The following is a 115601-nucleotide window of genomic DNA, read 5'->3' as shown; positions in this document are numbered from 1 at the left end:
GGATTGTTTTTTTTTTTTACCATTTTACCCCCACAAACATCTATATATAGTTTAGGTTGGGTATTGGTTAGATCACACTCGATTATACAACTCCAAACGCTCTAAACGTTTATTTCATACGCGATTATTTTGTTATCTCACGCTCAATTATACCACATTACCACTCCATACGCTCTTATTTCGTAGTCGTTTATTTCATACTCGAGTATACCACTCTTATTTCGTAGTCGATTATCATGGCCTCCCAAAGTGCTGCTTCATCCGTCAACATGGGTGCCTCGAACACGGGAGAAACGGTCGTTCGGGTCATCCCCACGAAACGAAACCATGATGTTTGGCAACATTTCGACCTATGCGAAATGTCTAACGGTAGCCAAAAAGCTCGATGCAAACATTGTTTGAAGTTTTATGGCAAAGATGCAAACTCCACTTTAAAAAGCGCATGTACAAAGGCCCTTTTGCAAGGCCTTGAAGGACGAATCGGGAAGTAGTTCGCAGCCGGAGATGACGAATCAAGGAGCGGTGTTTACGTACGACGTTGAAGCGGTACGTCAACAGTTTTCAAACTTTGTGATTCAACAAACACTTCCTTTCAACCACTTCGACAACCCTCAATTCACGGAGATGATGCAAAACTATGTTCAACCACGCTACCAACACGTAAGTCGTTCGACCCTTAGAAGAGATTGTCTTAAAGCATGGAAAAACGCTAAATCCGAACTAATTTCATACTTTTCAAACTTACAAACTGGTGTAAACTTAACAACGGATGTGTGGTCGGTACCTCATGGTTCGCCCGACTCATACATTTGTGTGACGGCTCATTGGGTTGACCCCGAGTCGTGGCAAATGATGAAACGAACCGTTGCGTTTCAATTGTTTGATTACCCGCACACGGGTAGAAATATTTTTCAAATCTTGGATAAAGTCATTCGACAATACAAGATTGAACATAAAATCTTTTCAATTTCGTTTGATAACGCGTCCAACAATACGGCCGCGGTTGGCCATTTAAAATTAAAGTATAAACCTATTTGTGATGGAGCGTTTTTTCATAGCCGATGCATTGCACATATTATCAACTTGGCCGTGCAAGATGGGTTAAACGTGATCGAAACGCAAAGAAACAATTTTAAAAGAATGTTACGAGATGTTTTTAGCAACAATAAAACATTTTCAAGATACAAAAAATTTTGTGTAGAAGCTAATTGTCAATGGTTGGGGCCAAATTGGGATTGTCCAACAAGATGGAACTCGACTTGTAATATGTTTGAGAAAGCCATCCAACAAAAAGAATCATTAATTGCGTTTCATCAAATTTTGTCAAGTAGGGGTAAATGTGCACCGTACGATCCTAGAAACTGGTTATTGATTGAGATCGTTACGGAGGTCCTTCAAATTTTTAAATCTTGCACAACTAGTTTATCCGGGGTTTACTATCCAACAAGCCCCATTGCTTTACCAAAAATTGTTGTCATGTGCACAAAGTTGAGTGAACTTCATTGTAGGGGTGCACCTTATTTTGATATGGGTGTAAAAATGAAAGAAAAATTTAGAAAATATTTTCAAGAACTACCCGCTGTTTTGACATGTGCTGCTGCGTTAAACCCTTGCATCAATGTTGGTGGTGTTGAAGCTTTAATAGAAAAAATTTGTGATGAGCTAGGGTTAAACGACGATCAAAACCCCTATTATAGCCAAACTTTAAAGAATGCTTTCAACACCACCTTGTCAAACATGTATGATGTCTACCTTACAAAATACGGGTCGTCTTCCCAAATTCATGACTCGTTAAGAGCTGTTGCCCAATCCCAATCCCAAACCGACCTTGAAATGGGGATGTACTACATGATTTGGGAAGACGCCGGTAAACGTCAAAAGGTAAACACCCCAAGCAGTGAACTTGGAAGGTATGGTGGTACCAACTTTGTGAAACACATGACTCCGGATGAATTTAGAAGTCTTGATTTGCTGGCTTGGTGGAGAGGTAAGGAGGATGAGTTTCCGATCCTCGCCGCCATGGCCAAAGATTTACTAACGGTCAAAGCTTCCATGGTAGCTTCGGAGTCTGCTTTTTCTGTTTCTGGCAGGGTTATATCGATTAGGAGGACTCGACTCACTACACCAGCTATAGAGATGTCGATTTGCTACAAGGATTACTTGGACACTTTAGATAGGGCACAACATCAACGCTCACTCGAGGGGGAAATGAAGTATGAAGCGGGCTTGTATGAAGACGAGGTCAATGAAGGACACACTCAACCAATGACCGATGAAGAAGCCGCGTACGACGATTACCTAAGAAATAGCTCGGGATCGGGTAGCGAAGAAAATTAGTTAAAGAAACAGCAAACATGGAGGCAAATCATGAGTAAGAAACAGCAAGTTGTTCATGTAATCGTGTCTAAGCATTCTTTTTCCTAATATGTGCTCTTATTTACTTGTTGATTTGGATTTTTCTAATTTAGTTAAAGAAACAGCAAACATGGAGGCAAATCATGAACAAACTGCGATTGGGAACAACAGGAGCATCTGCTAGTTCACGATTTAATGTTTGTATTTTTGAGTTAAATCATGAACAACAGTTCTTGGCAGAGATTTCTTCAGTGTTAATGATTTAATGTTTGTATTTTTGAGTTACGAATATGCGATAACGATTTAATGTTTGTATTTTTAATGTAAAAACTATAAATGAAAGTTATGTGTTTTTAATCTTTGGTTTGTTGAAAACACATTCACCAACACACACTCATACTCATCTTCCAAGCAAAGAACCCTAACAACGAAAGCAAAGAATGGCTTCGGTCAGTCCGTTTTGCCTTGTAGTTACCGTTTTGCCTTGTAGTTACCGGTTTGTTTATACTGTGAAAAAATAATGGTCTTCATTAAGTACAAAATATAAAAAACAAATATTCGTATTTGAAACCGCGAAATTTAAAAAAAAAAAAAAAAACCGGTTAATAAAAAAAACCGGTTAATAAAAAAAACCGGTTTATTAACCGGTTCTAACCGGTTTCTAGACCGGTCCTAACCGGTTAGACCGGTTAGGGTTTTGACAGCAAAAAACCGGTTATTAACCGGTCCGGTTATTAACCGAACCGGTTTTTTTCCGGGCCAAAAAAAAACCGGTCCGGTTAATAACCGAACCGGTTTTTTTAAAAAAAACCGGTTTGTGAACCTCTAATGGTATCACTGATTTATAAAATACTAAAATATTTGCTTTGATATTCGTCACCACTTTAAGAATGAGTTTATAGAGTTTTCACAACTCAAGTGGGGTTTTATTCTAACCTAACCCATATATATATATATGGGTTAGGTTAGAATAAAAACCCACTTGAGTTGTGAAACTCATTCTCAACCACATGTTTTGTATTAAATGTAACAACATATATTACTTGTTACATATGGTTTTCACGGATTTTCACAACTCAAGTGGGTTTTCATTATATATTTTGCCTATATATATATAGGCTAAGTATAAAATGAAAACCCACTTAAATTGTGAAAACTCTAGAAACCCATTATCAACCACATGTTTTTAATTAATGTTTAAATCTTGTGGTCCATAATTAAAGTGAATAAAAAATATAAATATAACTTTTTCTCTCTATCCTGAAAACATATATAAAAATTAGTAAAAAAATGTTAAAAAATAGGAAAACATTTTTTTTTTTTGATGTTTCGATGTTTTGTATTAAATGTTACAACATATATTACATGTAACAAAAAAAAAAACGATGTTACATAGGGTTTTCGCGGGTTTTCACAACTCAAATGGGTTTTTATTTTAACCTTACCCTATATATAGAAACAGGATCAAATACATTTTATTCTTAACATGCAAACAGTGAGAACCAATTTGCTGTTATTATTAAGTTTATTTTTATAAGTGTTTGCTGTTATTTGTGTTCGTATTTGCTAATTTTCGATTATGAGACGTTATAACTATTTGCTTATTATATTTTGTTGTTATTATTAGAATTTTTTTCTTTTGCTGATATAAGTATTTGTTGGTATTTGCTGTTATTATTTTGTTCTTGATTTTGATTCTTTTGGTGTAATTTTTAGGTTTTTTTTCTTTGTTATTGTAAATAATTGTTTATGTAGATTGATATTGTAGTTGATATTGTTTCTTACGTTCTCATTTTTGTATAAATTGATATTATTTCCTACGTTCTCATGTTAAGACTAAAATACACATGAATCTTCCCTTATATATATATATATATATATATATATATAAAGATGATGGAGACAAAATTGTAAGTTACTTTTTAAATTTATAAAAGTTGAGTAGACAAAGTTTATGCATAATTTAAAAAATCACATTTAGGCCTTCATGCGTCTTTCATATGCATAGACTTAAATGAGAATTTGGGTGACTATTAGTTTAGATGTAGATGACTAAAACTATAGATAATATTGTTTGAAAGTTATTTTAAAAAGGGAACCATGTCATAATTTGGGATATTGAAAAGAACAACAAAGATAAAAATAATATATCAAGCATGGTTTAATTATTTTCTAAACCGATTCTTAATCTTAATTTACTCATAATAACCACCTATACCTATCATCTTATAGGATTTGAACCCTTCACCTCTTAAATATAGACGAGAAAACTTAACACTAGAATGTCCTTTGGAGTCACAAGTTCGATATACGGAACTAGATTCTATAACCTAGTTCAAAAACCGAATGTTTGATAAGGAAATTAACTTTTTAGAACTCGTCGATCAACTGAGTTATATTAGATATTTCTAAGCATCTAATCCTCCTTAAAGTAGCTTAATTCGACGTTAGAATTATCTAACTATCTTAGTGGATTATACTGATTCACATTATGATGATGGCTTGTTGTAGTTATCGTAATAAAATCACCAATTGAAGGGTCAAGATCAAAAGTCACCTACTCTAATTCTAATTGTGACACAAGGATTGGTCAATTCCATATGAATCCGAGTTTTATTTTTTATATATCATGTTATCATACTTTTTCTTATATTAGTCTAAAACGTGCATATTTGCATTAGTGATTGTTACCAAACAACAACTTGATAATCCACTTGTTCATCACCCCGTAGTTTCATCTCCTCTCATTTTGTAAAATTAATTTTTTCAATCTAAATTACATACTAAATAAACAAATATTTATCAAATATAAGTAATTATAACGCAGAAGTTTACCAACAACATATCATAATATTTTTTTAGAACGGCTTACACACCCTCTAACAATATTTCTAAATCTACACTTTTCATTAATCATAAAACTTAAACCCTCACCACTTAGAATGACATCAATTTCTAACACCTTGTTTGGCCACCCATTATGGGTCATTAATCCCCTGATTTTCTATAATTCGCAACCTCAGTGTCGCCTCAGTTTTTTTTTCTATCATCTAACCCTACCACTCATTCTACGTTATTTGTCATTCTCCATCGTTGTCTACCATTCCCTTTATTTATATTATTGAAATACAAAAACGAAATGAAAAAAGAAAAGGGAAAAAATATGATTGGGTGAGATTGTGAGGTGGAGTCACAAAATGGGAGAAGTGAGAAAGACCAGCGTGAGAATCACATACGTCGCTAATGACCATGGGGATGTGTATGCAGGGGGGGGGGGAGTGGCGTGGTGTTCCAATGATACCATGAGTATCACCTCAGCACCTCCAAATCTCCAATGATTGTCCGTTACCCACACCGAATGGTCTTACCATCATGCCAAAGGTCCTTTCGTCGCAACCATTTAACTAATAGGACATTAAGTGTTCTATTATTTGTTTAAGGAATGGTTTAGATCACTAAAACAAATTTGAATTAAACACTTTTCTCATACACTATGTCAAATCAAAAAGTAATGCAGTTTTTCTGTAATTGATTAAATAAAATATGTGAGTCATCAAACTAGCAAGTTGAGATACAATGAATGGTTCGTAATAGTGCTATATTGAGCTTTTGACCTAAGCACTTAACATATTTTTTAAAAAGAGAAAAACCACCCGGTTAACATATAGTATATATTGATCCGTTTTAAACAATTTGAAATAGCCTGTTGCCCCAATGTGTTTTAAATTCCAATTATTATTGTTCCACTATTCTAAAATAAATGTACAACACATAAAATACACAATTTGATAATGTTTATTTAATGTATTTTTTATTAATTAAATAATATTTTTACTACTGTTTTAAAGTGTATAAAGCTTAGGAGCATTTAATTTAATACAATTTTTAAAAACGTGTAATTAAGAATAAGTTAAAAAAGGATATGGTATTATGGTAAGGTGTATCCCTCAATTTTAGAAGTTGATGCTTCAAATTCAGCAAAATGATTGTATATGTACTTATGTAGTGTAGTTTATGTTAATTTGCCAAGAAAAAATTAAAACAAAACAGATATTTGGTCAAGTCTTATTATTAATTAACTAATAATGAGGTAAAATGTCAATATTTATTAAAATGCAATTGTAATCAAATGTGTTCAACCTTTTCAATTTCTTTTACTATAAAAACATCATTATTTAATTAAAAAGGTTAGCATTTTTAACACAGTATATTTAAATTTGGCTTAAATTACTAATATATTCTTATCCAAACTCAATCCTAACATCTTATCCGACTTGTCCTGTTATTCTTTTTGCCATCTATATTGACTTTTGAGATTGATATATATTTCAAACGTGTGCTTGTAAGATAATGATACAACCCTTTCCAATAAGAAGATCTATATCCTCTCAATCCAGGCCTGGCATGCTAAAAAAGTGGAGTAGAACCATGAAGAATGTAGGTGTATATTATCATGTGGCTACCCTTTCCAATAAGAAGATCTATATAGGTCTCTATAAATGTAGGTGTATATTATCATGTGGCTACCCTATAAGGGCATATAGCTTATACTATGCCCATGGCTTCATCTAATACAAACATATACATGGCCTATGCGTACATATAAAGCAACATATATAAAATGATCTATACGTACAAGTAAATCATACACCTATATATGACCGTGTAACATCGATTTTTAAGGATAATGTGAATAACATAAGTGATGCGGTCATAGCCTCTGCCATGTATATATGTCAGACTTTTATGTTTCACGATACAGGGATTATATAAATGCTTAAAAAAACTGATTAAACCTATATGCGGGTAGAAAAGTATAAAAATTTTACACTTGTAAATATATGTATATAATTCACAAAAATGTCATACTTTCAAATGTATACAAATTATAACAATGAGTAGAAGTTAGAAAGATGAAATTTATGCAAGTTCACATTTGTGTATGCAAAGTTTAAACATTTTAAACAAGTATAATTACCAATTTAATTATTCCAAATCCCACTTAGGCAGTTTCCCTAGTTTATTAAGTGGAGAAAACAATCAAAGGGCGCTGGTGCTCAAATTTCCATGTCATATCCTCATGATCTCAACTATAAATATGGCTTCATTCCATGCTAGATTCTCATCCCACCCTCGTTTTATTGATTTTAAATATTACACCAGTTTTTGAAAGGAAAAAAAACTAAGTTATGGGTTCACCACTAGATAGCTATATCTCTCTTATGTGTGTGATTATGATACTTTTGCCTTCATTGTGCTACAGCCAAGACACTTATGTCTCTTCTAGAGCAACTTATTATGGTAGCCCTGATTGCTATGGGACTCCAAGTAAATACTTTCACCCTTTTAGTTCTTTTCTTCTTTTATGTAGCATGCACCGTGCTTCAATTTTAACCAATATATCATCATAATGTATGTATCAGCTGGAGCTTGCGGGTATAAAGAGTATGGGAGCACCATTAATGGTGGTGAAGTGACCGGAGTCTCTAAGCTCTTCAAGAATGGTACTGGTTGCGGTGCATGTTATCAGGTAAGCATAGCACACAATCACCGGTGTCATACTATACATATTATGCTAGAATCAGTTTAGACGAGTTATGGAAATGCAAAGGTTGAGATGAAGAAATAGGTTGATTGGCTGATACAAGAACTTTCGTTAGGGGCTAGAGTAGGTCACATCCGAAATGCGCAACATATATGATTTATAAAAAGTTAGAGAAAAATATGGGTTGGTTAAAAAAGGTCACGTCCAAAAAGGCGCAAAATAGATTTTATAAAAAGTTAGGGAAAAATATGGGTCAGTTAAAAAAGGGTGACGAGTCGAGGCAAAATGGATAGTTTATGAAAAGCGGGATTAAATTTAAATAAATGTGACTTACACCAACTCTAAGATAATAAAAGTTAAAAACAACCCAAATCAATCAAACTTTATGTAAATTAAAAGTATAAACCCTTTATTTCCACACAAAAGCTAAAAAGACTCATCGTATATTCAACTTCATTTCTACTATTGACCTTCATATCTTTCAACAGGTTAGATGCAAGTATTCCCAGCATTGCAGTGAAGAGGGTACCAAAGTGGTAGTTACTGACCATGGTGAAGGAGACAACACAGATTTCGTCCTCAGCGCCCGCGCCTACAGTAAACTTGCACTTCAAGGACAAGCGGAAATACTATTTTCGTATGGCGTGGTTGACATCGAATACAAGAGGATTTCTTGCCAGTATCCAGGCTATAGTCTTGTGTTCAAAGTTCATGAACACAGTAAGTTTCCTAATTACCTTGCACTCATCCCTATATACCAAGCCGGTGTCAGTGAAATCACTGCTGTGGAATTGTGGCAGGTAACAATCAACTTATCTATAGATAAATCAAATTAAATTTACATGGTTCAATTATACAATCAACAAAAAGCAATTGATGTGAATATGTTTACATGCATAATTCAGGAGGATTGCAAAGAATGGAGGGGTATGAGGAGGGCATTTGGAGCAGTATGGGACATGCCCAACCCACCAGAGGGAGCTATAAACTTGAGGTTCCAAGTGAGTGGTTCAAGCTGGGTTCAACTTAAAAGTTTGATTCCAAGTGAGTGGAAGGCTGGGGCTACCTACAACACTGCCATACAACTTGATTAAATGAAGCACCATCATTAGGAATATGAAACATCTTTATCATACATACTATATATACATATATTTATATGTGTATATATGCATACCTCATTAAGCTAAAAACTAAATAACACATGCATGTAATACTTTGTTGTTTGTTGTGTGGTTAAATTTATGTGTTTATGGTAGTCGTGCTCGAATAAAGCCCACGGGTGGGTTCATGTAATCATGTCTTTTGAAATTATAGTCTATAATAGATATAAAAGTTTAAGCTTTTCAAGGTTTCTCCTATATATAATCGATTGATAAATCTACGGCAAATTGAAAATAAATGATCTCAACTTTTGTGTATTTGTTGATAATAATTCTAACTTTAAAAATTACTATCAACGATCCCAACTTTCAACTATTTTTGTCTCAGTGGACTTCTGTTAAAAACATTTAACATCGTCATGTTTTTTTCCGAGTTTCAAACCAATGTTTTAGGGCTTTTGATTGAGAGAAGGATACGAGTCGACCGATGTAAAACTTTTTTCGAAACGGTGATCTAAGCGACGAAACAACGTTTCAATTTGGGGTGTTTGAATTTCCAATTAACAAAAATCAAGTCATTTTAATCACCGTTTCGAGATAAGTTTTACATCAATCGAATCGTATCGTTCTTCTGATCAAAAGCCCTAAAACATCCGTTTGAAACCCGGAAAGAAACTTAACGGCTTTAAGTGTTTTTTACGGAGGTCCATTGAGACAAAAATAGTTGAAAGTTGGGACCGTTGGTAGTAATTTTTAAATTTGAGATTACTATCGGCCAATACACAAAAGTTGGGATTATTTATTTCTAATTTTCCTAAATTTAAATGAGTAGTCAGTCCATATTTCCTAATTACAGGTGAGCTACAAAATACAGAAAGTAATGTAAATGACCACTTTGACCAACCTAAACACTGAAGCAACTTTCTGTAAAGGATTATCAATGGCATTACTAGACAAATGAGTATTACTTACAGAATGCCACCAACGGCTTTCCGACTGAGATAAAAGAAAAATCTTCAAAATATTTAAATATAGTGTTTCCATTCAAAATTACATCGGTTTGGTAATCCATAGGTAATGTTGGATTGGAGTTGGTAAGATTACTATCTATTCTTTTCAGACAAATGTCGGTGTGAAGCCCATTAGTGACGTATTTACCGCCAGAAATTCGTAGATTATGATCGTATATATACTAAATTGATTTAAGCCTTTCACCTCGATTGTTTGTTTTTCATAAAAAATGGTAATCTTGATGTACTTACATATCTATTGTTTTTGGGTTTGGATTTTGGGAGGAGCTACTATCGAGCGTATGCAGCGTTTTGTTGGAATATGTGGAGTCAGAAATTAAACACTTTGTAATTGATGCGTGGATGCCAAGAGATTTATTCTCATGTGTGCATAATATCCATGATGCACATATAAATGTATTTTATTTGAATGTTGCCCCTCCGTACACGTTGGGGCATGGGGTTTTGCCCTTTAATTTGACTAAAAGTTCTGCTTAGGCTGAGGGGTGTGGGGGGCTCTAATGGGAGCACGAGGGGGGGCTCAAGCCAATAATATTGTGATGTGTGGCAGAGAGAGAAACTGGATAAGGGGGGTGTTGGAGCCCCCGTTGGAGCCCCTGGCCCTGGTGTGGAGGGGCTCCAGCAGGGGCTCCAGCGGATTTTTTTTTATTTTTTTATAAATGTATTCAAAAAACGTATTATTAAAAAAACTCATAAATTATTAAAAAAAACACACATTAAAAAAAATACATTAATATCTAAAAATAAAATAAAAATAAAAGTACTAAAAAAAACATTATTCTTATTCTTCGGCTTGGTCTTCTTCGATCAACCTCTTTCGGATACGTTCCTTTTGCTTTTCCATTAGCATTTGATCGACCGGATTTAGGTTACTGAAGTCTCTAGTAAGGAAGTCCAAATCTCTCATTCGACTTTTTTCCTTTTTGTCATTAGAGACCACCTCCATGGTTTTGTTGAATTTATTGAGGGATTCAACAAGATTGGCGATGTTTACGGCTTCCCCCTCAGCCGGTTGTTTCCCCTTGGCGTCCCGTCCCAATGGCCGCCTCCTCGGCGGTGAAGACGTTTCCTCCCCCGCAATGTTTAGGTCGAATCCAACGCGGCAATCCGACCCGATTGAAGTGCTATACGCTCCGGACGAACTTGTTTTAGTCCGTTTCGGCCGTACTTCCGCATCAACGTCCGGCGCCACCAGCTCAACCCACTTGGAACACATTTTCAACCTCTCCCACAACTTTACATCGTCCCACGTCTTCACCGTCCCATACCTCCGCAAACACTCCTGCTTCCACTCTTCGACAGTGAAATTGTAAGCCGCCAAATCATCACTGCCACTTGGTCTCATACGACCGCTGTTCCTGTTGAAAAGATTAGTAAACAAGCCGACAAATTTTCTGATTTCGGACCACCGACCCGAAATCATATCGGCGTTCCGCTCTGTACTCCCAACGAGCGTATAGAACGTCTCCCTAACCTTTGTCCAAAAAATCTCGCTCTTTTGGTAGTCGGCTGCAAAATGAAAAAATAAATTTGTAAGTCATTTAACTTTTTTATTTAACTTTTTTATTAAAAATCATTTTTAAAAACGTTAAAACAATTACCGCAACGCCGATCCTCAGAAATGACTATCCAAGCCCGACACAAGGCTTCCTTCTCATCCGATGACCACGGAGTGGTTTTCCGTTTCGTCCTCGGAGTCGAAGCCGGTCCCGACCCGTCCGTTGCAACTTGTTTTTTCCGGTGGACGTGTCTTCTTTTTCCGGTAGCTTCACCGTGTGATTCTTGTGTTTCCGGAACAACAAAGTTAGGAGACGGTTGTATGTTGGATGGTTGAAAGCCGGATAATTGTTGCGGCTCCGAATAAAACACCGGTTGGTCCGGTGACGACCATAAATCGTCAATATAATCTGAATCTAGGTTTGAGTACCAATTTCCAGCCATGTTTTTAAAAAAAAGTTTGGAAGATGGGTTGATTTTGGGTTTTTTTTTGAAGTTGTGGTAATTGTTTTATGTGATTTTGGGTGTGGTAATTGTTTTATGTGATCTTGGGTTTATATATAGGAAGAACACATTTTTTTTTATTAAATTAAAGAGCCCAACGGCTCATTTCTCATGTCCCAACGGCTCTTTCACGTCTCCCAATGTCCCTTTACGCCATATTGGTCCCGCTAAGGGGCTTGCGCTTGCTTTGAATTCCGTGCTCGCGCCCCTCTCGCGCCCCTCTCGCACCCCGGGGGTGTGGTGCTAGCGCCTGGGAGCGCGAGCGGAGGGGCTCTAGCGCCCCCGCTGAAGCCCCACACCCCTCAGCCTTATTACATAAAACCAACCCTACGTTAGTTAATGAGGGGACTTGAAAATGAAATTAATTTATATTTGTCATATTCGAGATTTGAGAATGTTATGGACTATAATTAATAATTGTATTCCCATCGGGTTGGTTTCCTTTAAAAACTTTAAAAAAAATTAAGAATTTTGAGAACTCGTAGCAATCAAACATTTTTTTATAACATATTTGAGAGTAGTTTTATTATATTTTTAAAATAAATTTTTGATTACAGATATAAATCAAAAGTTTACACACGCGTAAAATTTATGTAACAATAAATTTACATGTGTAAAAAAACACATAGATATTGGTTATTAAGAGTTTGTTATAATTTTTAAATAATTTAACAGTTCTGTAATAATACTCATCATATTCTTATATGTGTGTGTGTCTATAATTAGAATGGCATCTTTATCATACATTCTATATATACATATATTTATATGTGTATATATGCATACTTCATTAAGCTAAAAACTAAATAACACATGCATGTAATACTTTGTTGTTTGTTGTGTGGTTAAATTTATGTGTTTATGGTAGTCGTGCTCGAATAAAGCCCACGGGTGGGTTCATGTAATCATGTCTTTTGAAATTATAGTCTATAATAGATATAAAAGTTTAAGCTTTATAAGGTTTCTCCTATATATAATCGATTGATAAATCTACGGCAAATTGAAAATAAAGGATCTCAACTTTTGTGTATTTGTTGATAATAATTCTAACTTTAAAAATTACTATCAACGATCCCAACTTTCAACTATTTTTGTCTCAGTGGACTTCTGTTAAAAACATTTAACATCGTCATGTTTTTTTCCGAGTTTCAAACCAATGTTTTAGGGCTTTTGATTGAGAGAAGGATACGAGTCGACCGATGTAAAACTTTTTTCGAAACGGTGATCTAAGCGACGAAACAACGTTTCAATTTGGGGTGTTTGAATTTCCAATTAACAAAAATCAAGTCATTTTAATCACCGTTTCGAGATAAGTTTTACATCAATCGAATCGTATCGTTCTTCTGATCAAAAGCCCTAAAACATCCGTTTGAAACCCGGAAAGAAACTTAACGGCTTTAAGTGTTTTTTACGGAGGTCCATTGAGACAAAAATAGTTGAAAGTTGGGACCGTTGGTAGTAATTTTTAAATTTGAGATTACTATCGGCCAATACACAAAAGTTGGGATTATTTATTTCTAATTTTCCTAAATTTAAATGAGTAGTCAGTCCATATTTCCTAATTACAAGTGAGCTACAAAATACAGAAAGTAATGTAAATGACCACTTTGACCAACCTAAACACTGAAGCAACTTTCTGTAAAGGATTATCAATGGCATTACTAGACAAATGAGTATCACTTACAGAATGCCACCAACGGCTTTCCGACTGAGATAAAAGAAAAATCTTCAAAATATTTAAATATAGTGTTTCCATTCAAAATTACATCGGTTTGGTAATCCATAGGTAATGTTGGATTGGAGTTGGTAAGATTACTACCTATTCTTTTCAGACAAATGTCGGTGTGAAGCCCATTAGTGACGTATTTACCGCCAGAAATTCGTAGATTATGATCGTATATATACTAAATTGATTTAAGCCTTTCACCTCGATTGTTTGTTTTTCATAAAAAATGGTAATCTTGATGTACTTACATATCTATTGTTTTTGGGTTTGGATTTTGGGAGGAGCTACTATCGAGCGTATGTAGCGTTTCGTTGGAATATGTGGTGTCAGAAATTAAACACTTTGTAATTGATGCGTGGATGCCAAGAGATTTATTCTCATGTGTGCATAATATCCATGATGCACATATAAATGTATTTTATTTGAATGTTGCCCCTCCGTACACGTTGGGGCATGGGGTTTTGCCCTTTAATTTGACTAAAAGTTCTGCTTATTACATAAAACCAACCCTACGTTAGTTAACGAGGGGTCTTGAAAATGAAATTAATTTATATTTGTCATATTCGAGATTTGAGAATGTTATGGACTATAATTAATAATTGTATTCCCATCGGGTTGGTTTCCTTTAAAAACTTTAAAAAAAATTAAGAATTTTGAGAACTCGTAGCAATCAAACATTTTTTTATAACATATTTGAGAGTAGTTTTATTATATTTTTAAAATAATTTTTTGATTACATATATAAATCAAAAGTTTACACACGCGTAAAATTTATGTAACAATAAATTTACATGTGTAAAAAAACACATAGATATGGGTAAAAACTAATTTTCATAATTGTAATCGTAAATTTAGTTATAAAAAGTGATAAAACTAAACTCAAATAATATTAACATACAAAAAGTTTTATAAAAAAAGTTAGTTATTAAGAGTTTGTTATAATTTTTAAATAATTTAACAGTTCTGTAATAATACTCATCATATTCTTATATGTGTGTGTGTCTATAATTAGAATGGCATGTTACGTCATATACAATATGCATGTACGCATATTTGTGCAACCAACCAATAAAATATTGCATGAAGAGGGTCGTTGGTTCCATCGGTAATCCTTTGATAGCATCCCCACTAATCCATTGACAACCCACGTTACCGACATACCTTCACCGACGAACACTTGTTGGTAATGACTTTCAGCAACTTGCATACAAAAATGTTCACCTGTGATATACTTATTTGTTTAGTAGTGTCACAGTATTTACACATGCTCAACAAAAACAGAGCAAATCGTTCGTATGGATGTACATCCTCGTGAAAATCACATTTTTGGCATATCATGGCGATATATATGCAACCTAGAGACAGGACCAATTAAAGGTACCGTAGGGATGGATTCATGCAACTCGGCCCCAACCCATGAGATTTTTGTCTTCGAACCGAGGGGTGACTGAATTTAATTTCGTAGACAACCATATAACTATTTTAAACTGTAACAACCTTATATATTTATTAAAATATCCAAATAACAAGTTAACTATATTTTTTATATATAAATGGTGATTTACCATATTTTCCGGGCATAATTTTATTATAACAAAATAATTGGTATTAATTTAGTAAGCACCGTGATTAGATAGAACACATGGAAATGGCAACCCAAAGTATGAATTTTATATTCAAAATTCTCTTCAAGGTGACTTTTCTTTATTAGAAAGTGACGTGGCCACTTGGCACTAATGTATTTCATGTCCTTGATGTTTTCCGTATTCACACGAGGTGCAAATCTGCCGAACATGGCACTAAAAAGGTGATTAACCAGTGGGACCAACCATGGTGAAGGATGGACTTTATCCTCAATACCGATCACTAAACAAAGAACATAAAGTGAACGTTAAAATTTTTAGTTTATATGTAACTAGTTTGAGACCCGTTTATTATACGGGTAGTTTTTAAAAATATAATATTTAATAAATAATTGATATACAAGAAATAATAAACCTATTAAAACACTATTAATGCACAATCGTTGTACGATAGTCTTTAAAATAATTTTAAAGTAAAAGAATATTATAAATATTAAATATTTGAAAAAATAAATAGGAAGTAAATATTAAATTAACAAATTTTGAAGCATAAATTTTAAGAATGGTAAATATTATTTTATTATTATAAATTTGTTAAATAGTGAGGTTTAACGTGAGAGTGACAAATGACAAAACTTATAGTTTTTTATTAGAGAGTATAGATATAAATAGATTTATATTTTGTATATCATTTCCTCACTTAGCTCTTATGCCATGTTCTTAGACATTTAACGAGCCAAGAGAAATAATTTGAAAGGATTTCAAAAAAAACAAGACAAAAATTGTTCCTGAGTATTTTAAAGGAAATAAATAAATAAAAAAAAAGAATAGAAATGAAAGGAAAAAACTTACGCATATATATATTCTTCATTCCAAACCCTTTTAAAATGGAGAGAATTGAAAGGAAATGATTTTTAACATATAAATCTTCCCATTTTCTTCGAACTCGGAAATACGTTAGTTAGTTAGTTAAATCTTTAACTGTCACACCCTTTCTTTTCTTCCCTTAATTATCTTTCCCTTCTTTTCTTTCGTTTATTAAACTCGATAGTGTCAGTTTGTTAGGAACATAATGTGAATATATAGTTATAAACAGATTATAGTTTAGGGTAAAGATTAAGGACTAGTCACAAAAAGTGTGATGGCAAGTCAAAAGAACAAAAATGTGGTGGCAGAAGTTTAAAAAAGAAAAGCATAGAGGCAAAGTCTAAAGATCGAAACTTCATAAGCTTTTAATATATTATAATAATTGACAAAAATATATAATTCTATTTTGAAAAATGGTGGATTATATTATAAGCAAAAAAGAATTGCGGGTTATCTAACTATACTATTAAAGCAACACAAGTTATTCACATAATATTTAACTAGGCACTACACATAGAATGCCTTGTTCACATAACATTTAACTAGGCACTCCATATAGAATGCCAAGTAAATGCCATGTCACTATTTCCTATTATATTATGACCCATGACCTACTTTCCTATTATAATCCATGACCCGTAAGGCTTTATAAAATTTTGAAAAAAAAATTATTATGTGATACGGGTTTCAAACTCATGACCTCATGTTCAAACCAAGTGTTTTTATCAACTCCACTAAAATAGTAATTGTGTTTGATTTATTCACTTAACAAATATAAATGTGATTTCTCTCCAAGTATAAAACCAAAATTATAATTAATTGTTAAAATTTTCATAATTCACAATATCACATTGTCTTCCCGTATCTTTTTAACACAAACATTTAAGATTGTTCATCGTTTCTCTCTTAATTTAAAAATATAATATATTTTTATTTATTTTCTTTTACAACAAAACCTTAGTATTTGCTAATTTAGTTTTTAAATTTGTGACAACATTTTGTTATAAATCATTTTAATACACACAATATTTAATATAATAATATCGGTATGAATGTTTTATTTTAAATAAATCAAACATTAAGATTTGGTTTTCAACTTATATCAAAAGCTTAATAGAAAAAGTCATAAATAAAAATTATTATATTAAACAATTGAATTTACGTTTTACATATAACAATTTTTTATTTTTATTATATTATTCACCTATGTGGAACACGGCTCTAACCTAGTATATTATCAAATTTATAAGATTAATTATCATATTGTTTCAAAACCAAAATATTCGGTGAAGTCACTTTAAAAATCATCCTAAACATAACTATATTAACCAAAATTATTTGAACATTAACTAAGATCACATTCATCCAACATGGAACTGAACCAACCCGGACCAAAAATTCTATAGTCGAGTGACACATCCGAATACCAGACATTAATGACACCATTAAGAAAAATCTCCTCTACGTGACGGATAAATATAAAACAAAGTCTTATATATGGTGTGTGGCATTTAAATAAGAACAGTTGTATCATGTCAAGAAAAAGAGGAAATTTAGTCGTAGTGTTTGAATCTTTACGTAGCAATCGGACAGTTATGGAGCTGTTCAAACGGGCACCATTTGGTATTTACTTTCTAACTAGTTTTTCGGTTAGTTACATTTTTTGTTTTATATTTGCAAATATTAATTCTCACTTTTTATTCACGTGTAGTAATGTTTAGTTATTTAAGGAAAAGAAAAATAAAGCTTTTTTAGCCAAATGATTATAAAATAAGAGTCGGCATTATGAGAGAACTTTTTGAAAATTGAGAATCATGATAACCATTTTGGATCATAAAAAATCCAAAAGAAAAAAAAAACACGAAAATAAAAAAAGTAAAAAAACCAGAATTCCTATTTTATCATCCTGGTTTCATAAAAAAAATCTCGTTTTAGCTAAATTATACATATATGTATAATATGCATAATTTAAGATAAATGATCATGTACATATGCGTACATTACGTAACTAGAGATTAAATAAAACTATACACATGTGTATATGTATAATACGAATTAATTAATTTTTTGTATGAATCTAAAATGAAATATAAGAATTTTGATTTTTTTACTTTTTAAAATTTTGGTTTTTTTTTTGTTTTATAATTTTTTAAAGGTTTTTTTTACCCAAAATAATTTCAAAATTCTCAATTTGAATAGGGTTCCTTACCCTATAAAAATAAATAAGCATTTAAAAAAAGTATATTTCCTTCTTAAAACGAATGTAGACAAATATGTATACCAGATTAATTATAAAAAATACGGTTACCGTAAATCTTGCTAGATTAATGGAAATGAATTTGTTCCAAGAATAAGTCAACATGATAGAAATGAGTGTATTCTAGTAAAGTTTTGCTTCTATTGCACTTTCCCAAGTATGACTTACCGGAGTAAATGCTGTGTTGAATTCAAGAATTTCAGTTCATGAATTAGTCTGCATTATTATCTTTATATATGACACTGTCTTCAATTCTTCATCTTCATAGTCCTCAAGATTTCGAGTCTCACCGAACGAAAAAGATGCAGAAACATTCAGTTTTTTCTGTAGAAAATGGAGATGTCAATGGCTACTTAGATGATGATGGTAGAATCAGAAGAACAGGTATGCATAATGCAGAATTTATAATTTATATATAATTTATAATGCGTGTGAGTTCTTGTGATTTTTAGGGTTTTTGTATGAAATTGTGGTTTTGTTTGAAGGAACATTGACTACTACAAGTGCACATATCATGACTGTGGTGATAGGATCGGGTGTGTTGTCGTTATCGTGGTGTTTGGCTCAGTTAGGCTGGATTATTGGAGTTCCTTTACTTGCGGTGTTTGCGATCATCACGTGGTACACGTGCCTCTTGCTTACAGATTGCTATAGGTCTCCTGATCCTATTGGTGGTACCCGAAACTATAATTATACGCAAGCTGTCAAAGTTAATCTCGGTACGTTTATGGTAGTCAAGATGTATATTTTTGGTTATGTTATTATCGCTTACAGTTTTAAAAGGTTGAACAGGGCCAACTAGCAAACCACAACTACTTGGTTCAAATGTTTTGATCAAAATTTACAACTTTTAAGTAATTTGGTGCATTTGTTGTGTTGGCTCAGTTTGAAAATACACGAGTAAAGAACAGGGATTTTGGGTCGAGTCAACCGACTATAAACACCTTCTTTTATTAAACTCACAAACTCGACATAACAAAAGTCAAATACACTATCCCTCTATTTATACTAAACGTATACAAATCCTAACCAAATTCAAACTCAATTAAATAAACAAAATAATCCAACCTGATAAACCTAAACAGATTGAAATCATAAACTAAACCGACAAATCTGAATTACTCCAACTATTTTTTTCTTTTCTTTTTTTTTTGAACGGCAAAGGATCTCACGCGTAAACCTACTCTTTCGGGGCTATGTCCAAGGTCGAATTCTCGACCGCTGTGAGACTGTACCCCCTATGAGCGGGAGCCAGGTGGAATCTGTAAACCCTCGCTCCCTGTGGGTTCGAACCTGGGATTAAAGTCATGATTCGTCCCTTCACCCAGATATCCTTTGAATTGGCTTAGTGAGAATCGAGCATGCGTCTCTACTAAGAGAGGACATGCCTCTTACCACTAGACCAACTTCTCAAGATAATTACTCCAACTACTAAGTTGATCATTACTAGGAATACTTATTATTTTCTGGGGCATTGTTTACTTCTAGACCGTTCACTTAGAAATACAGAAAACTACCAAAAAAATAAAACTAAGTTACTAGTCTCATTCTAAACAACCTACTTCCACAAAAAGAGATATAGCGTAGTCGGGTTTTTTGGCATAACGCCATGGGCGTGTTGAGTATGTTAACAAAAATGGCCTAGGTAATAACCTGTCTTGCTTGCAAGTACATTCTTAATTGTTGGGCTATTTTTGCTGCTTTAGGAGGATTTAAATACAAATTATGTGGAATATCTCAATATGCCATTCAAGTTGGTGGGAGCATTGGGTACACCATCACTTCAGCCATCAGTATGGCGTAAGCAAAAACCAAATACCATAAAACTTATAGTTTGATTGCTTTTAGTTGCCTACCTAATTTTTTTATATCTTATGATTAACCAGGGCGGTTAAAAGATCAAACTGTTTTCATAAACACAGACACAACATTGGTTGTCACACGCTGAACAATTCATACGTATTGATCTTCGCATGTATAGAGATCGTTTTGAGCCAAATCCCAAACTTCCACAAGCTCTCGCTCGTTTCAGTTGTTGCCACCATCATGTCTTTCGCTTATGCTGGCATTGGCTTTGCTCTATCAGTTGCAAAAGTTGTAGGTGAGAGAATTTTTTTCATACAAGATTTGAATAATTGTTACAATGTTGCTGGAAGTCTATAATTTTTTTTTGGTTCGATGATAATAGGAGGTACATCTGCGGAAACAAATCTAACAGGTAAAGCAGTCGGACCAGACATGACTAGCACGGAGAAAATGTGGAATGCTTTCTCCGCGGTTGGAGATATTGCTTTTGCTTATTCTTTTAGTCTAGTCCTTCTTGAAATACAGGCAATTAATCTTTTCTACTGACTAGCTTCTATTCATCATTTTCTAACTGATTAGCCTCTATTCAGTTAGTCCAAATACGAGTTTGTCAATTCTCAGCTTCGTTCGATATGTATATGCTAATGGATGTTTATGAACATGCAGGATACACTAAAACAAAGTCCTCCAGAAAACAAAGTAATGAAAAAGGCTTGCACAATAGGAATTGGAGCATCGACCTTGCTGTACATGCTATGTGGGATACTCGGATACTTAGCATTCGGGAATGATTCATCTGGGAATTACTTGACAGGGTTCGGTTTCTATGAACCATTTTGGCTAGTCGATATTGGTAACATATGTGTTGTTATTCATCTTCTTGGAGCATTTCAGGTACATATGTTGTGTATTAATCTACTAGTCAATATAAGTAGCTTTCTGGATATCTGCTCAAAACTTTGATTACATTTGATTACATTTTTAGGTAATTATCCAACCGTTTTTTGCGTTTGTGGAGAATTGGAGTCGGGAAAACTGGCCAGGATGCAAATTCATTGAGAGAGAATATATGATTGGAAAATGCAGTATCAATCTGTTCCGGTTAGTATGGAGGACGAGTTACGTTATACTAGCAACGCTTGTCGCCATGATGTTTCCGTTCTTTAACAGTTTTATGGGACTTATAGGTTCAGTAACATACTGGCCATTGACCATATATTTCCCGATAGAGATGTATATATCGAGGGCAAAGATTCCAAGGGGTTCATTCACATGGATCTGGTTAAAGCTTTTGACCTTCATATGCTTACTTGTAGCACTTCTTGCTGCAGCTGGATCAATTCAAGGCCTCGCCGTCTCCTTCTCTAGTTTCAAGATCTTTCGTTCTGTGTCCTAGAATCATGAAAACTAGTCTTGGCTGTTACAAACTTATATCCATAGTATCTTTCTGAAATTGTAAAGGAGTATTTGTGAACCTATAGCTAATGCTTAAAGTACCTAATTATATTTAGATAGTTGTTGAGCGGTACACAGACTGAATTGATTTTTATTATTTCTCTTAATGCTTTTACAATGAAAGAGCTTTACAATTTATACAAGAAAGACAAGACTTAAATGAGGAAATAATCATTGATTGTGGCTGTAACGAGCTGGTCATTAGCTGTCGGTTTGACCCTTAAAGGGAAATGATATTAACTGATCCTGTTTATTATTATGTCAAAATCCTTTTCATTTCAAGTTTTCAACACTTCTCCTCAAGTTGAATAGTGGGATTTCCATTAATGTTTCAACTTGGCTTGAATATTTTCCTGTTGACTTCTTTCGTTAAGATGTCTGTGAGTTGGTCCTTTGATTGAACAAATAGGATCTCTATTATTCCTGCCTCTATATTTTCTTTAATAAAGTTTCTGTCAACTTCTATATGCTTTGTTCTATCGTTTTGTACGGGATTTTCTGATATTTGAATTGTTGCTTTGTTGTCACCATGATCTTTTAGCTTTGGTTGGAGGAAACCCAATTTCTTTCAAAAGTTTTTGTAGCCATAAAATTACTCCCAAACCGCATGCTATCCCCCGAAACTCTGTTGCGACACTAGACAAAGACACTACTATTTGTTTCTTGCTTCTCCATGTGACCAGATTTTCACCAACCATAGTAAAATAGCTTGATGTAGATCTCCTATCCACTCTATCTCTTGCCCAGTTAGCATCCATGTATACTTGTGTGTCAAGGTGTCCGTTTAGAAGAGGACATCGTGCCTTTGAGATATCTAATAATCCACCATACGAAATCCTTATAAATAACCTAAGGTTGATGCATGAACTGGCTAACAACCCCAACAACATATGCTATGTCTGGGTTGGTATGAAGCCCATGGTTGGCTTCCATCGATGTATCTGCCGACTTACATTCCAGTTTATACCAAGAGGTCAAGAATATATATTCTTTTTGACAAATAAAGATGTTGTGCTTAGACCTAAGGACTTATATACCAAGGAAGTACTTAAGTCTTACCAAGTCTTTCATTTCAAACTTTATAAACAAATTGTTCTTCAATTTTGACATTTCTTCTTCAACGTCTCCTGTAGTAATCATGTCGTCAATATAAAAATCAAGCACGTCACACGGTTTATTTGCGTATTAAGTTCATTAATACATATATCTTGACCTTGATTTGCAAATAAACATCCATATCGATAAGCACACGACTTATCTCGTGTTCATTAATGCAAATGATAAACTTTTAAAATCTAATAATAATAATCCATGTTTCTCCCAAAACAATTTTAAATCATTCAAAAAGAGGGACTATAAAAACTCACAGTTTCGATGTAAAGCCGGTTGAAAACCGAGCTTAAGCTTGTAGCAAGTAGATCACGATCCTACACTCTGAAGGTGTGCTAATGAGTCTCGGAATAAAATGTGTATTTTAACTTAGGATAAAAATCACAAATATTGAGAAATAATGAAAAATCGAGTTTTAATGACCAAATCTCGGTATACTAACGGTATTCGGTTTAAAACTCCATCATTCATATCCTAAGTTATTAATACTTTAGTACGTGTTGGCTTTGAGATGTTTAAGTTTTGGTTATAAAAAGTCGGTTTAGATCTAAAAAAAATTGTAAAAAGGTTTTAAATTTATTTTTATAAATAAATTTTAATAAGTTTCTATATTAATTTTATATATAAACATAAAAATTTATGTAAAAATTTCAAGTCATTTGGAGTTGTGTAAGGCTGTTTTCTAAAATAGAACTTAAATGATGAAATAAATTTAAAATAGTAGCCGAACATTTAGTTATGTTTATTCTATGGAAATGCTATGTTCCGTTGTTGCCTCATAGTTACATGCATCAACATAATTTATGCGGTATTCATAGTTACTTACCTCGGACATCAAGTTAGAAGGAATGTTGTTAGAGGTCATGACACTAGTGATTGGTTCTTAGGGTTCTTGTTTGGAGTTTGAGTGTGGCATTTCATGGATACTGTGATTTATTTCTTTTGATGATGGTATATACTGCAACCAACTCAGTGTATTAATATCTTCTTTCTCCCCTTTGCCATTGTGTTGGGAAGAATAATAATATTATGTTTCTAGAAAGTCACAGTTCATGGTTGTATACATACGCTTTGTCTTCGAGTTATAGAATGGATATCCCTTTTGATTCACTCTATAACCAACGAACACACACTTTTCAACGCATGGGTCGAGTTTGGTTCTATTGATTTAGGTATATAAACGGTGAACACACACTCTATAACCAAAGGTAACATAATCTCATTCACTTCTCACTCACGCACGCTAATTACTATAATCTTTTTAAGTCAAAGAACCCCTAGTGATTCTCACGTCGGAGGCTGATCTTAAGAGGTCCCTTCAACGGTGAAACTAAATATTGCTTCGTTCTTAGCATGTAGCTGATCTAGTCTAATCATATTGAAGTCCCATAATAGGCCTCCATCATCATTGTAGCAACAAAAACGACTAACAATATCTTAGGTTTTATGGGATTCGGTTTCTTTAGCCCATAATAATGAGGCCATGGGGTATACTCTAACCCCTCTTAACTCCATATAAGCACCACATCACTCATTTTTCTCTCTTTCAATCCATCTCATCCAAAGGAAATGGTTTAATCTATAATTAATAACAAATAAATTAGTAATTAATACATAATTAATGCATATTGTTCCTTTTAACCTGTGAAAAGCATAATCTATGAGCCTTTTAACAAACTAAACACTAGTGGGAAATGGTTTGATACATATTTAATTAAAGTGTCATGTCATCTTAACTTATGTTGGACGTTAAAGTATACCACATAACCTGAGTTTTGAAATATTGAGGATTGATTACCATAAATTATATCATTAACAATCACTCTAGGGTTACGTATTCTTTTTATCGCCGGTGCCCGGTTGTTATAAAAGGAACGGGAGAAACAATTTGATTTCTCATGAAGTTACGTATGTATATAATGATTTTAATTTTTTTTATGAAATAGTTGTATTATTATTATGCATTTTATTTTTGAAGTACAAAATTAAAATTCATGAAAATAATATTTATTACACATATATTTAATACACATTAATATGTGTTATATCATAATACATATTACACATATTTGATATGCATTACAATCTTGAAATTTAAAATTTAAATAAAGATCTCTCTTTTTTTATAAAAGTATTGTTTTTTTAATAAAACAACAATTTTCTATTAAAAAGTATTGCTTTTTATAATTAGTAATTGTGATGAATTGTTTATTAAAAATTATCAGGAGTTTTAAATCAATTAATGTTTTCCTTTTAGGACTTCTAGAACAAGTGGTCCACATAATATTAGTTTCAAATGAATGACTTTAATTCTTTGGCTTTTCTCAACTCATGTAGTTCTTAAAATATCCATCATCACATATATACAATATGACGCAAGATTTATGCAATAGAATATACGGTCCATGAAAAAGTCAACCATGAGTGTGAAAGAAGAGAGTAAATACTAGTAAACCTGGCCTCTATTACACTTCCCAAAGAATGATGTGTCAGAAACTAAAAAGCAATAGTGGCATTATGAATATAAAAACAAACACAACAACACACAAAATTGTAGTAACTGCCATATTAAATTCAACCATTCCATGAATTAGCCTGCAGTAATTTCTTATATATCAGCAGTGCCTTCTTCCTATTCCTCAAGATTTTGAGTCTCAAGAGAAGAAAAAGATGGCGAAACATTCGAGTGTTTCTATTCGAAATGGAGAAGCCATGAATGGCTACTTTGATGATGATGGCATAATCAGAACAGGTACACATAATGCAGAATTTATAATGCATGTGAGTTCTTGTGATTTTAAGGATTTTTTACATGAAATTGTGGTTTTGTTTGAAGGAACATTGATTACCACAAGTGCACATATCATGACTGTGGTGATAGGATCTGGTGTTTTGTCCCTAGCTTGGTGCTTGGCTCAGTTAGGCTGGATCATTGGAGTTCTTATACTCGCATCGTTTGCATTCATCACTTGGTACGCTTGCCTCTTGCTTACGGATTGCTACAGGTCTCCTGACCCTGTTAGTGGCAACCGAAACTATAATTACATGCAAGCCGTCAAAGTTAATCTTGGTAAGATTTTTAATAAGATTTACGCAATGTTTTCAAACACGGCCCGGCCATCAACCCGGACGCCTTACTGGGTCACAGTTGGACTGAACATTGACCCGAATGACGTCATAAATAATATAAATATAAATGTGCGTGTATATACATCCATATATGTGTGTGTGTATAATTTGTATTTTAGTATAGTTTTTAATTTTTTGTTTAATTTTTATTTGAAATAAGCTATCAATTAAACATTAATAATTGCTCGTATTAACTGCTCTCATTGTTAAGTTGAATCATTAATTGAATCATTATGGACTGATACATTCGAGCATTCTCATCCCACCCCTCTTTTTATGTGAGGGGTGTTTTTATAATTTAGTGAGTGATTTAGGGTGTTGTGAGTGAAAGTTTTTATATTTTAGAGATAGTAGTGATTTTTCTGTATATTTCAAAAGTTACTGTTCACCCTTATAATTTTTTAATATATTTTGGAAGTGGTTGTGAGTGAAGGAAAGAGAAAAAGTAATGATAAAAGGTATAAAAAGTATTATTTAATTGAAATGGAGAGAGAAAATATAGTGAGTTTTAGTGTAATTTTTGGTTTAGGGATAGAAGGTGGGATTCTTAATGGGACTACAACTAATATGTATATTTAGGACTTATTTTCATCTAAATAAAAATAAATCAAGCCTTTCATGGTTGGCTTTGTTGTTTACTTTAGAGAATTCATCTCGGTTTTGGCCTGAGTTCGACTCCTTGCTTGTACAATCTTTTTGATTTAATTGAAAACAAAGAATTTACCGGTTCATTAGCGGCAACATTTTTTATGAATGAATTCGCTATTACCTCATGATAAGTTAAATTTTAATTAGTATATATAATTTGTAATTTACTTTTAATTTCTAGAATTTATAGTTTACTTTAATTTATAGAATTTGTAAAGTATACTTAATTGCCAAGAAATTCAAATATATTTAGTTAACATTGTTCAATTGTATTTAATAGCCAAGATTTTGTAGTTAACGTTATAGAGTAACGGCATTCTTAACGAATTCACAAAACTGCGAAAAACGCCCGAACCACTAGGTTTTATATAGAAAATCATAAAGAAAAAAAATCAAAAAGAAAAGCGTGTGGTGTACGTGTAATCTTGTGATTGGTTTAAGAAATTAATTAATAAACAAACACTTCAACCCCGCCCCACGTCCGTTGCCCAACTTAATTGGGCACCCTTTCGCGCCTCAAAAATGGCCACCCGTAATGGCGTGAGGGACGTTTTTAGATTAGTTGGCAAGGAGCGTTTGACCACTACACATGCCCTAAGAAGTCAATAACCTAGCGGTGAAATTTTCATACATAATTTGCTAAAAGATCTTTGATCATATATATTGTGGCAACAGGAGGGTTTAAATACAAATTGTGTGCACTAGCTCAGTATACTATGCAAGTTGGTGTGAGCATGGGGTACATCATCACTTCAGCCATCAGTATGGCGTAAGCAATAACCAAATAGTCAAAACTTATAGTTTGATTGCCTTTAGTAATTAGCTACCTAATTATTTTATATGCTATATATATCTTATGGTTAACCAGGGCGGTTAAAAGGTCAAACTGTTTTCATAAGCACGGGCACAACATTGGTTGTCACACGTTGAACAATACATATGTCTTGATCTTCGCATGTATAGAGATTGTTTTGAGCCAAATCCCAAACTTTCACAAGCTCGCCCTCGTTTCCATTGTTGCGACCATCATGTCTTTCGCTTATGCTGGCATTGGCTTTGCTCTATCAGTTGCAAAAGTTGTAGGTGAGATGGAACTGTTAATTTCTTGCTAGATTTGAATGATTGTTGCTAGAAGTCTATAATATATATATTTTTTTTGGTTGTATGGTAATAGGAGGTACATCCGCGGAAACAAGTCTAACAGGTAAAGCAGTCGGACCAGACTTGACTAGCAAGGAGAAAATGTGGATTGCTTTCTCTGCCGTTGGAGATATCGCTTTTGCTTATGCTTTCAGTCTTGTCCTCATTGAAATACAGGTAATATGCATATGTATTTGTATATGTATGTAAGTATATGTGTTTCCTTATTGTTTATCTTTTCCTTTTTTCATGTCTTGGTTTTCCTATATATCGTAATCGTTGTTTAAGAAAAATAATCAGAATAGTGTTTCAACTTTGGTTTCTCTTCTTCTCTCTTGTTCTTGGAGCCTAACCCACTTTACGGGTGTAGCAGGAGATTGGCCTCTATCGCATCTACTAATGGCTATGTTTATGAATATGTAGGACACATTGAAACCAAGTCCTCCAGAAAACAAAGTAATGAAAAAGTCTTGCACAATAGGAATTGGAGGATCCTCCTTGATATACATGCTATGTGGAGTGCTCGGATACTTAGCATTCGGAAATGATTCATCTGGGAATTACTTGACAGGGTTCGGTTTCTATGAGCCATTTTGGTTAGTTGACATTGGTAACATTTGTGTTGTTATTCATCTTCTTGGATCATTCCAGGTACATTAATTATAGTACAGTACATTAATCGATTATTATTAATCTCGATTAGCTTTCAGAATGCTTAAACTTTCGTAACATTTTTAGGTAGTTATCCAACCGTTTTTTGCATTTGTGGAGAGCTGTTGTCGGGAAAAGTGGCCAGGATGCAAATTCATAGAGAAAGAATATATCATCGGAAAATATAGTATCAATCTATTGCGGTTGACATGGAGGACGACTTATGTTATTCTAGCGGCAACAGTCGCCATGATGTTTCCATTCTTTAACAATTTTATAGGACTTATTGGTTCGGCAACATACTGGCCCTTGACGATTTATTTCCCAATTGAAATGTATATTTCACGGGCAAAGATTCAAACGGGTTCCTTCACATGGATTTGGCTAAGGCTTCTGGCCTTCATATGCTTGATTGTAGCACTTCTTGCTCTAGCTGGATGTATTCGAGGCCTTTATTTCTCTGTTTCCAGTTTCGAGCTCTTTCGATCAGTGTCCTAGACTTATGAAAACTAGTCTTGGCTGCTGCAAACTTATCCTTACTTTCCTTCTGAAATTGTAAACAAACATTTAGCTAATGCTAAATGTATGCAATAACAGTTTGATTCTTCGCTGCTTGTTTTGTTATTATTCATATATCTATTATGATCGGTTAATAAAAGCTTTGAACTGAAATAATGGAGAAAACATAAACTGTTTACCCGCTAGAATGATTATGGTATGCTTTGTTAGGATCTAGGACACACACAATCACGAATAATACTGCAAAAGAAAAGTAAACAAAGATGAACACGTAAGATTTACGTGGTTAGGTCTAGACTGACCTACGTCCACGGGATGCAACCAGGGTATTTTATTATTGCTACTGGCTCACACGTGAGATATTACAAGTACAAGATAAGTATATATAGAGATACATTAGGGTTACAAGCTTAATCAACAAGAAACTAAAACAGACCCTAATAAAGAGATATAGGGCCGGCCCAAAACCTCCAATGTTTTCTATCTTCATTAAACCCAATACATTAGTCTTAAGTAAACCGCGCCCAAACCAAACCAAGCCTCCACAAACCCAACATGCTTGAGGATGAAATTGTTTGATATATAATAATTTAGACTATTATATCATAGGTATTTGTATATGTGATAATAGTTACATAGTTAATTTAGTATTGCTAATTAGCTAGTTAAATACATAGTTAGCGGGTATTTAACCGTCATCCTTTCGTTAATGGCATCGATTCAATTAGTATATATATGTAAACAATTTATTAGTATGCATTTGTTTCTAATTAACAAAGAATTCAGGTATCTTGTGTTCATCTCATTTGTTTCAAAATCTTGTAGTACAGAACATATTGGCTTATGTTTTTTATTGCTAAGGAAACAAGAAGCTATATATTTTTCAAAATCAACTCTTATTGGTGTTAGATAGATGAACAATTGAACATTATTGGAAAGCTTATTAATCATCATTAAGATACTTTAAACATCGTTGATCTAGAAACAAAAGGCCTTCATTTGACGACTACAACTTGTAATGCTTGGTAAATGGACATCGGAATCACATCGGAAACAACTAGAATAACATCTCCTTGTTTCATCATTCCTTTTGCTTTCATTAGCTGAGTGGTTTTAGAAACATTAGCATCCATGTCATCGGTTAAGTCAAAGGCGATAGGTACAACACCCCATTCCAAAGTCAACGCCATTCGTGTGCTGCTTTTGTTTGTAAACGCAAATATTGGAGGGTTTGGCCGGTTACGAGACAAAAGCGACGCCATTTGTCCGTGCATCGTGTACACGAGGATCGCGTCCACTTCAAGCTTGTTTGCTGCATACATAAATAGAGGTTGGTTTAAGTGGGGGCGGTAGTTTCTGGCGTGACATGAAAATTGTAAGATTGTTAAAATAACTTGTGTACTAAACTAACCATCCTGACACAATTGACGCCCCTAATTCTAGCATAGTTTTTAAAAGAGTAAACTGCGGTTTCCGTCCATATGATTTGTCCAAATGTGCGGTTTTAGTCCAGTAGTTTCAAATTTGCGATTTTCGTCCCTGTGGTTTCATTTTACTTGCAATTAAACCCGACCCCACTAACCCCGTTAAGTCTGGTCGTTAAATCCATCAGTGTGCCATTTACGTGAGGGGTAGTTTTATCCCTTTTCTCCCCAAATAAACCTCGGTGCTAATTCGCAAGTCCCTCACGTGAGGGGCTGGATTGTATTTGGGGAAAAAAAAGGACAAAGCTGCCCTCACATGAATGGCACGTTGATGGATTTAACGACCAGACTTAACGGGGTTAGTGGGATCGGGTTTAATTGCATCTAAAATGAAACCACTGGGACGAAAATCACAAATTTAAAACTATTTGACTAAAACAATATATTTGGACAAACTTTAAGGACGAAAAACGCAGTTTACTCTTTTTAAGATAACTTTAGACAAAAGGGTTTTAGCTTTTAATAATAATCTATACTTTTAAACCAACCCAAAGTTGTAAGTAAACTGGTCTAATTTGGCAGCTCTATTAAAACTGCAGATTATATATAATCAAGAAAGTTATAGTACCCATATGGCAAGCACAATTGCATATCTGTTCGGCTATTTGATCCGGTAACGACTCTCCAATTCGAGGAAGCGAACTATGTCTGTTCACCTCACGGCCCGATTGTTCCATTCGGGCGCTAGCCATTCTTAAAACAGATATAGCCTTTGGTCCGTACAATCCCATCGCTGACTCACCCGATAGCATCAATGCGTCAGCACGTTGTCTAACCGCCTCAGAAACATCAGAAACCTATTTCAATCTTTTAAGTCAATTTCGAATCTTTTTGCATAATGTATAAATTTATTGTCTAAATTCACACCTCGGCTCGAGTTGGAGTGGGATACTCGATCATTGACTCAAGAAGCTGAGATGCTATAATTACCGGCTTGTTTAACTGTCTGCATAGGTTGATTATGTCTTCCTGGACTGTTGGAACCTGTTCTAGTGGTATCTCAACTCCAAGATCGCCTCGTGCCACCATGATTCCGTCCGATGCTTCCACGATTTCTTCAAGATTCTTTAGAGATTCTAAACTCTCGATCTTTGCCAAAACCTTCACGGATCTGTGCATTAAATTCGCACCCGAAAATTATGACCCGCTTTTTTGGCTAAAGGAATTTTGATATCGAGTTCATATGGGTGACATAAATTACGCACAGGTCAATTTGGGTCATATTCAAGTTAAATAATGGATCAATATGGGTAACCATTAAAAACTTGCTGACTTAAAGTGGTTCCAAACATCCCGTTTTGACACGACCTCATTATTGGCACAACTCGTTTTGACCTGAGCCAACTTAATACTTTTTTAAAACAGCCTATTTTGACACGAACTCATTATAGTCACAACTCTTTAACTCTTTTTGACCCGAACTAAATTAATATATTTTTTTTTAAAATAGCCCGCTTTGACACGCACTTATTATGGTCACAACTCTTTTTGACCCGACCAAATTAAATTTTTTTTCTAAAATAGCCCATTTTGACACGAACTCATTATGGTCGCAACTCTTTTTGACCCAAACCAAATTAACACTTATTTTAAAACAGCCCGATTTGACACGAGCTCACTATGGTTTTTTTTTCCGTGAACCAAATTAATATGTTTTTAAAATGGCCCATTATGACACGAACTGCTATGGTCTAAACTCGTTTTGACCTGTTACTTGACCTGACCAGCTCGTTTTGTCAGTCTTAACTACATTAATATACAAAGAGCATAATCATGTTATATTACAATCTAATTTATAAAACTTACTTATTTTTGGTTAATAGGTAATCCTTTAAATGTTTGACAGCAGCAGCATCTTTCACAAATGAAAGAGCAATAAAATCAACACCTTCAGAGATTCCAAATTCAATATCAGACCAATCCTGATAATAACAAACCATGAATCTAGCATCATAGCATAAATACCAAAATAGCCATTTTTTTAACAATTTGATACTAAATTTCAGACCTTTTCAGAGAATGTTGGGAGCTCAAGATCTTTTTCGACAAGTTTCCCGTTTCTCCAGAAACTAAACTTAGCATGAGGTAAAAGTAAACCCCGGTCTGTACACTTGCATCGCAAGTCGTTTCCAATTCTTTCTATAACTTCAAAAGTAGCCATTCCTCCATCAACTACTAGCTCATCACCCTCTTGGACTCCAAATTACCAAAATAATACGAAACTTAACTACAGTTGTCATAAACAAATAACTAAAATCGAACTAAACCAAGATCAGTTGACAGTTGATACCTTTGTTGAAGGCTTTATAGTTTGCCTTAACGGTGAAAGGACGATAACCCTCGAACTTTTCGGTTGTAAAGATCCAAACTGATCCTTCCTAACAGCAAGATACAAGTCAAAATTGAATCTTTATAAATCCCCCAAATTGGTTAAAAAAGATACAATAACAAGATCAAAATTATAATATAAAAAATATTAAAAACCTCTGCTTTAACAAGATTAAAGAAAACCTCTGCTTTAACAAAATCAAAATTATTAAAGGTCCTCTGCTTTACCAAAGATAAATAATAATAATAATAATAATAATAATAATAATAATAATAATAATAATAATAATAAATAAATAAATAAAACCTATTGCAAAGATCCAAATTGATCCTTCCTAATAGTAAAGCATGATTCAAGACTGAATCTATTTACTGTTTTGCCCCAAATTGGTTCAAAAAGATGCAATAAGATGATTAAAATTTAAACATAAAAAAAGGAAGAAAATCTCTGCTTTAACAAGATCAAAATTATTTAAAATAAAAAAACATCTGCTTTAACAAGATCAATTTTTTTTTTCTGTTGTTGTAAAGATCTAAAGTGATCCTTCCTAACAGTAAAAAATGAGTCAAAATTGTATCTTTACACTGATTTTGCTCCAAATTGGTTAAAAAAGATTGATCAAAACTATAAGAAAACCTATGCTTTAACAAGGTCAAAATAATTATGAGTCAAAATTGAAACTTTACACTACTTTCTGCCAAATTGGTGAAAAAAAATACAATAACAAGATCAAACTTAAAAAAACCTCTGCTTTGACAGATGTAGAAGCACCATGATCAAGAACATGAATTTGACTGCCTTCAGTATCAATCATCACAGAAACACAAAACCCATTTTCTTGATTCAAATTCTTGATCTTTCTAATAACATCTTGATGCCATTCAATGGTGTTATGACACATATTAAGCCTGGCTACATTCATCCCTCCCAAAGCAAGTTTCTCCAGTTCATCACCCGAACAGCACGCAGGCCCCACGGTGCACACCAGCTTAGTCTTCCTCATGCCCAAGAACCCGTTTTCCCTTAATTCAATCTCCTTCACCACATCAAACCTTAACTCTTCTTGTAATAAAGATTTGGTCACTTGGCAGTTTAATCTATGCTTAAAACCGAGTTTAAGAGGCGAAGAAATTGGAACGTTAAATACCCGTTTCTTGAAATCTAGACCGGATGAAATGAGTGCAAATTCAGCTGCCATTGAAGCCATGGTTGAATTCAAGAAAATTGACAGTTGGGTCAGATTAAAGTTTTGATTTTTTGAATATTTTCAACTCATTAGCAAGTATTAAAGATGGTGGTGGGTGTTATGACCAAGCCCATGTATAAAATTTAATTAGAAAGGCTGGTAGTGTTTCATAATAAATCTTATTAATAACTTAATTAAAATTTTTAATAACTGAATTAAAATGACAGTTTTGTTTGTACAATCTTATTGTTGTTAGTTAAGCTTTAAATTTTTGACCTGATACATAATTGGGATAACATAACATATTGACATGTGACATCAGTACTTGAATATGAATAACAAAATAATTTGTCATTGTAATGGATTAAAAATGTTCATAATTATTTAGAACTTCTTAATGACTAAATTAAAGCATTTTTTAATAGGCAATAGGTGCATTCAAAGCATACCAAACATACATTGGTCCCCACTTCTCATCAATAATTCAATTCTTAAAAAAACAATTAGCCATTAGTAATCAATCCTTAAAACAATATTTAAAAACTAAACTCCATGATTTAAAAACCTATTTCAAGCAGAAAACAAACATTTAGAACCAGAGTTCAATTAGGTCTACCAATCTAAACAAACCAAGTTAGGAACCTAATCAAGCACACAAAGACCGGTGCAACAACTAAAGATGATCACGAACAAACGGCTTGGTTTTTCAGCAGTCGGCTTGACCTCCGAATCGGTGTCAGCATCACCTCATCCTTCTACAAAACCAAACAAACAGCATTAAAAAATATGAACATAAAACACAAACATTAGTCTAGTCATCAATGAACATAAGACTCACATGCTTGATGGCGATTCTTTCGAATGTGGTGAAGCTTCCAAACGAATCACTCGTTGAGAAGTTTGAAGATGAAGAAGCCAATGACTCTCTTTTGTTCTTCTTGTAACCTTTCTGCATATTATTATTATTATTATTATTACTACTGCTTCTTTCTGAAGAGCCCGACTCTTCGCGCATACTGTCATTGTTAGCAACAATCTTGGCTGATTTTGAACCATTTGTTTTCTTTTTGTTCATGTAGAAAACAGTTGAAACAACCATCAACGCCACGAAAAAACCAGCCACACAGATTGTAACTATCGATTGGTTCGACTCGACTTCAAAATCAGTTTCAACCATTTCTGATTCAACTTCAACTATGGCTTCTGATTTACTCACAAAACCGTCATCAAGATTCGATTTTGCCTCCACAAGTTCTTCAATTTCACTTTGAATCTGCTCATGGATTGGCTCTTCAATCACAACTTCATCAATATCAATTTGAATCTGCTCTATTTTACTCACAAAACTTCATCAAGATTCGATTTTGTCTCCATGATATCTTCAGTTTCACTTTCAATCTGCTCATCAATTGGTTCTTCAATCACAACTTCATCAATTTCTTCAAAATCTTCTTCGGTTTCTTCAAATTCTTTAACTTCTTGAATGTAATCAGTCCCAATGTGTCTATTGAACTGAAACTCTTCTTGTATAGGAGAAGTAGTCAAGTTAATGAACTGTAAATCCCCAATATTATAACTTGGGAAAAAATAAGATTTTTGATCAATTGACCACTTCTTAATATTTTCAACAAGACCATCAAATGATTCTTTAGCAAATGCTGCAACCCTCAAAGACCCTTGATAAATCTCCAAGAACCCGACATCTTCATAGATAGGCAAATCAATCGGTGGCGATTCGGTGAAAGAAAGTGAAAAACATGCCACCAAGAACAGCACAAACACGGGTTGATGCCATAGTTCACGTGGGTCCTAACCCACAAGCCTTTTCTATGATGACATTCATGTGAATGAGTTCGACTCGATAACAATTAGATGGTTTAAGCTTAATTCAATGGCGGACCTAGGAAATCATTTTACATTGGTCAGAACTCAGGAGGGGCCGATGTTAAAAATTTATAGAAGTCGATCAGAATTTTAACATATACTAGAAAGAAGCCTGCGCGATCCGGCGGGATACAAAAAGCCTAGTAATCATGTAACAGTTATGAATGCTCAATGTTCGTTTGAAATGTTGAAAACGTTTAAACTAATCATCACTTTTAGTCAGCCGGTTTTCGAATGTTCAAATCATAGCAAACAGTTTGGTTTACGGTTTATACCGAAAATCGGCCATATAAAACCGGACAAGACTGCAAACTTATTATTGAAGCTCAATGCTTGAAACCAAACCGTTAGTAACGATTCAGTTTAAATTTTCAATGGTTCAGTTTCGGTTTTCAATGATAAAAAAATCGAATCAACGGTTTGGCTCATAGTTTAACTTGGAAACCGTTAAAACCGAATTGTGAACATCCATACGCAACGTGTTAATTTTTTTAATTGAAAAAAAAAACTATAGCAATACTATACTCAAATTAAAGACAATAAAATGCTCATTTTTATGGTGCAATTTAAAAAAATATATATATATTAACGTATGAAAAAGTTGGTGGGAAGTTGGTTACAATTAAAATCAAAATGAATAAATTTGTAATTATTTCTTAAATTTAAAAAATTTGAGTAAAGTTGAGGGGGTAATGTTGTAACTATTTCTATGCATATATTTTTTAATGGACAAGTTTGCCCCTACCTTACATGCTATAGAAGGTGTATCTTATTCTTTATAACTTGTAAATTACTTAAAAAGTAGATGTCTTAATTTGCCTATGTCTCATATATTATATATAGTATAGATATTTATTTACAAGAAAATTCACAGAATCAGCCGACACCTACACCAAAGATGTAGGTCCGCTGCCGGCTCAATTGCCTATAAGTTAAATTGAATTAAGGATTTAAGCCCATGTTGACGTTAAAAGTTTAGCCCACGACTAATTTTATCTGTTAGCAAACTGAGGTGGAACATCACTTTTAACAATTTCTTAATTTCTACAGCCCTCCTAAACGAATCAAGCCATCAAGGTAGCATTGTTAATTACTTCTTCTCAAACTTATTATATATTAGTTGGTTGATTGATTATTCGGTATATTAGCTACTACATTATTGTTTATTTTTTTATATGAGCCGACCCGAACCTAGACAAAATAAACTAATGACAGAATTACAAATATTGTCCTTTAAACATAGCTAATTTATGGATCGGGTCCTTTAAAAAGTTTACTTTCAGACAGTGTTCTTTAATAGTATGTTTATTTGGTTTTCGTCCTTTACACTAACGGCCATCCAAAAAGTCAGTGAAGTCACAGCATGTGCCAAACATGTAAGGGCATAGTTAATATATAAAACTAAAATGAAATTACATTTATGCCCTCATATGTTTGGCACATGTCATGACTTAACTGACTTTTTGGATGACCGTTACTCCGTTAGTGTAAATGACGAAAATCAAATAAACATACTATGTAAAGGATACTGTCTAAAAGTAAACTTTTTAAATTACTTGATCATAAATCAGCTAAGTTTAAAAAACTATTTTTGTAATTCTGTCTAAATTAATATATAGCGATATTTAACATATCCGACCACCATACAAATATCTTGGATCCATCACGCACCCAGTCAAGCTAGGAGACCATTTCGAATTGATATATACTCTTTAATTAACTCATATATTAGTTGCTACAATATTACTAAAAATTCATGGTTAATAGACATATCTTGATGTAACATTTTATTACTCTCATACTTGGAAGATCTTAAAAGTATCAATCACTACAACTTATGAACATTGCACCGACTCATGTCTAACAGGATATTAGCCTACTAGACTACGGCTTGCAAAGTTGCTTACATGACAGAATTATTCCGTCCTAATATAAATACCATGGCAAGGTGAACAAGATACCGATCGATCGAACTAGTAAGGGTACTGGCCTTGGTAGTTTCCTGGCGGATCATAGTTGCATACAACCATGTTAAAGTCACTACCATCCTCGCACTTCGCCACACCACACCCGATGCGTTCAGTTTTTTTCCATACGACTTGCGTGTAATGGCCACACATGGCTAAGCACTGATTTGACGCGTAGTCATAGTCAAGCCTCTCATCGATCCACATTTGCGTGGCCCACAAACCGTTGAGTTTGGGTCCTACTCCCAAATTCTCACCATAGCCCGACCCTTCCGAGTGTATCAATTGACAATCCTTTCGCTTATCGGCATAGGCTTGTGCTACTTGTGCAATTTTGTCATCCCATGTCAAAGGAGGCAGGTTTAATACTCTTCTCATGCAGTTATGGGTGTTTACAAAGTCCTCAGGTGTACTGCCTTCGCTAATTCGGCCTTGGATAATCGAACACCTGAAACGAATATAAAGGCAAGAACAAGCGAGATGTTGCACCAATGTCCCATGTTGTATGAGACTTAATTGATGTTAGTTTATGTTTATTAATCAATGTGCATTATTATTATTTATAGGGTGGTGAATATGGAGGAAGTCAAAAAGAGACGCAAAACATAAGGAAGATTCATGGTGCAAAATGACATAAAGTATGTTAAGTTTAAGTTAAACAACCACCGCTAGTACTTACTAAACATATGCCATCAAATGTTCTTGTCCGATAACGTGTCATTTTTTATAACCTTTTTCAACTAACGTTAGACGTGTTTTCCCTTTCAAACAATTGTCATTTAGGAGCACACAAATAGGTCATTGAAAATAGAAAATTACATGCAAAACAAAGTGGAGCTACTTCAGCGGGTCATGCATAGTAATGTTATGACTCCAAGATCAGCAAATATAGTTTTTAAAAGATTGGGTTTTGCGATTCAAAAAGGGGTAGCGGCGCAGCTTGTTGCCCGCTTGCCTTCTGTTTCGATGTAATCCAATATCTAGATTGCTGATAAAAATTCAAGATTTGTAAGAAAAAAAAAAGGAATTTATTAAATAAAACAAAATTTAAATTAAAAAACAAAGTTAAAATTTAATCAGTATTCACAGTGGCGATTCTATGCGTGGCCAATGGGTTAATCGACTAATTGCCTAACATGTTATCCATAGTCGGTGTCGCTGGTCTCATTTCTTGATCTCGTAATCAGTTTTAACTGATTCTTTAAAATCTTTTATAGTAATTAATTGTTTAAAAGTAATTAATAACATGCGTTTAATAATTGGAAAAACATCATTCACTATTTCACTATCAATATCCATAACATTGGTTCAGTGATACTGAAAGTTTTCCCGATTAGGTGCCGTCTATGTGACATGATTTCCATTTTTAGTATCACTATTCACTAATCATAACACATGCTATAAACGGGCCAATGCGGCTCGTGAACTACTACAAACCGGCTCGAATCTAGTAAAGCTCAAATGAGCTCAGGCACGAGCTCGAGTCTTAAAATAAGCTCGTAAATAAATGAACTCAAGTCGAGCTTATCAAAGTCAAGCTGCCTCGCACGAGCCTATTATTTATAAAAAAAATATTATGTATTCAATATATATTCATATAATAAGATTTATTATACATAAAGTTATTGTGGAATAACTATTTTTTAACGACGAACACTAGCTGAACCCTCTCAAGAGGGTTCAATATCGTGAGGTCTAATCCTTTGAAATAACTAAGTAATACATACATACATACATATATATATATATATAATATAAAATTTATAATTAAAAATAAGGCTATAAAAGTCGTTATAGTGGTGAGTTAGATGTACTCGGAGTACCCGGAAAGTTCTCAGACATGGTAAATATAATGAAAATTAATTTTTGGATATTATATATATGTCAAATATTATAAGTTTAATAATATTTATTACAAAATAGGTGAATATGAATATAAATAAGAGAAATACATTTTTAAATAATAAATTATTCTAAAAGTTGATATATTATTAATTGAAAAAAAATGATATTCATTTTTTAATTTATAGAAATACGAATTATTTTTTATTTTTTGGAGTCAAATTCTGGCCAACTTGACCGACTAGATCTGATTCTGGCCGAGGTTGGCCATCTTTTCGATTCTTAATAACTAGGCGAAGTTAAAAAATATCGACTCGGCGTCATACCTTGTAACGATTTACCCAAAAAATACTCAGTTTCATAGACCTACTTTTATAAGATGGATTAAAACTATAGAATAGTAAAAGTATGCCAAGTTATAATTAAATTTTATAGGTAGTACAAATTTAATGTCTATTGCCGTTAAGCGAGCCGCCCACGGTTCCTCTGTTCTTTTCCAAATGAAAATGAGAAATCAATTCCAATCTTCTTGACCAAACATTAAATATGCTTACTTTCATATGTTTTTTTAATAGTGTTTGGAATTATTACTTGAGTAAGTTTTTATGGACGGGATATCGACCGTCCATACTGATGTAAACACTTCAAGCTTGACTTACTCAATAGTACTATCAAGAAAGAAACTGTACAAATTTTATTCAATAAGAGTTGATCGAGATATATTATTGATAGGGATTGCGTAATACAAAGTTACAAAAATCACTCCTTTAATTAAGGAGTTTAACAAAATATGAGATACACAATTAATTACATAATATTTGCTAATAGTATCTTTTAAATTTGAGATAAGTTTTACATCAATCGAATTGTATCGTTCTTCTGATCAAAAGCCCTAAAACATCCGTTTGAAACCCGGAAAGAAACTTAACGGCTTTAAGTGTTTTTTACGGAGGTCCATTGAGATAAAAATAGTTGAAAGTTGGGACCGTTGGTAGTAATTTTTAAATTTGAGATTACTATCGGCCAATACACAAAAGTTGGGATTATTTATTTCTAATTTTCCTAAATTTAAATGAGTAGTCGGTCCATATTTCCTAATTACAAGTGAGCTACAAAATACAGAACGTAATGTAAATGACCACTTTGACCAACCTAAACACTGAAGCAGCTTTCTGTAAAGGATTATCAATGGCATTACTAGACAAATGAGTATCACTTACAGAATGCCACCAACGGCTTTCCGACTGAGATAAAAGAAAAATCTTCAAAATATTTAAATATAGTGTTTCCATTCAAAATTACATCGGTTTGGTAATCCATAGGTAATGTTGGATTGGAGTTGGTAAGATTACTACCTATTCTTTTCAGACAAATGTCGGTGTGAAGCCCATTAGTGACGTATTTACCGCCAGAAATTCGTAGATTATGATCGTATATATACTAAATTGATTTAAGCCTTTCACCTCGATTGTTTGTTTTTCATAAAAAATGGTAATCTTGATGTACTTACATATCTATTGTTTTTGGGTTTGGATTTTGGGAGGAGCTACTATCGAGCGTATGTAGCGTTTCGTTGGAATATGTGGTGTCAGAAATTAAACACTTTGTAATTGATGCGTGGATGCCAAGAGATTTATTCTCATGTGTGCATAATATCCATGATGCACATATAAATGTATTTTATTTGAATGTTGCCCCTCCGTACACGTTGGGGCATGGGGTTTTGCCCTTTAATTTGACTAAAAGTTCTGCTTATTACATAAAACCAACCCTACGTTAGTTAACGAGGGGTCTTGAAAATGAAATTAATTTATATTTGTCATATTCGAGATTTGAGAATGTTATGGACTATAATTAATAATTGTATTCCCATCGGGTTGGTTTCCTTTAAAAACTTTAAAAAAAATTAAGAATTTTAAGAACTCGTAGCAATCAAACATTTTTTTATAACATATTTGAGAGTAGTTTTATTATATTTTTAAAATAAATTTTTGATTACATATATAAATCAAAAGTTTACACACGCGTAAAATTTATGTAACAATAAATTTACATGTGTAAAAAAACACATAGATATGGGTAAAAACTAATTTTCATAATTGTAATCGTAAATTTAGTTATAAAAAGTGATAAAACTAAACTCAAATAATATTAACATACAAAAAGTTTTATAAAAAAAGTTAGTTATTAAGAGTTTGTTATAATTTTTAAATAATTTAACAGTTCTGTAATAATACTCATCATATTCTTATATGTGTGTGTGTCTATAATTAGAATCAGGGACGGATTTATTTAATTGAGTACCGGGTCAAGCGAACCAGGTGTTTTTCGAACCGTAGTGGAGCATTTAATAGCGACTTTTTTAGCGAACCAGGTGTTTTTCGAACCGTAGTGGAGCATTTACTTGACCCGAACCGTTAAACCAATCCGAATTGTCAACCCGACCCAATTTTTTTATACGCGTTCTTATATATTTAGAGCATCTTAAAATAGCGAACCAGATAAAAAAAAATTCTAAATCCGTCACTGATTAGAATGGCATGTTACGTCATATACAATATGCATGTACGCATATTTGTGCAACAAACCAATAAAATATTGCATGAAGAGGGTCGTTGGTTCCATCGGTAATCCTTTGATAGCATCCCCACTAATCCATTGACAACCCACATTACCGACATACCTTCACCGACGAACACTTGTTGGTAATGACTTTCAGCAACTTGCATACAAAAATGTTCACCTGTGATATACTTATTTGTTTAGTAGTGTCACAGTATTTACACATGCTCAACAAAAACAGAGCAAATCGTTCGTATGGATGTACATCCTCGTGAAAATCACATTTTGGCATATCATGGCGATATTTATGCAACCTAGAGACAGGACCAATTAAAGGTACCGTAGGGATGGATTCATGCAACTCGGCCCCAACCCATGAGATTTTTGTCTTCGAACCGAGGGGTGACTGAATTTAATTTCGTAGACAACCATATAACTATTTTAAACTGTAACAACCTTATATATTTATTAAAATATCCAAATAACAAGTTAACTATATTTTTTATATATAAATGGTGATTTACCATATTTTCCGGGCATAATTTTATTATAACAAAATAATTGGTATTAATTTAGTAAGCACCGTGATTAGATAGAACACATGGAAATGGCAACCCAAAGTATGAATTTTATATTCAAAATTCTCTTCAAGGTGACTTTTCTTTATTAGAAAGTGACGTGGCCACTTGGCACTAATGTATTTCATGTCCTTGATGTTTTCCGTATTCACACGAGGTGCAAATCTGCCGAACATGGCACTAAAAAGGTGATTAACCATGGTGAAGGATGGACTTTATCCTCAATACCGATCACTAAACAAAGAACATAAAGTGAACGTTAAAATTTTTAGTTTATATGTAACTAGTTTGAGACCCGTTTATTATACGGGTAGTTTTTAAAAATATAATATTTAATAAATAATTGATATACAAGAAATAATAAACCTATTAAAACACTATTAATGCACCATCGTTGTACGACAGTCTTTAAAATAATTTTAAAGTAAAAGAATATTATAAATATTAAATATTTGAAAAAATAAATAGGAAGTAAATATTAAATTAACAAATTTTGAAGCATAAATTTTAAGAATGGTAAATATTATTTTATTATTATAAATTTGTTAAATAGTGAGGTTTAACGTGAGAGTGACAAATGACAAAACTTATAGTTTTTTATTAGAGAGTATAGATATAAATAGATTTATATTTTGTATATCATTTCCTCACTTAGCTCTTATGCAATGTTCTTAGAGTTCCATTTAACGAGCCAAGAGAAATAATTTGAAAGGATTTCAAAAAAAACAAGACAAAAATTGTTCCTGAGTATTTTAAAGGAAATAAATAAATAAAAAAAGAATAGAAATGAAAGGAAAAAACTTACGCATATATATATTCTTCATTCCAAACCCTTTTAAATTAGAGAGAATTGAAAGGAAATGATTTTTAACATATAAATCTTCCCATTTTCTTCGAACTCGGAAATACGTTAGTTAGTTAAATCTTTAACTGTCACACCCTTTCTTTTCTCCCCTTAATTATCTTTCCCTTCTTTTCTTTCGTTTATTAAACTCGATAGTGTTAGTTTGTTAGGAACATAATGTGAATATATAGTTATAAACAGATTATAGTTTAGGGTAAAGATTAAGGACTAGTCACAAAAAGTGTGATGGCAAGTCAATAGAACAAAAATGTGGTGGCAGAAGTTTAAAAAAGAAAAGCATAGAGGCAAAGTCTAAAGATCGAAACTTCATAAGCTTTTAATATATTATAATAATTGACAAAAATATATAATTCTATTTTGAAAAATGGTGGATTATATTATAAGCAAAAAAGAATTGCGGGTTATCTAACTATACTATTAAAGCAACACAAGTTATTCACATAATATTTAACTAGGCACTACACATAGAATGCCTTGTTCACATAACATTTAACTAGGCACTCCATATAGAATGCCAAGTAAATGCCATGTCACTATTTCCTATTATATTATGACCCATGACCTACTTTCCTATTATAATCCATGACCCGTAAGGCTTTATAAAATTTTGAAAAAAAATTATTGTGTGATACGGGTTTCAAACTCATGACCTCATGTTCAAACCAAGTGTTTTTATCAACTCCACTAAAATAGTAATTGTGTTTGATTTATTCACTTAACAAATATAAATGTGATTTCTCTCCAAGTATAAAACCAAAATTATAATTAATTGTTAAAATTTTCATAATTCACAATATCACATTGTCTTCCCGTATCTTTTTAACACAAACATTTAAGATTGTTCATCGTTTCTCTCTTAATTTAAAAATATAATATATTTTTATTTATTTTCTTTTACAACAAAACCTTAGTATTTGCTAATTTAGTTTTTAAATTTGTGACAACATTTTGTTATAAATCATTTTAATACACACAATATTTAATATAATAATATCGGTATGAATGTTTTATTTTAAATAAATCAAACATTAAGATTTGGTTTTCAACTTATATCAAAAGCTTAATAGAAAAAGTCATAAATAAAAATTATTATATTAAACAATTGAATTTACGTTTTACATATAACAATTTTTTATTTTTATTATATTATTCACCTATGTGGAACACGGCTCTAACCTAGTATATTATCAAATTTATAAGATTAATTATCATATTGTTTCAAAACCAAAATATTCGGTGAAGTCACTTTAAAAATCATCCTAAACATAACTATAATAACCAAAATTATTTGAACATTAACTAAGAGCACATTCATCCAACATGGAACTGAACCAACCCGGACCAAAAATTCTATAGTCGAGTGACACATCCGAATACCAGACATTAATGACACCATTAAGAAAAATCTCCTCTACTTGACGGATAAATATAAAACAAAGTCTTATATATGGTGTGTGGCATTTAAATAAGAACAGTTGTATCATGTCAAGAAAAAGAGGAAATTTAGTCGTAGTGTTTGAATCTTTACGTAGCAATCGGACAGTTATGGAGCTGTTCAAACGGGCACCATTTGGTATTTACTTTCTAACTAGTTTTTCGGTTAGTTACATTTTTTGTTTTATATTTGCAAATATTAATTCTCACTTTTTATTCACGTGTAGTAATGTTTAGTTATTTAAGGAAAAGAAAAATAAAGCTTTTTTAGCCAAATGATTATAAAATAAGAGTCGGCATTATGAGAGAACTTTTTGAAAATTGAGAATCATGATAACCATTTTGGATCATAAAAAATCCAAAAAAAAAAACACGAAAATAAAAAATGTAAAAAAACCAGAATTCCTATTTTATCATCCTGGTTTCATAAAAAAATCTCATTTTAGCTAAATTATACATATATGTATAATATGCATAATTTAAGATAAATGATCATGTACATATGCGTACATTACGTAACTAGAGATTAAATAAAATTATACACATGTGTATATGTATAATACGAATTAATTAATTATTTTTATGAATCTAAAATGAAATATAAGAATTTTGATTTTTTTACTTTTTAAAATTTTGGTTTTTTTTTTGTTTTATAATTTTTTAAAGGTTTTTTTTACCCAAAATAATTTCAAAATTCTCAATTTGAAAAGGGTTCCTTACCCTATAAAAATAAATAAGCATTTAAAAAAAGTGTATTTCCTTCTTAAAACGAATGTAGACAAATATGTATACCAGATTAATTATAAAAAATACGGTTACCGTAAATCTTGCTAGATTAATGGAAATGAATTTGTTCCAAGAATAAGTCAACATGATAGAAATGAGTGTATTCTAGTAAAGTTTTGCTTCTATTGCACTTTCCCAAGTATGACTTACCGGAGTAAATGCTGTGTTGAATTCAAGAATTTCAGTTCATGAATTAGTCTGCATTATTATCTTTATATATGACACTGTCTTCAATTCTTCATCTTCATAGTCCTCAAGATTTCGAGTCTCACCGAACGAAAAAGATGCAGAAACATTCAGTTTTTTCTGTAGAAAATGGAGATGTCAATGGCTACTTAGATGATGATGGTAGAATCAGAAGAACAGGTATGCATAATGCAGAATTTATAATTTATATATAATTTATAATGTGCGTGAGTTCTTGTGATTTTTAGGGTTTTTGTATGAAATTGTGGTTTTGTTTGAAGGAACATTGACTACTACAAGTGCACATATCATGACTGTGGTGATAGGATCGGGTGTGTTGTCGTTATCGTGGTGTTTGGCTCAGTTAGGCTGGATTATTGGAGTTCCTTTACTTGCGGTGTTTGCGATCATCACGTGGTACACGTGCCTCTTGCTTACAGATTGCTATAGGTCTCCTGATCCTATTGGTGGTACCCGAAACTATAATTATACGCAAGCTGTCAAAGTTAATCTCGGTACGTTTATGGTAGTCAAGATGTATATTTTTGGTTATGTTATTATCGCTTACAGTTTTAAAAGGTTGAACAGGGCCAACTAGCAAACCACAACTACTTGGTTCAAATGTTTTGATCAAAATTTACAACTTTTAAGTAATTTGGTGCATTTGTTGTGTTGGCTCAGTTTGAAAATACACGAGTAAAGAACAGGGATTTTGGGTCGAGTCAACCGACTATAAACACCTTTTCTTATTAAACTCACAAACTCGACATAACAAAAGTCAAATACACTATCCCTCTATTTATACTAAACGTATACAAATCCTAACCAAATTCAAACTCAATTAAATAAACAAAATAATCCAACCTGATAAACCTAAACAGATTGAAATCATAAACTAAACCGACAAATCTGAATTACTCCAACTATTTTTTTCTTTTCTTTTTTTTTTGAACGGCAAAGGATCTCACGCGTAAACCTACTCTTTCGGGGCTATGTCCAAGGTCGAATTCTCGACCGCTGTGAGACTGTACCCCCTATGAGCGGGAGCCAGGTGGAATCTGTAAACCCTCGCTCCCTGTGGGTTCGAACCTGGGATTAAAGTCATGATTCGTCCCTTCACCCAGATATCCTTTGAATTGGCTTAGTGAGAATCGAGCATGCGTCTCTACTAAGAGAGGACATGCCTCTTACCACTAGACCAACTTCTCAAGATAATTACTCCAACTACTAAGTTGATCATTACTAGGAATACTTATTATTTTCTGGGGCATTGTTTACTTCTAGACCGTTCACTTAGAAATACAGAAAACTACCAAAAAAATAAAACTAAGTTACTAGTCTCATTCTAAACAACCTACTTCCACAAAAAGAGATATAGCGTAGTCGGGTTTTTTGGCATAACGCCATGGGCGTGTTGAGTATGTTAACAAAAATGGCCTAGGTAATAACCTGTCTTGCTTGCAAGTACATTCTTAATTGTTGGGCTATTTTTGCTGCTTTAGGAGGATTTAAATACAAATTATGTGGAATATCTCAATATGCCATTCAAGTTGGTGGGAGCATTGGGTACACCATCACTTCAGCCATCAGTATGGCGTAAGCAAAAACCAAATACCATAAAACTTATAGTTTGATTGCTTTTAGTTGCCTACCTAATTTTTTTATATCTTATGATTAACCAGGGCGGTTAAAAGATCAAACTGTTTTCATAAACACAGACACAACATTGGTTGTCACACGCTGAACAATTCATACGTATTGATCTTCGCATGTATAGAGATCGTTTTGAGCCAAATCCCAAACTTCCACAAGCTCTCGCTCGTTTCAGTTGTTGCCACCATCATGTCTTTCGCTTATGCTGGCATTGGCTTTGCTCTATCAGTTGCAAAAGTTGTAGGTGAGAGAATTTTTTTCATACAAGATTTGAATAATTGTTACAATGTTGCTGGAAGTCTATAATTTTTTTTTGGTTCGATGATAATAGGAGGTACATCTGCGGAAACAAATCTAACAGGTAAAGCAGTCGGACCAGACATGACTAGCACGGAGAAAATGTGGAATGCTTTCTCCGCGGTTGGAGATATTGCTTTTGCTTATTCTTTTAGTCTAGTCCTTCTTGAAATACAGGCAATTAATCTTTTCTACTGACTAGCTTCTATTCATCATTTTCTAACTGATTAGCCTCTATTCAGTTAGTCCAAATACGAGTTTGTCAATTCTCAGCTTCGTTCGATATGTATATGCTAATGGATGTTTATGAACATGCAGGATACACTAAAACAAAGTCCTCCAGAAAACAAAGTAATGAAAAAGGCTTGCACAATAGGAATTGGAGCATCGACCTTGCTGTACATGCTATGTGGGATACTCGGATACTTAGCATTCGGGAATGATTCATCTGGGAATTACTTGACAGGGTTCGGTTTCTATGAACCATTTTGGCTAGTCGATATTGGTAACATATGTGTTGTTATTCATCTTCTTGGAGCATTTCAGGTACATATGTTGTGTATTAATCTACTAGTCAATATAAGTAGCTTTCTGGATATCTGCTCAAAACTTTGATTACATTTTTAGGTAATTATCCAACCGTTTTTTGCGTTTGTGGAGAATTGGAGTCGGGAAAACTGGCCAGGATGCAAATTCATTGAGAGAGAATATATGATTGGAAAATGCAGTATCAATCTGTTCCGGTTAGTATGGAGGACGAGTTACGTTATACTAGCAACGCTTGTCGCCATGATGTTTCCGTTCTTTAACAGTTTTATGGGACTTATAGGTTCAGTAACATACTGGCCATTGACCATATATTTCCTGATAGAGATGTATATATCGAGGGCAAAGATTCCAAGGGGTTCATTCACATGGATCTGGTTAAAGCTTTTGACCTTCATATGCTTACTTGTAGCACTTCTTGCTGCAGCTGGATCAATTCAAGGCCTCGCCGTCTCCTTCTCTAGTTTCAAGATCTTTCGTTCTGTGTCCTAGAATCATGAAAACTAGTCTTGGCTGTTACAAACTTATATCCATAGTTTCTTTCTGAAATTGTAAAGGAGTATTTGTGAACCTATAGCTAATGCTTAAAGTACCTAATTATATTTAGATAGTTGTTGAGCGGTACACAGACTGAATTGATTTTTATTATTTCTCTTAATGCTTTTACAATGAAAGAGCTTTACAATTTATACAAGAAAGACAAGACTTAAATGAGGAAATAATCATTGATTGTGGCTGTAACGAGCTGGTCATTAGCTGTCGGTTTGACCCTTAAAGGGAAATGATATTAACTGATCCTGTTTATTATTATGTCAAAATCCTTTTCATTTCAAGTTTTCAACACTTCTCCTCAAGTTGAATAGTGGGATTTCCATTAATGTTTCAACTTGGCTTGAATATTTTCCTGTTGACTTCTTTCGTTAAGATGTCTGTGAGTTGGTCCTTTGATTGAACAAATAGGATCTCTATTATTCCTGCCTCTATATTTTCTTTAATAAAGTTTCTGTCAACTTCTATATGCTTTGTTCTATCGTTTTGTACGGGATTTTCTGATATTTGAATTGTTGCTTTGTTGTCACCATGATCTTTTAGCTTTGGTTGGAGGAAACCCAATTTCTTTCAAAAGTTTTTGTAGCCATAAAATTACTCCCAAACCGCATGCTATCCCCCGAAACTCTGTTGCGACACTAGACAAAGACACTACTATTTGTTTCTTGCTTCTCCATGTGACCAGATTTTCACCAACCATAGTAAAATAGCTTGATGTAGATCTCCTATCCACTCTATCTCTTGCCCAGTTAGCATCCATGTATACTTGTGTGTCAAGGTGTCCGTTTAGAAGAGGACATCGTGCCTTTGAGATATCTAATAATCCACCATACGAAATCCTTATAAATAACCTAAGGTTGATGCATGAACTGGCTAACAACCCCAACAACATATGCTATGTCTGGGTTGGTATGAAGCCCATGGTTGGCTTCCATCGATGTATCTGCCGACTTACATTCCAGTTTATACCAAGAGGTCAAGAATATATATTCTTTTTGACAAATAAAGATGTTGTGCTTAGACCTAAGGACTTATATACCAAGGAAGTACTTAAGTCTTACCAAGTCTTTCATTTCAAACTTTATAAACAAATTGTTCTTCAATTTTGACATTTCTTCTTCAACGTCTCCTGTAGTAATCATGTCGTCAATATAAAAATCAAGCACGTCACACGGTTTATTTGCGTATTAAGTTCATTAATACATATATCTTGACCTTGATTTGCAAATAAACATCCATATCGATAAGCACACGACTTATCTCGTGTTCATTAATGCAAATGATAAACTTTTAAAATCTAATAATAATAATCCATGTTTCTCCCAAAACAATTTTAAATCATTCAAAAAGAGGGACTATAAAAACTCACAGTTTCGATGTAAAGCCGGTTGAAAACCGAGCTTAAGCTTGTAGCAAGTAGATCACGATCCTACACTCTGAAGGTGTGCTAATGAGTCTCGGAATAAAATGTGTATTTTAACTTAGGATAAAAATCACAAATATTGAGAAATAATGAAAAATCGAGTTTTAATGACCAAATCTCGGTATACTAACGGTATTCGGTTTAAAACTCCATCATTCATATCCTAAGTTATTAATACTTTAGTACGTGTTGGCTTTGAGATGTTTAAGTTTTGGTTATAAAAAGTCGGTTTAGATCTAAAAAAAATTGTAAAAAGGTTTTAAATTTATTTTTATAAATAAATTTAATAAGTTTCTATATTAATTTTATATATAAACATAAAAATTTATGTAAAAATTTCAAGTCATTTGGAGTTGTGTAAGGCTGTTTTCTAAAATAGAACTTAAATGATGAAATAAATTTAAAATAGTAGCCGAACATTTAGTTATGTTTATTCTATGGAAATGCTATGTTCCGTTGTTGCCTCATAGTTACATGCATCAACATAATTTATGCGGTATTCATAGTTACTTACCTCGGACATCAAGTTAGAAGGAATGTTGTTAGAGGTCATGACACTAGTGATTGGTTCTTAGGGTTCTTGTTTGGAGTTTGAGTGTGGCATTTCATGGATACTGTGATTTATTTCTTTTGATGATGGTATATACTGCAACCAACTCAGTGTATTAATATCTTCTTTCTCCCCTTTGCCATTGTGTTGGGAAGAATAATAATATTATGTTTCTAGAAAGTCACAGTTCATGGTTGTATACATACGCTTTGTCTTCGAGTTATAGAATGGATATCCCTTTTGATTCACTCTATAACCAACGAACACACACTTTTCAACGCATGGGTCGAGTTTGGTTCTATTGATTTAGGTATATAAACGGTGAACACACACTCTATAACCAAAGGTAACATAATCTCATTCACTTCTCACTCACGCACGCTAATTACTATAATCTTTTTAAGTCAAAGAACCCCTAGTGATTCTCACGTCGGAGGCTGATCTTAAGAGGTCCCTTCAACGGTGAAACTAAATATTGCTTCGTTCTTAGCATGTAGCTGATCTAGTCTAATCATATTGAAGTCCCATAATAGGCCTCCATCATCATTGTAGCAACAAAAACGACTAACAATATCTTAGGTTTTATGGGATTCGGTTTCTTTAGCCCATAATAATGAGGCCATGGGGTATACTCTAACCCCCCTTAACTCCATATAAGCACCACATCACTCATTTTTCTCTCTTTCAATCCATCTCATCCAAAGGAAATGGTTTAATCCATAATTAATAACAAATAAATTAGTAATTAATACATAATTAATGCATATTGTTTCTTTTAACCTGTGAAAAGCATAATCTATGAGCCTTTTAACAAACTAAACACTAGTGGGAAGTGGTTTGATACATATTTAATTAAAGTGTCATGTCATCTTAACTTATGTTGGACGTTAAAGTATACCACATAACCTGAGTTTAGAAATATTGAGGATTGATTACCATAAATTATATCATTAACAATCACTCTAGGGTTACGTATTCTTTTTATCGCCGGTGCCCGGTTGTTATAAAAGGAACGGGAGAAACAATTTGATTTCTCATGAAGTTACGTATGTATATAATGATTTTAATTTTTTTTATGAAATAGTTGTATTATTATTATGCATTTTATTTTTGAAGTACAAAATTAAAATTCATGAAAATAATATTTATTACACATATATTTAATACACATTAATATGTGTTATATCATAATACATATTACACATATTTGATATGCATTACAATCTTGAAATTTAAAATTTAAATAAAGATCTCTCTTTTTTTATAAAAGTATTGTTTTTTTAATAAAACAACAATTTTCTATTAAAAAGTATTGCTTTTTATAATTAGTAATTGTGATGAATTGTTTATTAAAAATTATCAGGAGTTTTAAATCAATTAATGTTTTCCTTTTAGGACTTCTAGAACAAGTGGTCCACATAATATTAGTTTCAAATGAATGACTTTAATTCTTTGGCTTTTCTCAACTCATGTAGTTCTTAAAATATCCATCATCACATATATACAATATGACGCAAGATTTATGCAATAGAATATACGGTCCATGAAAAAGTCAACCATGAGTGTGAAAGAAGAGAGTAAATACTAGTAAACCTGGCCTCTATTACACTTCCCAAAGAATGATGTGTCAGAAACTAAAAAGCAATAGTGGCATTATGAATATAAAAACAAACACAACAACACACAAAATTGTAGTAACTGCCATATTAAATTCAACCATTCCATGAATTAGCCTGCAGTAATTTCTTATATATCAGCAGTGCCTTCTTCCTATTCCTCAAGATTTTGAGTCTCAAGAGAAGAAAAAGATGGCGAAACATTCGAGTGTTTCTATTCGAAATGGAGAAGCCATGAATGGCTACTTTGATGATGATGGCATAATCAGAACAGGTACACATAATGCAGAATTTATAATGCATGTGAGTTCTTGTGATTTTAAGGATTTTTTACATGAAATTGTGGTTTTGTTTGAAGGAACATTGATTACCACAAGTGCACATATCATGACTGTGGTGATAGGATCTGGTGTTTTGTCCCTAGCTTGGTGCTTGGCTCAGTTAGGCTGGATCATTGGAGTTCTTATACTCGCATCGTTTGCATTCATCACTTGGTACGCTTGCCTCTTGCTTACGGATTGCTACAGGTCTCCTGACCCTGTTAGTGGCAACCGAAACTATAATTACATGCAAGCCGTCAAAGTTAATCTTGGTAAGATTTTTAATAAGATTTACGCAATGTTTTCAAACACGGCCCGGCCATCAACCCGGACGCCTTACCGGGTCACAGTTGGACTGAACATTGACCCGAATGACGTCATAAATAATATAAATATAAATTTGCGTGTATATACATCCATATATGTGTGTGTATAATTTGTATTTTAGTATAGTTTTTAATTTTTTGTTTAATTTTTATTTGAAATAAGCTATCAATTAAACATTAATAATTGCTCGTATTAACTGCTCTCATTGTTAAGTTGAATCATTAATTGAATCATTATGGACTGATACATTCGAGCATTCTCATCCCACCCCTCTTTTTATGTGATGGGTGTTTTTATAATTTAGTGAGTGATTTAGGGTGTTGTGAGTGAAAGTTTTTATATTTTAGAGATAGTAGTGATTTTTCTGTATATTTGAAAAGTTACTGTTCACCCCCTATAATTTTTTAATATATTTTGAAAGTGGATGTGAGTGAAGGAAAGAGAAAAGATAATGATAAAAGGTATAAAAAGTATTATTTAATTGAAATGGAGAGAGAAAATATAGTGAGTTTTAGTGTAATTTTTGGTTTAGGGATAGAAGGTGGGATGAGAATGCTCTTAATGGGACTGCAACTAATATATATATTTAGGACTTATTTTCATCTAAATAAAAATAAATCAAGCCTTTCATGGTTGGCTTTGTTGTTTACTTTAGAGAATTCATCTCGGTTTTGGCCTGAGTTCGACTCCTTGCTTGTACAATCTTTTTGATTTAATTGAAAACAAAGAATTTACCGGTTCATTAGCGGCAACATTTTTTATGAATGAATTCGCTATTACCTCATGATAAGTTAAATTTTAATTAGTATATATAATTTGTAATTTACTTTTAATTTCTAGAATTTATAGTTTACTTTAATTTATAGAATTTGTAAAGTATACTTAATTGCCAAGAAATTCAAATATATTTAGTTAACATTGTTCAATTGTATTTAATAGCCAAGATTTTGTAGTTAACGTTATAGAGTAACGGCATTCTTAACGAATTCACAAAACTGCGAAAAACGCCCGAACCACTAGGTTTTATATAGAAAATCATAAAGAAAAAAAATCAAAAAGAAAAGCGTGTGGTGTACGTGTAATCTTGTGATTGGTTTAAGAAATTAATTAATAAACAAACACTTCAACCCCGCCCCACGTCCGTTGCCCAACTTAATTGGGCACCCTTTCGCGCCTCAAAAATGGCCACCCGTAATGGCGTGAGGGACGTTTTTAGACTTAGTTGGCAAGGAGCGTTTGACCACTACACATGCCCTAAGAAGTCAATAACCTAGCGGTGAAATTTTCATACATAATTTGCTAAAAGATCTTTGATCATATATATTGTGGCAACAGGAGGGTTTAAATACAAATTGTGTGCACTAGCTCAGTATACTATGCAAGTTGGTGTGAGCATGGGGTACATCATCACTTCAGCCATCAGTATGGCGTAAGCAATAACCAAATAGTCAAAACTTATAGTTTGATTGCCTTTAGTAATTAGCTACCTAATTATTTTATATGCTATATATATCTTATGGTTAACCAGGGCGGTTAAAAGGTCAAACTGTTTTCATAAGCACGGGCACAACATTGGTTGTCACACGTTGAACAATACATATGTCTTGATCTTCGCGTGTATAGAGATTGTTTTGAGCCAAATCCCAAACTTCCACAAGCTCGCCCTCGTTTCCATTGTTGCGACCATCATGTCTTTCGCTTATGCTGGCATTGGCTTTGCTCTATCAGTTGCAAAAGTTGTAGGTGAGATGGAACTGTTAATTTCTTGCTAGATTTGAATGATTGTTGCTAGAAGTCTATAATATATATATTTTTTTTGGTTGTATGGTAAAAGGAGGTACATCCGCGGAAACAAGTCTAACAGGTAAAGCAGTCGGACCAGACTTGACTAGCAAGGAGAAAATGTGGATTGCTTTCTCTGCCGTTGGAGATATCGCTTTTGCTTATGCTTTCAGTCTTGTCCTCATTGAAATACAGGTAATATGCATATGTATTTGTATATGTATGTAAGTATATGTGTTTCCTTATTGTTTATCTTTTCCTTTTTTCATGTCTTGGTTTTCCTATATATCGTAATCGTTGTTTAAGAAAAATAATCAGAATAGTGTTTCAACTTTGGTTTCTCTTCTTCTCTCTTGTTCTTGGAGCCTAACCCACTTTACGGGTGTAGCAGGAGATTGGCCTCTATCGCATCTACTAATGGCTATGTTTATGAATATGTAGGACACATTGAAACCAAGTCCTCCAGAAAACAAAGTAATGAAAAAGTCTTGCACAATAGGAATTGGAGGATCCTCCTTGATATACATGCTATGTGGAGTGCTCGGATACTTAGCATTCGGAAATGATTCATCTGGGAATTACTTGACAGGGTTCGGTTTCTATGAGCCATTTTGGTTAGTTGACATTGGTAACATTTGTGTGGTTATTCATCTTCTTGGATCATTCCAGGTACATTAATTATAGTACAGTACATTAATCGATTATTATTAATCTCGATTAGCTTTCAGAATGCTTAAACTTTCGTAACATTTTTAGGTAGTTATCCAACCGTTTTTTGCATTTGTGGAGAGCTGTTGTCGGGAAAAGTGGCCAGGATGCAAATTCATAGAGAAAGAATATATCATCGGAAAATATAGTATCAATCTATTGCGGTTGACATGGAGGACGACTTATGTTATTCTAGCGGCAACAGTCGCCATGATGTTTCCATTCTTTAACAATTTTATAGGACTTATTGGTTCGGCAACATACTGGCCCTTGACGATTTATTTCCCAATTGAAATGTATATTTCACGGGCAAAGATTCAAACGGGTTCCTTCACATGGATTTGGCTAAGGCTTCTGGCCTTCATATGCTTGATTGTAGCACTTCTTGCTCTAGCTGGATGTATTCGAGGCCTTTATTTCTCTGTTTCCAGTTTCGAGCTCTTTCGATCAGTGTCCTAGACTTATGAAAACTAGTCTTGGCTGCTGCAAACTTATCCTTACTTTCCTTCTGAAATTGTAAACAAACATTTAGCTAATGCTAAATGTATGCAATAACAGTTTGATTCTTCGCTGCTTGTTTTTGTTATTATTCATATATCTATTATGATCGGTTAATAAAAGCTTTGAACTGAAATAATGGAGAAAACATAAACTGTTTACCCGCTAGAATGATTATGGTATGCTTTGTTAGGATCTAGGACACACACAATCACGAATAATACTGCAAAAGAAAAGTAAACAAAGATGAACACGTGAGATTTACGTGGTTAGGTCTAGACTGACCTACGTCCACGGGATGCAACCAGGGTATTTTATTATTGCTACTGGCTCACACGTGAGATATTACAAGTACAAGATAAGTATATATAGAGATACATTAGGGTTACAAGCTTAATCAACAAGAAACTAAAACAGGCCCTAATAAAGAGATATAGGGCCGGCCCAAAACCTCCAATGTTTTCTATCTTCATTAAACCCAATACATTAGTCTTAAGTAAACCGCGCCCAAACCAAACCAAGCCTCCACAAACCCAACATGCTTGAGGATGAAATTGTTTGATATATAATAATTTAGACTATTATATCATAGGTATTTGTATATGTGATAATAGTTACATAGTTAATTTAGTATTGCTAATTAGCTAGTTAAATACATAGTTAGCGGGTATTTAACCGTCATCCTTTCGTTAATGGCATCGATTCAATTAGTATATATATGTAAACAATTTATTAGTATGCATTTGTTTCTAATTAACAAAGAATTCAGGTATCTTGTGTTCATCTCATTTGTTTCAAAATCTTGTAGTACAGAACATATTGGCTTATGTTTTTTATTGCTAAGGAAACAAGAAGCTATATATTTTTCAAAATCAACTCTTATTGGTGTTAGATAGATGAACAATTGAACATTATTGGAAAGCTTATTAATCATCATTAAGATACTTTAAACATCGTTGATCTAGAAACAAAAGGCCTTCATTTGACGACTACAACTTGTAATGCTTGGTAAATGGACATCGGAATCACATCGGAAACAACTAGAATAACATCTCCTTGTTTCATCATTCCTTTTGCTTTCATTAGCTGAGTGGTTTTAGAAACATTAGCATCCATGTCATCGGTTAAGTCAAAGGCGATAGGTACAACACCCCATTCCAAAGTCAACGCCATTCGTGTGCTGCTTTTGTTTGTAAACGCAAATATTGGAGGGTTTGGCCGGTTACGAGACAAAAGCGACGCCATTTGTCCGTGCATCGTGTACACGAGGATCGCGTCCACTTCAAGCTTGTTTGCTGCATACATAAATAGAGGTTGGTTTAAGTGGGGGCGGTAGTTTCTGGCGTGACATGAAAATTGTAAGATTGTTAAAATAACTTGTGTACTAAACTAACCATCCTGACACAATCGACGCCCCTAATTCTAGCATAGTTTTTAAAAGAGTAAACTGCGGTTTCCGTCCATATGATTTGTCCAAATGTGCGGTTTTAGTCCAGTAGTTTCAAATTTGCGATTTTCGTCCCTGTGGTTTCATTTTACTTGCAATTAAACCCGACCCCACTAACCCCGTTAAGTCTGGTCGTTAAATCCATCAGTGTGCCATTTACGTGAGGGGCAGTTTTATCCCTTTTCTCCCCAAATAAACCTCGGTGCTAATTCGCAAGTCCCTCACGTGAGGGGCTGGATTGTATTTGGGGAAAAAAAAGGACAAAGCTGCCCTCACATGAATGGCACGTTGATGGATTTAACGACCAGACTTAACGGGGTTAGTGGGATCGGGTTTAATTGCATCTAAAATGAAACCACAGGGACGAAAATCACAAATTTAAAACTATTTGACTAAAACAATATATTTGGACAAACTTTAAGGACGAAAAACGCAGTTTACTCTTTTTAAGATAACTTTAGACAAAAGGGTTTTAGCTTTTAATAATAATCTATACTTTTAAACCAACCCAAAGTTGTAAGTAAACTGGTCTAATTTGGCAGCTCTATTAAAACTGCAGATAAAGACGTATATATAATCAAGAAAGTTATAGTACCCATATGGCAAGCACAATTGCATATCTGTTCGGCTATTTGATCCGGTAACGACTCTCCAATTCGAGGAAGCGAACTATGTCTGTTCACCTCACGGCCCGATTGTTCCATTCGGGCGCTAGCCATTCTTAAAACAGATATAGCCTTTTGTCCATACAATCCCATCGCTGACTCACCCGATAGCATCAATGCGTCAGCACGTTGTCTAACCGCCTCAGAAACATCAGCAACCTATTTCAATCTTTTAAGTCAATTTCGAATCTTTTTGCATAATGTATAAATTTATTGTCTAAATTCACACCTCGGCTCGAGTTGGAGTGGGATACTCGATCATTGACTCAAGAAGCTGAGATGCTATAATTACCGGCTTGTTTAACTGTCTGCATAGGTTGATTATGTCTTCCTGGACTGTTGGAACCTGTTCTAGTGGTATCTCAACTCCAAGATCGCCTCGTGCCACCATGATTCCGTCCGATGCTTCCACGATTTCTTCAAGATTCTTTAGAGATTCTAAACTCTCGATCTTTGCCAAAACCTTCACGGATCTGTGCATTAAATTCGCACCCGAAAATTATGACCCGCTTTTTTGGCTAAAGGAATTTTGATATCGAGTTCATATGGGTGACATAAATTACGCACAGGTCAATTTGGGTCATATTCAAGTTAAATAATGGATCAATATGGGTAACCATTAAAAACTTGCTGACTTAAAGTGGTTCCAAACATCCCGTTTTGACACGACCTCATTATTGGCACAACTCGTTTTGACCTGAGCCAACTTAATACTTTTTTAAAACAGCCTATTTTGACACGAACTCATTATAGTCACAACTCTTTAACTCTTTTTGACCCGAACTAAATTAATATATTTTTTTTAAAATAGCCCGCTTTGACACGCACTTATTATGGTCACAACTCTTTTTGACCCGACCAAATTAATATTTTTTTTCTAAAATAGCCCATTTTGACACGAACTCATTATGGTCGCAACTCTTTTTGACCCAAACCAAATTAACACTTATTTTAAAACAGCCCGATTTGACACGAGCTCACTATGGTCACAAGTTTTTTTTGCGTGAACCAAATTAATATGTTTTTAAAATGGCCCATTATGACACGAACTGCTATGGTCTAAACTCGTTTTGACCTGTTACTTGACCTGACCAGCTCGTTTTGTCAGTCTTAACTACATTAATATATAAAGAGCATAATCATGTTATATTACAATCTAATTTTTAAAACTTACTTATTTTTGGTTAATAGGTAATCCTTTAAATGTTTGACAGCAGCAGCATCTTTCACAAATGAAAGAGCAATAAAATCAACACCTTCAGAGATTCCAAACTCAATATCAGACCAATCCTGATAATAACAAACCATGAATCTAGCATCATAGCATAAATACCAAAATAGCCATTTTTTTAACAATTTGATACTAAATTTCAGACCTTTTCAGAGAATGTTGGGAGCTCAAGATCTTTTTCGACAAGTTTCCCGTTTCTCCAGAAACTAAACTTAGCATGAGGTAAAAGTAAACCCCGGTCTGTACACTTGCATCGCAAGTCGTTTCCAATTCTTTCTATAACTTCAAAAGTAGCCATTCCTCCATCAACTACTAGCTCATCACCCTCTTGGACTCCTAATTACCAAAATAATACGAAACTTAACTACAGTTGTCATAAACAAATAACTAAAATCGAACTAAACCAAGATCAGTTGACAGTTGATACCTTTGTTGAAGGCTTTATAGTTTGCCTTAACGGTGAAAGGACGATAACCCTCGAACTTTTCGGTTGTAAAGATCCAAACTGATCCTTCCTAACAGCAAGATACAAGTCAAAATTGAATCTTTATAAATCCCCCAAATTGGTTAAAAAAGATACAATAACAAGATCAAAATTATAATATAAAAAATATTAAAAACCTCTGCTTTAACAAGATTAAAGAAAACCTCTGCTTTAACAAAATCAAAATTATTAAAGGTCCTCTGCTTTACCAAAGATAAATAATAATAATAATAATAATAATAATAATAATAAATAAATAAATAAATAAAACCTATTGCAAAGATCCAAATTGATCCTTCCTAATAGTAAAGCATGATTCAAGACTGAATCTATTTACTGTTTTGCCCCAAATTGGTTCAAAAAGATGCAATAAGATGATTAAAATTTAAACATAAAAAAAGGAAGAAAATCTCTGCTTTAACAAGATCAAAATTATTTAAAATAAAAAAACATCTGCTTTAACAAGATCAATTTTTTTTTTCTGTTGTTGTAAAGATCTAAAGTGATCCTTCCTAACAGTAAAAAATGAGTCAAAATTGTATCTTTACACTGATTTTGCTCCAAATTGGTTAAAAAAGATTGATCAAAACTATAAGAAAACCTATGCTTTAACAAGGTCAAAATAATTATGAGTCAAAATTGAAACTTTACACTACTTTCTGCCAAATTGGTGAAAAAAAATACAATAACAAGATCAAACTTAAAAAAACCTCTGCTTTGACAGATGTAGAAGCACCATGATCAAGAACATGAATTTGACTGCCTTCAGTATCAATCATCACAGAAACACAAAACCCATTTTCTTGATTCAAATTCTTGATCTTTCTAATAACATCTTGATGCCATTCAATGGTGTTATGATACATATTAAGCCTGGCTACATTCATCCCTCCCAAAGCAAGTTTCTCCAGTTCATCACCCGAACAGCACGCAGGCCCCACGGTGCACACCAGCTTAGTCTTCCTCATGCCCAAGAACCCGTTTTCCCTTAATTCAATCTCCTTCACCACATCAAACCTTAACTCTTCTTGTAATAAAGATTTGGTCACTTGGCAGTTTAATCTATGCTTAAAACCGAGTTTAAGAGGCGAAGAAATTGGAACGTTAAATACCCGTTTCTTGAAATCTAGACCGGATGAAATGAGTGCAAATTCAGCTGCCATTGAAGCCATGGTTGAATTCAAGAAAATTGACAGTTGGGTCAGATTAAAGTTTTGATTTTTTGAATATTTTCAACTCATTAGCAAGTATTAAAGATGGTGGTGGGTGTTATGACCAAGCCCATGTATAAAATTTAATTAGAAAGGCTGGTAGTGTTTCATAATAAATCTTATTAATAACTTAATTAAAATTTTTAATAACTGAATTAAAATGACAGTTTTGTTTGTACAATCTTATTGTTGTTAGTTAAGCTTTAAATTTTTGACCTGATACATAATTGGGATAACATAACATATTGACATGTGACATCAGTACTTGAATATGAATAACAAAATAATTTGTCATTGTAATGGATTAAAAATGTTCATAATTATTTAGAACTTCTTAATGACTAAATTAAAGCATTTTTTAATAGGCAATAGGTGCATTCAAAGCATACCAAACATACATTGGTCCCCACTTCTCATCAATAATTCAATTCTTAAAAAAACAATTAGCCATTAGTAATCAATCCTTAAAACAATATTTAAAAACTAAACTCCATGATTTAAAAACCTATTTCAAGCAGAAAACAAACATTTAGAACCAGAGTTCAATTAGGTCTACCAATCTAAACAAACCAAGTTAGGAACCTAATCAAGCACACAAAGACCGGTGCAACAACTAAAGATGATCACGAACAAACGGCTTGGTTTTTCAGCAGTCGGCTTGACCTCCGAATCGGTGTCAGCATCACCTCATCCTTCTACAAAACCAAACAACCAGCATTAAAAAATATGAACATAAAACACAAACATTAGTCTAGTCATCAATGAACATAAGACTCACATGCTTGATGGCGATTCTTTCGAATGTGGTGAAGCTTCCAAACGAATCACTCGTTGAGAAGTTTGATGATGAAGAAGCCAATGACTCTCTTTTGTTCTTCTTGTAACCTTTCTGCATATTATTATTATTATTATTATTATTATTATTATTACTACTGCTTCTTTCTGAAGAGCCCGACTCTTCGCGCATACTGTCATTGTTAGCAACAATCTTGGCTGATTTTGAACCATTTGTTTTCTTTTTGTTCATGTAGAAAACAGTTGAAACAACCATCAACGCCACGAAAAAACCAGCCACACAGATTGTAACTATCGATTGGTTCGACTCGACTTCAAGATCAGTTTCAACCATTTCTGATTCAACTTCAACTATGGCTTCTGATTTACTCACAAAACCGTCATCAAGATTCGATTTTGCCTCCACAAGTTCTTCAATTTCACTTTGAATCTGCTCATGGATTGGCTCTTCAATCACAACTTCATCAATATCAATTTGAATCTGCTCTATTTTACTCACAAAAACTTCATCAAGATTCGATTTTGTCTCCATGATATCTTCAGTTTCATTTCAATCTGCTCATCAATTGGTTCTTCAATCACAACTTCATCAATTTCTTCAAAATCTTCTTCGGTTTCTTCAAATTCTTTAACTTCTTGAATGTAATCAGTCCCAATGTGTCTATTGAACTGAAACTCTTCTTGTATAGGAGAAGTAGTCAAGTTAATGAACTGTAAATCAACAATATTATAACTTGGGAAAAAATAAGATTTTTGATCAATTGACCACTTCTTAATATTTTCAACAAGACCATCAAATGATTCTTTAGCAAATGCTGCAACCCTCAAAGACCCTTGATAAATCTCCAAGAACCCGACATCTTCATAGATAGGCAAATCAATCGGTGGCGATTCGGTGAAAGAAAGTGAAAAACATGCCACCAAGAACAGCACAAACACGGGTTGATGCCATAGTTCACGTGGGTCCTAACCCACAAGCCTTTTCTATGATGACATTCATGTGAATGAGTTCGACTCGATAACAATTAGATGGTTTAAGCTTAATTCAATGGCGGACCTAGGAAATCATTTTACATTGGTCAGAACTCAGGAGGGGCCGATGTTAAAAATTTATAGAAGTCGATCAGAATTTTAACATATACTAGAAAGAAGCCTGCGCGATCCGGCGGGATACAAAAAGCCTAGTAATCATGTAACAGTTATGAATGCTCAATGTTCGTTTGAAATGTTGAAAACGTTTAAACTAATCATCACTTTTAGTCAGCCGGTTTTCGAATGTTCAAATCATAGCAAACAGTTTGGTTTACGGTTTATACCGAAAATCGGCCATATAAAACCGGACAAGACTGCAAACTTATTATTGAAGCTCAATGCTTGAAACCAAACCGTTAGTAACGATTCAGTTTAAATTTTCAATGGTTCAGTTTCGGTTTTCAATGATAAAAAAATCGAATCAACGGTTTGGCTCATAGTTTAACTTGGAAACCGTTAAAACCGAATTGTGAACATCCATACGCAACGTGTTAATTTTTTTAATTGAAAAAAAAAACTATAGCAATACTATACTCAAATTAAAGACAATAAAATGCTCATTTTTATGGTGCAATTTAAAAAAATATATATATATTAACGTATGAAAAAGTTACTGCCGTTGGAAAATCGTTGGTGGGAAGTTGGTTACAATTAAAATCAAAATGAATAAATTTGTAATTATTTCTTAAATTTAAAAAATTTGAGTAAAGTTGAGGGGGTAATGTTGTAACTATTTCTATGCATATATTTTTTAATGGACAAGTTTGCCCCTACCTTACATGCTATAGAAGGTGTATCTTATTCTTTATAACTTGTAAATTACTTAAAAAGTAGATGTCTTAATTTGCCTATGTCTCATATATTATATATAGTATAGATATTTATTTACAAGAAAATTCACAGAATCAGCCGACACCTACACCAAAGATGTAGGTCCGCTGCCGGCTCAATTGCCTATAAGTTAAATTGAATTAAGGATTTAAGCCCATGTTGACGTTAAAAGTTTAGCCCACGACTAATTTTATCTGTTAGCAAACTGAGGTGGAACATCACTTTTAACAATTTCTTAATTTCTACAGCCCTCCTAAACGAATCAAGCCATCAAGGTAGCATTGTTAATTACTTCTTCTCAAACTTATTATATATTAGTTGGTTGATTGATTATTCGGTATATTAGCTACTACATTATTGTTTATTTTTTTATATGAGCCGACCCGAACCTAGACAAAATAAACTAATGACAGAATTACAAATATTGTCCTTTAAACATAGCTAATTTATGGATCGGGTCCTTTAAAAAGTTTACTTTCAGACAGTGTTCTTTAATAGTATGTTTATTTGATTTTCGTCCTTTACACTAACGGCCATCCAAAAAGTCAGTGAAGTCACAGCATGTGCCAAACATGTAAGGGCATAGTTAATATATAAAACTAAAATGAAATTACATTTATGCCCTCACATGTTTGGCACATGTCATGACTTAACTGACTTTTTGGATGACCGTTACTCCGTTAGTGTAAATGACGAAAATCAAATAAACATACTATGTAAAGGATACTGTCTAAAAGTAAACCTTTTAAATTACTTGATCATAAATCAGCTAAGTTTAAAAAACTATTTTTGTAATTCTGTCTAAATTAATATATAGCGATATTTAACATATCCGACCACCATACAAATATCTTGGATCCATCACGCACCCAGTCAAGCTAGGAGACCATTTCGAATTGATATATACTCTTTAATTAACTCATCTATTAGTTGCTACAATATTACTAAAAATTCATGGTTAATAGACATATCTTGATGTAACATTTTATTACTCTCATACTTGGAAGATCTTAAAAGTATCAATCACTACAACTTATGAACATTGCACCGACTCATGTCTAACAGGATATTAGCCTACTAGACTACGGCTTGCAAAGTTGCTTACATGACAGAATTATTCCGTCCTAATATAAATACCATGGCAAGGTGAACAAGATACCGATCGATCGAACTAGTAAGGGTACTGGCCTTGGTAGTTTCCTGGCGGATCATAGTTGCATACAACCATGTTAAAGTCACTACCATCCTCGCACTTCGCCACACCACACCCGATGCGTTCAGTTTTTTTCCATACGACTTGCGTGTAATGGCCACACATGGCTAAGCACTGATTTGACGCGTAGTCATAGTCAAGCCTCTCATCGATCCACATTTGCGTGGCCCACAAACCGTTGAGTTTGGGTCCTACTCCCAAATTCTCACCATAGCCCGACCCTTCCGAGTGTATCAATTGACAATCCTTTCGCTTATCGGCATAGGCTTGTGCTACTTGTGCAATTTTGTCATCCCATGTCAAAGGAGGCAGGTTTAATACTCTTCTCATGCAGTTATGGGTGTTTACAAAGTCCTCAGGTGTACTGCCTTCGCTAATTCGGCCTTGGATAATCGAACACCTGAAACGAATATAAAGGCAAGAACAAGCGAGATGTTGCACCAATGTCCCATGTTGTATGAGACTTAATTGATGTTAGTTTATGTTTATTAATCAATGTGCATTATTATTATTTATAGGGTGGTGAATATGGAGGAAGTCAAAAAGAGAAACGCAAAACATAAGGAAGATTCATGGTGCAAAATGACATAAAGTATGTTAAGTTTAAGTTAAACAACCACCGCTAATACTTACTAAACATATGCCATCAAATGTTCTTGTCCGATAACGTGTCATTTTTTATAACCTTTTTCAACTAACGTTAGACGTGTTTTCCCTTTCAAACAATTGTCATTTAGGAGCACACAAATAGGTCATTGAAAATAGAAAATTACATGCAAAACAAAGTGGAGCTACTTCAGCGGGTCATGCATAGTAATGTTATGACTCCGAGATCAGCAAATATAGTTTTTAAAAGATTGGGTTTTGCGATTCAAAAAGGGGTAGAGGCGCAGCTTGTTGCCCGCTTGCCTTCTGTTTCGATGTAATCCAATATCTAGATTGCTGATAAAAATTCAAGATTTGTAAGAAAAAAAAAGGAATTTATTAAATAAAACAAAATTTAAAGTAAAAAACAAAGTTAAAATTTAATCAGTATTCACAGTGGCGATTCTATGCGTGGCCAATGGGTTAATCGACTAATTGCCTAACATGTTATCCATAGTCGGTGTCGCTGGTCTCATTTCTTGATCTCGTAATCAGTTTTAACTGATTCTTTAAAATCTTTTATAGTAATTAATTGTTTAAAAGTAATTAATAACATGCGTTTAATAATTGGAAAAACATCATTCACTATTTCACTATCAATATCCATAACATTGGTTCAGTGATACTGAAAGTTTTCCCGATTAGGTGCCGTCTATGTGACATGATTTCCATTTTTAGTATCGCTATTCACTAATCATAACACATGCTATAAACGGGCCAATGCGGCTCGTGAACTACTACAAACCGGCTCGAATCTAGTAAAGCTCAAATGAGCTCAGGCACGAGCTCGAGTCTTAAAATAAGCTCGTAAATAAATGAACTCGAGTCGAGCTTATCAAAGTCAAGCTGCCTCGCACGAGCCTATTATTTATAAAAAAATATTATGTATTCAATATATATTCATATAATAAGATTTATTATACATAAAGTTATTGTGGAATAACTATTTTTTAACGACGAACACTAGCTGAACCCTCTCAAGAGGGTTCAATATCGTGAGGTCTAATCCTTTGAAATAACTAAGTAATACATACATACATACATATATATATATATATAATATAAAATTTATAATTAAAAATAAGGTTATAAAAGTCGTTATAGTGGTGAGTTAGATGTACTCGGAGTACCCGGAAAGTACTCAGACATGGTAAATATAATGAAAATTAATTTTTGGATATTATATATATGTCAAATATTATAAGTTTAATAATATTTATTACAATATAGGTGAATATGAATATAAATAAGAGAAATACATTTTTAAATAATAAATTATTCTAAAAGTTGATATATTATTAATTGAAAAAAAATGATATTCATTTTTTAATTTATAGAAATACGAATTATTTTTTATTTTTTGGAGTCAAATTCTGGCCAACTTGACCGACTAGATCTGATTCTAGCCGAGGTTGGCCATCTTTTCGATTCTTAATAACTAGGCGAAGTTAAAAAATATCGACTCGGCGTCATACCTTGTAACGATTTACCCATAAAATACTCAGTTTCATAGACCTACTTTTATAAGATGGATTAAAACTATAGAATAGTAAAAGTATGCCAAGTTATAATTAAATTTTATAGGTAGTACAAATTTAATGTCTATTGCCGTTAAGTGAGCCGCCCACGGTTCCTCTGTTCTTTTCCAAATGAAAATGAGAAATCAATTCCAATCTTCTTGACCAAACATTAAATATGCTTACTTTCATATGTTTTTTTAATAGTGTTTGGAATTATTACTTGAGTAAGTTTTTATGGACGGGATATCGACCGTCCATACTGATGTAAACACTTCAAGCTTGACTTACTCAATAGTATTATCAAGAAAGAAACTGTACAAAGTTTATTCAATAAGAGTTGATCGAGATATATTATTGATAGGGACTGCGTAATACAAAGTTACAAAAATCACTCCTTTAATTAAGGAGTTTAACAAAATATGAGATACACAATTAATTACATAATATTTGCTAATAGTATCTAAAAGAAGCCCTAGGAAAACTAGTTGAGTTGAGTAAAGTTAGGAAGATGTGATTTGAGAAAATTATAATTTTCTGATGCTAATATTCAAACATTAGATAAGAAAGGTTTAATGAGATTAATTGTGTATCTCATAATTTTAACAAAATATTATGTAATTAATTGTGTATAATATTTGATTTAAACCTTTCTTATCCAATGTTAGCAAATATTAGTAAAGTTAGCAAATATTATGTAATTAATTGTGTATCTCATAATTTTCTGATACTATTAGATAAGAAAGGTTTAATGAGAAAATTGTAGTTGAGTAAAGTTCGGAAGATGTGATTTGAAGCCAATAAATCAAAATAAAATGATAATAGTTCTGATGCTAATATTCAAACAAATTGTGTGACATTACTATATTTAGTTTCCCCTTAAAAATCCTTATAGAAGGTATCTATCATATTGATATATAACGTATTATTATCGTAATAATTTAGCATAATCACATGCGATTATTTTTCCCATCCTACCTATAAATACAACACTCAGAGAATAACCCCTACACCATATAAATGCAACACTCACGCCATGCTAATAGTTTAACAAAATATGAGATACACAATTAATTACATAATATTTGCTAATAGTATCTAAAAGAAGCACTAGGAAAACTATTATCATTTTATTTTGATTTATTGACTTCAAATCACATCTTCCTAACTTTACTCAACTATTTTGACATTTTAGTCAAAGTTGACTAAAAAAATCAAAATACCGGTCAATATTCAATATCATAACTGGCATATATGTTTGTTGGAATGCTTGATATTTGATTTTGAAATATAAGATGGATTTCGAATGAGTTACTTGTGTTAGGACCAATTGGTGGTTACTGATTGTACGTTACAATGTTGACGAAGCACATTTTCTTGCATATTACAAGTCATGCTAATCGAACCATGCTTTCTTGCATAGGTACAAGTCATGCTACTTTAGTATTAAAATTCATATATTGTAAAGTAATTTATATTGTATGAGATTAACAACTTAGTCTTTTACTGAAATACTAATGGTAATGCGTTTAAATGCATATCCATGTATAAATGTTAAGGCATATTTCTTTAGGTGAAGAAAAATACAACTTACCTCAGCATGGTTTATGACCAAAATGAGTTCTCAGTCATTTAAGAAATACTATTAATTAAGTTACGATTAATAGGGTTATTATTAAAATGGGTTATGATATAAGTGAGTTCAGGTCAAATCGGGCCATTTTACTAAATGTCAAATTGGTTCGGTTTAAAATGAATTGTTTGGCCCATTTTAACCCTGTTGCCTAATTTAAGTTGAAACAAGCTAAACCATATAGAAGTTTTCTTTGTGTACTTAAAGTAACCCACTTTTTGATTAATGGTGTGATATTTTCATATCTATATTGCAGCTCCAATGTTTGTATTTATATTCTTTTGTGGTCTCTATATCATAAGTCTAATCTCCATCTTGACCCGCTTTTTGATGAATGGTGTATTTTGTTGTATATATGCTTTTATAAAATTACTACAAATCATCATCGATCATATTTGCATTTGAGGAGTGTGTTTCTCATTCTAACTGAAATTGAACTTAACTGAATGTTACGATTATATGTAGTATGCTTAGGAACTCAGATACTCTTATGTGGATGTCTTTATATTCTTTTGTGGTCTCTATATCATAAGTCTAATCTCCATCTTGACCCGCTTTTTGATGAATGGTGTATTTTGTTGTATATATGCTTTTATAAAATTACTACAAATCATCATCGATCATATTTGCATTTGAGGAGTGTGTTTCTCATTCTAACTGAAATTGAACTTAACTGAATGTTACGATTATATGTAGTATGCTTAGGAACTCAGATACTCTTATGTGGATGTCTTTTTTTTTCATCTTGTATCATATAAATGGGCTTGAGTTAGTGGAATTCGCTTGAACCGGATGGCAGATGAGTTTTCGCACAAGTGCTCTTCCAAATACTTAATACGGTTGTGAGACATTTTAAGACTACTATTTCTTAACAGATTTCTATTTTAATATTGTATTTGTTCATACTCACATAACCATACACATGAACAATTGACAAATTATTCACGTCGATTAATATGATGTTTTGTGTTATTATTGAATTATGTTAGGATAAGAACATTTGGCATCTGCCATTACATTTGATCCAATAGCCATGTTAGAATGGTTTGAAGAGTTGAAATTAGAACTTATTGTCATTCAAATCGTTAAATAGGTTATATAAGTCAGTTGAATTTTCTAAGTGTTTAGTTATTAGCTATTAAAAAACTAATTTGTTTCTTTTACAATATTTGACAAAAGCTAAATGCTACGAATTAAAATATAAACCTTGTATACAAGGAAGTATTTAGGGAGTTGTAAATGCTAAATTTATGTCACTTTTGTAAAATCGTATAGATTTTGTTCATTTTTATTTTAAATTATGTTTCAATTAGTTCTTTCTGTAACTGATCAAAGTGTAAAGTACTTAAATTTATAAAAAATATGAGGCTCACAGTTGGATGCCAATTCTTACATGTTGAAGAGATAAAACAATTTGCGGATAGGCTGTTGGACAGCGAATGAATCTACAAATTCCTGACGATCTTCTAATTAACAATTCATCATATGCAATATCTGATTTAATAGACTTTGTCTATCCTTCAATTCTAGAAAAGTTCAAAGAACTTACTTTCAAGAATAGCCAATATTATCGTTTGAAGTGGTATGTGTTTATTGAAGGATTTCTAATGTTTCCACATGTGGCGTCCACAGATCAATAACATAGTAATACAAATATATCATTGGTCACCTAAAAAGGTATCATGCGTTGTTTTCTTTTCTTTTTGTCATATATATATTTTTTTTGTCACATTAAGATTATATCGTACTTTGCCGTCTGATGTTATATTCTCGCATACAAATAACTTCATTTATGGGTTTAAAGGTTTATATCTTACAAGATTTTAATAATAACTAGTTGTCATTTTTTTAAACGACGACTTTCTTATATTTAGGCTAACGTACTCTTCAAATTTGGAGAGCTCCGATGCCCCATTTTGGCCAGACTATGTTGTCTTAACCGGGCCCACGATGACTTTAGAGTTTGGCTTGGGCGTTTCCCCGGGAACCATACCGCCGGCTAACACTTGACAGCTGTTGTGCCACCACAAGAGCAGAACTCTCTGACGTAACACACAGTAGGACGAAAACCCGGGTGGGCTCAGGATTCAAACTGACAACCTTTGCACAAGACCTAGCTCAAATATTTTGTGACACCCGGCTAAAAATTAGCCTAATCCTATGACTAATGTAACTGTGCTTATGCAAATAAAATAATATAATAAATAAAGTGACATTATTTTAGTCCAATAACTCCAAATATGTTTGATATATTTATTTACGTTCGAAAAGTTAAATTTTGTCGCGTAGTGGACACTACGCGAAACGAACACTAGCGACGACTTAAAAATAAAAGTTAAATGTCCAAAGTATCTGGAATAACTCAAAAATTATTATTATGATAAAAACATGAGTAATAAGTTATAAACTTATTTTTAGAAGGTTTGGTTCGAAATATTAAAAAAGTTAGCGGTTCAAGAGCCAGTGTCGGACACTGTATGAACCCGAAACCAACCACCACCAAAATTTAATTTCTTTAGTCCATATTGTCAGGAATTCAATATCGGATAAAGTCTGATAGAAATTATTAGGATCGGAATTCGTTATGATTAGCAAAAATTAGCAATACGTAGAATAGCGAGTATTATACTTAAACTAATTAACCAAAATATCACAAGATCATTTCCACCTCACCCAACCCCAACCGTCCCCACCCCCATGAGTTGTCACAAAACCAATTTCTTAATCATTACCTAGAGTTTTGTTGGGGGAACTAGAACCTGCCAAGTTACCCTACAACACCCACCTTGCTTCCATCTTTCATAGCTACACAACCAGCTCACCACTCTACCTTCTCCCTCCTTCTCACTTCATATCCACGACCACCACCCACTTCCCCATCTAATTCATTTATTCATCAAGCTCAAGGAAACTTAAGCAAGTGATCTAAGTATGGAGGTATAGGAGTAAGCTAGAAGCTAAACTAAGAGGATTGGAGCACCAATACAAGCACACACACGTGAAAAATCATCATCTTCAACCCCACCAAACTCTAAGGTAATATAGATGATAAAAGTTTGTTTTAAAATTGATAATAAAAGTTGTTCTACATGCTTAAAAGATTCACACAAACAAGCAAAACACATGAAAATGGAACTTGAGTGTTGAATATGGGTGTGTATGTGTGGGCCGTAGGTGTGTAAGTATGTGTAAATATGACTGACACCTATATATACATAAACATGCATAAATATTTGCTTCCATTACTTGGATGGTTCATGTCTAGCATGGTTTTGATCATGTATTGTATTTGATAAAAATGAGTTTCATACTTTTAGAGAGAGAACTATAAGGATGGAAAAAAAAAGAAGAGAGAGAGAGAGAGAGAGAGAGAGAGAGAGAGAGAGAGATTGTTTGTTGGTTTGTATGCTAGACAATAATAACTTATTTAAAATATAGTAATTGATGATTGTTGTGATTAGTAGCTTGTAGCTAATTTAAATAAATAAATAAATAAAAAGTTATGAAAGAGGGATTTGTAAATTTTGAGATACATAACAACATTAAACTTTGATTCATGCTTAAAATTCTAGTATTATTATGGTAATGAAAACCCACTTATGATTGCCATAAAAATTATCCATATGTTCTTGGCGATTGATATAAGTTAGCATTAGGAATGTTAATTTGATGCTTAAAATTTGGGGACAAGGTTTCTGTTAGTGTTTTAAGATCCACTTAAAATTGTAAAATTTTTATATAGTTTGAAGTAAAGTTAAAGATACAAGAACATATGAAAAATGTACAAGTTAGTATACATGATGTACTTATTTGCATATTTGCTTTAAATATATATATATATATATATATATATATATATATATATATATTGCATTTTGTGTTATACAATCAAGTTTGAAAAATTTAGTATCTTATAAGTGTAAGGTGATTATATTTGATGCATAATGTGTTCAACATGTTTCGTTTGGCTTAGCTTGTGAGTCGGTTGATTAAACGGTGAAAAAGATGACTTTTAACGAGAGCCAGCATGGGTGTTCGGGACTGTTTTAGAACAGCCCCTAAAACCTATATAATGTTACACGTTACTCAAACTAATGCATACATTAAGGGTAAGTTAGTAAAACTTGATCCTAGACGGTTCGTGTCGAGAGAACAGACACGAAAATGTTAAATTTGCTAATTTTGTGAAAATAATAACTTAAACGAAAAATAAAATATTTTTATACAAGAACTTATAAAACTTATACATTTTCATACAAAAAGTGTTTTAAAAAAAATTTAATAAATAAAACATAAAGTTTCACATGAAAAAGTTAACCGGTTCGCCGTTAATCGCGAAACCAGTGAAAACAACGTTAAAATTTATTTATTTATTTATTTTACAAATCTATACACTAATAAATATTCCAGCAACTAATTTATAAATTTATAAAAATTTATAAATTTAAATAATAATAATTTATTGTTATAATAATAGCATTGGCTAGTTGCTACTTTATTATTTGTATATATATATTGATACTAGTTATTATTTAAGATAAGTATACATACATTAATATATGCAAGTTAGGATCTTGCGTGCTTGTGTGAAAACGTAACTTGGACTTAAACAAACTAAAAGTCGCCAGTGGGTCAATCAAACTTGAACTAATAAAAAGATAAAAAAAACGTTTTAAGAAAACTAAAATGTTTGTGTGAAATATTTTAAGTTGAATGAACAACTTAAAATGTATAGATTATTAAAAGCGTGTACTATATTAATAGGGCACGAGGTGTTTGGACATATCTGACGCTGCACCTACCGAAGGTAAGTTTCTCACAAATCCCCTCGTTTTAATAATTAAATGCTTTATAAATGTTTTGGGGGAAAGACACATTTCGTAAGCATTTTATTTTACAATTGTATTAAATGTAATGGGTTAAATCAGACTGACGTGAAATACTTAGGTAAGGAAACAACTGCCTAAATATAGTATGAACGCGAAGGTAAGGAAACAACTACCCGGTCATTATAACCGTTAACCTTGTATTGGGACGTAGAAATATTGATAGATCTATCGGGGTGATGCCCTGCCTGCCGACCAGTCGCTCTGGTTAAATGTTTGGGGCAAATATTTTGAGTTTGGTATGTGTCGTGTTATAGATTTAAATTCCTTGCATGTGTCATATTTCTTGCAAACTTATGACTAATACACTTGTTACAATAATAAAATGTTGGATAAAGTTTGAATTATGGATTACCTTTGTAAGCATTCGAGGAGGATTATATATATTGATACGACTGTAAGTCGTTAACCCGATTTTCGCTACTTCAATGAAAGTTAACTTCGGGCCGTATGGATAAAGTGGTATTTATGGAAATAATTAAACAAAAAAAAGCTTTGTTTCAAAATACATGGTTTTAAAAATTGAGAACTCACCAACCTTGCGTTGACAAAATATTTTAAATGTGTCTTTCAGGTAAATGAAAAAGTGGAAGCTTCGTGGAGGGCGTGGGAAAAGATGACGTGTGTGTTTGTATGGAAACTATTGACTTTTCAAAGTTTGGACATGTATTTGAATAAAATCGTGTATTATGACATGTGTAAAAACTCTGATGGTTGAATAAAGTCTCACTTATGTATTATATGTAAATTTGATTGTGATTGGCTGAAATGGCGTCTGTCATCACCCGAAATGACTTAGTCAAAGTCTTCCGCTGTTTAATTAAGATTTTCGGGCTGTGACATCTTTCATTACTAATATCCATTCAAATATGACACAAGTAGGATTCGAACTTGAGTCTCCACTGTATAACCTAAACCTCTTACCACTATGCCATCTTACAAGATTTTATTAATTGCCGACAAACAAATATTTATGTAATTACTAGATTTTTTTTCTTTTTGGAATAACATATTTTTAATAGTGATTTTAAATAGCGAAACATATTTTTTTTTGTTTATCACTACTTTTTTATGTCATTTTCTTACCCTAGTACATCTACAACAGCAACAACAACAAATATATCCAGTAAATTCTATAAATAACTAAAGCTATTGGTAGGATCTGGGGAGGGTGTGATGTAGACAGACCTTACCTCTATCCATTAGGATAAACACACAAGTACCAATAACAAATTTATAGTGATGAAGTGGCACAATCAAATACCAACACATATGAAATCATAGAATCCAAATAGACATACCAATGCAAGAAAAAATATAAGCAAAATCTATCTAAAATGTAAAAGAGTCTAAGTCAATACGTTAAACTATAAGATACAAAAATGACATTCTCTAAAAGTCCTTAGCCTTATCTAGATGAAGTAAAAGTTATGTTTGTACTTTATACGAGGCTTTTTCAATATTACAAAACCAAATAAATAAATATAAATAGGGCAGGAGATGAGCTTCTGCACGCCGAACAAAACTTTTTGTGGTACCAAAGCTACATTCTCGTCTTCTATGTTATTTTGCCTCACTTACAATATTAAGAGTTGAACTAATTAAAGTGCTAATATCCAATATCACATGATATAAAAACTAGCAAACATAACCGTTAGGATGTGAACATTTTTGGAACATGGAATATATATTTCAAAAGGACTTGAACACATAAATTAATTCTAAACTCCAAGTTTCTATGCATGAACCAACACGTACTAGCTCTCACATATAATCATCTCTCCATATATGTGTTGATCAATACGGTCGTTCACCAACATAATTCCCTGGTGGATGATAGTTGCATATAGCAACCCACCCGGTCCCAATCTCGTCGTAGCAAGTGACCCTAGCGCAACCAAGATGAACCGAATTTCTCCAAACCACTTGTGTATAATGAAGACACGCGCCACCAACACACGAATTTGATGCAATGTCATAATGTTGTTTCTCATCGACCCACAAGTTAACCGCAGCGTTAGCAGTGAACTGGTCACCGTAACCTGCAGCTAGGTTTTCGCCATAAGGTCCTCCCGAGTGTTTTAGGACGCAGTTGTGAAGATGTTGGACCGCATATTGACGAGCATAGGCTTCTAGGGTCTTGTTCCATGTGAGGGGTTGCACTCCGACTCGGGCTCGGGCTTGATTATGAGGAATGAGGAAGTGTTGTCCCCGAGCTTTGGAGACATGTATGAAACATGAGAAGGTTAAGAGAACAATGGCAAAGGATTGGATCCGAACGAGGTCCATTAGGAATGGTGTAATGATGCAGATGGAGAATATGGTGTAGGGGTGCTCTATGAATGTTGTATTTATAGATTAGATGGGAAAAATAATCGCATGTGATTATGCTAAATTATTACGATAACAATACGTTATATATCAATATGATACCTTCTATAAATATATATATATATATATATATATATATATATATATATATATATAGTAATGTCACACATTTTGTTTCAAATCACATCTTCCTAACTTTACTCAACTATAATTTTCTCATTAAACCTTACTATTTTAGCTATCACTATTGTGGTTTTACACTTTAATGCTTCTTATTTTAACAAAAGTAACGGATGTAATTACCATGAATATTCATTAACGTTTCTGGTTTCGAATTAATATCTATTTTGACATTATTAGTTTTTTTGGGCTATGAGCCTATGATTTTTTTTCTAAATAATACAACCTTGAAAATAGGTTGATCATTGCTGAAATATTGTAATACTAAATTACTAATAATCATTAATAATTTATTTATTTCACTATTAGAATAGTGGCCTGAGTAACATACAGGCGGAAAATAATAAATTTGGTAGGTAAATTTAGCATTTAAACTTATAATTTGTAACCTTTAAATTAATAATTTTTAAACTTATAATTATAAGGTTAACATTGAAAAACATAAATTTTATAAGTTAAAAACCTAACAATTTGTAAGTAATGAATTTTTTAAATTATAAGTATTACAAAATAAATATTCATATTTTATCATTTGTCATTAATACTAAAAATCTAATATTGATAACTTTAAATCATAAAATAATATTGAAAATACCATTTAGATGTGCATGTTTATTATAAACCATCCAAGTTAATATATATATATATATATATATATATATATATATATTTGTTATAAAATTACATCTCCATATATCTATATTACTTAAAACATCATACAACGTTTGCAAAACTTATAAATTAAAAGAACCTTTGAAATAAAAAAATCCACTGCTGAAAACGTTAGCTTGAATTCGATTCCCCTTTATTTAACAAAACTTAAAGTTTAGTTGGTGACAAACTTTATTTGAAATACAAAAAAGCTTAATACTTGATTTAAAAAACAAATTAGCAATATTAGGAATAATATATACGGAAAATAAAACAAGGAAGCATCTAAAAATGTGGAATATTATATTTTTGATCTAATAATTATCATACACTATCGGAATCTTGTTATAATGTAAAATATTGACTTCGGTAATTTCTGCAATAATTTTAATGTTATATATTTGAATATTCCTTTTGTTTTATTGTTTTTAAATAAAACATTAGTTAATTATTATAATTAAGAATGTCATTACATATTTCAACTTTGAATTCTAGTAAAAAAGAGTTTAAAATTGTAGAAAGAAATATTGCTTAAGATAATTGAATGATAAAAGTCAATTAAGTGATTATTGAATTTAATTAATAATGAATTAGGTGAAAATATTGTAAATAGTAATAGATTGTGTGACATCCTATGTGAACAAGCTAGTATGGTCCCACGTGAACAATATGTTTTGTTTTAATAGTATAGTTAGATAACATGATAACTAAAAACAAAAGTTGTTTCAAATTTTGACACGTTTTAAATTAACTATTGGGTTTTTATCACGAATATATAATTAAACCTTGGTGGTGGAGTGATAAGAAAAGTACCTAGTGTTCCATGTGACTCAGGTTTAATTCCTGCCCTGAGCATTTAGTTTCAGCCACACCAGACGTAATTATGGGAGACTAAATGAGTAGGTGGCATTCACTAGTTGGATCCTTTAACTAAACGGGTTTTGTCTCATGCACTGCCATGCTTCGGGTGAGTGTTGACGGGCGTTGTCCTTGGGTGAGTGTTTTTTCTGGATAAAAAGACGAGTGTATTCCAATGTGATGAATTTAACTAATAGCCTATTTAAAGGATTTGCTGGCCATTAAAAAAAGAAAATCCTTGTTATTAGCTACAGTATTAAAGAAAGTTGTCGAATCAATAAGGAATTCATGGAGAATGATATTGTTTAATTGATTTACTTAGAAATTATGATGGTAAAATTGAAGTTGTTTTAATTAAAGAAAAAGTAATTAGATTTTAATAATCTCAATTTTGATTTATTGATCATGATTAATCCTAATTGAATAATATTATTTGACAGTCTTAAATTTTAACCTATTTTCCTTCAGCAATCCAATACTAACTGAAAAGTAACTCGTTATATTATCTTAGTGGTAACATTTAAAAATTTCTTTGTTTACCGTATTTCATACAATGTAAGCGAACCAAAAATAGAAACACGATAATAAGTATATTTAAAAATATGGGATGCAAATTTCTCCTGTTATGTTTTTGAAAGTTTGAAATCGAGCCATTACACCATTGGCATCAAACAACTATGGTAATAAAAGCCGTTGCATTGCTGCGACGAGTCGGTATCAATTAAGTTCGTTACAACACTGACATCAAACAGAAAAAAGTAAATTTGTAAACGCCTAAAAATTGACGCACGTACAACTTATGATTGAAGTGACATGAATTTGGTCGGTATCGATTAAGTTGGTTATGCCACCAACACCAAACCTAAACAATAATTTAGAAAACGGCCAAAATAGTAGCAACACTCGTATATCTTACGTTACTGAAAATAGTAATGTATTTAAAACGACATTTAATCAATCGCTAAAACTTGGCCGTTGGTAAAAGATGGGCGGTGCAACGAGTCAGCGCGAATTTGGTCGCTAAATAAACATATTTAAACCAAAAAAGAAACATAACCAAATATTAAATATTAAATAAAAACAATAAAATAACTCAAAAATTCATCTATGGCACCGACATTCACTTTTAAATCTATATGGGAAAATTTTCAAAATAGCCTCTTGACAGAGAGTTTCAAAAATGTCCCTCAATTTTTCGAGTTTCCAGATTTGTCCCTAACTCATCTCGTCACCGGCGATGTGTTTAGATATTCCCCGTAGAAGCTGGTTTTCCGTCTTTTATCCTCATTTTCCGCTCCTTTAATGCACGAGTACCTGTAAACACGAGAATCCACAAATACATGCTAATTCCGACACATAAATGTTATAATTTAGCACGATTTCTTATTAAAACGGGTACAACACATCAAATAGATAGTCAAGCTTGTAAATTGAATTGAGTCAAACCAAACAGCACGTCATTTATAATTTTATATATCTTTTGTCAGACAATCGACAACCGACAGGTGCTCTGGGAGTGCTTGGAGGGTAGAAGAGTGCCCAGGAAATACATAGAGATAATTATGGATATGTATACCAGGAGTGAAACAAGTGTCCGTGCGCCAGTGGGGGATACTGATTTCTTTCCTGTAGAGGTAGGTCTTCACCAGGGGTCAGCGTTGAGCCCGTTTCTTTTTGCAGTAGTCTTGGATGAGTTGTCAAAGTCGATTCAGGGGACTCTCCCGTGGTGCATGATGTTCGCAGACGATATTGTGTTACTTGCTGAGAAAAAACAAGATCTAAACTTGAGGCTTGAGGAGTGGCGAACAACCTTAGAGACAAAAGGTTTAAAGATTAGCCGATCTAAGACGGAGTACCTACACTGTGATTTTGGTGAGATAAACGACAGTGAAGACGCACACATCACAATTGAAGGGCAGGTGGTCCCGCAGGTAACGAAGTTCAAGTATTTAGGATCATTTGTACAGAGCGATGGGGAATTAGACAGTGATGTGACCCACCGAGTTCAGGTAGGATGGTGTAGATGGAAAGCAGCCACAGGTATATTATGCGACAAGAGTTTCCCGACTAATCTGAAGGGAAAATTCTATAGGGTGGCAGTTAGACCTGCAATGCTATATGGAACAGATTGTTGGGCCATCAAGAAGGCACAAGTGCGGAAGATGGAGGTAGCAGAAATGAGAATGCTACGTTGGATGTGTGGGCACACAAGGCTAGACAGAATAAGAAACGTTGTGCTTCGCGAGAGATTAGGGGTGGCGAACATAGCAGACAAGATAAGAAAGTGGAGATTGAGATGGTTTGGACATGTAAAGAGAAGACAGACGACGAATCATGTTAGATCCGTAGAAAACATTACTATAGAGGGGAGGAGGGGTAGAGGACGACCGAAATTGACTTGGGATGAGAGGATTAGGCATGATTTGATAGACCTAAACCTCTCCGAGGACATGGTTGAGGATAGGAATTCGTGGAGAAGTAGAATTAAAGTTAAGGATTTTTAGAGAGAATTGAATACCTTAGGGCTTAGACTTAACTTATTTAGGTCACATACCATAATGGTATTTCCCTTACATATTTTATTATTATTAGTATTAGCTTTTATATTGCGGTTAAACTGTGACCTTTTTATTAATATTATTATAATTAGTAGTAGTTTTTATATAACTGTTAAACTTTGATTTCCTTTTTTTTGCTTCATACACATGTTCTTAGAGCCGAGGGTCTCTCTGGAAGCCACCTCTTTATTCCTTTGGATAGAGGTACGGTGTGCCTACATCCCACCCTCCCCAGACCCTACCTATAGCTCTGCTGTCGGTGAGATTTTACTGGGTATGATTGATTGATTGATTGAAGACAATCGAACGGTTAACAAACATATAACCAAACAAAATATCTTGTTTGCTGAAAGTAACAACCAGAATAATTAAGAGTGTGTTTATAATTAAGTTTAAAAGTTATATTTATTTTTGGACCAAAATATCCATCTAATGTAGTGCAGTGGTAGGGAGTTTGGGTTTCTCAATGGAAACTAAGTTTAATTCTCACTTACAACACTTTGGAGGGAGGGGGGTATGGGTGGCTCAATAAAGGAACACTGAGATCTTTGTGATTTTCAGTTAGATCCTGAGGGCATCCGGATTTTACCACCAGTGAGCCTTTGAACGGCGGCCTTTTGTCACTAGGTCATCTCGTACAAAATACCTGGGCATTGTATTGTATGTTTGTTTTTGGATGCATTTAATAGAAGTATAGTTTATCGTCATCCAAGTTTCTTAAATGAAACAAAATCCAAAGGCAGTCAAAGTCTAGGAGCATCTAGAAAGCCCTAAAATTTCACCACTCTCCACACAACTTCACCAAATCCATTTCCATTTCGCAAAAACCCTAAACCCTAAATCCCACTATTCACTCTCAACAGCCATCGATCCATGGCGACTGCAGCGTTGCTCAGATCTCTTCGCCGACGAGACATCTCATCCGCCTCTCTTTCCGCCTTCAAATCCGTACGCTTCTCTTTTATTATTTATTATCCCTTCGATTTCTTATTTTTGTCAATAATTGATTATCTGACAAAATCGGACTAAACGAGCTGTATTTCACGCTTAGATTCTTACTATTTGTCTGTGTATACGGTTTTTTGAGTATATTGAACAAATCTGGGCTTCTATTTTCTAGTTTTCAGCTGCTTGTTAGTTATTGACATATATGATTTTCAGCTGCTTGTTAGCTATTTTCTATTTTCTAGTTTTCAGCTGCTTGTATTTCACGCTTAGTATGACCGTATAGGTTTGATATGAAGCTAGTTATTGACATATATGATTATATTAAGCTTGATTTGTAGTTTCTTTTCAAATAGGACTCTAATTCAGGATATAGATGATATTCTTTTATAAGGTTTTGTTAGTTCGACTGTTGGATCGTTGATTAATTGGCCGTGTTTATAATTTTAGTCTGTATTTTTAGTAGATGATTTACTAAAATGCTATGCAGTCGATAACTCTGATATATCATTGATATATCGGTTATCGTTACCTTCGTGAAATATCAGTTAAATATAGAATATCGGTACCGATAATATCAGCGATATTTGACCGATATTGGACTGATATTTGACCGATATTCAAGATATCAGTGTTTTAAAGTCTTAATTATCAACTTTTAGTGTTCAATTTTAGTCTTTTAAGTCTTAATTAGTTCTTACTTGCTACGATTGTTAGTGTTTGCAAATTGCAAATGGTTAATTTGTTAACGGTAGGAGACTATACTGAATTATTAGTGTTAAATTGCTATATATATGAATTTGTTAACGATAGGAGACTACTGAATTATCTCAGATATCGGTCCTTGAACGATATCCGATATTTTTCTGCATTAACTGGTTAGCTAAAATGTAATAGTTTTGTTTTTCTGGTTACTGTCTGTTACTTGTATGATATGCAGAGTGAAGAGTTAGTTAGATGTTTATTACTAGCTTGTTTAGTTTTATGTTTGCATTTAAACCGCCTATTTTGTAGAATACTGTTAGGATTTAAGGCTTCTTATATTTTCACTTGTGCGAGAGCTATAATTGTATGGAGCACGGCATGAATATTGTTGTTTGAAAGTTTTATCGGCATGTGTTGTATAATTAGGATTAAGGGTGTGCATGGGTCGGTTTGGGGCGGTTTTGAGTCAAACCCATAACCATAACCGATATGTCGGTTAATGGATAACCATAACCATAACCGACCCATTACGACGGTTTTGGTTAATCGGTTTTATAGGTTATAGGAGGCGGTTATGGGTCGGTTAACCGTAACCAAAACAATGTAATTGGGCCTAAAAGTTTGGTACCAAAACAACATGACATAATCTAACAAAGTATATAATCCTTAACATTAATACCAAATATTCAAAAACAGAATAACATTATATAATCCAACAATGAAATTCAACTTAATTTGATAGCAAACATTGAACCAAAAACATCAAATGATATAATCCAACAACATGTTTGGTGGAAGTTAATCCCAAACATATTGTTGGTTAAATAAATGGGTCGGTTCGGCTATAGCGGTTTTGAAATTATCTTTAACCAAAACCAACCCAAATTTGGCGGTTTTTAAAAATTCATTAAACCGACCCACCGATTATGTCGGTTATCGGTTAAAATCGGTTCGGTTATCTCAGTTATGGTTCGGTTTAACGGTTATGACGGTTAAGTTGCTCACCCCTAATTAGGATGATATGAATTTGAGTTGTGCAGGGTCATAAATGGGGAATTACTTTGAATAGTTTCTTACATGTTATTGTTCTCTGTCAATACTGTAAAATTTGTTTTGAATGTTACATTATGAATAATCATGCAGTTGAATGGAGCCAAGCCATCGGCTATGTCGCCATTGAGTCATAAGTTAGGCGTAATTGCCAGGCCTTTCAGGTACCATGCTACCATGTCTATTGATTTGATTGTGCATCTGTATGTAATTCTATCTTTTATTTGTAGCTAATAAATGCTTTTGATACAGTTCAAGACCTGTTGGAAATGAAGTTATTGGGATTGATTTGGGTACCACAAACTCATGTGTTGCAGTTATGGAGGGCAAGGTAAGATATATATTGTCTGTTAAAATTTTGAAGGAGTTTTTTATTTATTTTTTGAATATTATTAAAAATACAATTGTTGATGCTTTTGCACCCAGACTGCAAAAGTTATTGAAAACGCTGAAGGAGCACGTACAACTCCATCAGTTGTGGCTTTTAATCAGAAAGGAGAGTTAATTGTGGGCACTCCTGCAAAACGTCAAGCGGTTACCAACCCAACAAACACCGTGTTCGGGACCAAACGTTTGATTGGAAGGCGATTTGATGATCCCCAGACTCAGAAAGAAATGGGAATGGTTCCATATAAGATTGTCAAGGCTCCAAATGGAGATGCTTGGGTTGAGGCCAATGGACAGAAGTATTCTCCCAGCCAGATTGGTGCTTTTGTTCTTACAAAGATGAAGGAAACTGCTGAAGCATATCTTGGAAAAACCATTAATAAAGCTGTTATTACTGTACCGGCTTACTTTAATGATGCACAAAGGCAAGCCACGAAGGATGCTGGGAGAATTGCTGGTTTAGATGTGCAGAGGATCATCAATGAGCCGACAGCTGCTGCACTTTCTTATGGGCTAAACAACAAAGAAGGTCTCATTGCAGTTTTTGATCTTGGTGGTGGGACTTTTGATGTTTCCATCTTGGAGATTTCAAACGGTGTTTTTGAGGTATCTAGTGATTTATTTCTCTGTTAAGTGGATTTCTCATATATCATACGCTATATATGCTAATGATTGTTTTTGTTTGTGCAGGTGAAAGCAACAAACGGTGATACGTTTCTTGGAGGAGAAGACTTTGATAACGCGTTGTTGGACTTCTTGGTTGGTGAGTTCAAGAGAACAGAGGGCATCGACTTGACAAAAGACAGACTTGCCCTTCAGAGACTTAGGGAAGCTGCTGAGAAGGCTAAAATTGAACTCTCATCCACAAGTCAAACCGATATTAACTTGCCATTCATCACAGCTGACACATCTGGTGCTAAGCATTTGAACATCACTCTCACGAGGTCTAAATTTGAGGCTTTAGTTAGCCACCTGATTGAGAGGACCAAGATCCCATGCAAAAACTGTGTGAAGGATGCAGGTGTAACAACCAAAGAGGTCGATGAAGTCCTCCTTGTTGGTGGGATGACACGTGTCCCCAAAGTTCAGGAAGTAGTTACAGAAATCTTCGGGAAGACACCAAGCAAAGGAGTGAATCCTGATGAAGCAGTTGCAATGGGAGCAGCTATTCAAGGTGGCATTCTTCGTGGTGATGTTAAAGAACTTCTTTTACTTGATGTCACACCTTTATCGCTCGGTATTGAAACACTCGGTGGCATCTTTACCAAACTCATTACCAGGAACACCACAATCCCAACCAAGAAAAGCCAGGTGAGTTTAAACGAGTCACGAGTGATGTTTCATGTGTGTCAGTTACTTGATTTCTTAAATTGTGTTTTTGTTTGTAGACGTTTTCAACAGCAGCCGACAACCAGACTCAAGTGGGGATTAAAGTTCTTCAAGGAGAGCGTGAAATGGCATCTGATAACAAGTTATTGGGTGAGTTTGAACTCATGGGTATTCCTCCTGCGCCAAGAGGCATGCCTCAAATTGAGGTGACGTTTGATATCGATGCAAACGGTATTGTGACGGTTTCAGCTAAAGATAAGGCGACTGGGAAAGAACAGCAAATTACAATTAGGTCGTCGGGAGGTCTGTCAGATGCCGATATTGAGAAGATGGTTAAGGATGCAGAGCTTCATGCACAAAAGGATGCTGAAAGGAAGGCATTGATTGATGCTAAGAACAATGCTGACACCACTATTTACAGTGTTGAGAAGAACCTGAACGAGTACAGAGATAAGCTTCCTAGTGAAGTTGTGGCTGAAATCGAGGGTGCGATTGCTGATTTGAGGAAGGCTTCTAGTGGTGAGGACGCTGCAGAGATTCAGGCCAAGATTGATGCTGCAAACAAGGCACAGTCGAAGATCGGACAGCATATGCAAGGCGGTTCAGGGGGATCACAAGGTGGCGGTGAACAAGCTCCGGAGGCAGAGTATGAGGATTTAAAGAAGTAGAAGAATCCTCCATTTGATGTTTTGTTTCATGAATGCGACGGTTTTTTGTATCTAAATCTACGATGACTAGCAGTAGAAATAATCAAACAATTATATGGATGTTAAAGCCTTAAAGGGTTGCTCGGCTGGATTTGTTTGTTGTTTTGATTCGACTGAAATGAAACAGAGTTTGGTCTTATCTGTGGTGGTTTTAATGTTAAACTTGGAACTGTGCTTGGCAAAAGTTACCACAACACAAAGTTAGGCCAAGTCATATATTGTTGAAGTTACACTAACAAGTCATATAAGCTAAAATACATCAATTTCGTCATAAACAGAGAATATATCTTGTGTTTGTTTGGTCATGTTTATTTAATCTGGGCAAACAGATTGACTGATTATTTTTTATGTGTTCATCAACCTACAATCAGACAGTTGGTGAGACCTGAAAAGGTCAATTGATTGACTGTGAATTGATTAATTGCTGCATGTTAATCAATTAAAATTTGGTGAGACTTGATTAGTATTCGGTGTCTTGGTTTTTCTTACTAATGTGATGAGACTGTATTATGTATCCTATTCGGCACGACTTGATTAGGTATACCATTTGGCACAACTCGATTAGGTATGAATTGTGTTTATAACAACAAATATGGAAATAGACCCACGCTTTAAAATTTGCTTTAAGCCTTTAAAATAGTTGGCCCGCCCTACCATCGGTGGTAACTTCTCCTACATCAACACTAACCTCATCATAAAGATGGCTCCCTAAGGCACGGCACACCAAAGAACCCTTGCTGTCACGCCATTGTCGACATCAATTGTTTCATTCATGTACCGTTGACGATTAACTAACTAGTGATGTTTGAAAATCTCGTAGAAGGAACCACAAAACTGAAAATTGTTTCATTCATGTACCGTTGACAGTTAACTAACCAGTGATGTTTGAAAACAGCGTAAAAGAAACCACAAAATTGGAAAACATGTTTCAAGTAAAAAAAATGTATACAAACATTTGGTATTTGTATCACTTTTAAAAATTGAACATGGTAACTAAAAGTATTCATTGAAAATGGTACATGTACTAAACCGATAAAACTAGTACGGTACTCGGCTAATACTTTCACTCGTTTCGGCGTGTCGGTTCGCGAAGAGTCGCGATACACTGGTAGAATCTTTACAAATGTTTCATAACTATCCTATTATTTACTATAGTTACATATTCTACCCTAACTTTAACTAACTACACTAACTAACATTTAAACTAAACTTTAAGGAGATCAAATAAAACCAGCAGCCATAGTAAAAAAGTAGCCCATGATGTAAAGTAAATAACAAAAGATCTCGAACTAAATCTATGAGTAAGTGAATAAAATTATTTAGTACATGACATTTCTTTTCTTATTAACGCATAATTCTAATGAGGCCGACTGAAGAAAAAAACAAAAGAAAAATAAAACCCTAACATTATGCTAAATCTACCCTCAATTCGTATCACACGATTATAACATGGTATCTGTTATTAGTATTATTTTTGCATAATTAAACATATCACCAATATCTAATGATACATTTTGTATATAAAACAGTAGCATCAAACATTAGGGTTTCGTTTGTTTTTGCTTTAAAGATCTGCAATGGGCTTATGTGGGCACGCAGACATAAACCTATGAAGACTTTAAAAAAAAAAAGACCTGAAAAATTATATGGTCTTAAAAAATAAGCTAATATCCAACTTCTTCACACTCTACCAACACCCGCTGTCCACCACCACCACCACCCACCATCACCGTCCACCACCCACCACCCATCGTCCGCCATCACCACCGTCCACCATCCACCACAACCACCGTCCATCACCACAACCCACCCACTGTCCATCACCACCTACCACCATCGTTTACCACCAATCGTCCACCACCACCACCGTCCACTACCACTATCACTGTCCACCACCACCACCACCCACTACCACAGTTCGTACACCATCACCAATTATTTTAGCAGTCTATAAATGCTAAAAAACAAATAGTCTTTTTCTTAAAGACTACAGATATCTGATCCACATCTTCTTCTACATATATCTGCAGATGTGGTCCGCAGACTGCAGATATTTTATCTCTAGAAAACAAACAGCGCCTAAGTCATCTTTATCAATGTTTAATCTCATACATGAATATGATTACACGCAACGGTTATATACCTATATACCATAGTAAATAATTGACAACTAAAAGATCAAACGAGGAATTTCTCTCTTCTATAATTATACCTATTATACTAAAATGGACTAGGGAAAACAACTGATCAGGAAACCAAACCGATAAACGATAAAGATTGTTGCGTTTTCATGGTTGAAGTAAGAAGAGAAAAATAAAGAAGAAACAAGTATGCAGGGTATTGATGAGCTCTTTAAACTAAAACACCATGACATCATATAAAGTCAGCATGAGTAATGCATATGATTGCATTCTACACCAAATTACTATTCTGCCTAGTTTAGTTGACTATTGTGAATTATTTAATCCTTATATATAAAAATCTTAATGTGAGTTCCAAATTTTTGTATTAGTTTGTTTACTTGGTTTAAATAAATATTTAAGTTTTATATTAGTTTATTATAACCACGTTGTCACTTTATTTGTTCCGAGATTTCTTTATTGTATACTAGGTTAGAATTCGTGTGCTACACGGGCTGGTTCATAAGATTGATAAAAATAAACAAAATATATATAATTTTTATGATTGAAAATAAGCATTTTTATATAGTAATGAAAAGCTGAAAAATATATTTTATAACTTACAAATCTGATTCTAACAACACGAAAGCAAATGTTAAAATCAATTTTTATTGAATGTATAATAACTTAAAGACCAAGTTTAAACCTTTTTAATACAATCCCAACTCATTTTAATCAAAGCCCATCTTGGCGTGATTGACCAAAATACTTTAAATTTCACATGATATCGGGTACTCATGCCATAGTCCCCAATGACCAATATAGTAATATACCATTGGCAAGGAAAATACTATTTTACCCAGAGGTGTTAGAGAAACAGTCGGTTTGAGGCTCCACCATAACAACTTTACCCATTGCAACTCAGAAGGCTTATGAATTTACAGCAACAATCTCAAAAAACCAATTCATGATTTTTTACAACCTCCACAAGTAAAATGGCATCATTTAACTGATTTCAGATTGCGCACATATGTTCCATTCCTAAGAATGATGTTGTATGTCACTAAGCTGAAATTGACTAAATCTGACACGATAGTGCCATCAATAATCATAGGCAAATCGACATCGGTCATAAAGTCAACCTTTTCCAAAAAAATTGATTTGACCCAATAATGTCTAACTACAGCAATGAATTATCTAAATTTAAAAGATTCAGACATAACCATAAATTTCAAGAGAAATCACATGCTATGTACTACTGAGACAATGAATTTAAACCAAGTAGCAGCAGACTCATATATACATAGCGTAATTATTAGAGAAGTGATGCATATAAACCCAATTGTAACTGTAAATTCCCGTACAACCAGCTCGAAGTAATAATATCATTCCATATTATGCTAGTTTACAAAAAAATGCCCAAAAATATGCCAATCAAGAAGATTAATATATACATATACATATACATACACACTGAAATAAAATATACATAATTTGGAGAAAAAGTTAGTACCAATGAATACGAAGGAATTGGAGGGACCAGCCACAGATGGTGTGGAGGAAGATGGGACCAACCACATGTACCACCCCTGAATAATCTGGAATAAAAGAATGAAGATGGAAGCCAATTCCACTCACTTCCCGCACACACCACTGCACCTGCACTCATAACCACCAAGTCAACATAATAGTGTTCAGTCAAACTGACCCGGCCTATTTCAGCCCATTCTAATAGAGTATTTAAGTAATCTTGTATCTAGTTGCAGATCGACCCATTTCAACACATTCTAACATTACTCAATTCTAATACACATACATAAGCATAACCTGTTTAGTATATAATTGTTTAGTTCCTATACATCAAAAAACTAATACGGAACATCATAGGAACATCATTAATAGAGTTTAAGAGCTCAATTGCCTTAGACAAAAGACGATCTTTAGCAAGCTTATGTTGTTATAAATAACAAAAGAACGCTTGTCTGCCCAAAATATATGACATTTTGACTGATCAATAGTCTTTGTTATAAGAAGCTCCACATAGAATCACATATTTGTGTGATCAAATTTCAAGTCAAATTGCAAAATTCAGAATAGAAACCTTATTATATAAACACATAATCAAAAATATTATTCTACCTCATCAAGCTAAGACAAAGCAAAATAAAGAGAGAAAAAACACTTGTTCTTTAACCGATGCCTAAGATAATTATGCTATATATTATATATGCATATAGTGCGTCTTTCACTTAATAAATCACAAAGCTAGGCGATGAGAAAAAATATGGTTTTAAATAAAAGTATCAACAAACAATCCCATCCCACCTCATCCCAATGGCCAACAATTTAAAACCCCCTATTCCTTTATTTATATTTTGATGTATTATATATTTCTTTGGTATGTCCCCCTTGATTTCAAGTAAATGGGATTTCTTTTTTTGCAGAAGATAAAATAACCAAAAAGGTGCGCAAGTAACCCATGAAAACAATATGAACCAAAAATGTGCGCAAGTAACCCATGAAAAGTTAAAACTTGCAATATAGGTTAAAAGAAGGTTTCATTCATTGGCATATCACATATATATTTTAATATCAAAATCTGAATATAGTTTGTCATTAGGCCCTTTTTGACTAAAGAACAAAATATTGTAATTATACTTGGCAAAACGAATGGGACTGATCTAACGGATTAACGGGTCACACCAGTTTAGGAGGTGTAATATTAGCAAATGATAATTCGTATAAGTAATGCATCAGCCAGTGTAGAATATCCAAGACATTATATGAATTGTTACATCCATACTGATGGCTTAAGTAACGCATGAGCAAGGGCATGTACGTCTGCAACTTTCCAAGTTACCATTAGCAAATTGTAATTCGTATAAAAACATGTATAACAGACTATAAGAAATAACTATTTATTACATTAATATACAAAATAACACACCAATTATGACAGGCTAAATTATTTTTAATCTTTATAGTACACTTAAAATAAACTTTGAACTGACCTACAAAGGAACTGAATCAATATAGTCAACTGAATTAGTTTGTGGTGAACCAAAATTGAAGTTACACAATCTTGCACAAACTGAAAATATACTAATTTACGCATCTAATCAGTAGAAAAGTAAAAAAAATATATATCAAATGCATAAGCTCAAAACAGACAAAACACTTAACCCCTTTCTCATTTACATCCATATTAATTTTGGCTATTTGATGCTTAAAAAACTTCATTATGAAGTTACAAAACAAAAAAAAATACAATAAAAGACCAATGAATTGCAATACCGGAAAGAAAAATACAATTTTTTGACGATTCGTTCAAGATCACCTCAAACTTTATATAATTGTTAGTTTTACCGGTGGTAACGACAAAGTATCACTACTAATGTGATCTGACCCAAACTAACCGACTCGAGCCAAACCCTTAATTCAAATGTCAAATTAAGAAATGCCAAAGTGTTTCAACCATAACAAAAGAATTACTATATAACCTAAAATTCCCAGAAAAAAAAAAAAACAAATCCAAACTTTTTGCAACGCATTTAACAATTCGCGATACATAGATAACTATATTATTCAACATCTTTTTAATCGTTCAGATGTAGTATTTGTAACATAACCTAAGTATAGTGAAAAATCAACTGGTAGTTGTAGTTTAACAAAGATAAGCTTAGCATTAGAAAACGTAAATCAATTAACATTATAACCACAATAAACATACCCGCATAAAGACCTAAATCGTGGGCCGGAGAAGAGGCAAAAAATTATGAAACATAAAATTGAAAGTTAAATAACATACCTTCACATATTGTGATTCTGATTCAACGATTCCATTTAACACCCATCAAATGGTTCTCGATTAACACCCATCAAATAGCCGGAACTGATATCGCAGGGCCGATTGTTCTCGATGAGCATCCACATCAAACAAATTAGTTAAGTAGCCGATATTACCTGCTAGAATAGAGATATGCTAGTATTAAAGTTTTGCTGAGATGGAGAAAAGGAATTGTTTTATGATGATGATGAATACTTATACATAACCCGTGGAATGGAATAGAACATAGAAAACAGAAAATAAAGAAATAGAATAAATAATAATGGGCAGGAAAATAAATTTTTGGATGAAGCTGTCGCATAGTGCTTTCCTTTATTATATATATAGGTTAGATGTTCTTTTGAAAAATATATAATAGTACAATGTTTTTTGTAGAGATTTAAATAGTATGTATAATATGCTTCTAGTTGTAAAAATAAATAATATTGTGTTATTATTAACATACCGTTGAAATTTGGAAAGCTCTGACGGATTAACTCATTTTACCCGTTTTTTATTTTCTATAAATTGTGTTGTGTGTTATTTGGTTGAGTATTTATATGCCACAAAATTTTGAGTTATCAAAACATACAATAACTTTTATAATTTAAATATCATTGTTTACACAGTTGTATAATGTAACAATAAAATAACAATAAAATCCAGGTTAAACAGATAGTGTGTATTTGGATTTGTGTCTCTAATATGATTTTCGGCTTGTGTTGTGTTTGAGTTCGTACCAAATTTCCGAATTTATGCTTAGTTGGTCCCATATATGGCTTAGCACGTATGCGTTACAATCAAATGGTAATAGAGAGAAATTTACCAGCAGGTCCGTCTTAGAGCATGTGCGGGCTAGGCAATCGTGCAAGGCCCATCAAGGTTTGAGGCCCATAAGTTTTTAATTTCTTTGAATATATTTCATATATTATATGAGTTTTTTTAATTTCTTTTAATATATTTCAAGGCCCATTTTTATAGCTCGTGCAAGGCCCACGACGACCATCGTGCTTTTAGAGACGCCCTGTTTACCATTTGTACAAATTTAATATTTGTATTTCTAGAACCGTCATTGTGCTTAGCACGTGGATTTTGAAAACCATGTTGTCAAACATCATGTAAAGGTCAAAATCGAACCGGCCAGAATGACAACTACAGAAACCATCCTTCAAGTCTTCAAATATTCATTTTAGCCCCTTAACTTCTTATACCAGTTATTTTTTTGCAACTGGGCTTTATATGATTATATGAGCTTTAGATATAAAATATTTTTACTCAAAGTCATGATATGTTATTTTATAGAGTTGCTTGTGGTATAACTTTGGACAGCTTGTTGCTTTAAGCTTTTTTATGTATTTTTGAAGAAACTTTGTTTTGGACAAGTTGCTTCTATTATCAAGTTATGGGGAGCTTTGTCTCAAACATTTTCTATAGTATGAAAGTAATCATTTTATTTTTCTATATATATCTCATTTATCTTGGAACAACTTGTATCAAGGTACAATGAGCTCAGACTACGAAAACAAATCGCTTGATTAGATTTTATAGTTCAATGATTCGGTTTTGGTTTCCAACAACGTTGGCAATAACATTTTGTAAAATTTTACGTTTAACTTGGGATGAAACAAGTTCCTATCTTAAATGACTTCCAAACTATTTATTAAGTTGGACATAAATATGAGTTTGATACTTGAGACCCTATGCCCAGATGAGGCTAACCGTTTTGTCTCTAATCACAAGTTTATAGTGTCAAAACGAGTTGAGGCACGTGTATAACAACACCATGGTAGATGTATGTTACAACATCGATCTGACTTGTGAGAGCGAACATCATGAAACCTCTAAACTACAAGTCTACTGATACGATCCAAATACCACAAAGGCCCTGATCTAAAAGAGAGACCCGTAAGCCGACCAGTTATGAAGACTAAATATATTTTGATGAATATTCTTCAAATATTATCAAGAAACTTATTTCTGTATCTGCAAGTTATTTTATTTTAATTATGAATTTGTTTCCTAGTTTGATTATGTTTCCTACTTTTCTTGTTTTCTTTAAATATCGTTCCGCATTCTCGAATTTTTTATTTAAGGGTTTGGAAAAGAAAAAAAAAGAAAATTTTCCTGTTTCCATTCTTGAGTTTTTTCAATAAAAGAAAAGAAAGATAATGGAAATAAAAGTTAGGGCTTTTTTTCCTCCAAAACTTTCTAGCCAAATATGACCTGATTTGGAAAGAAAGCTTATAGTTATGTATAATATTACTAATTTACCCTATTTTTTCCTTCCTATCTAACTCAATAATAAAGACATGATTGTAAAGTTACAATTTTTTTCCTATCTTTTCCTTCCTATCTAACTCAATAATATAATTAACACTTTCTTTTCTATTATTTAATGTCTTTTAAATATATAATTTCTTTTCCTTTCTTCCCCTATCCAATCTTATCATATTTTTTTTTTGTATTTTAAACCCGAGAATGTTGTGTTAGAGAATAATTATTTAGTTTTATTTCTTCTTTATCTTGTGTTCTTGAAAGATTTGCGGTTGTCTTGAATAAACCGTATCATCTACGACATGAAAAATCCTACCTTATAGGTTTGATCACCACACGGAGTCACACAAGCCCCAATGGCTTGGATGGGCAACCATGTAGAAACCTTGGATCAGACCAAAACCGAATGTACAATCAGCCTGATTGAACCATGAACCGGGCCAGATGGTTAGACCAAACTTACTTTTAACTTTTATTCTTTTCAATTGTCATTTTCCTATTCTTTACTCAATTCATTTATTTATTAATAGGAAATTGTGACATCCCACATCGGTTGAGGAGGAGAACTAAGCCTTCTTTATAAGAAGGTGGATACATTCCACATCATGATGCATTTTGGGCGCTTAATGGTAGTGGATGAGAGGAGAACTCCACAGTTAAGCGTGCTCAAGTGGAAGTAGTATCAGGATGGGTGACCTCCTGGGAAGTCTTCACCTGGGCAACGTGGGCAACCAAAAGTAAATCCGTGAGGCGATGGTGGTACGTCCCGGCCAAAGCGGACAATATTATGGTGCGGCGGTAGCTGGGCTGTTACAGATGGTATCAAAGCCAGGGCCGGACCGGTGGTGCCATGTAACGTCCGACCTTTGGAAAATAATAGATAAAGAAATATTTAAATAAAGTTTGTTATTTAATCGTCGTATAATGATAAATAATAAATTAAAATGAGAGATGGTAGGCTTAATGGATATGGACTTAACAATAAAACATGGACCTAGTGGATTAATGGGCCTAAGGTCCATGAGCTAAGGGTATAAGTACCCCTTAAACCATTCCTAAAACCCTAGATCTCATATTTCATACATTTCCATTTTTACCAACACACATAAATACTCTCTTCATTTCGGATCCAAATCCGAGATAGAAAGAAGTTGTCGGTGTTAGAGCATCGTAACGAGTAAGAAATACACCAAGATACGCCCGTGTACGAGAAACCGATTCAAACCGGTTCGTCTAAGGTACGCTTTATAACGAAAAGCTTGTTCATTTAGGTTCCGTTTGTATAAGGATTCAAGATCTAGCTAAACCGGGCATTAAAAATAGATAAAGGCTCGAACTTTATCTTAAACGAGCTAGATCTTGGTCAAGTGTAATAATGAAAATAATAATAATAGTAATAGAAAAACAAAATAATAATAATAAAAATAATAATGATAATAATAATAATATCGTAAGTATCATTATAACAGTGGCGTAGTAGTGCAAATAATAATATAATAATAATAACTATAACATGGAGTAGCTACTGTGCGTTTTAAAATAATACTAATAATAGTAAAACGTAATTTGTAATAATAATGATTTAAACAATAATGATAAATATAATAATAATATGGAGTGGACATCTTTCATTATAATAATAATAATAACAATAACAATAGACAACAAGAAAGAAAGTAGCTGCAGTCACAGCCCTCACACATTCCCATCAATTAGTAGCAGCATATAAGGAATGGGATTTATAATGATATCAACCAGCTGCTACAGCAGAATGGTTAAGGCGTTGGAGTGTGAGGTGGGGGAGCCGGGTTCGAATCCCTGCTGAAGTAATCCCATTTGATTCGTTAGCCCAAACAAACGAGCCTAGATTTATAAAATACAAATTTAAATAATTATGTTGGTTAGTAAATGGTTAATTAATGAATATATATGTCTTAAACAGTTAGCCGTGCGCAGTTCAAGAAGGGAATTACTATTAACGGTGAACTTAACAGGATGCAGGTGAGTTCTAGCCCCTTTCTCTGTGACGTTTTTCGGGACTGTGTGCATACTCCTATGTGATAGCTGAAACGCTTATTCTAAGTGATAAGTGTAAGATACGTATATGATTGTGCATTGATTGCTATTATTATCTAATGTTTATATGATAGAATGTGTATATGTGTATATTATATATACATGAGACAGGTAAAGTACGCACGTACAATAATGAAAGTATCATATGAACGTATGTATATATATATATACATATTGTATATATACATGAGACAGGTAAAGTATGCATGTACGATAATGAAGGTATGAAATGAACATATGGATAGTTGACAGGACATGTATGGTTGTATGGTTAAACGAGACAAAGGGATCAGACCCTAATAATATATGAGATTGTGATAGAAAGGATCAGACCCTAAAAATAACTGAGATAATAAGGACCAGACCCTCATAATATATGAGATTAGAGGGACCGGACCCTATTAATATCTGAGAGGAGGGATCAGCTCTGAAAATATCTGAGATGGAGGGACCAGACCCTAATAATATCCGAGATAGTAGAAGTAGCACAGTTTACGGTATACCTTAGGAAAATAGTAAAGAAGATGTGTAAATATGTATGTACGTACGTAAAGTGTATATGAATGAGTTATAGCAAGTAAAGTATGAAATACGTGTCTTCGGACGCGTATAAGTATGGACGTGAATGTATTGTATGTTAATTGATTAACTAGAACTCACTCAGCGTAGCTGACTTTTAGTATGCACGCAGGTGAGTAGGATGAGACAGGTGGCTTGAGGAAGACACGTGGCGAATAAAGGAAGACTGGCATCGAAAGAAAGAAGAGACATGTGTTATTTATATTCTATGTTTAAGACTTATGTTTTGTTATTTTAAGACAAGTACTTATGTTATGTAAGAATGCTTGACGTTTATGTTCCGCGAAATGTTTTAATTAACTCCGATTTTTTGAATTATATGAATGAGTAAAGCCAACCAGCGAGAAAGTAGGGCACCCGGGTCGGGGGCCTTACATGCCAGGTCCCGCGAGGACGCTGGACCCCTAAGAGGGGTGAATTGTGACATCCCACATCGGTTGGGGAAGAGAACTAAGCCTTCTTTATAAGGAGATGGATACCTTCCCCATCATAACACGTTTGGGCGCTTAATGGTAGTGGATGAGAGAAGAACTTCACAGTTAAGCGTGCTCAGGTGGAAGTAGTATCAGGATGGGTGCCCTCCTGAGAAGTCTTCACCTGGGCAACCAAAATCAAATCCCGTGAGGCGATGGTGGTACGTCCCGGCCAAAGCGGACGGTATTATGGTGCGGTGGTAGCTGGTCTGTTACATAAGTTGCACATATGTTTTCATTTTAAAAGTAAATATTTATGACCGGTTTTTAATCAAAGCTATAGCTAGGGTTGTCCAAACTGATCATCGCTCGACGTTCGCTTGAAAATTGCTCGAAAAATACTCCCGAGTGTTGAGTAAGAGAAATCGAATGAGTGCCTGCCTATTGTGCTTGAGACTTCAATTTCGGCTCGGTTTGGAAATGAGTAGTTCGGTTTTAAAACAAGCCAAGCGCAAGCAAAGCCTCCCTCGGTTCGGTTCGGTTCGCTTTGCTTGAATTATTTATTATTATCATATATATATATATATATATATATATATATAGGGTTAGGTTAAAATAAAAACCCACTTGAGTTGTGAAAACTCTAGAAACCCATTTTCAACCACATGTTTTTAATTAAAGATTAAATCTTGTGGTCCACAATTAATGTTAATAAAAAATGCTAACATAAATATAACTTTTTCTCTGTCCTAAAAACATATTAAAAAATTATTAAAAAAATATTAAAAAATAGCAAAACAACTTTTTTTAATGTTTCGATGTTTTGTATTAAATGTTACAACATATATTACATGTAACAAAAAAAAAAAAGATGTTACATAGGGTTTTCGCGGGTTTTCACAACTCAAGTGAGTTTTCATTCTATACTTTGTCTATATGTATATATATATATGAAAATATACTATTTTTTTAAGTTTTTAAAATTTCACTTTTCGTGTTGACTTCAAAGTTAAAATTTAAATCTTAGTCGCTCATTATATATATATATATATATATGTTTTTTTGTTAATTTTGAGTTTTAGATATTTTAGAGTTGTACGTTTAGAGATTTTAAAGTTGAAAGTCATGTGATATTTTAGAGTTTTAGAAACTTAAAATTGAAAACTTTGTATGAAATCAAGCAAAACCAAGCCGAAGTAAGGAATATTCCCGAACTAAGCCGCTCGGTTTTAAATCAAACCAAGTTAAAGCATAAAAATATTGCTTGTTTTTTAAATTCAATCCGCTGTGTCAGATCGTTTTCAAACCAAACCAAATATAAGCAAGAGTGCATTCGGATCGTCTCGATTCATAAGCAACCCCAAGATATAATATCATTTTGTGAGAAACATTTGTAAGTATGTAGTGGCATGTAGACAGATAGTAGAAGGAGTCGTTGTGTAATATATATATATATATATATATATATAGCAATACCATAATAAAGTCAATCGAGGCCCAGTCGGAAGCAGCCGTTGCGGATAGAAGGCGTGTGGGGGCTAAACGACCACCCAGCCTATGCCTGCCTTTAGTCAATTCAATTAAATTGATTGCTTCAAATTCAACCTCTATTATTATTATTATTATTATTATTATTATTATTATCAAATCCCTAATTGACTGCTTGATAATTCATCAAATCTCCTGTGTTTCTGGAGCTCTGTTTATTATCATCATTATCAATGGCGGTGGTTTCGAGTGGTTTAAGTGGCTCCGGTGTTGTACATAACCTGGCGGCTTATGCTCCTTGTAATCTCCGTCGTGATGTTAATAATCCGGTTGGTGTCAGGAGATTGATTTCTGTTACGGCGTCGGGTCGGGTAAACCCTAGATGTGAGTTTGCGTTGGATCGGAACGATGACGTGGAGGCTGTGAAGTCGTCTAGTGTCTCAGCTCTTGAAGCTCTCAAATTCTCCGCTGGAGACAGTCAGTTTTCATTTCTGATTATTATTATTATTATTATTATTATTATTATTAGTATTATTATTATTATTGAACCATCAGCAGTGTTGTAAAATAGCTCTAGTAGGATGCGGTAGGGGTGTGCGTGGTTCGGGTTTGGGCTAAAACCAAATCGAAAACCAAAACTTCGGTTTTTGGATTTTTGAAACCGTTCGGTTTCGGTTTTTGCCATTTGAGCTTGAAATTTTAGTCCGAAATGGAAGTTGACCGAAAATAATGAATTTAGGCATTTGACCAAAAGTATTTGAGGTACATATTTATTAAATTCTTTATAAATTACTTAAATAAAAAATAAATAAATAAAAATCTAGAAATTCGGTTCGGTTTTCTCGGTTTTTATTGCATGCAAAACCAAAACCGAACCGTTAGTTCGGTATTTACAAAAGTATAAAACCAAACCGACGTTTTTTTGGTTTTGATTTTTCCGTTTTTTTGGTTCTTGCACACCCCTAGGATGCCGAGGTGAGTTTCTTCAGCTAGGCCAACATTACGCAGAATCGGTCAAACTGATTGGATTAGCTGTTTTTTTTACCGATTTTAGCTGTTTTTCTACCGATTATAGCTGTTTTTCACGGGGAAAGCTTGGAAGACGAGAATTAAATGATTACTATGTCTATCATATATATTAAAGAATGAATATCAATTTTTGAACATGTATCCTTTTTTTAATTTATATTGATATTCACATATTTTGTTATAAATATTAATAATTAACTTATGGTATTTGACATATATATAATTTCCGAATTAATTTCTTAATAATACCATATCCAAGTGGCAAGTACTTGACGCCTGAGCTGAGTACTCGCAGCTCCCCAGTCAACCAACCTGGCAGCGCCTAGCGACTTTTGGAACCATGATTATAAGGACACAACATTAAGGCATATATGCACTAATATATATATACACTCATATGGTTCTATTTTGGAAGTACTTTTTAAGGTTTTGAGATTGCAAAATGCCCAAGTTTGGTAATTTTTTTAATAGATAATCTGGATTGAACATTTGAAGTTTTGAACCTGATTTTATAATAATTTATGTGGTTATGTTATCATAATTATGTGTATTTTTAAACAAAATTGATGTATTCACATGGAAAGCAATGGTTTTTATGGGATTTTGATTTTGTGTTTTGGTGAACTTGATAGGGTATACGAAAGAAAGGAGCAGTCTTATGGTGATTGGGCTTAGCTTTCATACAGCACCGGTTGATATCCGTGAGAAACTTTCGATTCCAGAAGCACAATTGCCACAAGCAATTAGTGAGTTATGTGCGTTGAACCATATAGAAGAGGCTGCTGTTCTAAGTACTTGTAACAGGATGGAGATCTATGTCGTGGCTCTCTCCCAACATCGTGGAGTCAAGGAAGTGACTGAATGGATGTCTAAGGTACTAATAATCTTCTTATAAATGTACATTCCTGTTATTGACCTCATGGATTGGTAGTTGACTTTGTTTGGATGTTCATTTTTAAACTGATTATCTGATTATTGCAATTTGAAGTTTAATGGTTGGATAATCATGTTCGGTTTTGTGTCTTTAGTTGGGACGTCAAGTAATTCGTTTTTCATAATCAGATTCATACTAACCTCAACAAAATTGATTATCAAAGGGACAAAGGGTAAAGTAAGTTACTTCATTACCCTTTGGTACTCCTATTCCACAAAATGTCTTTTTTTATATGAATAATTCTTTTTGATCATAATTTTTTTAAAAACCAGTATTTGCAGTCTGTTTTATCATTGTAGCTAATTATTTAATTCTGAAATAAAATCCACATAATTTTACTTTCAATACTTAAATCTAAGCATTTAGTATCATGGGAACGCGAATAATATTGTCATAATGTAAGTGATTGCAATTTTTTTTCATATTGCAGGTTAGTGGTGTTTCTGTTTCAGAGATTTCTCAGCATCAATTCTTGCTTCATAACAAAGACGCCACAAAACACTTGTTTGAAGTATCTGCGGGTCTCGATTCTCTCATTTTAGGCGAAGGTCAGATTCTTTCTCAGGTCAAACATGTGGTCAAAGTAGCACAAGGAGTCCCTGGTTTTGATAGAAAGATCAGCGGGCTATTCAAGCACGCAATCACAGTAGGCAAACGGGTCAGAACCGAGACCAGAATCTCTTCCGGGTCAGTGTCTGTTAGCTCAGCTGCTGTAGAACTCGCACAAATGAAAATTCCAGAATCTTCGTTTGATTCCGTGAGAGTATTGGTAGTCGGTGCAGGAAAAATGGGAAAACTCGTGATCAAACATCTGGTCGCTAAAGGCTGCACGGAAATGGTGGTTGTTAATCGATCTGAAGATAAAGTCAACGCGATACGTGACGAGTGTGAGAACATTGACATCGTTTATCAACCGTTTTCCGAGTTATTATCTTGTGCGTCAGAGTCTGATGTTATCTTCACGTGCACGGCTTCTGAAACACCGTTATTTTTTAAAGAACAAGTCGAGACGTTTCCTAGTTTGACTTCAAAAGGTCAAAGGATGTTTATAGACATATCAGTTCCAAGAAACGTGGAGTCATGCGTGTTGGATCTTGAAACCGCACGTGTGTATAACGTTGATGATTTGAAGGAAGTTGTGGAAGCTAATAAAGAGGATCGTTCACGTAAGGCATTAGAAGCACAACAAATAATATTAGAAGAAGTGCACGAATTTGAAGCGTGGAAAGACTCGTTAGAGACAGTTCCAACATTAAAGAAACTGAGGGCGTATTCTGAACGGATTCGAGCAAGTGAGTTTGATAAATGTATAGAGAAAATGGGCGACTTAACGAAAAAACAAAAGATCGCGATTCATGGGCTAAGTAAAGGTATAGTTAATAAGTTACTCGAGGGTCCGATGCAACATTTAAGGTCAGATGAAACCGAAGGTCGGACGTTGGATGAGATTCTTGAGAATATGCACGCGTTGAACAGGATCTTCGGGCTTGATACTGAGATATCTGTTTTGGAGGAAAAGATTCGGTCTAAAATGGAGAAGGTGAAAAGTTAACTATGATTTCATAATATCCTAGTACGGATCCATTGTTTTTGAGGTAACAAGTTGAGTTTTATACTGATTTATTTATACAGTAATAAAGTGAGATGACTTGCCCAATTTGGGGTCTTCAAGGGTTTGTAAACATTGTTAAATAATTTTTTCTAAAATGACTTCTTTTCTTTTATTTTCTTTCAATGTTTCCATAATAGCATGATATAACTGGTCCAGATTCTTATAAAGATATGTATTATTCTGCTTACTTTAGAGTCTGTTTGGCATGGGGTATAACGGGAATGAAATGGATAAAGGAATGAAATAACTCATTATAATTCCATTGTCTTGTTTAGTTACCATGTACTAACTAGGAATAGGATGGGCTATTACTTTATGTTGTTAGATAGGCTGGAAAGATGAATGAATAAAATAAAATTGTTGGCGAGTGGGTGGGCGGTTGCGGTATGTGATGGTGGTTGGCGGTAGTGGTGGTGGGCGACAGGCGGTGGGAGGCGGTCGGTGATGGTAGTGACGGTGGTTGGCAGTGGCATGTGGTGTGGTGGTGGCAGGTGGTGTTGCAGGTGGTAGTGGTTTCGGTAATGAAGAGGGTTGTGGCTGTGGCGGTGGCGGTAGTGGGAAAAGGTGGTGGAGGTGATGTTGGGTGAAGTATGAGGTGAAATGAATTTGAGGTGTTTATTTGAGAATGGAATAGATAATGTAAAATAGTTGAGAGTTTGAGGTGTTTCCATATAAATCTTCATTCTCCTCTAAAATCTCTTTTGAAAATGTTTTCTAAAATCTCCATAGATATTATAAAAGAAGAATACATTGTTTTTCCCTTCATGAGTCCTTAAATCTCTTTTGAAAATGTTTTCTACAATATGAAATGTTGTCTTTATTCCAATTGCCTTTCAATAATAAATATCATTTTCATTAAAACCGTGAAAAGTTTAAGATTGTTGCAGTATAAACAAGGATTTGTGGTATTTTGGGTGGTAAAATTGTTGCAGCATCTTACCAATAAGATATATTGACTATTACTTCTTGCATAGCTTCTTACTAATTTGGTAGTCTTGGTAGCGATATCACTCACAAATAAACACAAGTGTGAGCAAAGGTAAAACATGAACTCATTGAAAACGCTATGTATGGACCAACAAAGAAATTCCACGGCCGAATTCGCTTCACCTTACAAACAATAACTTCTAACACTTTAATTAAAGAGAGAAAAATCTAGCGGACCAAGCCATATAATTGTTTGATTATTTCTACTAGTAATCTCCAACACAAAACCGCCGTATTTTGTTAAAATTGAAATCAAATCATACGAAACAAAGATTCTACTTCTTTACCTCCTCATACTCTGCTTCTGGGGCTTGTTCACCACCATCTTGCGATCCTCTCCAGATCCCGACCCAGAACCGCCTTGCATATGCTGTCCAATCTTCGATTGTGCCTTGTTTGCAGCATCAATCTTGGCCTGAATCTCTGCAGCGTCCTCACCAGTAGAAGCCTTCCTCAAATCAGCAATCGCACCCTCAATTTCAGCCACAACTTCACTAGGAAGCTTATCTCTGTACTCGTTCAGGTTCTTCTCAACGCTGTAAATAGTGGTGTCAGCATTGTTCTTAGCATCAATCGACGCCTTCCTTTCGGCATCCTTCTGTGCATGAAGCTCTGCATCCTTAACCATCTTCTCAATATCAGCATCTGACAGTCCTCCAGAAGACCTAATTGTAATTTGCTGTTCTTTCCCAGTAGCCTTATCTTTAGCTGAAACTGTCACAATCCCGTTTGCATCGATGTCAAACGTCACCTCAATTTGAGGCATGCCCCTTGGCGCAGGAGGAATACCCATGAGGTCAAACTCTCCCAATAACTTATTATCAGATGCCATTTCTCGTTCTCCTTGGAGAACCTTAATCCCCACTTGAGTTTGGTTGTCCGCTGCTGTTGAAAACGTCTACAAACAAAAACACAATTTAATAAAGTCAAATCAAGTAGCTGACGCATATGAAACATCACTCGTGACTAGTTTAAACTCACCTGACTTTTCTTGGTTGGGATTGTAGTGTTCCTGGTAATGAGTTTGGTAAAGATGCCACCGAGTGTTTCAATACCGAGCGATAAAGGTGTGACATCAAGTAAAAGAAGTTCTTTAACATCACCACGAAGAATGCCACCTTGAATAGCTGCTCCCATTGCAACTGCTTCATCAGGATTCACTCCTTTGCTTGGTGTCTTCCCGAAGATTTCTGTAACAACTTCCTGAACTTTGGGGACACGTGTCATCCCACCAACAAGGAGGACTTCATCAACCTCCTTGGTTGTGACTCCTGCATCCTTCACACAGTTTTTGCATGGGATCTTGGTCCTCTCAATCAGGTTGCTTACTAGAGCCTCAAACTTTGACCTTGTGAGAGTGATGTTCAAATGCTTAGCGCCAGATGTATCAGCTGTGATGAATGGTAAGTTAATATCGGTCCGGGTTGTTGATGAGAGCTCAATTTTAGCCTTCTCAGCAGCTTCCCTAAGTCTCTGAAGGGCAAGTCTGTCTTTTGTCAAGTCTATCCCCTCTGTTTTCTTGAACTCACCAACCAAGAAATCCAACAAGGCATTATCAAAGTCTTCTCCTCCAAGAAACGTATCACCATTTGTCGCTTTTACCTGTATAAAGAAATGCAATTAGTATATAAATATATATATATATATAACATATCAACTTAACAGAGAATAAATCACTGGATACCTCAAAAACACCATTTGAAATCTCCAAGATGGAAACATCAAAAGTTCCACCACCAAGATCAAAAACAGCAATGAGACCTTCTTTGTTATTCAACCCGTATGAAAGCGCTGCAGCTGTTGGCTCGTTAATAATTCTTTGCACGTCGAAACCAGCAATTTTCCCAGCATCTTTAGTGGCTTGTCTTTGTGCATCATTGAAGTAAGCTGGTACAGTAATAACAGCTTTATTAATGGTCTTTCCAAGATATGCTTCAGCGGTTTCCTTCATTTTAGTAAGAACAAAAGCACCAATCTGGCTGGGAGAATACTTCTGTCCATTGGCCTCAACCCAAGCATCTCCATTTGGAGCCTTGACAATCTTATATGGAACCATTCCCATTTCTTTTTGTGTCTGGGGGTCATCAAATCGTCTTCCAATCAAACGTTTGGTTCCAAATACAGTGTTTGTTGGGTTGGTAACCGCTTGACGTTTTGCAGGAGTGCTCACAATCAACTCTCCTTTCTGGTTAAAGGCCACAACTGATGGAGTTGTACGTGCTCCTTCAGCATTCTCGATAACCTTTGCAGTCTGTTTATAAGAGCATCAACAGTTGCACTTAAGTAAATATATATTCTTAAATCAAATATAAAAGTCCTTCAAAGATATCAGATATGGATCTTACCTTGCCCTCCATAACTGCAACACATGAGTTTGTAGTACCCAAATCAATCCCAATAACTTCATTTCCAAGAGGCCTTGAACTGTATCAGAAAGTATGTATTAGCTACAATTAAAGAAGATAAAATCATAATCTGCTGAATAGTAGATGTGTGGTACCTGAAGGGCCTGCCAATTATGCCAAATTTGTGACTGTAAGGCCCCAAACCGGTAGCCCTACTTTAGCGTCGGATTTACTCATAAACACAGTTCTTGCAATCAGAGTTAATTAAAACTTTCGCGGAAACGTTTACTTGAAGCATTCGTTACAAAACATTCAATCTCTTCTCTGCTACTATAAAACAAATCATTATATTTAAAACATCTTTTCTTCCATCTTAAGATGCCAGCCGTTCAATCCAAGTCATGTGCCATCCTCATGCTAGTTCTTTGGTCTGATCACCTGCGTGCATACTAAAAGTCAGCTACGCTGAGTGAGTTCTAGTTAATCAAGCAACTTATCATATAACCACTACATGCATCATATACGTATCCGCAGACACGTAGTCCACTATCTAACCTGCTTACCTTACCACTTAGCCTCTTATTTACACCTACCACCTTGCCACTTTGCCACTTTAATAACGTATAACGTTATGCCAATTTGTTGCTTTAATAACGTATAACTTATGCCACTTTGCCACTTTGCCGCTTTAATAACGTAGTCACGTATAGGCTTACCCTACCATGTACTATCGTCGTGCCACTAACACTCTTACTACACTCTTGCCACTTCTAACACGCTCTACCTCTACTTGTCTACAACATGCTTCATATCATTTACATAATAAGCAAGTCACATCATAGCATTCATACACACTAATAACCACTTGGCAATCACTATCCTTGGCGATGCTTGCAATATCCGAAGATCGTTCACGCACCAACAAGTATTATATAATAGCTACCTCGTATAACATCTATAACATACACTTACCACTTAAGGTAAGTGTATTCACACTTCACATCGAGTATGCACACAGCCCCGAAAACATAACAAGGAAATGGGGCTAGAAACTCACCTGAACACGGTTACGTTCACCGTTAATCGTAATCCCTTTCTTCAGTTGTGCACGGCTGACTGTATAACAAGTATACGTATCAATTAACTATCACTACTCATATTGTATTTCTATCTTTATATGACCCACAACGAACGGGAGTCTGGGGGCAGCGCCCCTGGCAGCGGGGTCTAGGGGCGGCAGCCCCTAGCAGGGTCCAAGGGGCAGAGCCCCTGGCTGGGGTCGAGCTGCCAGGTCAGCTTGGAAAAATTTTATTTCCATTACTGTCTTAACACATTTTTCATTAGGTTTTTAATTTATTTTCTAAGCGAACTTAACTTTAGGCGAAGTTAAACCTTAGGCGAACTTAGCTTTAGGCGAAGTTAAACCTTAGGCGAACTTAGCTTTAGGCGAAGTTGTCATCAGGCGAACTTAGCTTTGCAGGCGAAGTTCATCAGGCGAACTTAGCTTGCAGGGGAAGTTGTCGGCTGCAGCTACTGTTCGTCCTTAATCGTCTTCGTTTCTTAACCAAATAACTCAATTTAGGTATCCACGGAATCGTCTGACCAGCGCCTACAAACCCCAACCATCAAATCGACCTAACATCGATGTTTAAAGAGTGCGATTTAGGCATATAGGTTACGGGTTCTTTTATCAATCGATTAACCCATCAAATCGTAACCATTTTCAGTAAGTTTAGCTTTGTTGGATTCGTTTTTACCATACAAACACAGATCTATCATTTCTATACTAATCCAAACCTAAACGAACAAGTTCTCGATATAAACGTACCGTAAATGAGTCGAACTACGAACACGAGCTGGTCTTGTTGCTTTGGTTCGTCACGACGATCTAGCACCAACGAGCTCAGGTCCTCGCCTTTGAATTTTGGTTCAGGTTGTGTGTTTTGGGGTGTGTAGAGATTAGGATGGATAAATGGATGGAATGGAAATGATTGGGGTTTAAGGGGGTATTTATACTCCCTTAAGCCCATGGACCGAAGGCCCATATTTCCTTTTGGTCCCTATCTAATCCCATCTAACTATCCTACTAAGTCTTCATATTTTGCTATTATTATTATCGTTCCACTAACTCGTTTATTTCACCCGACAAAATAATATATTAAATATTACTTTAGAAATTTCGGGATGTTACAGTGACTCAAATGTGACCCATTCAATGATGGATTAACTCCATTCAACTGCATGAAGATTCAATTGTTACATTCAAAAGTAATTTTCAGAGAGTTATTAAAGCACTAACGTCCTAATACATAACAGTAGCAGGAGAGAATTATTGAAGAGCATTTTGATCATTGATATACTCGTACACATGTCCTGCTTCATACAAATTGTATCACTTGTATGAATGAAAATTAAAGAAGCCAAGAATGATATAAACCTTGTTTGTCCGAGTTTATCAGATTATTCATCCACATAACATGCATAAATGAAATGGTAAATGTCACACAGTCAATGATGGTTTATTAACAAACCACTAATAGTCTAACACAAGCAATAACAGGTGAGATACTATTGAAGATCATTTCATTCAGTGATAAACACCTCATTTTCACCGACTTATATCAAATCATTCATCCACAAAGCCAGCATACGATAAACAGTCAATGTTAATCAGTGATTATTTAGACTGTATTATAATTAACATTATTGCATTCAAATATTCAAGACTAGAACACAGAACAACAACAAGTGACGTATTACTGAAGATCATTTCATTTCAACTACTAACTAATAAACACCTCATTTTCAGAGAGTTTATCATATCATTCATTCATCCACAAAAGCAGCATAACATAAAATAAACAGTCAGTCTAATAATGATTGAAAACTAATTATCCAGAGATGTATTACAAAACTAATATAACAACAGCAAGTGAGATATTATTAAGCATCAATTCAATAACCGATACACATAACGAATAACGAAAACTAAATAAGAAGCATACGGATTTGAAGGCGGAAAGAGAAGCAGAAGAGATGTCACGTCGGCGAAGAGATCTAAGCAACGCCGCAGTCGCCATGGATCACTAGAGAATGTATGAATCGGCAGTCCTGTTAGGGTTTAGGGTTTTTGAACGAAATAAAATGAATTGGTCACGGAAGTGTGTTGTGTGGTGAGATATTGGGCTACTTGGAGGATGGACGGGTTATTATTATTATGACCATTCCACTAATATAGTTGAATGTGTTAGGTCTTTTGAAGCTTTTAGTTGCCCCTACTACCTCCTTTACATTTTAATAACTATTATTATTGTTGTTACTATATACAATTTTTTTAAAGAATAAAAACAAAATTTTATATAACATGGTTTGTAATTTTAAAATTTATTTTTTTTTTACTATAGTTCACTTCTATATCTCTTTATTTTATCTTAAATCATAATGTTATAAAGGTTGAAGATATTAATCTTGATTAAAAGAGATCAAATTTGTTTTGGTTCATTTAGTTAAATTTATCGGGTTAGTCAAGATAAGTTTAACTTTAGCTTACAAGTTTTGTTAGAGTTTATTTATATTCAGGCTGTTTGAGTTTATCGGGTAATTTTTTGTTTGAGTTAATAATATTTAGGTTGCTCGATCGAATTTTCCAACAGCAGGTAGGAATTTATATTTTACAAACAACTTCAAACAATATGAAATTGTCAGAAATTTTAAGTGCTTGACGCATCAAGTTTGGGTATAGACGAGTCCTTAATGCTTGCAATGGTACTCGATATTTCGTAACTCTTGCTACCTATAATATTGATTTTGTGATGGATGTGATCATATATATAAGATTATATTTCCAATATGTGGAAAGTGTATTCTTCAAAATGTTGATTTTTTTAAAGGCGGTATTATATTCACAACAAAGAACTACCAAGATAGTACAAAGGTATAAACAAAATTACATGATTAGATATTAGATTTGCACCAATTGTTCCAACTAATTCCAATTTTCTTCGATCTTGAGATCACCCATAGGAAGCTTAGTGTTTTTATGTTCTCCATAACTTGTGTTGGACTAGCATTTGTCCCGTTAAAGATCTGGTCATTCCTTGCTCTCCATATACACCACATCGTAACCCGGAAAATCGCTAGAAGTAGCTTTGTTTGTTTTGGATTCTGGCCCGAACAATCTTCATAATGCCAAACATCATTAAGTGAGAAGGTGAAAAAAATTGTTGTTTAAAATGGGAATGGAAAAGATTGTTTTGAATTCCCATGGTGGAGTTATGAATTGACCATGGTCGGTCATGTTTAGACTTTAGGCAAAATCTGACTTTATCATTTACACAAGTCACTTTATTTATGGGATGGTTAGAAATTGTCTTATAATAGTTTAAATAGTATGTTTGTTTGAAGTAAGATAGATGTGTTGAGGCATTCTTAAAATTTTGTTATAAGACAAACACATAATTGTATAATTTATTTTGGCTATTATAAAAGACTATTTTATATTTTAAGTTAATTATACACGTTCAGCTTCTTAAATTTTCTAAATTTTTATAAAAAAACTATTTTACATTTTGAGTTAATTAATTATATACGTTCAGCATTTTAAATTTTATAAATTTTTCTCCTTGGGTAGCCATTTGTCATTTATTATGAACTTGAAAGTCTTAAATGTCATATCATAAATTCTTTGTTATGATATAATAAATCAGAGATGCAAAGGAAAGTGAACAAAAGCTAAGAGATGTGACAAGTAGTAGATCTCATATGAGTCCATGTTGACCCGTTACCCAACCCATTACATATTAACAACACACTAACTATTAAAAACACTCGATTTGTTGCACAACTCTTCTAAGTCTATTTTGATCTGTTACTGAAGTGTTTTGTCTTCCAAATGTTAAATATCCAAGGGCCAAAAGTGTAACATGCCATTTACACAATTCAATGCTAATCTGAATTGTGTGGTGTATCTTGAACGGTGCATGAGATGAGGAAGAAAATGGTTTGGTCCGTTCAAAAGTTAGGCGAGGAATAATTGAACTTTTGTTAACATTGTAATTTTTCTATAAATAGGCTTTGAAGCACCTCTCTCATGCGGTAAAAAAACCATCACATACACACACTCAAAACCACATATATACTACAGACAAAAAAATACTCTATGTATATTTTCTTTTACTTCAACAAATTCTCTTTCTCAGCTTCCGCCACATGTGGTTTTTCCCATCTGGGTTTTCCACGTAAATCCATAAGGCTTCCGCCACCCGTGATTACGCTTGATACATTAATTCCATTCCGCCTCGATCTAATATTATCAATATCTGCTCGGATCCTTGGGGCGTGCATTACGCACCAATACTACACTTACCCAACTAGAATTGAACACACTTATTATTAAAATGGACTTAATTTGTTGTGTAACTCATCTCAGTCCCTACAAAAAAAAAGTTTTAACATGTTGGACTAGTCCATTTCGACCCGTTACCCAACCCTTCGGTTTATCTTGCTCTTTGATGTAAAACTGGGAAGTGAAGTTGCAATTAGTAACATCCAAAATAGAATTTGCTTCAGTTTTTCACAGAATATTATTGCATACCAACAGAACTTGTAGCAACAAATGAAGCTGAAGAACATCATTAGGACCAACTGACTTTAAAGTCACAAGTTAGATACAAAGACTTATCATTCTTCACAAAATCAATCTGATAAAGGGCTACAAAACTTTTGTAGCAACACAAACAAACAAATGACTGCATAAAAAATCGTTCTAAGCTAACACAGAAATAAAAATGAAACTCAATGAATGATTGACAAAACAAAAACTTACATTAAACATAAACCGCCACCACCTTAGGCAACTATCTTTGAGCAAGTTCTCGGCAAATGTGAGGCGTGAAAGTTTGGTTCTTTAGCAATAGTCACGAGTCGTTTTCCCCTTGATGTGGATCTTGCAGCAGAAACAGCTCTACTTTTGTTCGCCCCCACCGTAACATCACTAGATAATATAGAAGATTTCTCCTTTATTACACCGAGTTGCTGACCTGGCATCCTGCATATTCAATCCAGTAATAACTTGCTTTAGTTTTCTTGTTAATTCAAGAAACCAATCAGCCATACCGAGACCAAAATGTTACCTTTGAGATCTTGTCTTTAAGCTGGTCATGGATCTTTGCTGTGTTGATTCAGGGCGTTTTCGTGCAGTATCATTCGAAAAGTTTTCGTTTTTCTGGAAACATAATTGGTAACATAATGAGCAAAAGTTGTATAACATCAGGATTTGTTTGTACGCAATAGATACTAACTGTAACACGATATGTTCTCTTTATTACGCCTGCATCTATTGTAACCTCTTTTTTAGGAGCAGGAATATGAAGCTTCTTCTCTAGATTAGCTTCTTTAAGAATCCCTCTTTCCTAAAAGAAATCAATAACTTATGATATATGTTTGTGAAAGCCGAGAAAATCATCAGATGATAACAGTTTCTTACATCAGTTCTTAGCCTAAAAGGCTTGATGCTTGTAGGCTTCGGTTTTTTGCATTTCATAACACCAGGAACCGCAGTTTGTACAACTTTGTTCTTTTTATGTATCTCCTTATTGAGCATCTTATCACCCAGTGGCTGGTTAGATCTGTGTGCATATAAGTGTTATTAGCAAGAAATTAAAGCACATGACATGAAATATCAAATTTTAAAATCAGTCAACATCATACCTGTTATTATCTATCTGCTCATTTTCAAATCCTACATTCACTTCATTTGAATGATCTTCGGTTACCATATTCTCTTTATCTTCTACATTTGACAAATCTTTGATTTCAGCTCCCAAAGCATGTGAATTTGAAGCTTCAGAAGTTTCATGGGGAATTAAAGCCTTTTCTTTCACTTCATTTGAATGATCTTCAGCATTCGCCATGTTTTCTTTATCTTCTATATCCGATATATCTTTGATTTTTGAATGATCTTCAGCACTCACCATGTTTTCTTTATCTTCTATCTTCATCATATCTTCAATTTTTGAATGATCTTCAGCACTCACCATGTTTTCTTTATCTTCTATCTTCGTCGTACCTTCGATTTTTGAATGATCTTCAGCAGTCACCATGTTTTCTTTATCTTCTATATTCGACAAATCATTGATTTCAGCTCTCAAAGCATGTGAATTTGAAGCTTCAGAAGTTTCATGGGGAATTAAAGCCTTTTCTTCCGCTTCATTTGAATGATCTTCAGCACATACAATGTTCTCTTTGTCTTCTATACTCGACAAACCATTAAATTCAGCTTTCAAAGCATGTGAATTATTTGCAGTGACTGAAGTTTCATGATGATTCATATCTTCTTTCTTGCTAACTTCAGATGTGAAACCATCACTCGGTTTCACATCAGCCACTTGCTGATGCAAAGATTGACATTTGTCGGTTAAAGTCTTCTTGTTCTTGGTCTTTGTAGACTTTGCAGATGCCAAATCCTCTGAGTTTTTCTCACTCCTGCAAGTCTTTAACTGTTTTCTTGATGAATCTTCAGTTTCTGGTTTTTTGGGCTTGCTTACACTACCCTTTACCGTCTTCTTTTGACTTGCTAATCCAAGCCTCTTCATCCCTTCACAAATCTTCGTTAAAGGAGTATGCAATTCAACAGACTTTTTAAGAACTATAGCCTTCTTTGGAGAGCGAAAAACCAACGCCTTTGCAACCGACCGACTTTTAACCACGTCAAGAGTGGTTGGTTTTGGATTCTGGACACTTCTAAACGAGTTGGGATTTGGTTGACACATTTTGTTCCTTGGTGTTGTCATATATTTGGCAGCCACTTGCCTCGTTCTCGCCACTGGTGTGGAACCAACTTTTGAACATGGTCTGGTTTTGCGTTGTGGGTACCCATTCTTGGGAGAAGTCAAAGAAGGAGCCTTGTTAAACCTTGGGATCCTGGGCTTGGATGGTTTTGCAGGAGCTGAAAGTGGGCATTTTATACTAAAGCACAAGAACATGAAGTGTTAGTAACTTGGTATCCGATTAAGGTTTTTCTGTTACTAAGAAGATAATTACTGTCATAAAGTATGTACCTGGAGTGTTCCCTGTATAATGCTCTTCTAAGCTTGATATTGGGACTTCTAGCTGCCATAACCTATTGGACATTCATAAGTACATTAACAAGTTATAATGTATAAACATACTGTTATTGTAATAGAAGAACAAATACTCACTCTAAGAACAAAGTTTTTAGAGATCTCTTCAGGGTCGATCTCCTCCTCGTGCTTTCGGTCACACCCTGAGCACAATTTTGATCATGTTAATGGAATGTACAAGAATCTAATCTAATCAGGATAATAGGGGTGCAAACGAGCCAAGCCAGCTCGGGTCCTACTCGAGATCAGCTCGTTAAAAGCAATTGATCAAAGCTAAAACGAACTTGATCCCACGCTCGAGCCTTAAAATAAGCTTGTTTAATAGACGAGCTCGAGCTTCACTAAGCTCACGAGCCTATAATTTATGCAATTTTTATTTAATATATTAAATATATATCTATATAATAATTACTATTATATATATAATTATGATAAAATTAACTAAACAATATATATTATTTTTAACATAAAAATTATATAAACATAATTAAAAATAATACATATATATTTTAGAATTATACAATAATTATAACTAAAACTATATATTTTTTTAAATAATTAAAATTATTTTTATTTTTACAATTACAAAACATGTATAAAAAATAAACATGTTCACGAATTAACTAATTAACTAATAAACGAGTCGAACCCAAACCACGCTCGAGCTTGAAAATTCGTCTCACTAGCCGAGCTCAAGCTTTAGAAAAAGAGCTCTAAACGAACCGAGCTCGTAAAATTCAATCCATAAACAGAACTTGCAACCACCAAATCATCAACCATGAATAAAGCATCAATTCACCATTAATGAATAATCTAATAATAGAACAAGTAACAACTACAATACATCCTAATTTAAAGTATCCAAAGTCATCATAGCTTAAATTCTAAGCAGCAGCCACATTTAACCCCTAAAAAAACAAATAATCAACAATATGAACTGAGAATTTTGAATCACATACCAACCCTAGAGCAGAACCAGTAACGATCATCGGCGCGAACGGTGTAGGATTTCGTAAAATCGACAAACTTAGGAGCTTCAATCCTCTCATAAAACTCCTCATCGTAGTCATTATCATCCTCAACCCTAACTTCTTCTCGATTAATCTTAGTTTCCTCAACTGAGCTGCTGTCGATCGGTTCGGGCATCGGCTGGTCCTCCATGTCTTCAGACACGATTCAGATCAAGTGTGAGAGAGATAAATGTAGCCGTTGGATGATTGCTGTGTTGAGTTGTGTTGTGTGTGAGAGGAGATCTGATGGATTATTTGAACTTGATTAACTAGCCGTTGGGATTCGTTGGACCCGGTTCGGTAGTGAAACTGGGTTTCTAAGCCCATTGGGTTTAAAGAGTAGTCGTATCATCATATTCAAAGACAATTAGACAACAATTAGAGAGAAAAGCCGGTTCACTGGAAACCGAACCTGACTGGTTTGACAAAAAACCGGTTCCCAAACCGGCCCGGCCCAACGATTTATCACCGGTTCCCCCTCTGGAACTACGAAACCGGTTTTTTAATCGGACCGGTTTGAGAAAAAACGGTTTTTCTAAACTGAACCGAATCGGATTGGACTATTTTGAACTTTCATGCTCCTAAACCAACCGATTTTGGTCAAACCGGCTTTGACCATGGTTTGATCAAACCATTTCGGTTTGACAAAAAAATCTGGTTTTGTACACCTCTAACAACAATGTAGGGAGGGCTTTTTCTTCTAAAGTTTAGTATTTGGATGTCGAATAGAATTTTATATATATAAATTTTCAACAAAAAGCGGCCCGGTTAATCATATTCAAACTTGAATTGTATAACTTTTGCTATACAAAAAAAATACATATATTTTTTATTTTCCTAATAGTGGTAACTTGTATCCTCGGTACTAAACCTCATGTCAGTAATTCGTGTTAGGATCTATCAAAGAGGATGGGTAACTTGGTACACCTAAGACCGTGACCAAAGCCAAATTTAAAATTGACAAAGGCGGCTCTCATTGATAAAGAAGAGCGATGAAGTACAAAATGCATATCAAACTATAACATCACGCGTGCGTGTGCAGCTAGGGTGTGAAGCTCACATGGTTCTTTTCCCAGCTATTGTATGAGAAGCGTTCCATCCATATCAAGCTCTAACATACTAGAGCACATAATAATAATAATAATAATAATAATAATAATAATAATAATAATAATAATAATAATAATAATAATAATTAT

The 115601-nt window shown here is 33.8% G+C and overlaps 12 protein-coding genes and 4 pseudogenes across 14 annotated transcripts; 7 read left to right on the top strand and 9 right to left on the bottom strand.

Moving 5' to 3' along the window:
- The first annotated feature begins 7535 nt into the window (after window positions 1-7535).
- On the top strand, window positions 7536-9007 carry LOC143585414 (expansin-like B1). The gene is made up of 4 exons (XM_077067208.1): window positions 7536-7683; window positions 7779-7885; window positions 8389-8700; window positions 8806-9007. Exons 1-4 carry the CDS (start codon window positions 7545-7547, stop codon window positions 8992-8994), a joined length of 747 nt encoding a protein of 248 aa, XP_076923323.1. The 5' UTR covers window positions 7536-7544; the 3' UTR covers window positions 8995-9007.
- Window positions 9008-18571: 9564 nt separating this feature from the next.
- LOC143585413 (amino acid permease 6-like) lies at window positions 18572-21670 on the top strand. Of its 2 annotated transcripts, XM_077067207.1 has the most exons (8): window positions 18572-18584; window positions 18826-18852; window positions 18954-19187; window positions 20175-20268; window positions 20355-20569; window positions 20657-20799; window positions 20941-21168; window positions 21260-21670. In XM_077067207.1, the coding sequence occupies exons 1-8, from the start codon at window positions 18572-18574 to the stop codon at window positions 21668-21670; spliced, it is 1365 nt and encodes a 454-aa protein (XP_076923322.1). The 2 variants fall into 2 exon arrangements, with proteins under 2 accessions (XP_076923322.1, XP_076923321.1); XM_077067206.1 differs by lacking the exon at window positions 18572-18584 and having other exon boundaries at window positions 18771-18852.
- A 3839-nt stretch (window positions 21671-25509) lies between these two features.
- Window positions 25510-28925, top strand: LOC143585411 (amino acid permease 6-like). Its single transcript, XM_077067205.1, has 7 exons — window positions 25510-25591; window positions 25676-25909; window positions 27292-27385; window positions 27485-27699; window positions 27791-27933; window positions 28180-28407; window positions 28495-28925. Exons 1-7 carry the CDS (start codon window positions 25510-25512, stop codon window positions 28903-28905), a joined length of 1407 nt encoding a protein of 468 aa, XP_076923320.1. The 3' UTR covers window positions 28906-28925.
- A 981-nt stretch (window positions 28926-29906) lies between these two features.
- LOC143585416 (pyruvate kinase isozyme A, chloroplastic pseudogene) lies at window positions 29907-31141 on the bottom strand (annotated as a pseudogene).
- A 1271-nt stretch (window positions 31142-32412) lies between these two features.
- Window positions 32413-33946, bottom strand: LOC143585415 (pyruvate kinase isozyme A, chloroplastic-like). Its single transcript, XM_077067210.1, has 3 exons — window positions 33485-33946; window positions 32701-32788; window positions 32413-32606 (listed from the first exon to the last, which is right to left on the bottom strand). Exons 1-3 carry the CDS (start codon window positions 33944-33946, stop codon window positions 32413-32415), a joined length of 744 nt encoding a protein of 247 aa, XP_076923325.1.
- A 596-nt stretch (window positions 33947-34542) lies between these two features.
- On the bottom strand, window positions 34543-35265 carry LOC143585410 (uncharacterized). The gene is made up of 2 exons (XM_077067204.1): window positions 34764-35265; window positions 34543-34680 (listed from the first exon to the last, which is right to left on the bottom strand). Exons 1-2 carry the CDS (start codon window positions 35100-35102, stop codon window positions 34609-34611), a joined length of 411 nt encoding a protein of 136 aa, XP_076923319.1. The 5' UTR covers window positions 35103-35265; the 3' UTR covers window positions 34543-34608.
- Window positions 35266-37782: 2517 nt separating this feature from the next.
- On the bottom strand, window positions 37783-38276 carry LOC143585409 (pathogenesis-related protein PR-1 type-like; annotated as a pseudogene).
- Window positions 38277-46127: 7851 nt separating this feature from the next.
- On the top strand, window positions 46128-49017 carry LOC143585408 (amino acid permease 6-like). Its single transcript, XM_077067203.1, has 7 exons — window positions 46128-46209; window positions 46311-46544; window positions 47532-47625; window positions 47712-47926; window positions 48014-48156; window positions 48298-48525; window positions 48607-49017. Exons 1-7 carry the CDS (start codon window positions 46128-46130, stop codon window positions 49015-49017), a joined length of 1407 nt encoding a protein of 468 aa, XP_076923318.1.
- A 3838-nt stretch (window positions 49018-52855) lies between these two features.
- LOC143585407 (amino acid permease 6-like) lies at window positions 52856-56279 on the top strand. The gene is made up of 7 exons (XM_077067202.1): window positions 52856-52937; window positions 53022-53255; window positions 54646-54739; window positions 54839-55053; window positions 55145-55287; window positions 55534-55761; window positions 55849-56279. Exons 1-7 carry the CDS (start codon window positions 52856-52858, stop codon window positions 56257-56259), a joined length of 1407 nt encoding a protein of 468 aa, XP_076923317.1. The 3' UTR covers window positions 56260-56279.
- A 982-nt stretch (window positions 56280-57261) lies between these two features.
- On the bottom strand, window positions 57262-61353 carry LOC143585406 (pyruvate kinase isozyme A, chloroplastic-like). Its single transcript, XM_077067201.1, has 7 exons — window positions 60836-61353; window positions 60069-60156; window positions 59787-59977; window positions 59585-59700; window positions 58640-58883; window positions 58341-58569; window positions 57262-57593 (listed from the first exon to the last, which is right to left on the bottom strand). The coding sequence occupies exons 1-7, from the start codon at window positions 61295-61297 to the stop codon at window positions 57277-57279; spliced, it is 1647 nt and encodes a 548-aa protein (XP_076923316.1). The 5' UTR covers window positions 61298-61353; the 3' UTR covers window positions 57262-57276.
- A 3812-nt stretch (window positions 61354-65165) lies between these two features.
- On the bottom strand, window positions 65166-65659 carry LOC143585405 (pathogenesis-related protein PR-1 type-like; annotated as a pseudogene).
- A 10026-nt stretch (window positions 65660-75685) lies between these two features.
- Window positions 75686-76177, bottom strand: LOC143585404 (basic form of pathogenesis-related protein 1-like). Its single transcript, XM_077067199.1, has one exon. The coding sequence runs from the start codon at window positions 76175-76177 to the stop codon at window positions 75686-75688; it is 492 nt and encodes a 163-aa protein (XP_076923314.1).
- Window positions 76178-81283: 5106 nt separating this feature from the next.
- On the top strand, window positions 81284-85723 carry LOC143585401 (heat shock 70 kDa protein, mitochondrial-like). The gene is made up of 6 exons (XM_077067196.1): window positions 81284-81414; window positions 83260-83330; window positions 83419-83497; window positions 83593-84159; window positions 84244-84864; window positions 84942-85723. Exons 1-6 carry the CDS (start codon window positions 81340-81342, stop codon window positions 85548-85550), a joined length of 2022 nt encoding a protein of 673 aa, XP_076923311.1. The 5' UTR covers window positions 81284-81339; the 3' UTR covers window positions 85551-85723.
- Window positions 85724-98598: 12875 nt separating this feature from the next.
- Window positions 98599-101880, top strand: LOC143585403 (glutamyl-tRNA reductase 1, chloroplastic-like). Its single transcript, XM_077067198.1, has 3 exons — window positions 98599-98842; window positions 100027-100268; window positions 100759-101880. Exons 1-3 carry the CDS (start codon window positions 98599-98601, stop codon window positions 101878-101880), a joined length of 1608 nt encoding a protein of 535 aa, XP_076923313.1.
- Window positions 101881-103145: 1265 nt separating this feature from the next.
- On the bottom strand, window positions 103146-105346 carry LOC143585400 (heat shock 70 kDa protein, mitochondrial-like; annotated as a pseudogene). Its single transcript, XR_013144542.1, has 4 exons — window positions 105273-105346; window positions 104612-105178; window positions 103909-104529; window positions 103146-103825 (listed from the first exon to the last, which is right to left on the bottom strand). The product of XR_013144542.1 is annotated as a heat shock 70 kDa protein, mitochondrial-like (transcript).
- Window positions 105347-110945: 5599 nt separating this feature from the next.
- On the bottom strand, window positions 110946-114538 carry LOC143585402 (uncharacterized). Its single transcript, XM_077067197.1, has 8 exons — window positions 114352-114538; window positions 113471-113535; window positions 113330-113391; window positions 111981-113237; window positions 111757-111898; window positions 111572-111682; window positions 111404-111495; window positions 110946-111318 (listed from the first exon to the last, which is right to left on the bottom strand). The coding sequence occupies exons 1-8, from the start codon at window positions 114536-114538 to the stop codon at window positions 111120-111122; spliced, it is 2115 nt and encodes a 704-aa protein (XP_076923312.1). The 3' UTR covers window positions 110946-111119.
- Window positions 114539-115601: the final 1063 nt, after the last annotated feature.

This window comes from Bidens hawaiensis, unplaced genomic scaffold (assembly GCF_021521415.1).
Source record: "Bidens hawaiensis isolate Kalapana, Puna unplaced genomic scaffold, B.hawaiensis_p1.1 tig00033838_1, whole genome shotgun sequence".
Classification (NCBI taxonomy): Eukaryota; Viridiplantae; Streptophyta; class Magnoliopsida; order Asterales; family Asteraceae; genus Bidens; species Bidens hawaiensis.
Note: the sequence above shows the minus strand (reverse complement) of the source record. Positions and strands in the feature narration are given on the sequence as shown.

Bases quoted from the DNA above. Each gene is read 5' to 3' on its own strand.
- LOC143585413 (XM_077067206.1), top strand. From the start codon at position 18,771: ATGCAGAAACATTCAGTTTTTTCTGTAGAAAATGGAGATGTCAATGGC. The intron at 18,853-18,953 runs GTATGCATAATG...TTTTGTTTGAAG, and splicing joins TGGTAGAATCAGAAGAACAG to GAACATTGACTACTACAAGT. The intron at 20,800-20,940 runs GCAATTAATCTT...ATGAACATGCAG, and splicing joins TAGTCCTTCTTGAAATACAG to GATACACTAAAACAAAGTCC.
- LOC143585411 (XM_077067205.1), top strand. From the start codon at position 25,510: ATGGCGAAACATTCGAGTGTTTCTATTCGAAATGGAGAAGCCATGAAT. The intron at 25,910-27,291 runs GTAAGATTTTTA...TTGTGGCAACAG, and splicing joins AGCCGTCAAAGTTAATCTTG to GAGGGTTTAAATACAAATTG. The intron at 27,386-27,484 runs GTAAGCAATAAC...ATGGTTAACCAG, and splicing joins ACTTCAGCCATCAGTATGGC to GGCGGTTAAAAGGTCAAACT.
- LOC143585402 (XM_077067197.1), bottom strand. From the start codon at position 114,538: ATGCCCGAACCGATCGACAGCAGCTCAGTTGAGGAAACTAAGATTAAT. The intron at 113,392-113,470 runs GTGAGTATTTGT...AATGTCCAATAG, and splicing joins CTAAAAACTTTGTTCTTAGA to GTTATGGCAGCTAGAAGTCC. The intron at 111,496-111,571 runs GTTAGTATCTAT...TTATGTTTCCAG, and splicing joins AGAGAACATATCGTGTTACA to AAAAACGAAAACTTTTCGAA.
- LOC143585414 (XM_077067208.1), top strand. From the start codon at position 7,545: ATGGGTTCACCACTAGATAGCTATATCTCTCTTATGTGTGTGATTATG. The intron at 7,684-7,778 runs GTAAATACTTTC...TGTATGTATCAG, and splicing joins TGATTGCTATGGGACTCCAA to CTGGAGCTTGCGGGTATAAA. The intron at 8,701-8,805 runs GTAACAATCAAC...TGCATAATTCAG, and splicing joins CTGCTGTGGAATTGTGGCAG to GAGGATTGCAAAGAATGGAG.
- LOC143585408 (XM_077067203.1), top strand. From the start codon at position 46,128: ATGCAGAAACATTCAGTTTTTTCTGTAGAAAATGGAGATGTCAATGGC. The intron at 47,927-48,013 runs GTGAGAGAATTT...CGATGATAATAG, and splicing joins ATCAGTTGCAAAAGTTGTAG to GAGGTACATCTGCGGAAACA. The intron at 48,526-48,606 runs GTACATATGTTG...TTACATTTTTAG, and splicing joins ATCTTCTTGGAGCATTTCAG to GTAATTATCCAACCGTTTTT.
- LOC143585407 (XM_077067202.1), top strand. From the start codon at position 52,856: ATGGCGAAACATTCGAGTGTTTCTATTCGAAATGGAGAAGCCATGAAT. The intron at 52,938-53,021 runs GTACACATAATG...TTTTGTTTGAAG, and splicing joins TGATGGCATAATCAGAACAG to GAACATTGATTACCACAAGT. The intron at 53,256-54,645 runs GTAAGATTTTTA...TTGTGGCAACAG, and splicing joins AGCCGTCAAAGTTAATCTTG to GAGGGTTTAAATACAAATTG.
- LOC143585401 (XM_077067196.1), top strand. From the start codon at position 81,340: ATGGCGACTGCAGCGTTGCTCAGATCTCTTCGCCGACGAGACATCTCA. The intron at 81,415-83,259 runs GTACGCTTCTCT...ATAATCATGCAG, and splicing joins CTCTTTCCGCCTTCAAATCC to TTGAATGGAGCCAAGCCATC. The intron at 83,331-83,418 runs GTACCATGCTAC...CTTTTGATACAG, and splicing joins GTAATTGCCAGGCCTTTCAG to TTCAAGACCTGTTGGAAATG.
- LOC143585410 (XM_077067204.1), bottom strand. From the start codon at position 35,102: ATGGTTGAAACTGATTTTGAAGTCGAGTCGAACCAATCGATAGTTACA. The intron at 34,681-34,763 runs GTGAGTCTTATG...TTGGTTTTGTAG, and splicing joins AAAGAATCGCCATCAAGCAT to AAGGATGAGGTGATGCTGAC.
- LOC143585406 (XM_077067201.1), bottom strand. From the start codon at position 61,297: ATGGCTTCAATGGCAGCTGAATTTGCACTCATTTCATCCGGTCTAGAT. The intron at 58,884-59,584 runs GTAAGTTTTAAA...TTTAATGCACAG, and splicing joins TACCTATTAACCAAAAATAA to ATCCGTGAAGGTTTTGGCAA. The intron at 58,570-58,639 runs GTGTGAATTTAG...AGATTGAAATAG, and splicing joins CCACTCCAACTCGAGCCGAG to GTTGCTGATGTTTCTGAGGC.
- LOC143585403 (XM_077067198.1), top strand. From the start codon at position 98,599: ATGGCGGTGGTTTCGAGTGGTTTAAGTGGCTCCGGTGTTGTACATAAC. The intron at 98,843-100,026 runs GTCAGTTTTCAT...TGAACTTGATAG, and splicing joins CAAATTCTCCGCTGGAGACA to GGTATACGAAAGAAAGGAGC. The intron at 100,269-100,758 runs GTACTAATAATC...TTCATATTGCAG, and splicing joins TGACTGAATGGATGTCTAAG to GTTAGTGGTGTTTCTGTTTC.
- LOC143585415 (XM_077067210.1), bottom strand. From the start codon at position 33,946: ATGGCTTCAATGGCAGCTGAATTTGCACTCATTTCATCCGGTCTAGAT. The intron at 32,789-33,484 runs GTTTTTTTAAGT...TCTTGCTGTTAG, and splicing joins CTACATCTGTCAAAGCAGAG to GAAGGATCAGTTTGGATCTT. The intron at 32,607-32,700 runs GTATCAACTGTC...GGTAATTTGGAG, and splicing joins CTATAAAGCCTTCAACAAAG to TCCAAGAGGGTGATGAGCTA.
- LOC143585404 (XM_077067199.1), bottom strand. From the start codon at position 76,177: ATGGACCTCGTTCGGATCCAATCCTTTGCCATTGTTCTCTTAACCTTC.